Source organism: Pipra filicauda, unplaced genomic scaffold (assembly GCF_003945595.2).
Source record: "Pipra filicauda isolate LSUMZ 115617 unplaced genomic scaffold, ASM394559v2 scaffold225_size1262401_pilon, whole genome shotgun sequence".
NCBI classification, from domain to species: Eukaryota; Metazoa; Chordata; class Aves; order Passeriformes; family Pipridae; genus Pipra; species Pipra filicauda.
In genome coordinates, this window is record NW_024104338.1 from 1,137,196 (window position 1) to 1,262,319 (window position 125,124).

Genomic DNA, 125,124 nt, shown 5'->3' on the forward strand with positions numbered 1-125,124 from the left:
CCTTTCTATAACTGGGTATATTTAATAGATATATTTAAATACTTTGAAGTCAATGAAAGTATTCTCATTTTCTTTAGTGACTTTGTTTAAGGTTCAAACTTATGCATTTTCACCATTTCATTTTTTCATACATTTTACATTTCCAGTTTAACTTCAGAACATGATTGATTGCAGCTAACATTAGCCTCTTAAAGTATTAGGTACTTAGGATGCCTCTGTAGTCAATTAAGACACCTGTGTGGGAGATATATCACAGAATGATTAGAGGTTCTTATCTCTTGCCCCTAAAAACCTAGGGCAATCCCCTAAACCCTCTGAAACCTAGATAGGTACATGTTGTTAGATTTGTGATAAATAAAAAAGTTACTAAAATGACTCCAAATCTGTTGATTTTAGGGTCTTCTGCGTATATACATTACGTATTCAGATTTCCTAAACATACATCTCAAATTTTGGATCTCCTTTGTAAACTGTACACTGATAATAGCACTGAACTATTGAATGAGTAATCTGCTGTAAAAAAGTGTCTTACTATTCCCAAGGATGGCCTTTTGATTAACATGCTAGACAGAGACTTGAGCGATCCTTACATTCACAGCCAGCTCCACTGAATAGGAAGAGTCTTTTGTTGGTCTTCTTTAAAGTAGAATGTTTTAAAAAAATTTCCCTTCCCTCTTTCCATTTCTCTTAACATAGAACTCCTTACAAATTCAAATCCTTTGGCTTGTGGCATTTTTATTAGTGCCTATTACATTAGAACTAATAACACTTGCTAATATATTATAATGAATAGTTATATTGGCATGTTCTCTGGTTTTACGGACATAATTTCAAAACCATGTTAACATTTATTCATTAAAATATCTTCTGTTTTAGATATTATCTTCTATTTATTTATTAAAATTAGGATAGAAATCTTCTTTTATGCAACGTTTTCTGGTATTAAAGCACATAGATAATGTACCTCAATTCCATACATGTATGTACATAATTTTTTTTTCTCCCAGAGTCATAAAGATTAATGCTCTTTTTTTCCTGGAATAATGGTAGCAAGTTGTAAATGATGTATGAAATGAAAAAATCTGAGTCCATTGTGCAGACAGAATACGGACAATGCTAGCCATTCTTAGACAAGATATGCACAAGAAAACGGATATGTGAAAGAAAAAAAAGAAAGAAGACGAAAAAAATACCAGAATAGGCCAGAACACTTAAAGGAACAACTAAAACCCACTGTGGTAACAGAAAGACTCTTATTAACCTCTGTAGACTTTGGATGTAGTGATTCTAGACGGCTTCTTTGAGGAAGTGTCTTTTTTTTATCCCTCCTGTCAGACTTCTTTCTGTGAAACCTCAAAGCTTTTTGCAGTCATACAGCTCTAATACCAATGTTCCATCAGACCATATATTTCAAATCACCTTCAATTGAAATATATAAACAAGAAAAATGACAGAATCATAGAAAAGTCCAGGTTAGACGGGAGCTCTGGGATCACCTTTCTGTTGAAAGAAGGCATTAAATTAGGTTAGTCATGGCTGTGTCAAAACTGTCTTGAATATTTTCAGTGAAGGAGATCCTATCACTCCTCTGGACAACTTATAGCAAGATTTTGTTATTCCCATAGGAATGATTATGTTTCTTAAATCTAGATGGAACTTCCCCCTGAAGAAACTTGTGCATGTTGTTCTGCCGCTATATATTCTTGCAAAGGAAATATCTCCATCTTTGCAGTAATGACATTCTAGGTTCTGGAAGACTGTGATTAGACTCGCACATGTTCCTCAGCAATCTACTCTCCATAATGGATGAACACAATTTCTTCAATATTTTTACGCAGCAAATTCTCCAGTCCTCTAATAATCAGTGATGGGCCTCCACCGTGCCTTTTTCAATATTACAGTTTTTCTCCTTATTTGAACTGGGGGAAACACAGCTGGACCAAATTTTCCAGGTGTTATCTATAAAATTCCAACAAATCACACAGCTTTATCTGCTGAATTTTCTCCTACAGATGCAGCCCAGGACATGATTTGCCTTCCTTGCTGCCCTACTGCACTGCTGATGTTTATCTTCCCATCCACAGAGGCACTTCAGTAAAACTATACCTCAGCCTGCATTGCCACTGGAGATTATTTCATCCCCTGAGCAGCGCTTTCCCCTTACCTTTGTTAAACCTCATGAAATTATTTCTAGCCCAATCTTCCACCCCACTGAGGTATCTCCATATACTGGCTCTTCTTTCCAGTGTATCTACCTCTCCTCCCGGTCTGATGCTGTCTGCAGGCTTCTTGAGGAGGCATTCAGTCCTGTAACCCAGATAATTTACAAGGCCTCTGAGTAGAATTGATCACTGGAATTTGACTGGGCTCCAAACACACAGAGTAATCCTGACTAATTGTCAGGAAATCTTTATTTTTCCCAGACTATCTTAGTTTCTCCCACAAAAAATACGTATTATTTACACAAGTAGATGGATTGTAAAGCATTTCACATAGAACTAATGTAGCCCTGTATAGTATTACTGGCCACAGAGTCTGTGTAAACTCCTCAGGGCCTCAGGAGTAAAAAGTGCCCAGATTGATCTTGGCCTGCCAGGAGCTTTGGCTTAGCTTGTTTCTCTGCAACAACTGTCTAACCATTAGCTGAATATTACCTAACTCAATCTTGCTCTAGCTGAATTTTCTGCAATTACTACACCTCTTGTTATAAAAATTTTGCTAAATTTCTTTAACAAATGGATCTTCACAGCAAGTAGGGTTTTTTATAACTCTAGAATAAAAATGAAATGCAGAAAACGACAAGTGTAAAATGTTAGCAGAGGCTTTGAAAGTGAGAGCACTACCTGAGCCTTCAAGCTTGTAACATCTAAAAAATTATCAAACCCTGTTCAACAAGAGAATACAGTCCTTCAGTAATTTCCTTGAAGAAACAGCTGAAATATTTTCACCCTGTGTGAGCATACCTCCCTTAAATTAGTTCAGATCCCACATGCTCCATTTTGTAGGTCTTCTCTGTGGCAGAGGACTCTAGGGGTCCCCTAAGCACTTTACATCTTTGAAACATAGAATCATAGACTAGTTTGAGTTGAAAGGGACCTCTTGAAGGTCATCTAGTCCAACCCTCCTGCAGCAAGCAGTGATATCTTCCACTAGATCATGTAGCTCAGAGTCTCATCCAACCTGATCTTGAATGTTTCCAAAGATGGTCATCTACCACCTCTCTGGGAAAACTCTTCTGCTCATTGTAAAAACCATCTTCCTTCTATCTAATCTAAATCTACCCTCTTTCAATTTAAAGCCATTATCCCTTGTCCTATGGCAACAGGGCCTACTAAAAACTCTGTCCCCATCTTTCCAATAAGCCCCCTTTAAGTACCGAAAAGCTGAAATAAGGTCTCCTTGAAGCCTTCTCTTCTCCAGGATGAATAACCCCAACTCTCTCAGTTTGTCCTCACAGGAGAGGTGTTCCAGCCCTCTGGCCAGTTTTGTGCCCCTTGTCTGGACAACAAGTCAATGACTTCCCTTAACTGAGGGCTCCAGAACCAGATGCAGCACTTCAGGTGAGGTCTTACCAGAGCAGAGCAGAAGGGTAGAATCACCTCCCTTGACCCGCTGCCCACGCTGCTTTTGATGTAGCTCAGGATATAATTGGCTTCTGGGCTGTAAATGCCCAGTGCTGGGTCAACCCAACGAAAATACTGGTGAAATATAAATCTGTGGCCAAGAAATTAAAGATATAGGAGCTGAAGGAGCTTCACAGGGAGATGCTAAGGCTACCCTCTCTTTTATTTGGAACAGCATAATTTGGAACATTCATAACAACATGTCATTCCATAAAACTGGAGAAAAAAAAGTGGTTTGATAACTAACAAATCAAAATTTTATGCAGACTAGGCCAAAATTAGTAAAAAATATGAAAAGTTGACTCCCAGGTTGAAAAGACTAATCTCTTCCTTAAGGTTGAAATTATGTAGATAAAAGGTTCATGAGGTTATACCAATTTCTTTCTTTTTTCAAAATAGAATCATAGAATCAACCTTGGAAAAAACCAGCTTGGAAAAAACCTCTGAGATCATCAAGTCCAACCCTTGATCCTACACTGCTGTGGTTACTAGACCAAGGAACTAAGGGCCACATCCAGTCTCATCTTAAAAACCTCCACGGACGGTGAATCCACCACCTCCCTGGGCAGCCCATTCCAATGTCTGATTACTCTCTCTATAAAAAATTTCTTCCTAATATCCAACCTAAACCTCCCATGGCAGAGTTTGTCCTACTGCTGGTTGCTTGGGAGAAGAGACCAACCCCTACTTGGCTACAACCTCCCCTCAGGGAGTTGTAGAGGGTGATGAGGTCTCCTCTGAGCCTCCTCTTCTCCAGGCTGAACAGCCCCAGCTCCCTCAGCCTCTCCCCATAGGACTTATGCTCCAGTCCCTTCATCAGCCTTGTTGCTCTTCTCTGGACCTGCTCCAGCACCTCAATATCCTTCCTGAACTGAGAGGCCCAGAACTGGACACTGTACTCCAGGTGTGGCCTCACCAGTGCTGAGTACAGGGGAAGAATCACTTCCCTGGACCTGTTGGCCACACTGTTCCTGATCCAGGCCAGGATGCCATTGGCCTTCTTGGCCACCTGGGCACACTGCTGGCTCCTGTTCAGCTTCCTGTCAATCCAAACTCCCAGGTCCCTTTCTGCCTGGCTGCTCTCCAGCCACTCTGTCCCCAGCCTGTAGCACTGCAGGGGGTTGTTGTGGCCAAAGTGCAGGACCCAAAGCGCACTTGGCCTTGTTGAATCTCATCTCCTTGGAATCAGACCATCTCTCCAGCTTGTCCAGGTCCCTCTGCAGAGCCCTCCTGCCTTCTAGCACATCAACACTCCCCCCAACTTAGTGTCATCTGCAAATTTGCTAATGGTACACTCAATCCTCTCATCCAGATCATCATTAAAGATATTAAACAGGACTGGCAATATTTATATATATTTATATATATTTATATATATATTTATATATATATTTATATATATATTTATATATATGTATATATATATTTATATATTTTTATATATTTTTATATATTTTTATATATTTTTATATAGCAATATTTCTCTTTAGAAAAATGTATTTCACTGTACATTTTAATGTCATACATGATGATATACTTCTCCCAGGAGTGTTTTATGGATATCATTATTCTGTGTCAGATCAAGTGAAATCCACTTCCAAATTAAAACATTTATTTTTTTGCTCTCTAAATGTCAATTACTTTGTACGTCCAAACCCACATGACAGTCAATATTATATATACATATAATATATGTACTATAGTCAACATTATATATCTCTACCAGCAGAAACTGCAGAAATACTCACCTTCGATTAGACACCTATATTTGCTCAACCAAATTGTTCTCTGAGATCTATTGACTGTCCTGATTAGACTTTTCTTTAACATAAATGAGACTAGACATGTATCTCACCTCTGAGAGATATGTAACAAAGTCAGGTTATCAGATGTAAACCTGGAGATTAATGCCTCCTATGAGGATTTACAATATGTTCTTCATTTTCCCATTTCTGATTTTTTAGTAAGACTTTGGGCTACATTTACTGTACTGTCAAATCATGGATTTTGCACAATTCAAACCTTTTTATCTGAACTCTTTCTGATGTCTGCTTTGTATTGAAGAAAATAAATTCTATCCATTTGACTGAAACTGACTCATGTTCTGACTAGATGTTTGCAATAGTTTCTTCATACTCACTTTCTTGTTTTGAACTTGGAAAGTTTTATTCTTCTAAGTATTAATTAGAAGAGAAGGAAAAACTGGAAACAGAGCCCACAAAACATATTTCATTAACATGGTTGTGTAATTCCATTACAAAAGATTTGCCCTATTCTTCATCTAGAAAAAAATATACTTCTATTTTCTATGCACATACTTCTTACCTGAAAGTCAAAGCAAATGATCTAGCAAAGGAAAAAAAAAAAGGAGACAGGAAAAAACATTGCCTTTATTTATTCATGGGTCAAACTAAGCTTTTCTCTAAAATCTTTCCATATCTGTAATACAAAAGAATATTGCGTACCAGCTCAGCAATGTGACTCTAACAAGTAACAGTTGGCTGTGGAATAGGGTTACTGGTACTTTTATTACTAAAGAGGTGGAAGGAGAAAAGCCTCTCTCTCACAGTAATTTGATTTTCAATTTAAGGGTGAAAGTTACTGGAAGTCCTGGGCAATGTTGAACATAAAAGTAGCAAATGGACATCAGCATTAAAAGGCTTCAACATATAATGCTGGTGGTGCTACTGTATTCTGTTGGGTCCATAAAAAGATTTGAGTAACAAAATTTATGTTGAGTCAAAATCTATTTACATAATATCAGACTCTAGAATCTGTGTATGGTTCCTTATAACAGTTTAAGATGTCACTGTCTTCTTATTAGGCACTTTGTAATCCATGTACACATCTTCCAGATGTGTTTTGAGAATACCTTCTAACTGAACAATGCAATAATAAGAGACAACCGGGTGATGGGAGTATTTTTTTTCCAAATGATTACAAGTCTGAAGTAAGCTGCCTCTTGACAGTTAATACACTGGCACTCAAAAGAAGGACTGATTATGTTTTATTGCATAAAACACTGTTTGATTTTTCTCAAATTATATTTTTGGCTATTTTAACATTTACAATATAACTTTAACAACTTTTAGCGCAATGCAAATTCAGAATCATGTCACGTACAACAAAGATATGGATCTGATTTATATAACAGAGCAGCTACTTTATTAGGTTGACCACTTTTTTTTCCAGGTTGAATTGTAGTTTAACAACTTTTATTTTGTTCAACAAACTTTCTTGAAAAAGGTACGCAATAAACATGAAATTCTGGGATTCTAGTTTTCAAAGAGTACCCACAGGGTACCTTTCCATCCTGGGCTTATACTGTAAAAGTACAACAACGTCGAAAGGTCAGAAAAGAGGACTAAATCAACAAATTATAACCCTGATTTCTAAGACAGATGTCATAATTTTCAAAAAGGGATGATTCAAGTTCCTAAATTTACGTTTAAGGCCATTAAATCCCAGGAATTTCTAAGAGTTTTATTTTCAGGAATCCTTGTCAAGTAAACAGGTAAACAGGAAAAAAAAAAAAAAGTAACTGCATAAAATGAGTACATATTGATTTGTGTTCCCTCTACATCATATGTGCAAGCTGTTTCATTTTCCAAAGCTAGTAGATTAATTTAAGTAACTGAGAAGTTTATTATTTTGGGGTTTTTTTATTTATTTTATTTTATTTATTAATTATAGCTGTTCTTCCTACCTTGGTTATAGATATAGCTGTGAGTTGACGTGGACTTCTCTTGGCCATAGTTCAAGTGGCAAAGAGCCACCAAACCCTCCATGTCGCCTTCTCTTTGTAGCACCAGCTGTATTGGTAGGAATTTTGGGGGGGCTCCAGAAATGCCAGCTGAAGGAACTGGTCTTCATAAAAATAATTTGGAGCAGAAGAAAAAAGTGAAACCAAAAAGTATTTTTAAATTGAGTCAATTCCATAATCATTCCCCACAAATAGCTGCATCAGTGGAAATAACTGGGGCAGGGCAGCTCTAAATGGCAGCAATGGAACTGGTTTGAAGAATCCATGTCAAACCGTATCCTGACTGTAAATGTTCAGCCCTTCATTGCAACCAGTTTATTGCTTACTTCCCCTGATATTTCAATCTTCTAACAGAAGACTCTATACTATAAGCTTTACTTGGGCTAAGTAATAACTATCAATTCAAGCTTTCATACTGAAGTGCCATTCTAAGTTGGTGCCAGTAAATGCCACGTGGGTGTATTAAGGATTACGGCACTGGCCTCTCTTCCATTTGTTCAGAAACTGTTCAGTCAGTTGACATTTCTGACATATAAATTACTCTGAATCTCAGGGTTTTGTTTGGTTTTCATTTACTGAACGCATTCAAGTAGATACATCTAAGACAAACAAAATTAAAGGAAAATGTGAAACAGTTAGTGAGTCATTCACCTTACCCACTCAGCAGCCCTGGAAATAGTAAGCATTAGTATTAAAAGGCAATAGCAGTAGGAGTTCTCAAGTAGTATAAGACATCTATCTACTTTTTTTAAATAATGCATTATCTTTAGAGTGCTCCACTCAAATGAAGGGGAATGCTTGAAGAGGGCGCTTCCAGAATCACAAGAGAAAGGAGACAATGGAAGTTTTACTCTGAAGAAGACTTTTTAAGAATGAGAATTGTTAAGATATGGAAGGTAGAATCTTAGCAAATTCAAAGCATTTCACCATAGAAAAATGAAACATTTCAAATTTTCCTACTGCTTTGGATTATTTTGCCTCCATGGACAGAGAATAGATGAATTTAAACAGATGACTAACTTATTGACCTAACAGCGTAAGTAAATACTGAATGCTTACCTCTTGCAGTTACTGGTCATTTAATAAGGGCTTGGTTGGGGATTTCAAAGCATTTTCCATAAACAATAGCTTAGCCTTACTTTGCTGCCTCATAGAATTGATTAACTGTTTCACTTTATATAATTTTACCACACAAAGGATAATAAGGAGAACATAATTTTTTCAGTGGTTCTTTGTGACTCTCACAAGCTAAAAAAGAAAAATACTGGCCACATCCTTAGGGCTGATCCATGCAGACTTACCTGTGCTGGATATTGTTGACAATTTATGGTGAATGAACCATCCCTAGAGGTAGTTTCCTGTTAGTTTAATCTGAATTGTGCTTCCTGAAGCCCTGATCAGATTCATGTAATCTTGGAAAATTCATCTCATATGCAAGAGAGAGAGAAGGGTGAGAAGGACAGGAAAGACATTTTGGCAAGCAAAAAAGGGCAACAAAAAAAGAAGATGAAGGACTGTAATCATGTGAGAAATAAACACTGGGAACAAATGGGAAATTTTGATAGAAGGAAAATATTATTACAAATTAGGTATTGAATAAATTAATGTTTTTTAATAAATCTATTATAAATATAACTACTTACCTGAGAAATTAAAGAGTAGTGAAAATATACTAGCAGTATCTCAGCGACAATGATGAAGCAGGCTAACTTTAATTCAGTTTAATAATAAACTTCGATTTGTTAACTCTGGATCCCTTTCCCCACCCACGACGTGGGGGAGCCCAGTTCTAGTTCCATCTCCATCTGAAGAACCATTCCGACGTCTTGAAGGACGGGGAAAGGGAACTCCAGCGACAGGGTTTTTCAGGCCCCGAGCCTGGAGGGGAGAGGTGCCCTCCCCTTCCCCCATGCACGTGGCCCCATGGCTGGTACAGAGACAGCACACCAGGCGTGGAGAGGAGGCAAGAGAGAGTTTATTGTTGGGGGTTGTTACATTTATAGGGTTAGGGAGAATCGCAGGTTAACCAATTAGAAGTCTCAAGGGGCTTACAGGAACACCCAGTCACAGGAAGGGGTTAACAAGGTCCAATGGGAAACACCTCAGGACACTTTCCCAGGACATTCCTGCATGGGAGATAACAGTTGTCCTGGGGGGTGTTGGGAAGAAGAAACACCTGTTTACAAAGAGACCACAAAGAGCCATCCTAAGACATGTTCAAACAAGTTTCTCATCAGACTTAGTGCTACAGTTAACTAAATAACTTAATGACTTGGTTATCTATCATAGCAGATGACTCTAGAAACAGAAGGTCCTTCCCAGTTAAATGCTCTGATCTGATGAATACAGAAGAAAAAGGACATGATCAGGAACACAAAGGTCTTCTGAACTACTTTGAAACATGTTCATGTGTCTTATTAGGCAAGCAGTTTCATTGTACCAGACCTTTGGTATCTGCATAAACATGAAAATTATTAGATTAGATGAGAGAGAACATTTTCATTTCTTTTCTTACTATGATGCAACTGAAATGACAGGGAAAAAGCAACATTACAGTTCAAGTTGTAACTGAGGAGAATATATGCCTTGAATAGGTTGAAAATAATTATGGGAATTACAACACAGTTCCAAAATATTAGGAGGAAAAATTACACTGAATTTTATAAGCTTTTTAATAAGATTTTGAAAAATGTTAGTTTTTCTGGCACATTTGGCATAAACTTCATAATTTTATTTTTCTACCATTGCAGGATGTGTAATACTCAGGTAATGTTATTAAATAGCATGGATTTTTAGATCACTTGCAAAGCACACAAATGTGGGGCTTGATCAAATGTACTTGCCATTTAAAGCCTCAGTTCATGCTTTTGGGGACAAGGATATAACATGTAGATATATTTTTCAGCAAACCCTGTTGCACATTTTCTTTTCATTCATTTCAATTTAGAACTACTTAGAAAATTAAAAGGAATTATTATTATTATTATTATTATTATTATTATTATTATTATTATTATTATTATTATTATTATTTGAGGGTAGTAAGAAAAGAGTCTGCTTCTGATATACATATAAGTTACATCTTTCTCACAGAAGTATGGCCAACAGAATAAATTAAACTGCTGTATTAAATCTATTAAGAAACTAATACAATTTTGTTGTCTTTTTCTAAGCTCTACATGCCAGGAATAGTCGAATTTAGAAGAGGCCACTCACAGTTTCTGTTTGTCCTGGAACACAACAATCAGGCTGACCCTCTAACCTGACTATGATGCAGTTCCTTTTATGGAAAAGTGCACGGTTACAGAATACAGTGGGAGGTAAGCTAGACCACAGAGATAAAAAACAGGTATGAAGGAGGCAGAAAAATGAAATCTTCCTAGATACAGAGGCATTAGTTAATTAAAGAAGTTCTAGGATTCCACTTGTGAGGCAGAGCAAGCAAGAACAGGAATCCTTCTGGACAGGCAGAAGGAAGGTGGGTTTGATGATCTCTAGTCTTGTAGTATGTGCTGTATTGTCCACTGTGTATCATGAAGGCCTCTTAGCAATGCTCCTACTTAATTCTTCACTCATATGAGATCTCTATCAGTTCTTCATCACTGGAAGCAAAGCACAGTCATCTATAATTCACTTATTTCCCTTTTATCACCGGCAGTCTCCCCACTTCTCAGGGAGCTTGTTACAGTGCCAAGGAGGGAAATCACTCCAAATGCAGTGCAGGTCCTTTCTACTTACAGGTCTTGGTCTTATTCTGGATGAACACTAGTAAAAGTAGTGAAATATTAGCAGGAGCAAAACCCATTGTATTCAGAAAGAAAGTTAGGATTTAGTTCACTTTTAGCTCTTCAGAAATTAACTCATAGCTGAAATGAAAAGACACATGAATTCAAAAATCAATGAAGATCAATACAAACAATGAAGAGAAGAGGCCTTTCTCTCTCTAAAGCACCATAGGAAAAAGTATGCCAGCAAAATAAAAATTATACCAGACCTTAATTTGCTTATTGACCTATGCAATAAATTCATCAAAACAGGTATTTTAAAATTAAAGGAAGAACTATTTATCTCTTATTCTTTTCAATAATAATATTTGTAGTATTTCGTTTGTTACTGATTGTATAGTTTTCATAGGCTGCTTGAAGAATTTCCCTGTAAAGATTCCTCAATATTTCATGCTTTGTGAAAGGCATAAAAAAACCTGTTCACTTGAAACTGGTGAATAAGAATTCAAACTACACTAAAAAAAAAAGAAAGGAAAAAAATATTGTTGTATGGAATAAAGCAAAATGAAGAAAATATAAACAGCTTAAGTTACAAAACACCCATCAAAAAGAAGAAACCATTTCAATGAAAATGGAGATGAGAATGTGGATGTTTTAAAAGAATTTCACTTGGTGGAATTTGCTGTCATGAAAATCAGTATAAAATACAAAATGAGTTTTATTTGGTTTCCTTTATCATTGAATAACCATTGAAAGCAGATGAGAAAATACAATCCGAAAAACACGTTATGTGCTAAATATCACACAGCCTGCCATAGTACATTGAAAAGTGTAATATCCCTGCATATAAAAAGAAAAGAAACATAAAGATGTCAAGACAGAAATGAGAAATAAGATAGTCTGGAGATTTTGATAACAGAACATATAAACACTGCAGAACATACAAAGCCAGTACATTATTCAGGATCAAAGTTCACAGAAAGAAAGGAGGATTTCCAAAATGAAAGAGGAGAAGTTTGTATGTGTTACACTACAACATGGATTATAAAATGCATCAACAATAGCTATAGTTATGTTGGCTAGACTTAGTCCAGTTCAAGTTTTGAATCTCAATTCCTTTTCTCTTTTCTCTTTTTTTTTTTCCCTTTAAAGATAATAATTATTGAAAATCCAAGTTTTGAGTGCTAGGCCATTATAGACAGGTCATAGCTAAACTCAGATATGCAGACACACCTACTTTAATCAGCATTCAGGCTGTTGTACATTTTGCAATCTCTGTGTGGATAAGTAAACATGGTATATGAGTGCCGTCTATCTGGCACTCAGCATGAAAGTTGAACAGAGAAAAAAGTCACTAAAAAAGAACATACAACAAGAAACAACTCCCCCTCCCTCCCAATAAATAATTCAGAAAATAAAATCCTGGGCAGACATAACACCATTATTTATCCTGCTTCTAGTAAAGCTCCCTGGTTACATAAATTTTTTATAGCTTTGTCTTAGCATGATGTTGAAATTCTTTGCTGATTTTGGTATGCCTGACCTTTTGGAATCTCCACAGCTGCCATATTTTAGTCCGACTCCTTAGGGTTCTTTGATTTTCTTTGTGGAGTAATTATTTCTTTAATCATCCATAAAAGAAATAGACTTAAAAAGCTTGAATTTACACTTTACGTAAATGCCTTAACTGGACATGTAATTAAATACTTAGTAGTCATTTAAAATGCACTAAATACTCTGCATTACATTAACCACATTGCTCATAATAGTCCTTACAGAGTAGACAGCCAAACTAGGAGATACACAAATATCAACAAGTTTCAAAAATCTCACAGAGTGAATTCATATATCACGAACAGGTTAAAAGAGAGGCCCAAAAACACAGGAAAAAAAAGGCATTAAATGAGTCCAGATTTTCACTTTTGTGCTGCTATGAAAATTTTTCATCTGCGTTGTTTGTTTTCTCCATATTATCCACTCACCAGCTCTCAACAGAGAAGTCAGTTTTTCTCCCCCAGGTTTTGGGAGGATACTTTTAGGACTTTTGTAGTACTGGTTCTGACTTTTCCCAACTAATTTTCTGATTATGTTTCTGCTTACAAAGGTAAATACGACACAGACAACTGATAAGTTGTCATTTTAAAATGACATCTTTCAAAAGGTGTCATTTATGACTTGCACAACTTACAGTGCAGTACAAATAAGACAATTCAGCTTTAGTTTAGAATACAGAGTGGAATTTGGAGATTAGTTCAGTTCTCTAGATGTTTGAATTCAAAGTACTAGATCCGAACAGTTGACGAATACTAATTTCTTCATTGTGAAGTAGTAAATTAATACTAAATCTTCCTTATTTTTGTAAATTTTGTAAAGACACTGATAAATCTTCTTGAAATATTACACACTAAAAAAAAAGAATAATCACTTAAAAGTTCTAGTCAAATAATAAATATTTTATTTTCCTTGTTTGAAAAAAATTAGTATTGCATTCACAATCTTGTCATCAGCATGAAAAGAACACATTTTATTTGAGAATCCAAGAACCTAGTCAATTAAAATAACTCTAACAATAAGTCTAATCAAAACATGGAAGTTATAAAAATACAGTAGGGCATCACAGCAAGCCATCAGAGTCCAAAGCTGTCTACCAGCACCTTGACTGTGTCAGTCAGGGGTCCTCTAGGTTGTCCTCTAGGTGTCTTTTGTTCAGTGATTCCTGATTGTTCAGGCTTTCTATCCTCTGTTAACTTTAAAACTGATTATACCTTTAACAGTACCATGTGTGATTTGTGATTTCTGTTTGTGAACTAGGACTTTTTAGCTCTGTAGTCCAGTAAATACACAATTGACATTTTCAGCAACAGGCTGTGTAGTGACTTAGTTGGGGCCTATGGACTGACGTCTGTAAAGTTTACTTTGTCTGAATTTGCTTCAACACACTGGGAACTTTGCTTTTATTTGATTTGCCTGTAACAGCAACTTTTCAAATGACTGGGTTTACTTTCACTTATATTTGCACAGTGTAGCCGCAATTTTTCATAGACGGAAGTACAAGCACGGGATGGTAAAGAGACAGAACACAGGCTCCAGTCCTCGGGGCTATAAACAACTCAAAAAATACAGACATGGGAACTGTTTTGGGGGGTTGTTCATAAAGAGAACAAAGAAAAACTAAACTATATATACATAAAATGCACTATATGTATGAAATGATTACAGACCACAGAAGAAAGCTCAAACTGCAAAGTGGGTTTAACAAAGGCATAAAAATACCCCTAAGTAAATCCTGGAGAGAGGAGGAAGAAAGCATCATAATTAACGCCATACTCCTCCATATGAAAGGACTTAGGATACTGATGGATTGCAATACCCCACTTCAAACTGAAGCCATTTACCCAAGGATACAGAGAAACAGTGAAAAGATGAGCATAACTCTAGAAAAAAGGGCTAGATACTAGGATGTGTGCATAACAACTTTAATTGTATTATAACAGAGATTATTCTTTTTTTTTTTTATAATGATAGTACTCTTTATTTTCTTCTTTCTGCAATAACTGAATTTGGGCTAATAAAAAAATCTTTGAAGAGACTGCTAAGATTTCAACTGTATGAACAGTAAATTTTTGGCTGCATATATGAAGTGTCTGTCCATAATGAAATTTCAGTGCTAGAAACAGTCTCTGGTATCATTCTGTGTCCACTCAAGCATATCACTTTTTATTCAGAGACAACTTAATCTGCACAGACTTGATCTCTCATTTTGCTAAAGCAAAATTTTTAAAAGTTACCTGATCATTAGACAATTGTTAATGTATCTAAAAGAAGATAAAGACAAGTACAAACAAATTCTGAGTCCCCAGAACCTGGGACCCTCTGCTTGTAATGACAATAACCTTATTTAAAGAAGACGATTGGATAAAGTTGAAAAAAAAACAACAGAAGAGATGGATAAGTAAAAGCCATTGATAAGGAGAAATAGGAGAGAAAGGGTGAAGGATGTGAGGGATAGGAGTAATGTGAGGGTGAGCTGAAGAAACAGTGAAGAGTCCTGTAAGCAGCTCTGATACTGGAAGGAGACCAGTGTTAGTGCCCTACACCCCATCCCCATGTCAAATACTACTACAAAAGTCAGTGAAGAAGAGGGCATCTTTTTTCATTCTGAATTTGCTATCTTCATATGGGGGTGTCACCAAGTGCTATCTTCGTAATTGTCACCTTTGCCACTTTAGGAAATCTTACCATTAACTTGACAAATTATCATTGTTTTATATAAAAGATCTACTTGTCAGAATCTTAGCTGGTCACAAATAAAATAAGAGTGGAAATTAAATTATTTTATCCCCACATTATGTAAGGTATCTTAGACCAGTGTCTGGGTTAAGGTGTAATCTTTGCCTCTCTCCAAAGGAGTTGGAATTCAAGATAAGTGAACTGAAATAATTAATGGCAAGGTGACTGGTTATTCCTTAGTCATACAAAGCACATTGATTCTCCAAAGGCTATAGAAAATGTTTAGATTTATTCCAATCTATATATTGAAAGGATAAAATATACCTATATAAATTCGTGCACTTTTTAAATGTAGCTCAATATACGAAAGACCTCCTAGCTAGCAGTGGGAGCTGAGCCCTTCTTTTCGATTCCACTGAAGAGACACATAGATAGTTCTTGGTAGTGATAAATCATTTCATATCTACTCGGAAGAACTTCACGATCTTCTCTAAATTAATTTAAAAAATCAATATAAAAAGCCAAATGTAGGTCCAAATACCGAAATTGATGTGTCACCAGAAGAGAAAGTTAATGAAGACAAGATACCACTAAAAGGATTCAAGGTGTTATCAATGAATATTAAAGGCTCAGGTCTGACATCATTCAGACTTACATCAGCTTTTTATCAGCTTTGAGTCTGATCATGAACTATAAAGTAACATGGGGCCAGATGCAGTCTAGCTACCTCATAAAAGTGGTTTCCTAACTCCACCAGAATCTCCTAATAAGGCAGCCGTACTCCTTCCACAGCTTCCACAACAAGATCTTCTGGAAAAGTTACTTTTCTCCAACGACACATTTCTCCACGTGCATTTCCAAATCATGTATCAACTAACAGAACCAGGCAAGAGAAAATGTGAGTCACATCAAAATACTTTTTCAAGAATAGATGTCAAGTACTTTTCTGATCAAACAGGACCAGTGGAACAAACATACAATTCTTTCACATAGCAGTCTAGTGGTAGCAGTACCTTAAGTACTTAAAGTAACAGAATTGAGACATTAAGCCTTGCTTGCCCTTGAACCTACAGCTCTGCTTTCTGAGAAAGTGTCTGAACTTACAAACTGCAGAGCCTGGGGCTGAGTAGTTAGCCTTCCTGAAGAAAAGGGGATACTCTTAGTAACCAAATGCATTACTAGGAAAGTCATACAGAGAATAAGGAAAAAGAAGCCTGATAACTATATGACAAGGTCTCTTCTAAGATTTAAGATTTTTCTTTCTTTCTGATCAACATTCCCAGGGTAATAATGCATTTTATCCAATTAACTTAAAATGTAAAATTCATAAACAGTCTTTGACATAGAGTTCAGACTCTCGGTCCCTCCCACCTCCTCACCCACCTAGCTGAGTGACACTGCAGCTCAGTATGAAAACCATGTTGGGAAGTGTAAAATCAAACTGAATAGCACAATCAAGGGCAAATTAAGAGTTTCCCATTCCAGAATTTTTTTTTGCAGGTGACATTGTTTATTTGATTTGTCCCAAATTCACAAATTTCACTGCTTAAGCCATGTTTTTAATATCAAGCACATTGTTTAAGCCATTTTTTCTTGACTGTAATGTAATCTGATTAGAAACAAAAATTATAATAATAACATACATGGATATTATGTATTTTATTTGGATTTTAGCTTTGGGGGCAGGGGTTGCAGAGGCTTGTGGGTTTGGTTGTGTGGTTGGGCTTTTTTTTTAGCAGCATTCCCCATAAATTTAAGAACTTATTTTCGCATATGTAAGTACATTTATAAAATGTCATATCCTTTGTATAGAGAAATATTATATTAAAAATTAGGTAACAATATGGAAAGGGAAAATTGATGTTTTTTCATTATAACTATCAATTAAAGAAGCTGTAGTATGCAAATTATTTCAATGGGTAACATCCTTAGATTCCAATAGTCTTCTCTCAATACATTTTAAACAAACTTCTCCATAGTATATCATGCACTCAGTGAATAATATACAATATATATTGAACATATATCTTTTTTTCACATAATTGGAATGTGAACAATACATTATATCATTTTTTTATTCCTTGAACTTCTTTTGTGCTTAAAGCCATTAATTTAATTCTCTTGTATTCCAGATATGAAAATTAATCGAATAATGCAAACTTATAGCACAGTTTGGGTGGAGGGTTTTTCATTTTTTGTATTTTGCATTTTTGAGGTGGTTTCTTGGTGACATCACAGTCATTTAGTTCTGTTCCTATTAGAACTTCTGAATCTGCACTATTATAAAAAGGTATAAGCAATCAGTTTGTAACTATGAATACAGTCACTTCTCTGGTTTGCCTGGTTAGAATAAGGAACCTCTCAAACCAGTGTAGGAAATAGGAGGCATAATTTCAAATACTTGCTTTGCCCCATTCAGTTCAATAGGATATACCAAAATTTCATAACCCAACCATATGTTATAACCAGTGATCTATGGGTTTCTCTCCTTCATCTAGTGATTATGTTCTACTGAACAGGAAAAAAGACTGAGAAAAGTAAAATTAACCAATAAGCAAATGGTCAAAGCAACCAAAAGATATTTCATGAGCCGACCTTCAAGATTTCATTAATGTGAGAAGACAAAATAATGGGAAGAATTGATCTAACATTTTCAGTTATTCCAAGGTTTTCTACAGCTTCACTGTTTCATGACATTGAAATTTTTTGTTCTCAAATTAAAAGTTTATCTTAATTACATTTCATACAAAGTCAGTCTGCTTCTCTGAAGATCTTTTGTCTTTACAAACCTGTATTTTCTAATAAAGCACATTCTGTTATTATACTAATGTCTGCTTATAATATTATGCCTACCAACTTTAATAATAAGTGAACTCAGGATGATGTTTTTGATCAGGGAACAGGGTCCTGAAAGAACAGAGCTGAAAAAATAGCCACCTTTATAAATAAAGAATCCCTACTGTAAAATATTAATTGTTCAGACAACAGAAGAGACTTTTAGAGGAAAATAAAAAATATGCAAATTAAAAGTTAATCTAAATGGCTGTTTTATATACAGTATGACATTTATTCTTGGAACTCTCGCCTTCGGAACTTCAAGACATTCTTATGAGACTGTATGATAGAATTCTGTGTGCAAATAAACTAAACTCTGATAATCTATCTAATATGAATTCCCTGTTCCAATGAAACAGCTTTAAACACTTGTAAGAAAATGAGAGATTTACTTTTGCAAAAGTTCCAACAGCAAAAGTTATTCTAGTTTCAGCAATATTCAATCCTAAATCCACTTCCTAAATTCAATCCACGGACTGAATATTTTAGGATTATATCCTAAAAGCCAGATTAAATATTCAGTATCTTTTACTTACTCCAGTATCTTTTTTCAGGCTAATGTCTTTATCAAACTATATTTAATGCTGAGCAGCTCTTTTCACGGTGGTCTGTTAAAACAGATTGTTTCCTCTTCTAATTAGAGTTTCATTTGCATGAAGAGTATCTTTGATTAGAAGCATTTACATCTTATTTTTTACCACAGCCTTCTGTGAAATCATAATCATTTTCATAGGAATAATTTGAGACATCACAAACAGAAGATTATTAATTCAAGTAGAGACAATAAGCAGCTAAGATCCTGTTTTCATTCAAGGTTCTTGGCCATATGGAAAATAAGAAAATGGGTCACATCAAACTGCACAGCATCAGCAGATACTGCATTGAGAGGTCTGAAGACTGATGTTTATCTGCAGAGCAGATGTCTCTACTTTTAGATTCTCACACAGACATACTGGTAGGTGTTCCAGCCTTGTTTTGGAAGAAGCAAATCTGAGAAAGAGCAAGAAGGTTGTTGACTTACTTTGTTCAGCAAGAAAGGGTGACACAGAGGCCAGTTATTGTATGAGAATGACAGCTTCTGAAAAACATTTGATGAACCATTGCATAGCTTAAGAGAAGTAAAGATAATATAATAATTTAGAAATTCTAATTTACATCAGTACAGGTGCATCTTAGCACTCTTTAGACAATGTTTTGTTTATAAAAAATATAAACATTTTATTTCATTTCTTTTTTAAAAAACATGTTGCTTCATGCAGCATTATGAACCACCTTAAATGTAAATGGGATCTTTATTTTTTAACAACTCATCTGTTCAACCTGAATTTGAAATCTTCTGCCTGTGGCAACATAAATATTTGCTATAGCTTGTAGTTTTGAACTATCTTATACATTTGCACTATTGAAAAATATTTTCATTGTAGTGCCTGTATTCTGGAATTTTGAGCCCTTTCTGATCAAACCTTTTAATTAATATCGTGTACCACTTAGGTCATCTTTTAAGAGAAAGCTGTTTCTAGAAGCTCACAAGGAGTAGACAGTGGATTTAAAAAAAAAATTATTTTAGCAAAGGTCTTAAAGTATATCATATTGTATCAAATGCATAGCATCATTACCATCTATGAATCATATAATGATTTTCACAAAAACTCATCCTGTAACTAATTAAATAAGGACCTACACTGATTTGCACTTAGAATTATAAAATCATAGAATTGTTTAGGTTGGAAAAGACCTCTAAGATTGAGTCTAACCATTTATCTAGCCAAGGACTGCCAAGTGCACCACTAAACCATGTCTTTAAACACCACATATATACATCCTTTAATACCTTCAAAAGTGGTGACTCAGCCACTTTCCTGGGCTGCCCATTCCAACGCTTGACAACCCTTTCAGTGAAGAAATTTTTCCTAATATCCAATCTAAACCTCCCCTGGTGCAACTTGAGGCCATTTCTTCTTGTACTATTGCTTCTTATTTCAGAGAAGAGACTGACCCCCACTTGACTACAACCTTCTTTCAGGTAGTTGTAGAGAGTGATAATGTCTCCCCTGAAACTCCTTTTCTCCACACCAAACACCCCAAGCTACCTCAGCCTCTCCTCATCAGATTTGTGCTCTAGATCCTTCACCAGCTTTGTTGCCCTTCTCGGGACACACTCCAGCATCTTAATGTCTTTCTTGTAGGGAAGGGCTCAAAATTGATTTGTATTCTTATTTTAAAAATACTTATTCCCACCAGAATTACAGATCCACCATGTTTCATAGAAGTGCTATTACCCATGGAGGGCCAAACTGTAAAAGCTTTTAAGTATGGAATATTTCCCGTTCATAGAAGCATAGGGGCACAGAATCAAAAGCTAACAATTTATGGCAGCTTTATAACTCACTGTTCATCAGCGAGTTACAACAGACCATATGTGCACACTTAGCTCACCCTATCTTCTGAGGTAAAATGCATTAGTTTAAAGTAATTTCATGGGGGTATAAATTTTACCTTATCTTTTGGCAAGGTTAAGACGACACATAGTCCATTGCAGTGATATAGCATCTGTCTGCTGACTTGTTGGAAGGCTGTAACTCAGTCTGGATTGATCCAGATAAAGCTCTTAGCCTACCAGCTTGACTTTTGTAAAAGGTAATTTTTATTGATCTCAGTGATTGCATAACGATAAATCACCTCTTTCAAAGAAAATCCAGTCTTTTTTCAAAGAGTTGGAAAGAGGAAGCTTCTAATTTCATGGATTTAATTGCATCCTACCTTCACCAAAAATGTACCTTTTTTTTCTAATTTCACAAGATTTTATAATTTCATACTACAATTCCTCTTATACCTATCTCTACCAGATTAAAAAAAAGCCAAAAAAAAAATCACTGGAACTTTCTGTACATTAAGCTATTTATACATGATTTGCAGTTTCTTTGAAGACTGCCTTGTGATACATGTAATTTCTACAAAAGCATCAGCCTCAGTGAGGGAAACCGCTTTCAGAAATGCTTAGTAATTAATTTTTCAAATCTGTATTTGTGATATACATCTTCATCTCTCTTCATCATCAATGCACATTTTTTACATTTTACTAAATACTAGCTACAAACATCAGTCTGCTACATTATCATTCTAAACACAGCCTTGCAGTACAACAGCAAAGAGGCACCTGTGAATAGTTTATCCAATATATTTGTAAAATGCAAAATTTTCAACAAATACAGGAACATGACCAAAAAATTCCCACTTCTTCCTGTCTTCATTTTTTTCTGTTTTCCTACATTTGGAATTAACAGGGTCTTGTTATATCCTGTTTCAAAGTAGATTATGAATGCAGTTACTACATCTTCCATTACTTTTACCTGTTACTTCTGGTATATCCAACATAAACTTTCAGATTCCATAATAATACAAATAACAGCAGATACTAATTAGTCTAGGCACATCAATTACCTTGCAATTTGCCACTTTGCCAGACTTCTCTTAAAACAATGCAATTTTCTAGTCTACTCTTATTTTCACTCCAGGACTGATTACAATCATCTGAATAATCAGATTTTTATTCCTAAAGCCCTTATACAAGCAAAGGAGTAAGAATATGAACTTGTGAGCAATATTACATTATTCCTGAATGAGGTAACGTGAAATTCCTTCAATTTGAATAAGAACAGCTTCATTTCTTTTTGATATTCCATAGCCTACAAAAGGAGTTTCTACAGTAAATTGAAGATGGTAAGAATGCAAATAGCATGTACAAATACGCTTCTAATGATAACTAAACCAAGTATGAGTTCAGAGAACTGTTTGTCTGAGGACTGTAATCAAAGAATAACGGTTGTCCTCTTCTAAATCCAGTTATTCCAGGCAGTTAAAGGTTTTGTTAATCTGCCCTTAATCTCCTCTGTGTATTATGACTGTGTCTCCTCTCATGATGAGAGCAAGGAACTGAGAATGCATTAATGCCATGTTACTTTCTTTCCATGTTACAATGAACACTTAACATCCAGCTCAGTAAGTGTTCATATACTTAATGAAAGTGTACTCTGGCATATACTGAAGGAAGTATGTTATGAAACATGAAACCTATGTTCCTACAACAAAAGAACAAATGTACAATATGTAGATAACATTTTTTTCTTGCTCCGCTGAGATACTATGAAGTCTAACATATATTGCTTCGTGACACGATAAGTTCACTACTTCACTAAATATGAGTTGTATTTCTTTATTGCTCTGGACAATGACCAGAGCTTTCAGAGATCTACTGAATATTTAAAATTTAGATTACCTTACACTTTAGATACTGGATGTGTCCATGATTTGCTTTATAATAAAAAAAGTAATTTATTTAGAAGAGTATCTAGAGTTTTGAAAACTAATTGCCATTTTGGAAAATTGCCTTGCCTTCCAGTGTTAAGAGACTTACGTAAAGACAAGTGTCTCTAGAGAAAGAATCTTGTAAATCATTAGGGTTCTTAAATTTTTTTTTCTTTCAGGCATCATACTGAGTAAATCAACCAAATAACTCAATGTTAGCTCTCCCCCTTACAAAATCCTGGGGTATTCTCAAGAACTGTGAGAAAATACATAATTGTGTGGTTATATAAAACACCTGGACACCTAAATATTGTCATCACTTGTCTTTGTATTAAATACTAAGATAACAGACCTCTAAAGATTCTACAGGGATAGTGACGACCTACAAGTAAAGCATGAATATGTGATATTATAGGGATATTTTTTTTTGAGGAATTGAGAGTTAGGGGTTGAAATTACTTCTGATTGATTGCAAAGTAGTGAATAGTCTATTCTTAATGCCATTCAAATCAAACCATGTCGTTGGCATTCATGATATATACTAGTTTCAGCAGAAAGCTAAGCATATCTTTATGTGTCCTATTGAGTTCAACAAGGCTACTCAGTACAACACAAATGATACTCAGCATATCACAGAATTTATCATTTTGTAAAACAGAGAATAACTACAATATTTGAGTATTGCCAGTCATGTTAACTGAAAACAATTTACCGGTACTCCAAAGAATAGGTTATGAAAGTTACATAAGAGATTTTACTTTGGGTTTCTTCAAAACACACGTGCCTCAGGAAAAAAAAAACAACAAAACATCATTAGGTGAAAGTAGAATCAATAGTACAATAATCTCTGCAACAATATCAAGTTTTATGTTTTGAAGAAATGAATCAGAAATAAATTAAAATGAAACATCAAAAATATATTTTCTAAACAACAATAAAAAAGCCATCTCAAATATTTTATAATTTTCCATGTATTTAGAGGTCCTGTAATTTTTTAGTGTTTCAAAAATTTATCAGTTGAGAGGGTCCTAGTAAAGAAAAAAACAATTTCCTAATATTAATGGCCATAGGAACATAGTATTTGATTCTTTTGCACTTTTGTAACCCATATTATTTACACAAATTAGTAACCTTTCTTAAAAGTTTAAGTCAGCCACTTACATAGTCCTTATACACATAACAAATTGATTAGCAAAACTACCCAGAGATGAAGTAAAAGCAATGAACAGGGAAAAATTAATCAATAGTATGTGAAGTATCAATTTGTTCATCTGAACTGTTCAGCAAAGGGAAGAAAGAAAAGATACTCAGTGACCTCAGGCTATTCAAGCAAATAATCCTCAAACACAGATTACAGGAGGTTTTGGTTTTTTTTCTCTGCACATAACAACTTATTCTCTTTTACTTAACAAGCTTTTTTTTAACAGAACAATTAACCTTAATAAAAAGAAAACTATAGACGCACTGAATAGTCTTTATACAGAGACTGTATATTGATTCAATTCACAGAACATGTTGTTAGCAAACAGACACTCCAAAGGTAGCTGGTGCCATGCTTACATTTTTAATATCCTTAGAGCTACTGGACCTCTAATTACAACACTGTTGCCTGGATTTCTAAAAAGCAGTTACTTATTTAAAGGTTGTCCCTACAATTATACTGCCTTTCATCAGATTATTAGCTGTATGGATCATAACCTCATGGAATAGCAGAGCTTGTTTTATTTAAAAGTTATAGGCTAGCTTTAAAGCCCTTCAAACAAATAATAATTTATGATACTCTTTTTTTATGCAGGTTGGTCTATTGATTTCATAAAGTACTCTTTAAGATCTGGCTAAGCAAGCCTTGAAGAAAAGAGAAAAGAGGTATATTTCCACCTTTAAGAGAGCTTTTGAATTAAACGTGTTACAATAGTAAAGAAATAGATAACATAATGGTTGCAGAGGTCCCCATTCAGGGAGTTTCTTGGTTCTCCAGACAGAAAAGTTAATGTTCCTCTTGACTTTTTATGAAGTGGAGGTCTCTTTTTACTAGAATGTATGTATGCATATGCTTGTGTACAATTTAGTGTATCTGATATGAAACAACACTTGACCTATATGAATTACAGATGCAAGAAGAAAAGTAAGCAATCAGCTGATTAGTTTCACATGTTTAATGCGTGCAAGGAAATCAGATGTGTCTTAATGTCATCTAAAGACTGAAAATGTTTATTTCACTGAAATTTGTATCATATTCAGTAACTTCTGAAAAAAAAGCAAGGTCTTATAAGGTAAACTTATTCAGCTAAACAAACCTCAATAAAAATAAACATCCATTTGATAAAAAGTCATATTAGAGGTTCTATGATTTGTGTCTGGTAACATTTAGGAACATAATCTATGCCCTCCTTACAATTATTCTGTTATGCATCAGCTAACAGTACTATGAGCCCAGAGGATAACTTAGGTACCCATCTAGAATTATTTCCAGATAAAACATATTGATCCATCAAAGATGTACTCCTGGAAAGTACACACTTGGCTGGGCTGCCCATATTTGGTATGCTAATTAATATTCTCTTTCCTCTAACTTTGTGAATCTCTCTGTTTATACTCTCCAGAGAAAGAAAAAAAGTCAGCATTTTATCTAAGCCAGAAAAATAAATCAACTGGATGTCAAAAGTATTCAAAGGACATCTTCAAATTATTTTAAAGGATCACTTTTTATTCCAGATTTTTGATGAGTGATTCGTATTTTTAGGTAACAAAAATTCATGATCTTTGCAATAGGAAGACTTTGAGCTCCTAGATGAAATTTCTCATTGAAGAAATACTTTGCACTTAAAGGCTTTAGGAACTTAGATGTTACTTCTTTTTAAACAGTTTCTAAAGATGAAAGTATGGCCTTTGTAGCACCTACTTATGTGGAAAAAATTTCCAATATCAAATCAAAGCAATTATGGTGGCTGCCCAACAAAAAATCTTCTGAATCTCCTGCATTTGGAAAGTCACAGGGTGTTACTGAAGATACAGATGATGTTTTACAAGAGGAATACAATACTTGCATCTTCAATAAAATCTGAAAAATTGTAAGCACAATTAAACATATTAATGCAGAACTGAAAATGTACTTACCAGCTATGGACCTGACATTAATTCATTTCACGTGTATAAAATGGGCTAAATCCATTCTAAAAAGGAAAGGGAGTGTGAAGATTGTTTCTTACTATGCAATGTTTCTTATATTTCAATTTTCTGCTTTTTTCATGGTCTTTTCTAAGTTTTTATTTTCCAGTTTCATTTTCTTTAGCTCAATTTTTTTTTATCTTATTAACTAACCCCGAAAGGTTCTATGACATCTCTACCTCTTTATTGAACTTTAAAAAGTTAAAATAAGTCTTTATCAGCCTACATATTGATTTTTTTTTAGTTTCCTTCACCCATTTCTTTGATTTATCTTCTCCAATTGCACAGTCAATTTCTGAAAAGAAACAGGTGGCTTTTTTCCCCACTCTGTTTTAAGACAAAGAACATTTGTATGATTTTGATGAGGCCTTCAGGTACAATAATAAGATAAACAATACAATTCACAATAGCACAAAGATATTAAGCATATGACCTTAAATAATATTTGTGTTTTTCTCTGCATTCAGTTTATGAGCTTCACATACTGTGTCAAGCAAATTTTACTCTGTATTCTGCAAGACAAAGATAATTTATTTACTTGCATAAGAAAGATTATGGCAACGTAAACTACTTGAGTCCTAAGAATAGATGATGAGAAAGGAGCTATTGCTCTGCATTTTATTTGGCATGATACACTATGGATTACCACGTATTTTTTTTTTAAATGGTATGTCTTGCATTCTTTTTGCAGTGTGCTAAACTGAAGCAGGTACAAATAAATAAAATAAATAAAATACTTGGAATTACATAGTAGTTTATCATGAATGATTGAATGGATCTTGAATAAATGTCTTCTCTCACGGATACATATATTTACAGCTATGTATTTATGTAAGTACACACAGAAATCTTAACAGGTTGACCTATGCCCCTGCTTGTGGTAGCAGTCTTTTTGCTATACCAGACCATAAAGTTTTGCAGGCATATTTCAATGAATTGATATAAATAGCTGTTTAATATCATTAAAAAGCACACATTGGTATTCTGAAGGCTTCAGAATGGAATTCTGGTTCCATTCTACTAATAACACGTGTCTGTTAGTAAGTGATATTTTTAGGAAAGGAGTGAGGATGATTCTTCCCTCAGAGCTCTAAAATGCCTAATTATTATCAGTTTAGCATCAGCAGGTAGAATCCATCCCACATAGATAAAAGAAGAAAAACTATTAATTTGATTATGTGGTTCTCTGAGATACTCTGGGAGTTTTTCAACATTGCTTCATTTCCTTAAAAAATTCACACATTTCATTAAATCATTGCTATAACTGCAATGTAACTCTAAAGAGTTCAGTTATTGCAAAGGACAAATATTTAATCTTTAGCTCAGTAATATTTTACTTTTAACCCCTGTAATGTTTCTTAATTGCTCCACAGTTAGGTCTCAGCAACTAATATGTCTTTATTCTGTTACATTGTTTTCTGGTTTAACTTTATAAAGACAATTACACAATTCCAATTACAAGTAGATTCAAGCCTCTTCAGTATTTTAGATATTGTTTCTTAAACTCTGCAAAAGCTCACACTCAGCTGGCATTCATTACCTGATAAAAGATTATGTTTATTTTTAATTAAAAATCAATGGTACCACAAACTACTCTGTATTCTGGAAACTAGTATATTTGTCTGAATTCTCAGTCATTACTTCTGTAAAAGGAACATATCAAACCATTTCTGTCAAAGAACAGAGCAAAGACGTATCATTAAATATATACCTAAAGAAAACTGCTGAACTCACATTGCTTTCCACCACAAAGGTATGAAATAAAACTTTCATAATTCAAAAATGGCCATGGTCATAAGAAACTATAACATGACATGAACTCCATGGCATCCAGTAGTTCAGAGGTTAAGAAGCTGGTGAGATACACACAGGTTCAAAAGTCAGTCCAGTGTGAAAGACAGAAAAGACCCAAACCTCATGTCTTTTCTGAGAATGTTAACAAACATAATTATCTACCACTGGATTATTTTTTCCCATGATTGTCACTAAAACTTTCTAAAAATTCTTTCCCAAATAAATTTTTGTTGAAAGCTGAGCACTATATATAAAACTTTAGTTTACAATAATTTTCTGTTAAAAATCTCATTCTTCTACAATTTAAAATGAGAATTGAATGACCTTTCATGACATATAGGTCAGTTTGCTATCTAATATGGGTGTACAACTACTTTTTCAGTATATATGCCCACAAAATTGTTGCAGAAAACAATTAAAAAAAAATAAAGATTGTCGTGATCAAGTTGCATCAGTGTAACATTACAAACAGAAGAGTTTCAATGAAATGTTCATCTTACTGATGTATTAGATATAGCATCATCAAGGACTTCAAATTATTGTACCCTCTCTGGCAAAATGAGTTTATGATTGATCTTATATTTGGTAAACAGAATAATGCATTAAAAGGTTCAATGAGTTTATAAACAGTTTTCAGGCTGAGATACAGTAGTATCTCAGCAGTAATGTTGGCTCAGTCTTTCTACATTTTTCATTAGATGTCTATTTAGCCATAACAATATCCATTCCACTCAATTAAATGCAGCAGTTACACCTCTAACTAGCATTTTATGTTAGTGTTAAAAGATAGCAATGCACGCTTGCCTGTTGCTTTATGCAAGAATTTGTATAACAGCAAAATTAATTTTGTGCTTGCCCTTTGAGATCGATTAATTTAGCACATACTATATATTTTCAATTTATTAGTTTATAATTTATTACATTAATCATAGAATCATAGGAAATCAGGAGTTGGATGGGACCCAAAAGTATCACTGAAGTCCAACTCCCAGCCCTGCACAAGACAACACCAGGAATCACACCATGTTCCTGAGAGTGTTGTCCAAACACTTCTTGAACTGTCATGCTGTGACCACTTCCTTGGTGAGCCTGTTCCAGTGGCCAAACACCCTCTGGGTGAAGAACCTTTTCCTAACATCTAAACTAAAACTCCCCTGACACAGCTTCATGCCATTCCCTTGGGTATTATCCTTGCTCACAAGAGAGAAGAGATTGGTGCCTGCTCCTCTCTTCCCCCCACGAGGAAGCTGCAGAATCCTATGAGGCAGGCTGAACAAAAAAACATTTTTGTTGCCCTTCTTTGGATGCTTTCTAATAGCTTTATTTCTTTCTTACATTACAGTGCCCAAAACTGCACACAATATTCAAGGTGAGGCCGTCCCAGTCAGAGTAGAGCGGGACAATCTCCTCCCTCGACTGGCTGGTGATGCTTTGTCTGATGCCCCCAAGGACACAGTTGGCCCTCCAGGCTGTCAGGGCACTGCTGACTCATATTCAACTTGCTGTCAACCAGGACCCCCAGGTCCCTTTTTGTGGCACTGCTTTCCAGCATCCCATTCCCCAGTCTGTACGAACAGCCGGGGTTGCCCCATCTCAGGTGCAGAATCCAGCACTTGTCTTTGTTGAACTCCATACGGTTGCTGATTTCCCAGCCCTCTAATTTGTCCAGGTCTTCCTGCAGGGTCTCCCTGCCTTCGAGGGAGTCAACAGCTTTTCCCAAATTAGTATCATCAGCAAACTTACTTATGATAGAGTATTATTTATTTTGATTATCCTTTAAAATGCTTACTAGGGAATACCTTTTTTTCAACTTAAAAAAAACACAAAACCACAAAACACCATAATTAAATACATTACGAAAAAGACCATCTAATTAGGGTCTACCTTCTTTGACTCTGTTGGGAGCATATTGACTTATACAAGTTATCTAATAAACTATCTTAACTAAATTAGTATGATACCATCTTAATTTAAGAATGTACATTTCTTTGTATGGTTTGAAACCTTGCAGTAAGTAGTACCTGACAACTTAATATGGAGAATCAAGGTTTTTATATACTCAATACGTGGATACTACAGGATGAACATATGTACCTATGGTAAAAAAAATCTTAGGAGTATCAGCTCACACTGCAAAGTCTGTAAATTATGAAAGAAAATAAAAAAACCAGAATACTAGCACTTTGTATTAGTTACTGAAAACTAACTTTGTATTGAACAAGAGGGAAATCATAGTTACATATAGTAATAGAATCCTTTATATAAAATATACTAATCTATGCAACACAGTGTAGAAATTTCATAACATCAAAAGTTTGAGCTAGTCTATTTTTAATTTTCTGTAGACATTTTGCCCTGTTTACCTTTTCTGAAAATTTTTCACATAAAAAGTAATTTTCCCTTCATGTTTAGCCATAACCAAGGTACAGTACACAAAAATGTATGAAATTTTCACCTGCTTTAAGACTCTTGAACATCATACCACAACATACAACAACCTCCAGAAAACTGAGCTGAATTCTGAATCTGTGTCTATAATATATTTGACTGAACACTACTTGCCATGATAATAATTGTTTCTGTGGTTTTATTTTTTACACATATGCTCTGGTAAAAGTATTCAATAATGGCAATCTCTTATTAAAATCTACACTTAGGAATTGCAAGTACTGGATAATTTGATTTTTTATTATATATAAATGTTTTTATTATTTTGTTGGTTTAGAAAGCTCTCCCTAAAGAGCATCATTCTCACACTTGGGGAAAAGGGATGCATAACTCTAAGGTTTACAATGTTGGCTTCAGGCATTTAAAGTAGAAGATTTTTTTTTTTAAATCGCTTGTGGAAGCCCTTCTTTTTTTCCTCTTTTTCTTTAAACCATTTGAAGAGAATTTAGCATGGATGAAAAGATGCATTGTGATAGTAATGGAAAATGGGTTTCTTCGATGCTTAGGGCAAGTATACAAAAACACTAAAAACAATGTAAAATTTAAAGCAAATAATTTATTGAATGAAGTAATTTCATATGTCAGTGTTTAATGACTTAAATCATGCCCATTTAAAGTTTCCTGTTTCTTCTTACTTTTTTCCCAAATATGGAATTAAAAAGATCCCTTGTTAATTAGACTCCACAATTCCTAGCATTTATGCATCTAAAAACATCTACCTCAAATCCACTGAGGGATTTATGGTCCCTTTGAATTTGACATTTCCTTTTAATTTTGTCCTAAACCAACCATCAACCTTTGCTAGATTTACACCAGTAGAACCTTCATAAATGCTGATAATATTTGCAATCAACCCAAAACTAAATGAAAATCTATGTCTTTGGTTCTTCTTTCCCACCCTAACCCAGAAAGGCAAATTCTGCATTCTTCTTGTGGTCTACTTTTCACTGAGCATCCAATCAGACACAAAAGGCTTTGTATGGATTCATTAAGGTACTAAAAGCTGTTCCAGTTCCAAACTGGAAGGCAAGAAATTATTGTGGAAAGATACAACAGAGGACTGAAATAATCATTCTTCATTCTATGAAGTGATACAGAGTCAGTCCATGGTCACTATATGTTGACCTAAAGTTGAAACAAAGGATAGATATATCCTGCACTGCATCCCTAACATAACCTCTTCCATGCTGTCCCCATAATCATGGCAAAAGTTACCTAATTTCTCGCTCAAAGGCAAAAAGGAGTCAAATCAAATGATGAAATCATCAACAAGCCAAACCCCTTCTCTGGAATTAAATCTCACCTTCAGTCTTTCCTGGAAATAATATATGTAGTCAGAAGACTAGGTACTCTTCAACAAGGACTGTAATAACTTATTTCAATTTTTCTGCTATTCAGATCTCTTATTTTCATCACATGAATTTATTAATCCTTTTCTTATCTAGTTTGTCTGTGTTCTTTCATTCTCCATCCTGTGCGTCAGTGCTGCACACCATAGGAGTGGCAGCAACTAGAGAAGGCACTGTAGGTCACAATGTCCACAGGTATGTGTTCCAGCAACTAGAGACTAGGATGTGTTTATCTTTCCCCAGTGATTTTAATCCTGAACGTGCATGTGCACACATCATTCCTTAGCAAACGTTAGAGTCCTCTGTGTGTGTGTGTGCGTGTACGACTGTGCACTCACACATGGACTCTCTGGGACACAGGCTCAGCCTCACCGGCTGCCAAACCTGCAAGCAGGAACAGCAGCAACATCCATGGGAGTGGGATGGAGGAACACCTGGGTTTCCAGGCGGCACTTGACTGGGCTTCAGCAACTGCAAAGAAGAACCCCTGGTCCTGGAATCCTCAGACTTCAACAACTCATAACTTGCTCAATATTCTCACTTTTACTACCTTTGAGTTAGACATGTTAGTTTTGATTTGATTTGCTTTGAACAGCTTTTACATAGATCCATTAAAAATACAAAACGACATTATTTTCAGCTGTTTGACTCATATCTTTTTCACAGGAACACAGCACCTGATGTAGAAGATCAGAGGTCCATTTAATCTAATTTTCAAACACTTTGTGCAGTGAGATGCTATGAAAGCTGTCGTGTTGAATGGTTCTGTTAACAAAACCCTCATTTTAGAAATTTTAAATTATAGATCTAGGATCCTCTGAGGACTGCTGAGAATAGAAAATTCAGCACTAAGCATGGGACGAGTGTCCTTCTGAGTAAGCAACTATCCACAAGTCGAACAGCTGCTGCTTCAATGAATGTTGCCAACAAAAAAAAAAGAATTTTCAGGTTTCTACTGACAGCATGGCGAAGAGGTGATAGCAGCAATGAAGATGAAAAAGCAAGTGAAGAGAACACCCTCAGAACTGGGGGTTTGAGAGACGGAAGCAATGTCTGCAGAAGATTAATTGGCTGAAAGGACAAAACAGTGCTCCTTTTCCAATGGTCAGAGCTTCAACGTTCAATTTTTAGGCCACTGTGATTGAATATGTGTCTATATATATACATGTATGTATGTTTCAGTTAATTAAGAGATTACCATATAGTGTTTAGAAGACTGAAAACTCAGGCCAGTTTTAAGCTTTAAAAAAAACTTTATTTATTCATTATCAACATACTTTATGCTAATAATTAGTTTTTCATTGTTACTGATCATGACTACTATAGATACAAAACTGTCACTCAGCAACACTTACACCATCCCCGATCTCATCACTGGCTATGGGCCTTGCTAGTTCTCAGTTGTTGAGATTAAGATGATTAAACCCAAGAGACTTTGATGAGACAATTTAGAACTGAAAGGGGTTAGTTTTCTTTCTTCTTTATATTTCCACTATGTTTAATGTTTCTATGCTATGTGGTCCTCCCAGGGGAAAGCAGGGGTCTCATCTGCTTCTAATACTGTTTATATTGGTTTTTTTCTCATCTTGCAAGTCATGGTTCTTTTCCCCAAATCAGCCTGTATGCAACTACACATATCTTTGTCCCTTTGATGATCACAGTCCTCAAATAGTTTGTGAAGTATTGTGAAGCTTATGCATTGTGTCTACTTCTGCCATCACAGCATTAACCAATACATAATATTAATGCTGGTTTACCTTATTTTCATCATGGCCAGTCTTCGCGAACGAAGATTTGGGAAAGGTCTTCACCCTTCGAGCCTGCGCAGTGGATTTTTTAGGTGAGACAGAGTGTGCGCTGAACTGAGCCCACCCTTTAATCCTAAGGTTCATCTGCCAGGGCCAAACGAGCTTGGACAGTGGTAGCGAGGTCCTCAGGACATAGGTTTGTTTAGAGTGACCTTGTCTTAGATGGATGGCCTTACAGGGCTGACGAGCTCCATCTGCCCGGGCAGATGGAGCTCGTCAGCCCTGTACCTTATTTTAGTACCCTTATATTTGAGTTCAAAATAAGTTCATACTGATTAGGGCACTTACAGTTTCTAGTTGACATAGGCCTCTGCATTGGCTACAAGGTATCTGGCACCAAGAGAAGTTATTTAAACTCTAAGTCTTAGCTCCAGGCAAAATGTGCACCGAGATCTAGGCATTCAGTAAGCTGATGCACTGATGCCAGTCCTCTGAGTACAGACTTTCCTGAATTGGCAAATAAACAATGATGAAAAAAATGTGTCAAGAGTTTATATACCTGATTCTTGGCCAAAGGGAAACTATTTTATTATGAGGCTTATCAGCCTAGAATTCTCTCCTGGACTGTGGTTCTTAAATAATTTCTTTAAGAAACAGAGTCATTTGTTCTAAAGGAAGCCTGGAAGGAATTCTGTTTAGTAAAAATCTTGGGAGCAGACAGCTTGCCAGGATTTGGGAATCAGACTGGATGTTCAGTATAGGAGACAGACCACCTGGAAAGTATGGGCACTGATCAAAGGAGAAAAATATGCGTCATCCCCTTGAGAAATGCTCTTGAATAAATATTCAATGACTAATACATTCTCTTAAGAGAACAGAAACATGTGTCTAGTCCTAACAAGTATGACATAAAAATCTTACTAAATAGCCATTAAAGAAAGTAGAATTTAGTAAGTTCTAACTTCTTTGTTGTATTCAGAAATATTTCCTCATCTCTTGTACTTTTTCCATTCTGTATTCACTGTTTCCCCTTAATTCTATATGTAATGATGTGAGAAGAGATGGATATAAGGGCCATTATAATCTTTTAATGTGAAATGGCATAATTTTACTTATGTCAGTTAAATGATACCATGGAAGAGATCCTCCTAGAAGCTACACTAAAGTACATGGAGAACAGGGAGGTGATTAGAGCCAACCAGCAGGGATTCACCAAGGTGTTGTATGATGAAATACTACATCAGCGGACAAGGGAAGGGCTACAGATGTCATCTATCTGCATTCTCTGTAAGGCCTTTGACATGGTCTTCCATAACATCCTTTTCTCTAAATTAGAGATACATATATTTCATGGGTGGACTGTTTGGTAGATAAGGAATTCATTGCAGGGTCATATCCAGAGTGCAGTGGTTAATAGCTCAGTGTCCTGATGGATATCAGTGATAAGTGGTGTCCCTCAGTGGTCCATATTGGGACTTGTGCTATTTAACATCTTCATCGATGACATAAACAAAGGGATCGAGTACATCCTCAAGAAGTTTGCAGATGACACCAAGCTGAGTGGTGTGGTTGGCACTCATGAAGGATGGTGTCTATCCAGAGGCTCCTGGACAAGCTTGAGAAATGGGCCCACATGAACCTCATGATGTTCAACAAGGCCAAGTGCAAGGTCGTGCATCCGGGTCAGGGCAATATTGAGAGAAGTCCTGCTGAGAAGAACTTGGGGATGCTGGCTGATGAGAGACTGGACATGAGCCAGTAACGTGCGCACACAGCCCAGCTGGTCACACTGTGTGCGATGCACAGGACGCAGTTTGCTCTCTTGGCTTCCAGGGCACACTGCTGTTTCCTTTTGAGTCAGCAACCACGGATCTTTCTGCAGGGCTGCTCTCCAGCCACTCCTCTCCCAATTAATACCTGTGTCCCGTATAACTCTGTCCTAGGGGCAGAACCCAGTATTTGGTCTTATTAAACTTAGTGCCACCGGTGATTGTCCAATGCTCCAATCTATAAAGATCCCACTGAAATCCATCATGTAAATCAAATCGCTCCCAGTTTCATATCATCAAACTTACTAGGGATGTATTCAACTCCTGCATCCAGATCACTGATAAAAATATTGAACAAAACTGGCCCTAGAATTGAAGCCTGAGGACCACCGCTGGTGACAGCTAAATGCAGTCCCACTCAGTACAACCCACTGAGCCCTGTTGTTCAGACAGTTCTTCACCAAGTTCACTGTCAACTTGCTTATCCTACAGTTGGACAACTTGTCAAGAAAGATGTTGTTACAGAAAGTATTAAAAGCCTCACTAAAATCCAGAAAAACTACATCCACTGTGTTCTCTTCATCCAGTATGTGGGTTACTTCATCATAGAAATAAATTAGGTAGGACTTTCCCTTTGTGAACCCAAGTTGAATGTGCTTGATGATTGCATTGTTCTTTAAATGCCTTTCAATAGCATCCAGTATAATCTTGTCCATAAATTTTCCAGAACCTGAGGTTACACTAACAGGTCTGTAGTTCCCCAGGTCTTCCCTCACATACTTTTTGTAGACTGGAATAACACTGGCTAACTTCCAGTCAGCAGGGACTTCTCAGACTTCCAAAACTTTCGGCAGATGATCAAGAGGGGTCCTTCTATAACATGCACTAGCTCTTTCAGTACTCTATGAGGAATCCCATCAGGGTCGGGGACTTATGCACATTCAATGGATACAACTGCTCCCTTACACTGTCAGTGTCCATCAATAACAAAAGTCACTGTTTCGCAGGTCCTCCAATCCAGAGGACCAAACAGCCCAAGGTTTACCAGTATTATTAAAGGCTGAGGCAAAAAAACCCAAGCAAACCAACACTGAATGCCTCCAACTTTTCTTCATCCCTATCTGTCAGGCAACCATCAAGTACTGATCAAACATTTTCCTAAGACCTCTCTTGCTATTAGCGTACTTTAAAAAGCCTTATTTGTTTTCTGACACAACACCGTCCAGTTTCAACTCTGAGCTTCAGCATTTTATGTTTTCTCCCTGCATCTGTGAATTGTATCTCCATAATCTTCCTGCGAAGCCTGACCTTGCTTCCAGAGATCATACAATTTCTTTTTCCACATGATCACCAGGAAGAGTTCCCTGTTCAGGCAAGTTGGTCTCCTACACCACCTGTTTGCTTTATTATACTATGAATTAATGATATCAAAAAATTATATAGAGTTCATACGGTATATATTGTATTCTGTTATTTATTTTCCATCTTATTTTGGGAATATTTCAACATTTTACTGTGATGAAACCAAATTAATTATTTTGAGTAGCCTTTCAAATATTCAACATTATGTCCAATGTATTTTCTTGAAATAACTCTGAAACAATCTACAAATAAATTGAACTTTCTCCATTTAATGATTGTAGAGCTACTAAAGATTCTTTTGCACTCACCTGAGTTCATTGTCAATTTTTCAACATATTCAATATTCAAGGATCTCATTATTTTTACTTGTAACCCTTCAATGTTTCAAGTGCAAATCTTACTTCTCATTTAGTATAAAACATTTGAATGCCATTTATTGTATCTCTAAAATACTTTTGCCAGAGGCTATTACAATTTCAGACAAGAAACAGCTTATAAATGAAACAATTTTCCTTAAAAAGATAAATATACTGAGATGCATACAGTCATACATTCGGTAAGACGATATCCCACAGTCCATTCTTCTTTGTTTCTAATAATGAAAAATACATATATGGATAGACAATATGCCTGAAATAAAAATGTATCTGATTACTGTTTCAGAACTGTAGCTAACACTTTCATGGGAAACTGGAAATCCTAAAGTAGTAAAAATACATCAGAAGATACAAAATCAGAGGAACTTGTTGATAGAAATTGTTTATATGTGATAAATTGGCACAGTACAGAAAATAAAAAAATTAGTGCTCCTATATATTAATACTATACTTTCTATTTATTTACATGTTTTATTTTTAATAACTGAATTTGGAGGATTTAAAACACATAGTCCACTCATAAGAATGAGTAATATTACACATCCTATATTTTAATGTAAAAAACAGTAATTACAGAACAGTTCTAGAATCAACACTAGATATCAACATATCAACAAATTTTGCTACCTATTAAACCAAAAAAAGCAGCATGTTCAAGTGCATCAAACTACATAAATTATAGATGTCTAGGGCTGAAAAATGTGGCCCACCACCTGAAATACAGACTAGGGTGCCCATGAGCTAACTGTCAAGAGGTGACTGGTCCCCTCTATCTTCTTCTCTCTCCATTTTTGCACATTTATTCTTCCCCAAATCATCTTGATCCCATCATTTCCCCACCTTTGGTTTCTCCTCTAAACATCCTATAAGTCCTCTCACACCATCCCAGTGATGCCTTAAGCCCCTAATGTTTTTTTTTTTATTTTTCTAATATTTGTAAGAATTGTAAGTTTTATAAGTAAGTTTTAAAAGTAGCAACCTCCCCCCCCCCTTGTCCCTTGTTCCTTTCCCTCTCTCTAGTACCCTTGTTTATACATTCCTTAACCCTCTTACCCCATTCTATCCTCCCTATATCATTCATAGCCCCAAATCTAATAAAAAATGTTTAGTCTTTTGTCAAGGCAAGGCCTAGACAGTTGACAGAACAGCATATCTGGGCCTAAACCACAGAATAGGTCAGGAATTAGGTAACTATGTACCCTTTGTGCTCTGGTGATGATGATGATGATGGAGAAGGGGTCCCAAAATACACCCCAGACTCATTTCAAGGAGGTGGACCTGGTGCGGACCAGAGGAAACGCCGCAGGGTGGGCACATCTGAGATTGGATAGATGGTATTATAAAATGTAACCTCTCAGGCACGGCCTGGGCACGTCCTGTAACATCTTAGCCTTGGCAAATAAACCCTTTCTTATCTCACCCCTAATTAACTGCTCCTGGAGATTTTTTCAGCACCAAAATACACCGGCAACACCAGCATGCTCCCTGCATGCCATAATGAGCACTTTTCCCCAAGGGCAGGCTCCTCTGGTCTGTGTTTTGTCCTGGAGAATGAACCCCAGGGACTCAGGGTGCTGTGTCTCACCTGGCCTGTGGGGCTGATGCTCTCCCAGGACTGCCTTGTGGAGCTCAGGGCAGGGACTCCTAACTCTGTGCTCCTCTGTGTGGGGGAAGGTGAGCTCTTTATCACATTCCTTAACATAGGTCAGCTCAGAATTGCCTTTAAACTGCACAAAAAATTATAGCATCACCACATCAACACTCATTACTTTTAGCTCATCATTCTCCAAGTGTTACATGATGCCCATACAGAAAAAGAAGCAAGTGACAAAGCCGGTTGTGAAACACTCTTCAAAATCAGCACCAATATACTCTGCTGTAATTCTGCACTTGGCTAAACAGGGGACGGGATTCAAACATTATAAATCATTTGAGAGTGGAGTACAGAGAGAAATAGATAGCAAAAGAGTCTAGCTATGTTCATGCATACCAAATATCTAGCTGGAACAAAGTAGCATGAAACTCGTCCAATATTCTTTCCACCCACTTTCTTTAACCCTCCCCCAGCTTCAGATCAATGTCTAACATTAAATAATACAAAAAAAAAGTCTAAAATATTTTACTAGGCTACCTTGAACATTGCAACAAATTAATAATGCAGGCATGAATCAAATGTCTCAGCTGTTCATCAGATACACCTACGTTCCATTTCTGCCTGTCTTTTCTTCACAATTAGTAATTGTAAACACTTGCTACCAAAATTTCCTGACCTATCTATAACTTTACAATCTCAGTATATGGCATCAAAAAGTCATCAATATGTTAGTTGTGTGTCTAGAAAAACGTCTCTAAACCAGGTTATCAATTTTGTCTGCAATGTCAACAGTCTCTGTAATCTTAAGTGTTCATAAAAGTATATATGGCAGGCACACAGAATGCCAGTCTTCTTTCTAGCTCCAAATTACTTATAATTTTCATTATATAATTTTCAGTCTGAAATTAGAGTCAAGGTTACTTTCTACAGCTCCACGCACAGAATTCCTGTTCAAGCCAAGGAGAATCCTTCATGAAGAATAACAGAAAAACAGAGGTCTGCTAGATTTGTTCTCCTGCATATGCCGGAATATTTATACATGTAACTCCTGCAAGTATCATTAAGAATAATGATTAATTTGATATCTAGAATGCTTATGTTCCCTCACACTTCAAGAACCAAAGACATTAAAAACATTACAACACATAATACAGATAAAAAACAGTCACAGAAATAATTAAAACCTGAGATGAGAGAAACATTTTTTGTATGAAGAACTCTTTTCACCCCACCAGCTAACAAACAGAATTTTACTGAGAAAATATACACTCGTACATGGAATGCATTTCAGATTTGATCAATGAAGAACGATAGTACATACATGGCATCTGATTATCAATGTATTACAGTAAAATAACTGACATGTTTAATATACCTTTATCTCAATCCAATGCAAACAGAAAAGCAAAATTTGGAAGGATTTTTTAATGTCTTCCCGCCAGCTCACCCACTTTATTATCTACTCAATCCACTAAATAAACAATGTTTTTCTTCCTATTTCAGCACTGCACCACCCTTTCCTGACTTCTTTTCCTTTACATATTGCAGTAGTACTACTATGACAGAAGGATAATATTTGTTGTAATTCTGGACAACTCCCTTGCGCTTATTACTTCAGTGACAAAGTATAGCAATTTCTTAACACACTTTTTTCCCTACAATACTTACCTTTTCTTCTCTTTTGTTTACTGACACTGTGTGCAGTCATTCCCTCTTGTGGAAATTCCCTTTTTTATGTCTATGGCATACAGAATGCCAGGTGATAATCTGCCTTTAAGTACACACTAAACAATTGTATTCAATGCAATGATCACATTAAATATATTTTCTAAATTTTGGCCAGTCGGGCGTCCCTTGGCAAGCTCCCACTACCCAATGCTGGGTAGTGTCAGTGGGAGCTACCACATTGTTGGGAGCTACTTATGTATCTCAACAAAACAGCACACTAAGCAGAATAGACAATGACATCTTTGGTCACGGACTGAAGGTCCTAAACTGCCCGACCTACAGGGAAATATAGTCAGTGTTCAAATAGGTATCTGAACACACACCACTCCATTCCTAAGGTCAGGAATCGAGCTATGAATTCTGCCCAACATTGCACTGCATGTCATTGCACTGTAAAAAGTCATTCTGCCTGTGTAAAGAACTCAGACACTTCCGCTTTTCACATACCTATAAGGATGACCAAATCATCAAACTCTGATGACAAGAAATGGAAGAACAATACAGTGGTGACAGCTTTTGCTGAGAATGCCAGTTGTCTAAATCTCAGACAAACACAGAACTACACACCAAGATCAACTTGACTGATCATGACTGTTACAACACAATCAATGTAGTCACTAAGATAAGCAAAATCTGGTAGCAGTAGACCAAAACTAATTCCTTGAATTCCACTTGAAAACTAAGTGTTATATGGTACAATATCTAAATCAAGAAATGTTGCATAAAATAAAATTGCATTCTCTCTCTCTTCTCCAAACAGATTTCAGCTGTGGCCTCTAGCAGAATACAAGGAACATTTACCAGGGAATTAGCAAAATCACAGCTAATTGTGATACTGAAACATATGATCTCTGTCTCTCTGTGAACAGTGCATCTGAAAGAAACATTCTTTTTTCATTATTATTTTTAATTCTGAACTAAAGTGGGTACTCTTGGATATTGCTGCTATTCAGTTTCCTTGAACAGAGATATTTTGTGTTAGAGGCAACATAGAACCTTATTTATGAAAACTTAACTAGTCAGGAGGTCTGTATTATGGCACTTTCCCCTCCAGCTATTCCCATCCCTGTATTTCCTTTAATGCATTTTTCCATTGTTTGGGTTGTATTATACTTAATATTCATAGCATGGCTGTATCCTGTACTGTGAATATGTTGCAGTAACAATAGCATGTTAGTACCCCAATACTTGTCAAATAATTTCCACCTCACTCTTTTCTATCTGAATTTCATTATCTGTTTCATGCAGGAAAACTGTTCTACTCTGAGTAAAGAGACTGAAGTGGGGGTGGTACAGTCATGTCCTCCTCTTTGTAACCTCCCTTGAGGGGCTCCAACACCTGTTGAAAAGCGTGAGGAAATGGAAGTTTGCAGTATATCTGTAACACTCTCCAACTGTTTTCAACATAAGAGAAGAATGTTCTGACTGATAGACAAGCAGTCAGTTCAGGATCAGAATCAGGACTAATAATCATACTGGGGTTTATAACCAGACGGACTAAGTTATGGAAATTACGAATATTCTATATTCTGCATTAGCTCAGGACATTCAAAAGAATTATGTGATATGAGTGAATGAGGTTTCTATCCTAAGTTAAATACTCATTTTTAAATATCACTGCCTATATGCTTTACACATGCCTACACATGCCTACAGAAGCTGTCTGTGCTTGCAAGCATTGTGTACCATATTATTGACAGTACTATTTGCACAGAAGACCCCACTGCATTTCTTTAAGCAAAGAAATCAGTCTATCTGCAATTAGAGTGTGAAGTTACCTGGGAGCTAAATGGAGAAGCTGTTTAACAAAATACAGCTACCTTACGCAAAAGTACATCACAGTGAATGAAGAATAACAAATGCACCTGAAAATGTAGGAGGAATTTGTAATGTAATTATCAAACTTAAATTTGATCTGCCTTCACAAAGTGAACATGGAACTGTGAAGGGGGAAAATGCGAATACCAATAGTAACACATTATTCCAGAGCACTATTTTGTTGTGTTTATTTCTTGGGGTTTCTGAGGCAAGAGTGCCAGCTTACAGATAGTATAACCATGGCATCACAGCTTATGAAGTATCCAACAATAATAGCATGAAGGAGCACCATCGTTGTCAGGTCTGTGATACATGTCTTCCACTAGCAGTGCTGATGTTCCTGTGCCTGACAGGTCAGACAGTTAAGTATCTCCCTAGTTCTGATTTCAGCACATTTTAAAATTCTTGGGAGTATTTAATCATAGTGATTGACTTAATGGTCCTTGCCAAGTCACTTTCATCCTTGACTGATACCCAAATGATCAATAAGCTTGACCATGCCAAAAGAGGGGAAAGAGACAAAGGATAGAGGACAAAGTGGAAAAAAAAGAGGGTGAGAAATAAAAAGAATGAGGGAGAGGAAGTAAAACATAAAGAGAGGAAGAAAAACAGCATAAGGGAGGACAAGAAGGAAAGAGGGAAAGAAGAGACGGGGAGGAATGAAAGAAGTGAAGGGGAGGAAGGACAGGAGGAGGGAAGACAGAGAAGGAAAGCAGAAAGGAAAAGTAAGAGGGAGGAGAAAGAGGACACAATATGAAGCATACAGCATAATCTACAGCTTGAACCCAGAATCACTCAGAAAGTTATGGGATGCTATTATTTACCAACAAATCAATCACGAGAAAAATGCAACATTACAGTAGTGGAGGATTGGAGTGGGGAGTGTTCTATAAAGGAATTCAAATGAGTCCCTAGCATTAATACTACTAAAATGAATCTAACATTTCCTTTAGTAGCTGAAGTGCTATTTTTAAAATGCATCTAAATTACTTGGAAACCTAACGGTCTTTGAAAATTAGCAGGAATTTCACCACGAAAAATCCTTGGGCATCCCATTTTTAACTATAAGCATTTCTTCATTCACGTTTAACATCTAACTGATGAGACAAAATTTCATTTTCAGAAATAATACAGATAACACACAGCATAAATCTTGCTGGATGTCAAACAGACATGACTTCTAATGCCATTAAAATAAGCCCTCTAAATAAGTCAGGTATTGAAGTACTGAACAGTACAACGCATGAATTAGAAATAATAAGTCTGTCTTCAATATCTATTTCTTATCCTCTACAACTGTATTTACCCAAAGGGGATTTTGAGTTTCAGAACTGGAAAGTGTTCTCGAGGGAATAGAGGCAGAATTTTATTCCAGTCACATACAAAACAAGATGAATACTAGAGGCCATCTATGATGTTCTGAAAGCACAGGTCTCCAGTTTTGAATTTCTCTTGAAAAAGAGATTCCAGTTACATGCACTCATACATGCATAAATGTAAATACATGTATACAGTAACAAGACAGATACCAGAATCAATGAATACAGTAGGCAGGTTTAGAACAGAGTGATTTCCACCCATTCCACTTTACCTAAACCAGGCACCGAAATTTTGTCAGAAAGCTGATCCTAACATGGCACTGCCTTTAACACCAGCACAAGGTTCACATCACTTGCGTGAACACATTCTTGTGCCACTGCAGAGGAAGGGAACAGGCCCGCCAAGTTTCAATTACAACAGTCACACTCCAAGACTTATGTGTCTGCAAGAGAAGGCTGTAGACAGTACACAAGGCTGTGAAATATATACCTCTGCTTCTCCCCAGTAAACAAACCTGTATGGATCCGATGGGGCTGGTTAGTGTCAGCACTTGCAGTTATTCTTTTCTCACACCAGCTACACGCAGTCTTACAGTTACAGAGACAAGTTCAGCCAGCCATATGCAGAGCCACACTCTGTGAATTGCTGTTGGCCTCACTAAAAGAGGGTATGGTTCTAAGTACAGGTGGAAGGAGGGCACACACTGCTCATTCTGATACCCACATGGGAGCAGACTTACAGCTATACAAACTTCCTCTTTTGCACTGTGCTTCGGGAGTAAAGGATGAATCATTACTTTTTCATGTTTCCTCAATATTATTACTTATGCTGTTGTGATACTACTGCATGTATATATAAACCATAAAAGTATGGGTTCGTACAAATTCATATACGCCCCTACATCTACATAGAAAGCCTCACATCACATCCACATCACAACTTTAAACAGTTTCCAACCAGGACACATCTTTCCACAACTGCACTTCACGCACATACAATTCCCACACACACACTGCTCAACATAGGGAAATGCAAACCTCTGTGTGGACACGTCTGGAAAGATTCATGCTTTGTGACTGGCTGCCAAAATTTCCCAGCTCATACACTTGTGTCCACGAGCTCTTCAGACTATACTTATGCGTTCGCGCACAGGCACATGTGCACGCATGGATCATATGCACATCCATGCAAACACATGCACACAGAAACCTCCATGAATGCCTGCGTGAATGCCCGCCCTGCACACACACACAAGACAAAAGCATGTCACAGAGGCACAGACACATGTAAGAACATATATACACACACAAAATATACGTATATACAGATGCACCAGAAAGGATCCATGCACACTGTCTCTCTCTCTCTCACACACACACACACACAAAACACGTGTGCGCACACACCTGCCCTCACATGCACAGCATCACACAACCACATGCACACACACAGAGGCACACGCACATCACACATCACACACCACACGTGTGCACACGTGCACCCACGCTCAGCACGGCAGCACACACACACACACACACACACACACACACACACACACACACACACACACACGTACGCTCACACAGACACACGTGCCAGCACAAAACCCTCACAGGCACACGCGCACCCAAACACACACTGCCGCCCCCAGGAAACCTCCCCCTCGTGCACCGACAGACGATGCCCTGGCGGATGCACCCGCACCACAGGGCCCGGCACGGCGCACATCCCCTCAGGCACAGAAACGCACCAGCACCGCCCTCGCACACGCGGGACAACACCCCCGCACCGCCGCCCACGTGCGCGCCCCCGCACGCCCCCGCACCGCAGCCGGTGCCTGCCCGCCCCCTCCTCATTGCGGGAAGCCGGCGCCCGCGGCCCTGGCGCGGTGTTCGGGAGGGCAGGGCAGCCCGGGAGGGCGGGGCAGCCCCGGCGCGGGCGCCGATCCGGGTCCCCTCAGCGCCCCCCGCCGGGCCCCCCCCGAGCGGCGCCCCCGCCCCCGCGGAGCGGCGCGGTCCGGCGGCGCGGCCGGTAGGTGGCGCCATCGCTCTTCTGGTGGAGCCGCGGCCGCACCGCCCCCGCTCCCCGCCCGGCCCGGCCCGGCCCGGCCCGCCGGGAGCCGCCGCCCCGCCCGCGGAGCCCCAGTGCCGGACCCCCTTACCCCGCCCGCCGGGACAAACAGCCCCCTCGGCTGCGCGCACGGGCAGCCGGGCTGTGCCCGCTCCCCCACCGCGCCCGCGGCGCTCGGCCTGTAATTAACGTCCCCGCGCAGAGCCGTGAGCCCGCGCCCCCCCGGGTGTGTGCCCGAGGGCGCGGGCGGGCCGGACGGTGGGGGCTGAGCGGCGGTGGCAGCCCCGGGCACCGCACGTGCGTGGTTAATAACGAGGCAGCAGCGATCGGGATGGGCGAGCCCGGCCGCCCCAGGCTCCTCCGGGCGAGGGGGGGGGGACACCCGCCACTCCGTTATCTCCCGAGCCGCTCTCCTAGGCAGAACTGATCCTCTTGAGGGAACGAGGGGGTGGGGGGAGAGTCTCGACTGCAAATACTGTTTGGAGTTTATTGATGAGGGCGTCTGAGCGTTGAGGTGCTCTCCCGTGGCTCCCGGTGGATGCTGTAAGGAACCAGGATTGTGGTGGGTTTCGGCTGTGCAGGGAGTTGGGGTAGCGGGGGGGTGGGGGAAGGAAAAGACACGATCGAGAGTAGCTGAGACTTTGTGCCCCCGTTGGAGAGATGGTTGAGTCCTCGTCAAGGTTGCTGTGGTATCCCAGAAACACCATTCACTCCGAGCTGTGACCGCGCACCATCAACAGCAACAACTCTGCTGCGCCTGGCCGAGGAATAGGAATTAAGAGCTCTCAAGAATAATATGAAAGGGATCTGCAGAGGGGAAATTCGTGCAAAGGAATCGAAATTAGCAGACTTTTGGGAAAGGGGATGTACTAAATGTGGCCGGCTGGACTTCATCCTGGTGAAGAAAATGGAGATTAAAAGTGGATTTACATTTTGGAACCTCGTCTTTTTATTGATGGTTTCGTGTGTGAAAGGTAGGGTAGTATTTGAGGGGTATATTTTTAGGGGTCCATTTGCTTTCGGTCAGGGGGTTGCAAGCTCTCGCCTTACACCAAGGGGTATTTCAAAATATATTTATCTCTTATTTTATATTTTTATCCTGGGTACTTTGCAATGGAAATATATAAACGATCGCTAAAGCGGGGAGGAAAGAAGGAGTTGATTCAGAGCTCTCCTCGGAGATAGAAAATGTATTTGCTTGCCAGGGCTGGCGTTCAATGCAGTGACTGAGCTGAGGCTCAATAAATATTCTTGCAGTATGCTCAAACGGTAGACGTGAGTTGGTTCATATAGCCTCTAACTAGTGTATATTCAAACAGATCCCACGGGATGACTTTTTTAAGGTGACGATGATGATCGTGCAGGGTGGAGGGGGGATTACCTACAATTCTGGTTTTCGGTCGAGCAGCGGGCTCTTTGCGGGAATGCCTGTATCGATGCACTTATTAGTTTAACCCGTTGCGTGGGGAAAGTTACGGGGGAGCCCAGCGTATGCGTAGCCGTCTCACAGCCCGAAATGCGCTTCACGCTCGGCTGTCTGTACGCATGCAGGGCTCCCAGGCTGTCGGAAAGGTGCGTTGGCAGTTCAGCCTTGAAGGCATGGTCTTTCGCTGGGTGCAAAGATCGACACCTTTTCTCTCTCCTCCTTTGGTCTCTTTTCCCTGATGTATGTGAGGGGTTCTGGATTGGGCTTTTTGTCTCTCTCTTTTTTTTTTTTTTTTTTTTTTCTGGGGCAAGGGCTATTTTGCTTTTTTCTTGCCTCTGTGTTCGTGAAAGGAGAGCAAAAAGGAAATGTCTAGTTAGCGGCATAAATACCTCCACTAAGTCTGTGCTTGCAGACAGTTAAGGCAAATGCTACACACAGAGAAAAGAAGAAATATGTGGCTTGAATAATGTGCACCTGCAGAATTACACAGGCATCGCTAAACAGCGGAGTGCCGATCCCATCACGCGTGCCTTCAGTAAAAGGATCTATTCTGCAACTCCGAACAGTCGGCTGCCTACCCGAAATAATCTCCCCTTGTTTGTGGCCAGTGATTAATATCCGATTAATCACCCTTTTATCCCCCTCCTCCCTGCCACACTCATACACTCCCAGAATATTTAGTAGACGTTATCGATCCTCTCCGAGTTTTTAGACTTGGTTATCGCCTACAGAGGTTGCCTGCACGAGTGGGAAGAAGATGTTTTGAGGGGGGGTGGCATTCAAAGGCGTGCCTTCCCGAGCTGGCTCTGGCTTGGATGAAACAGTTTATTGTAGAGCTTTGCAGCTGCTTGTCCCCCAATTTGCATCGCGTGGAAAAGACATTTCGCGTTTCACGGGGAGGGGGGTGTCGAGGGCTTTTTACCTCATCCCACGTTATCCTGACGCGGGGTATCCAAGGGGAGGGGGGCTTACCTGCGACGTTTATGCACATTTTAATTACAGGCACATTCTCTCTGTTTGCATCTGTTGAAAGGAGCCGCTCCCAGCGCTTTGCCCCGGTCTGGAGATGCTTTGCTATGAGCGCAGACCGGGCGCTTTGGGGGCATTTCTTTTCCCTGGTTCGGCCCCCTGCCATTAGCGCCTTCTCGGTGCCGGGTGCCAGGGTTCGTCAGCCCCGGGGCTGGCGGCCGGCCCGGCGCGCCGTGCGTTCCGCGGCGCCCCGCGGGCGCGGTGCGGGGGCGAGCGGGGGCCCCGGCGCCGCTCCGAGGCGGCTGCTTTGTGAGCCAGAGTCGCGGGGCGGCAGCATCCGACCGAGGGACGGGCTGGCGCGGCCGCGGGAGCAGAGCGGCTTCCCCAGCACCTGTTGAGAGCCGCTTCGCTTGCCCTTGGGGGTGGGGGAAGGAAAAAAGCTGGGCACTGAGGGCAAAAGCTGGGATGAAGCACCAGAAAGAGCCCAAGAAAAAGAGGAAAAAACCGGGCTTTGCAAAACTGTCCCTTTTTCTTCCTCCCCATTGTCAGGGCCTAAGCTTTCCAGGTGCTGACGAGGGCAGTTTCCATAGACTTCCCTCGGAGCGGGGCGCTACTCCCAGAAACTGCAGAGCCAGTAGGTCAGATTTTACATCCTGGATGTGGGTTCCTTTAGGCAGCCAAGCTCCATAGAACTGGCTTAGACTCACTGCAGCACAGCATCTATTCTGGGTATTTATATTTAGTTCTCTTCCCCACTCCCATGAATGAAAGCATTTTACTTCGTTTCACATTCCCTTTGTCTCAGCACACACTTGTGCCCTCAGAAAGCAGAGGCAAAGAATGAATGAATACCTGCCCATTTTCCCGATGTTGGGAGCAAGATGACTCCCCAGATTCTACATCTGCTTTACCATTGACTAGCAAGGCCTTTTTACCACACCCCACCTCCACAAGCTGTAGCCCATACCCTTTCTTGCTTAAACACGTCTTCTGGTCTACAGCACCACATCATAACACCAAACCCTTGCTGACATTCCTGTCACCGAGATCACTTCCACAGCTTTGCTTGATATCTGTCCCTCAGGCCCTTCCTACTTTTGTCATTGTCCTGTCACCATTTCTCCAGTCTCAATCCACAGCTCTCCCAGTGTTACAAGCGTCAAACTATCTTAGGATGCTTAAGAAACCATGCTCATATCTGATTAATTAAGCACTCCTGGGATGTATTAACAGAAACAAAAAAATCGCCTTCACATTTATTTATAAATTCGTGCCTCTTTGGAACCTTGCAACAATACTTGGAAGGGATTAGAAAAGGGAGAAGAAAGTAAGAGAAGACGGAGGGAAGGAAATTGTCAGAATCTCTGAGGAAGGGGTGATATTAAGAGCTAAAGTAAAAAGGAACTGTACTTTCTTCAGTGAAAATCCTGCTTACGCAATATTCCATCATGCCCTGGAACAATCTGCCGTAAAATCTTCCTTGACTATCCATGGAGTAAAAAAGCAAAGGAATGGCACCATTGAAAATTGAGAGAAGGCACAGAAGGCATTAAAACAAACAAACGAATCCACAACCCAACCTTAGAAAAGGCCAAGCAGAGTGATTTCTGGCCTGCTACAGTGGGTCATGAATCCTGTGCTCTTCCTTTTAGATGTGTGAGACACCCAGCAAAGCTCCTTCCCCTTCTCCCTCACTCTCCCACCATGGGAGAAATGAGAAGCACCACTGAGACACGGGAGATAAAAAACAAGTTTAGAGGACTAAGGATAGGAAACCTCCACTGTCAACTCCCTTACGGAAAGGGAAGGAGAGTGCATAAGTGAGGGGGAAAAAATTAGGCAGCATCAGTGAGCTTTGCCTTCTGGGATTTAGTAGAGGAATCACTGATAGTTGCACCCCTTCGGTTTGGCACCTCCCTCCACCAAAAAAAAGAATGCTTGCGATCTGTTAGTGGAAGGAAATCAGAAAGGAAATCAGGCAAAATGACCGCAAGACTTCTCCCTCTCTTCTGTTTAGCTTTCACTCCAAGACAGAGAGCACCAAGGTCGGCTCTTTTGTCTGCCTGGCTAAAATGAAGCTTTGCCGTTGCTGTTGTTCCTCCGTTCCCCTCTTGCAGTTGTGACAAGCGGAACAAGGGCAGCTTTCAAAATGAAAGGGACATCAAGCACTGAGATTTTAAATGGCTCATTGACAGAAGAAGTGATGAGAAAAAGGAAAGCATTTCCATTTCCAGTGATGGGTACCTGGCATGTGGGAATATTTAGCAGGGACAAAGCGTGCCCTGTTTCTTTCAGCCACCTCTGCAGTATCTTCTCCCCCATTCCCACCTCAGTCCCGCTCCCTTCATGCTCCGCCGGCTCCTCCCCACCGCTTCCTTCCCAGTGATTTGACTTAGTGTTACTGGTGATGGGTATGGGGTTACTGGCGGATGGCTTTCCTCAGTGGGGCACGGATGGGCGCAGCGAGGTGCTGGCTCTGTCCCCGAAGTGGGAACGGTCGGGGAGTAACAGCAGGTTTAGATTTCCTTATTTCCAGATGGTCGATGCTGCTGCTGCATCTTTGTGTGTGTGCGTGTGTGTTGTGTATGTTTGTTCATGTGTTTGTGTGTATGTACCTATGCAGGGGGGCAGGGACACGCTGACTGGAGAAGGGACAACGCCGTCCTTCCTTTTCAGCTCTTCCACACACGCTCACCTCCTCCACGATGCCTCTTTGCCATAAGGCCCCGCAGATGATACAGGGCTTGCTGTGTTGAGCGGGCACCGCAGCTCACCGTTTTTTCAAGCTACGCAGTTCTTCAGGGTTGCGGGCAAAGTTACCTCTCTCCCCCCGCCTTTCTCAGGGCTCAGACAAGGCTCCGCTGTGCCCCCGATTGGCGCTCGGCTCCTCCTCCTCTTCTGCAGGGCGGCAGTGAAGAGGCACAAGACCCCTCCCAGCAGCATCGGCAGGGACCGCTTTTGCCTCCCCTGCCCGATGCCATTAGGGACCCGCATAGGGGAACCTCACCTTAGGTCTCCGCATTTTCATTGCGAGAGGCAGCAGTGGCAAGGCGGAGCCGGCACCGAGCGGCGGCCGCCCCGCCAGGAGCCTCCGCCGGGCGCCTCCACCTGCGCCCGGCACCGGCCTCCGCAGCCGCCCGAGGCGGCCGCACCTCCGGGCAGTCCTTCTTAATGCAGTCTTCGGTCTTTTGGCTTTCCTTCATCTCGGTGACTCCTGTTGGCAAGTCTGAGGCAGCATTAGGGGTGTCGGTTGGTGGGTTTGCTTTGCTGACACACAGAAATAGCCCCTCGCTCGCTGAGCACTACCAGCCCGCTCCTCGACGTGCAGCGGGGTGCTCCAGGCAGCCACACAGGCTGAAGAGGGACAGGTTGTAGCTTCATCTCTGTTATCAGCATCTCGGTTTGCAAGCACGAGCTCAGGAGACTTACAGAATTCCGTGGATGTGCTTTTAAATCCCTTTTTTTTCAAGACTCTTGTGCAATAAACATAGCAGGAACTTGTAGTGTACCTGCGGTTTTTTACTTGTTTGTGTGTGTGGGGTGGGTGTTTTTGAGCAACAAGTCAAGCAGGATCAATTACCTGTCTAGCTTAGTGCCCTTTATCTTCAACTGTGACTGGTAGCAGCAGTCTAGTGAAAGATTTGAGGAACACAGCAAGTAGAGTGACTAGCACATCCTGGATCTCAGCAGCCAGCAGCTTTGGGTATCCCAAGCTAGACGCTGTTTTTGAAACATCACATTTTAAAAAGCATGAACTGGCCCATGCTCCACTTATTTGCCTGTTCTCTCTCATTCTGCTGCCCTTTCCATTTCCCTTCCCTTTTTCCTTACCTTTTCCCTTCCCCTCCCCCTTTGCCTTCCTCTTCCCTATGCCCTTCTCTTCCATACCGTTACATCCTTATATATCCTTCATTCTTTATAGTCTGCATTTGGCTGAAAGCACTGAATAATGTGAACACTTGTAATAAAATCGGTTTTATTATATCCAGTGTTGTTGATGTACTGCGAAGGTCAACCCCAAAAAATGGAGATTTGAAACCATTGAATGCACATGTATTTAGTAACAAGAAAGCAAAGCACATACTTGTTCAAAGAAATTGGAAAAGGTTTTGAAATATCCTGTGGGGATGGCTCAATTTGCATGATTGTAACATCTTTTCAGAGAAAATGTTATGAAGAATAATATAGCCTTGTATCCCTTCCTTTTTAAAAGCAAGTGTCTTGGACACACTGATTTTCAGAGGTATTGAGCATTTACAATTTCAGCTGGCTCCAGTAAGAGCCTGGGGAGCAAATAAGCACCTCTGAAGCACGGCCAAGTGATTCCATCATTATGATGCTGAGACAGAGAGAGACAGTATAAATAAAGGAAAACATCTATAAAACAGAATTATATATACAGTGTTAATTCTACAGAATCTGATAAGTTGGAATGGTAGGAATAAGAAAGGCTTTATGATCTGCTGTAAAATTTGTTTGTTTTTTTTTCCTTTTCCACTAACAGGAAACTTCACTTCTAATTCAGTGGGATTGTGACATCTCAGGTTCAACTTCCTGCTGATGCGTAATCAGTCAGCTTGTATTTCTGATCGTAATGGTTAAGGTTGAAAGGACAGAACAAAGCCTTTGTGGGAAAATAGCTTAGCGGTTACTCCAAAGCAACTTCCCAGGAAAGAGCAGTCAGAGAACAGAAATTTTGGTCTAAGTTGTTTTTTCCTTAGACCTCTGCGATTTTAAGACAGCTCTTATGGCATGAGATACTTGAAGAAGCAATATTTAAGTAACAAATCAGAGAGGTATGTGATAAAAGTAATTATTGCAAGGCCGTATACTTTACCTCATTATTTTGTTTATATAATTTCCGTGCTAAGGCTTACTGCAAAATTCCAGAACTCTTACGAGCTTTAGACAGGTACCTTTAAAACAACTTCACAGATGAATGTTTCCTTCTCAATTAAATACTTGCCTTTATCTAAAATTCAAGAGACAATATTTGGCAATTATCTTGGACCTCAATAGAAGGGTGCATGATATGTAATGTACAGGTTTTCACCTGCCTGTTTCAGGAAAAAAAAGGTAGTAGTAGTAGTAGTAGTAGTAGTAGTAGTAGTAGTAGTAGTAAATGTTGAAGATCTCCTTGCCAGTATCCAGCTTTTCTTCTGGGAAATGGAATGGACAATCATATTGGACTGTAAGTAAGATTATGTAAAAAAAACATACACAGACACACCATTTACATTTGTACATATTTACATTTAATTGTTTACCTTTCCTGGGCAGATTTGCATTCATGGTTGCACTGTTTTACTCTCACAGATTGTGTAAGATTTACTATGGCTTCATAATTCCAGCATTACAAATGCTGAGTACTGTTATAAATGTCAAAGAAGGAAGTGGTGGAAGTTCATCGTGTCCTTCTTGGGGTCTGAAATCTTAGTTGGGCAAGTTTATAGATTTAGGAACAGTGTTACTCAAAGAGAGTGAGCTCCAAAGTATTGGAAAATAGCATACAAGGAATTCCACCAGGGCTGGTCCTCTCATAGATCTGTGTCACTGAACAACAAGATGGGATGCAGACAGGACGGACATAGAAGGACAGACTGCCCATTTTCCCTTAGATTCCACAAAATGCATCTTAGTGTCATGTATCATATTTTCATTGTATCATAGAAATAAGGAAAATAGCTGTAAGTAACTTAGCCACAGAAGCATTCATGGCATGATGAATTCTCTCCTCCCGAGGCCTGTAAATAACACAGATTATCTTTGCAATAAGAACTGAAGGAATCTGGAGGCTTGAGGCAGAAATGACTGAGTGGTTACTGATTATACAGATGTTGAATCACTATTTCTGACCTTGCATTCTATTATGTCTGTTTCCCATATTTACATATCTTATTAGCTTTATATCTTTATGCATGTAAGTTGTTTGATTTCATTCTCATGGAATTGGGTGTATATATATCTGTACACGTGCATATATAATATGCACATGTAGAAATTATATCTGTATATTTGGTTATGTTGTGAAGAAATTCAGCGGACTGCATTGTTAGCTTGTAAAGGTGCAGGTAACAACTTGAAACTTACGGGCTTCCTAAGTTATCCATTACCTCTTAATTTATTGTGTATTCTCAATCTCAGAATGAAGTTCTACTGTAATACGTAGCTGATTTCATTAATAGAAGAAGAGTGATAGTAATGATAACTAGGAGGAAATGTAGGGAGGAAAGCTGGATGAAAACAAAAAACCACCAGTTAACTAAAACCAGCAATTAAAACCTGATCCTAGCACATTAAGAATTAACTGACATATTTATTCCTACTGATTTTAAGGATTTTTTACCAAATGTATTTTTTATAAAACTGTTATTTATAGGTTGAAAACCTCTAATCACTTTTTGAATACAGAAAAAAAAGGAGCATTTCTGTGCTATTTTGTAGTTTATTTTAATACTGGTTTTATCATTTAAAAAGGCTGACATATATCTCGGAGATAGCTGTATTTCAGTGGCAGTTAAAATGAGCCCTCTGCAGTCATTATCTCCTTATAGAACTATTTTCAAATCCAGCAAGCAGATACTGGCAAGTGCAGTTTGGAGTCCTTAGCAAAATTGAACCACGTAAATACAAAGTACAGATAGTCTTCTTGGTTCAACATAGTGTTGAGATGGAACTTATTGAATTACCAAACCTTTCCTCCACTATTTAATCTGACCCTGAATGAAAATTTCACAGTCTACTATAGTTATTTTCTTGATTGCTGTGCAGTTTTATTTGGGAACCGAAGCTTAGTCTAATTAAAACTATTCTTCTAAAAGCCTATACTAAAAGTTGCATTTTTGCTTCTGTATATCAGCTTTGGTCCTAAGTTAAAGTTATAAAACAGGATAAAAAAAGAGCTTCTAAAGTGCTTGTTGTTTGAGCCCATTGAAAGCAAAAGGAGAGTCCAGAATAGGACCTTTGAGAGTAGATTTGTCTCTGTTTCTTTTCATACTGAGTTTTGAATTAGAGTTTTCTGTACAAATATTTTGTTTGACTCAGAAATATTAATTATAACAGAGGCCATGTATTTCACAGTACACTAGAAATTTTCGTTAGAAGTGGTATTTGGAAAACTCACATTATAAACTTAAAGATTACAAAAGTAAATTGCTTATGATTAAGGGAAAATAAATTCTGTATTTCGAAACAGTCAGAAAATACTCTTTCCACATTTTGTCGGTGGTCACATCAGCACCTCTGGGGATCAGTCCAGTGGGTTCAGTGTAATAGTAGTGTGTTGATGCAATGTCAGCTGTAGTCTTTAGCACAGAATACTCATGTCAGGACATAGGCTGAATTACAGCAGTTTTATAACCTGGTTTCAAGATTCCATATTAATTTTTCATCTTCTTGCAAAACATTCTGGAATCTGCAGAAGTCTGCTAATGGCTGCAGAAGAACTAGGAGGAACTGATGAAAGAGATTTCAGTTTAGAATGCTTCAAATTTAAATAATAATGCAAGTTGGTTTTACTTGTGTTGGGTTATCATATATTCCCATATGTAGTTACATTTGAAAATGCTGAATTAGCTACCAAAACCAAAGCACAAAATAGGGAAGTTTCCACATTGATTTTATTGCATTTATTTTCTAGCACATTCTTTGTTTTTGCCACTGTCTTAGTTTAAATACATCTAACATGCTGAATCAAAATCATAGGAACTAAAATATAGTATAAAACAAGGGTCCAGATCCTGACTTTTGGAAAGCCTACCTGGTTAAACAAAAGTGGAGGGAGAAAAAGAATAGGTGTTTGGCCACCTCATATGATCAAGTCAATCAGCTTGTGGTAATAGATGTTTTTTTCTTGCATCTCCAGGTGCACGCAGGAAAACAGATACTCCAGCACTTCTGGTAGCAGGCATCTGTAACTGTGTTATATCAAGAGGAAACTATGTTTAATTCATGATTAGGCCCACCTTGTGTGATTTCCCTTGAATACATGGGTGGTAACTGGTGCTTCAGTCATGTGACTTCTACTGACTTTAGCGGTGCTTGTTGCGTACAATCACAGAACTGGTTATGTTGGAAAAGACCTCTAAGATCATCAAGTCCAGGTGTTAACTCATCACTGCCAAGGGATGAGATGACTGCCATGCATGGCATGCTAGTTTTAATGACCACAAGAGAAGAAATACATATAATTCATAATTCTTAATAAAAGGGCAAGATATTTTCTCAAAAATCTTTGCATCAATATAGTGCTCACAAAAGTGGTCACCTAATTAGAGAATTTTTATCAGTGTAATATACTGAAGTAACATGATACAATTTGTATGTTATCAGGTGAGTGTTTTAGCAATGCTTAAGGCAATAATCCTGCCCTCTTCAAACTGTTACAAAATGGCTAAAACCTTTAGAGTGTTCCTATTATTTACTAAATCATTTCACATGAAACTGCTAAAAGATTTCCTCTTCAATTCTACCCTTCAGTAAAGGGTCCTGGAACTGAGAAAAAAAAATCAACACTTTACATTTGAAGGGCTTAAAAGATGTTCTCACAGCAGAAAGAGGAGAACTGACTATTCAGCCCTCAGTTTCTTGGTGTCACCTTCAACTTAAAAACAAATGAGAACATCATTACCTATTCGTTTCCACATTACTATTCAGCATATCTGCCACTTTATTTCATAATTCTTCTCAATAGCTGCCCCTTCCTTCAAGCTCTTTTGAAATATCCCTCACATGATTGTCATATTTATTAGCTTTAGAGACTTTGGTAATATCACCTCTTTACCCTTTATTTCAGTCTTGTCAACTCCTTCCCAGGAAAATAAAATACCTCTGACATTTGGGAGAATATTTCTTTAGAGGTTTTCATACATTTTGTTTCATATATCCTAAATGCAAACATATTCTCCTTATAGCAATTATAGATATATTTTAAGAATCTGAATGTTACTATAGTTCTTCAGTGGCCTAATTTTCTTCCCAGTTACTTAAACATTCTTGTGAAAGTCTAATTTTCAACCCATTTCAGTGGAAAGAAAAATAGTCTAGACACTAGACAAGCAATAGCATTTCTGTGTTTTTTATAGAGGATATGGTGTGAGCAGAACCTCCAATGTCTTCTCACAAAAGGATAATAATTTTCACCTGACAAATAGTTGGGATATATTTTATTGGATATATTTCATTGTCAGCAGTGGAAAGTTGCACCAATTAACCATATAAGACACAGTCATTTTTGAAAACATCCTGGCAAACATATGCTTTTCAAAGCTGTTTATCTGAAATAGCAATGTGCAACAGAATCAGTGTTTAATATACAAGTTCAGTGGTGTTGCTGACTCCTGCATGCCTACCTCCACAATTTTCCTAAGGATATGCTTTCAAAATAACTAAATCTCTAGTACTACAGTTGCAGGCCATTGAAATTTGTATGAGTTTCTACACTATTTTCAGCTAGTTTTAAATTAAGCTACCCATGAAAAAACACCATTCTTCTAAGCTCTATCTATATATTTTTACTACACTCAAATTCTAGCTCATCAGCTAGCTCCTGTAATTTTTCCCAATTTATCCAGCCTCCTCTGCACTTCTGGGCTCCCTTCCCAAATTCTCTTCCCACTCCACAAGTATGACTGGAGAAGTCCCAAAAACATAAAGCCTGCAGTAAAATATAGAAAGTTCTCTTCAGTTTCCATGTCATTTGTAAAGTCCTTTTTTTTGGCCCAAAGTATTTGAGTGTAATATGCTAGGAAATGAAATATCCTCCCAGCTCTGCAGTCACAGATTACTTACTAACTTTTCAGAGAGTTCTTTGGATTTTTATCATCTACACCAAATCAAGATTGGAAGAGTGGTATTTCAGTTATATTCCTTTTCATTCTTCAGTATACTGTGCCTTTCTACATGATTATTTTTTCATAACCAAAATAATACCCATTCACCCCAAACAAAAAAACTTCAAAACAGGTGATTAAAAAAGTTCAAAACCTAATAGCAACAGAAAGATAACATCCTTACTTGTGTATAAATAAACACTATAGACTCAGATATTTAAAATTTGGATACGTGGTATATTTTGGCAATGCACGATATATCTTCTTGGTTTTTCAAACTCCAGTGTATACAGTTAAACTGTCCATGTGACATAGTAAGGGAAATTTTACAGATCTAATGTAACTCCTGTATCCTTCACCAATATCATCATTATGGTATGACCATAACAGACTAGTTAGGACTCTGGATTCTACATCATATTGTGGATTAATAAAAAAAATTAAATAGAAAAGGGAAATAAAAATCATGTATGGTAAAACAGGCCTAGATTTGTAGGGATACTGTTACTCACTTGTTCCAATTGACTTTGAGCATTTCAGTGAAATTAGGGGAGTTTGCTGTGTATCTGACTCGTGAAAGGTTCTGTTCCAAATTGCTCCCTTTGGGGCCTCCTGTACTCGTCATCTCTTTGAAATCCATTGACAGCTGAGTTAACAGAAACGTCTAATCTAAGAATCAGTGTGTGTCACAGATACCAGCTAAGGAGAGAATCTGCTCAGCAGAACTTTTGTAATTATTAAGAAAACATGAATTACCTGCTAGAATTTAGGGTAAATTTGAGGTAACTGTAAGGAAAATGGATCATTTATTTTGAAATCAATACAATGAGCATTGAATCATCACTTCTGAATACATGAGTGTACTTCAATGCTGCAGTATTTTCTGAAGAATGTTTTCTTCATTCTTACAAGTTTTATTTTTTTGCGTTATTAAGCCAGTACAGAGTGTTCTGTAGGTAATCATCCTCTGGCCAAACTTAGTTGATCAATTGTTTCATCTGCTTCCTTCATGCTTCATGTGCACAAAGTTACTTGCACCTTTTGTGCCATACTTCTTTTTTTGGTGCTTTCATTTCACAGATTGCTTTGGGCAAGGTTCATATTCTTTGGGCCACTTGGATGATTGTGCATTTTTTAGAAGTTGTAGCTTTTTTTTGGTTTGTTTTCCCATCTCTTTATCAGTATTTTAAATATGCCTATTAACTACTTTAATATCTCAGTGTGTTTTTTTCCCCTACCTGACAATACTATTTTTCTATCTCATTTCTTTTGATGACTCAATTAATGTTTCTAACAGTGTTTCTATTTCACGCTGCTTGGTGGCTGTAAGTCTTCCCACTCAAAGCTTCTTACTTCTCAAGTGAGAAGTGTATTTTTGAATAAGAGTGATCATCCGTTCAATTATAACCTTATTGAAATATTTACCAGTAGATTATTTTAGAGCTTGTCCCCACTGAACTGAAAAGAAGATTTGTCATTGACTTTTAGCAGAACAGAGCAGATTGATAAAAAAAGCAAAATATCCAAAACTGTTTAAACCATTCATAGGACTAAATTGATGAAATTGAAGAACTGTAACAGTTGAACTCCATCAGATTCTTTTTGCCAGTACCCTAAAATAGTATTAGATCTAGGTGGCTAAGTTACTGACACTCTCAAAAACCTTACGGGCTTTGGTCCTTTTCTGTTCACTGTATTATGAAGGTAAGTGAGTGTTTCAGACTTTAAGATTGCTATCATGTTTTATTATAGTTTCAAATCCTATTCTAAATCATCATTCATTTACAAAGATGGCAGGATAAAGACTAGAGTTGCAAGATGAACTGAAAATCTAAAATCCATTTTAAAGCTTAAATAATATCAAAATTTTAGAAGAAAATGCGTCAACAGGTAACCAATCACATTTTTCTAACTGTTATTTGGTCTAAAATTTGGCAGAAACACATGAGAAACCCTGAGAGTTTAAAGTTTCTGGCTGATCTCTAAATCAAAAACAGCTGAGCAGATTTAAATATTTTGTGTAAACAAATTTGCATCCAGGCTGCTAATCTGCATGCCAGCTTTCAGCTTGACATTTTCTGAAATGATGGAAAAATGCTCAGCCCTTAATACTAAATGGAGTTCATAATGGAAATGCTGACAGACCCGTAATTACCTGTATTGTAATTCTGCTGAAAGCTTCTTTATCTGTCTAATCTTTCACAATGGAGTTAAATATATAAATTCTGGAAAGGAAGAAAAAAGGAACTTTATGTTGGAAATGCTAAACTGTAGCAATGCTATATTTTCTTCCAGACATCCACTTATGGAGGCAGCAGTGACAAAAAAATTATTTGAAGAAAGATGTAGTATCCTCTGTGGAACTGTAAAAGCAGCCAGTGATGCTTAAAAGTTTAACTTAACTTCCATTTTTCAATCTTTTTGAGTCACCTTTCTTTTAAAGTATGACTATCATATGTATATATAACAGATACAATCAACCATTTCTAATATGGCAATGAGGCATTATCATAGAAGAAATTTGTCATTAACTTGGCATGGCAAAAAAATCCCAACCAACAAAAAATACAGACATTGTCATTTCACTGCCCTAATACTGTCCCCCTGTGCTAAAATCTTCTGCACTGAAGGGAGGAGGAAATACAGGATGATATGTTTAGAAAACTTCTCCAGAAAATTAAGGGGAGTAATAATAAAAAGTAATTCTCTGGACTCTAGTTTACAAAATCCTTAATATAGAAACTCCATTATCTGCCAACTTTTGATCACAGTCTTTAAGATTGTCTGGAAGAGCTTTTTCTCAATGTCTTTTTAATTTCCCCTCCCCCCACTCTGAAAATCTTCCCCAGTGTGTCCAGGCTATAACCACCTGAAAAGCTGGAGAGTATTTGTTCTGCAGAGATTGCTTAGGATGGATGATTCAGACATACCAGCCTTACTCCATCTCCACATAATTTCTGTGCACCAGCCAGGGCACACAGCTGTGCCTATAGAACAGCTTTCACACATGACAGTAGCCCTTCAAGGAAACAGAATATCTTCTAGCATTTTTTGCCTTTGTGGTTTGCTGTGAGAATGCAATCTATTTCTCCAAGATTCCCACAGCAAGGAGTGACAAAGCTCAAAGAAATATCCGGACTGAAAACGAGAAATATACCGCTCTGATACCTTCTTTCCAAACTGCCACCTTCTCCAGAAAGATACCTGGAATTTTAATTTTTGCTTGTAAAGCAACTACTTCAGTTCCAAGATCAGTTATTTGCCCATCTCTGTATCTTCTTTAATATCACTCTGCCTTTCTTGACACATGGCGATTACAATTCCAGGCAGTGCTGAAGATACGGGTACACCAGTGTTTTCTGTAGGGGATGAGTTTCGCTTCGTCTTACTCTTTTTGTCTTATTCTTCCTGATTGTGGAAGTGCCATGGAACACAAAGTCAGTAATTTCAGAGAAATTTCAGTGATGTGTCTGAGGTCAAAATTCTGAGTTCCAACTTCAGCCTCATGGAGGTATCATTTAGTTATAATTTCCTATATGTATATTAATCTCTAAAACTCATCTGCTTATGCATTTGCACACTCATCCAGTTTGTGAGGACATTCTGGAGTTTCTCAACATTGGTGCATCATCAAGGATCTTTAACAACATCTCCAGTCTTGGAAATTTCACTGCATACTCCTTACTCTGTTGAGGATCCTCTGTTGAGAATTTCCTTCCAGATGGGAAGGAAGACTGATCCCATCCCTAATCCTGGGGCAACCTCACTCTTGATTCATCATCTAAGCAAGTGATCATTAAGCCCTACTCTGTGTCTTGTATTTTGACCATCTTTAAGTTCATAAAAGGAACTTTCATCTGTCCTGTGGTAAATTGTTTTTAATAGCCTTTGGTGGGGAGTCTTGTACAAAAGATTTTTGTATGTTGACAGTGACTAAACTTAAAAAGATTAGTTTTTCTGATTAATGGATCTGTACCCAGAATTCCCTTTTTCTGTATGGCAGCTTTAACTAAAGACCCAAAACCACTGGAGGAGAGGGCAGCCCATATATTTGCCGTCTTTGTTACGCAGAAGAACCGTGAATATTTTCTAAATCAGAACGCTTTTCATATTACTTTTGAGGTACTACTTTTGCAGCACACTTAAAAAATGTATTTCTGGAGTTGCAGGAAATGGTCCTGTTTCTGTTGGAAGCACTTTCTAGAATTTGAACTAAATTACTATTCCAAGCAAAATGTTAAAGACACTGAGCTCTTGTAGTTGCCATGTTTCAGAGAAAATGTTTCTGGCATGTCTTGTCCTGGAAGATTGCATGGTATTTTTCACAGAAGATTGTTATTAGCCTTCATCTTCTGGCTGAATTCCAATTTGAATAATTACAGTCTGCTGTCTGAATTCTCTAAGCAGAGTGTGTTAAATAACCTCCTAGACTTCCTTTTCTAATCTTCCGAGGGGCATTTCTGAGAATTATTAAATAATAGATCTGTTTAATCTAAAAGGCAGCTGCTTCTAAATGCTAGTGGAAAGTGACTGTTTTAGAAGGTGTGTTGACTACCCAATGCTCAGTGATAAATTACACAGCGGCATTGGTGGTGCTTACTGTGTAGGAAGAGCTCCTTAGCACTGTAGAAAACCAGGAGGAAACTACCCCCTTTATAAGACTGCTGCAATTTAATTAAGAGTTCATAGAAAAAATTTAGGTAAACAATACAGTATTTTCTTCCAAGATGAGGAATATGAGCCTGGAGAAATCTACATAGAAAGTTTTGGAAAAGTTACAAGATGCTGAAGATTAAAATAAAGACTTCTCATTCAAGATGAAGGATAAATACAACTGTAGTACACAGGAGAATATAGAAAAGTGCAAAGCTGTGCAAAGCTTTGAACTTCTTCAGATACGAAAAAAATCAAAGGGAAAAAATAGGTCAGTTGGACCAGTCATGAAGTCAAGTCCCTGTTTTGCAATAAATGGATGAAAACGAAACAGTTCAGATATAGTTGAGTAAGACATTTCTTGTAAGTACATACTAGTTCAGTTGTTTGTTTCAATGTGGGAAGGGAAGAGAAAGGAGAGGGGAGCAGAGAAGAGGAGAGGAGAGAAGGAAATTTAATATTAATCACAATTGCTCAACGTGTTTTGAACACTTGTAATTGTTGGACTGGTTTAAGGATAATTCGTGGAGCTTCAGTGCGTCAATCCATCAGAAGTGGTGTTTGCTTCTCCCTGTCTGCCCCATGGCAAGTGGCAATGTTCAGCAAAATAAAAGAAGATAGGAAGCACAGAGACTCCTTAAAAGATGCTCTAACATTCACTATCTCCATCTTCTCTCTGAACCTGTTGCCACAGCTATGTTAAAGTAGAAGAAACCCTCTCCTGTACCACTTCTTCCAGTCTTATTTACCTCCTACAGAATATCCTCTATCAATCCAGAAGATTTTTGCTCTTCATGAAAAAAGACAGCAGTGTTGACAGTTTTGCTCATGATTGTTCTACCTTGTATTTTGCAAACTCTGTACATGCTCACAGGAAAACTTTATTTTTGTGTGTTTTACAGAGAACAATACAACATAGTTATGCAAAATCATAATTCTATGACAATCCGGGTATTGTTTGGCATTATTTTAGTTCAAAACAAAAACATCATACGCACTCATATCTGCTTAAGCTACATCTAAGCTCAGTCCAATCTGCTTAAAAAAGCAAGATCATTTTACATAATATTATGTGAAAATTAGGTATTCACAGGGTTGATGCATATCTGGACTGAATGGAAGCAGAGGTTGTTTATAGCCCTTTGAGAAACCATTTAAATCTGATTCTAAGAAAACACTTATTACAGTGCAGATGTTTGACTTGATTGTGATCTTGAAGATTGAGGACATGTATTTCTCTGGTGTTACAGAAACTTTTTGGCCTGCTTATCACTATGACTTACTGTTGCCAAAAACGGCATTAACTGCTGCTTTGGAGTCTCCTCAGTATAGAATTTTCATGAGCTTAGTTTATGGTGTGAATACAAAATTAATAAATATGAGTGAAATACGATATGCACAGTTCCAAACCAAATAACAGCATTCTTGAAGATAATGATCAGGAGAAAAACAGAATAAGATAATTTCTCTGTTAAACAGCTTCATTATCTGTGGGTTAGTAAAACCTCAGGTACTTTGGTATGCAGTTTACCACTACATTGCCAAAAAAAGTCAGTATATATATTGCAGTTCAAAATGCACTTTGAAGTCTTCAGTTCTTTACAGTTCTGTAAGAAATTGGCTTCAAGGGAATTGCTACTGTCCTTTGCTAGAGAAAAACAAAAAATAAAATCTTGAAGTTAGTGGGTCAAATATCTTCTGCTTTAATTACTTTAAACAGATGGAAATAATGAATAATTATTCATAAAAATCTATTTATATGCCCTTTCAAGGGTTAGTATTGCAATATTTTTTTCAGTTACATAAATAGCAAAGTGAAAAAGAGCAAGTAATATCTTCTCATATCTGCACATTAAGAAACAGTAATAAATGGTTTGTTTTATAACTGTTCTGAGAAGCTGAATGAGTCCAGATCCATGCAGACAGCACAAAATAACTAATCTTCAAGATCAAACTGTATTGAAGGCTGGTGAAGGGACTAGAGCACAAGTCCTATGAGGAGCAGCTGAGGGACTGGAGCTGTTTATCCTGGAGAAGAGGAGGCTCAGGGGAGACTTATTGCTCTCTACAACTATCTGAGGGGAGGTTGGAACGAGATGGGGGTTGGTCTCTTCTCCCAGGCAACCAGCAGTAGAAGACAGCACAGTCTGTGCCAGGGGAGATTTAGGTTAGACATTAGAAAGAAATTCTTTACAGAGAGAGTAATTAGGCGTTGAAATGGGCTGCCCAGGGAGGTGGTGGATTCAGTGTCCCTGGAGGTATTTCAGAAGAGACTGGATATGGCACTTAGTGCCATAGTCTAGTTGACAGGTTGGTGTTGGGTCACGGGTTGGACTTGATGATTTCAGAGGTCTTTTCCAACCTGGTTGATTCTGTGATTCTGTGAAACTAAGTTTCTGGGAATTAGATTTTTCACTAGGAGGAAAAAAAAAACAACGCTCTTTAAATAAACTCTCAGATAATGCATCATTTCTGCCAGCTTCAATGAGATTTAAGCACACATTTTACTGATGTTTCAGTATTGAGGCTATGAGTCTATTACTGTATAAGTTGGGAATGAGACAGTGCAATATTTTCAAAATTGCCAGAATAGGAGTTCTTTCATACATAAAAGAGATACTTTTTTTTCTCTGAGAGTTATCCCACTTTCATAACTGCATTACATTTCATTTTGCATTTATTTATGGCTTATTTCTGAGTTTGAGCTCATTAATATATTATGTTTTGCATCTGAAATCAAACATTTTCCTGCTGCCTAGTGGAGCAAATAATCTTATTTAAAATGCTTAAATATACAAGAAATTAAAATCACGGCCAAGCAACTGTATCAACATGGCCATTTAGATCCATGAGTCTGCTCAATGTCTCATCCTTCTGTGCTTGCTGACTATCTGTTTCAACTTTGCAACTTTCTCCATGTGCATTCTTGCAATTCAGGGAATACCACAGTACAAAGAAACTTACACACTTATAAGTGCTGAAATAATTTACTTACTTCAATCAGTCAGCACATTTCAGCTGAGGGGCAGCAGGTTCTTGAATTGCTGTTACACAATTACAGAATAGACATACGAGCATGTCTGTTTCCTCTTGCACTTACTCATGGTTGTGAACTCAATCTGCTGTAATAGCATATTTTTAAAAACTTATTTATTTCTATCAGTTCCTAAAAAAGAAAAAAAAAAGGTTGAGTTTCAGAAAATGAAAGAAAAAAGGGAGGATTCCCCAAGTGCCTCTTATTCTACAGATTTCAAAGACTCATACAAATTTGAGAAAATAAGTTCTCTACTCGCAAAAATAGTAGGAAAAAGTAATTGTTGCTTGTTTCTGCACTTTGAGAAAAATGCACTGTAGGTTGTGGAACTAAATTAAGAATCTTAGTTTTGCCTTTGAAATATTCTTCTCCCCAAGGCAATTCAAACACCTGTGTATTGAAACTGCTTAGGCAACCTCACTAAAATCAATTTTTGTTACTGTTTGCGTTATAAACTTTATGGTAGGTTTTTGGTTGGTTGGTTGGTTGGTCTCTTCATATTTGAGAAGAGATCTAAGGGTTCTTTTTGCCTCAGCATAATTATGAGCTTTTGCAAACAATGGATGACTTTCCCTGTTGGGAGTGAGAAAGAAGGAAAAAAGAGCCAAATAATCCTTGTGTGAGCATTTAGGGTGACATGTTCTGGCCCGACTCCAGAGACGCGGCTCTGTAGAGACAGTATGAATTTCAGTTCGTTATACCCTTTGTGGTCCTTTGGATTAAAAGTTACTACTTCCATAATAAATAGCAAGCCATACAATTCTTTTAGGTATCTTCCTCTTGTTTTGTCTCTTCAGCAGGGAGGTTTGTCTGTCATGAACTAGCCTAGCTGCTCACCTGTACAGAGCACGTGGACCTGCGGGGAGCTTGGGTGCTCCTGCGCAGAGCAGAAAGCAGCCATGCAGAGTGGAGCATCTTCTGTGCTAAGTAGGCCGTTTCCCACCATATTATAACAATTTCACACTACATTATATTGTGAGCCTTAAATGATTGAATGTCTCCTTTGAACATTCAGAGGTTTTCTACTATACTAGCTCACTGTTATCGCTTTCTACATTGCCTCATGGCAAATTAGCTGAATATAGTGTAAGAAAAGGAAGATCATCAGTATCTTATTTGCATACAAACATCATATTATTTTCAAATTATCTTCTTTATGCTTCTCGTTTTCCTAGGATGTTTTCTTCTGCCTGTGTGAAGTTTGCCCTATCTGTATTCTATCTGTATTCTCCTATTAGTGTTTTGTTGCATAACGTAACAGATTTTTTTTTTCTACCTTTATTCCCTCCCTGGATATAAGAGCTAAATTACACCGTGGTAAGAACATCAGCAGTAGTTCAGAATTAAGTTTCACCAGTTTATACCAAGCTAGTCAGAAAAGCCAAGAGTGATACAAAATTTCAGTAAAAAATAAACTCTTCGCTTTCTCACTGCATAGGAAATGTTTGAGGATGGCTTCAGTAGTCCTATCATTGTTACTTTGCCTAAAACTTACAGAAAATTTCTCAGACTAATAACACTTTTGGCAATAGCCCCTATACTTTCTCCTCCAATAGACAAGAACAAGAAAATGCAGTCATAATGAAGGGCAGTTTCTTTAGCAGCCAGCTTCCTTACCCTAGTGTGTTCACGGATCTCTGTGGCTAATGCCAGTTATTGTATTGTATGAAAATATTTGTACGTTGAGGGACATGTGAATGATAAGGGAGTGGGAGGGGATTTTTCTAAGAGGAACATAATGAAAGGAAGTTAATCTATGTACAGTTACAAGTGCCTTGGTTAGTGAAAATGTCTGAACTGCAAATGTGTTGAGATGTAATGGGGAGTTGCAACTTCAGGGAGCCATCTGTAGATCTCAATGCAAAGTCGTTAAAGCAGATTTATTGTAACTTTTAAAAATTATTTTTATTTTTTCTCTCCAGCTGGCAATAGACTTTCTAAGGAAGTTTACAGCAGAATTACCAGATTTCAATTCTACCTTAGTTCTGCCTTATCTTGAGCAACCTCCTTTAGATGGTGATCTGGTTTTCATGCAGTACATAATATTAACATTATACATCTCATAGAGAAAATGTTCATCCTAAAAGGACATTTTCATTGCAGCTTTTGAAAATAGGAACATATGTCATTATGACATTTCTTAGCTTATATATTCTTGAGTTTACTATCTGAAAAAATATCTCAGGCAACTGGTGTTATTAGTCTTTATGAAGGGAAGTGCCAGAACCTTACTATGTTAGCAGTGAGAAAAAGTTAAAATGCTCTTTGAAGCAGAATTCTATCCATTGTTTCATATCTATACCTAAAATATGTATAGAACAAAAGGAAAGAGTTATCTGATGAAGCTGTTATTTGCCTCACATATTATACACTAGGTAAAAACTTTAGTGAGTCATTAAAGAAATTAGCATATCAATCAGTTTAAATTATCATTTGTTATTTCAATAGGGGAAAATATAATTAAATAAAATAAATTATTAAAAAATTAAATTAATTAAGTAATTAAAATAATAAATAAATAAATAAGATTTAACTATTTAAAATAATTAAATAAAAGTTCCCTGTCAATTGTCTAAAACATAGTGTCTCAAAGTGTGCCATACCTACCACTTTGTTTCTGGATTACATGTAGTTCTTTTCACAGTCAAATGCTGAACCAAACAGCACTATACTTCAGCATTGCACAGTTCATTGGGCCCATTGCTGAGTTCACAGGCTTTCAGGTCCATAGCAAAACAGACATCACAGATGTGAGTAGTGACATATGTAAATCCAGCACTAATTGCTTAAAACTGTAACACACAGAAATATTTCTTTTTCATTGCTAAAAAGAAATTAAAATATATGGTAATATAATCATGGTCTGACATTCAAAATAAGCCACAAATGTTCTATGTTTGAAGTCATGGAAAGGAAAATAGGAGTGTAGGAGAGAAGGTGACACCCAGGCAGATGATCTGCCCAGTGATTTGTTTAGTTTTATTCCAAAATTCAATTCTCAGTTCTCTCTACCACTGATAAGGAGCAGCATATTTAAAAGCTGCACTTCGTGTGGTGTCACCTAGTAAATACTATCACTGTTTTGAGATGTTAGTAAAGAAAAATTATCCTTCACAGAATACTAGTTTTCTAATAGTCTCTGACAGTTAACTTTTTCTTAAAGGATTTTGATAATACTGCTTAGACATAAAAAATGTGATAGTCCTTTCTAGTCAGCGGATGTTGAAGTATGTTTCAAAAACTTTCAAGCTGACTATGAGGATTTTAATTGGTCTTGTTTTTCCAGTCAGTACATTAACTGTCACATACATTTATTCTATTAGTGGGATGTAAAATGTTTTGTGGTAATTAAGACTTGGGTCCAGTTTTCTCAGTGGTCTCTCTTCATAGTATTATCTGTTTCATAGTGATTTATTAGAAATAGGGATTATTTGTCAGACTCACTCCCCTTCCTAATAATAGTTGCCTTAACTTACCCATTTCTAATTGAATTGCTTTACTCACATGCCAAGAGTGGGCTTCTCTATTTTGGGATAACAGGCTTACTTTCAAATACAGCAGTGCAACAAAGATGCTGTTGTGGAAAATCCTGGTCCATAAGTCCACTAAGATAATACGAAGTGATAGTAAAATAGAAATGCAGTATATGTGAAGCAGAACTGTTAGGGAGGAAAAAGGAGAGGAAAAATGTTTCCAGAACAAATTCTAAAGACAGCTGATCCAGAACAGATAAATTAGACATAGTCTGTCATGTTGTGAGAGTATTTATGACTTTTTTAACTCTATCATGCATTGCAGAACTTTGGATTATCTTCTATCACACAATTTATTGACGGTTGGTACTTCATCAGTACATTAAGTCCATGCAAAATCTTCAGTCATTAGCAGTGCCGTACATTAAATTCACGTGTATTTCAATGGACATTTGAAGTGTTCCTTTGATCTATACAGTAGCTATAGAGAAAAGAGGATAGCCAACTCAGGACTAACCAAAAAAAAAAAAAAAAAAAAAAAAAAAAAAAGAAACAGAGAAAAATATATTCTGAAATTAAACACATACAGATATTGACTTTTATTATAAAATACCTTTATTGCTACAAAGTATCTGACAGATAATGCATCAGAAAAAAAGGAGAAAAGCAAAACAAATAGAGCTAAAACATGTTAGACCAATGTGTGAATTCAAGGAAATTGACAGAAAGCACAGGGGATGTAGAACAGTGAGCAGAGCAGATCATTTAACATAAGATCTTGATTGCAAGTTTGGTTGCTTTTTTGGTTTTTAAGTCACTGAGATTCTCTCAAGTCTTTTCAAGTTCCATTCAAATCTTTTTTTCAATGCAGTTAATCCTTTTTGTCGCAGTCTTTAAACCACCTTTAATTCTGCAGTGTCATCTCTGGGCTGGGCACTAGGTATGCAGTTTTCCAGATGTGACTGCACCATTAATATTCTGCAATGACATTTCTTAATGATCTGTCTTACACATTGATATACCATCCCATCCTTTAATATCTAGCAGTGCTATAATCTTTAATGCATGTTTCCTTATACCAATGTCATGAGGGAACGCTATTACCTATTACCTTGCTTGCAGATAGAAAATCTTTCTGCAAGTCAGTTATGGGCCAGATTCTTTCGGGGTATTTAGGTACCTAATGATCCAGGAAAGTTCCTAGCGGAACTGACAGAAGCCTAAATGTCTAAGACCCATTATTTCAATAGGTATTAGGTACTACATTTTTCAAAGTCGTGCTGTGGCCTAGCTGGAAAATACCTTTTAAAAATCTTAAAGAATTTTTAAAATGTCCCAAGTGACTTCCCAAAGTTACAGAAGTCTTTGGTCAAGCAGCAAGCTGAAGCCATGTCTCCTGATTCCAGGACGGCTCTGTTAACACTGATCCATGATAAATCCTCTCCTTTTCTGTGAGTAAATGTAAAATACTAACCATGTTGTCTTACATATCTTACTAGGTATAAGGGAATAATCTCCAAGAGGTGTTTTGTATTATTGTAAACTGCTATTTTTTTTCCAATAAGATGTTAGGTTTTATGCCACTTTTCAGTACTGATCTGCCTTCCATATAAAATAGTCAGACTAGTGCAATAATATATAAAATGAAAGTGACACAAGCCTTTAATTTTTAGGTTTTACTTTTTCTGACAGACTTCTGAGAAACTTTGCCTTTACTATGTGAAACATTAGTCACTAGGAGCTAGTTACTAGGGACATACATGTACATAGAGTCAAAACCATTGGAAAAGGACACACATACAATAAATGCATATGAGACTCATTAGTATTGAATAAAATATACAAATAACTGTACTTCCACAGCATATGTGGGAGGTCTGGTAAATGAGACTGGTAAAGAAGGAAGCTATATAAGGTTTTTGACATGTTCTATGAATGATTCCTTTTTAAGAGACTCCTTTGCTGCAATTTCTCCAAACCTGGTACCTGTCAGACAGGTGATGAGCTGAGAGCACCACAGTTTATGATGATTAGCATCATCTCATTGTTTCCTTGTGCTCCCTAGTCTCAACACTCTTGTGCTCCCTAGTCTGCATGCACTTGCAGTATCCTGCATTCTGTTTAGACTGCAGCCTTCTCAAATTGAAATCGGTGTCCTTCCTGTCTGTGCAGCGTGTAGCACAAAATGCACCTTGTATATGTCAGTATTTCAGAAATATCGTCACATAATAATGGTGGAAACTACATATGTAGTTGATTCAGTGGGTCTAATTGTCAACTGCTTGTTGCTTTTGAAAAGCACAGTTTCTATAAATAAAACCAAGTCATAATTTTGCATTTCCAATGGCAATAGTAATTTATGTCTATTTTCAAGGACATTAATGGCAAAAAAGCATTCACAGAGATGAAGAATCAGACCTCATCTCTGTGGAGTTCTTGGCCTGTAAATAAACTGGACTTCAAAAGTTTTTAATCTCCTAAGCATGTTTCAATAAACTGGCTAATGATTAATCAAAATGCATGCAACAATAACCTAATTATCTTCAAAGTTTGTTTTTTGTTGGTTTTTTTTTTAATATTAAAGTCCAAAATGGAAAATACTTTGCTTAAATGTCACAAACAACTTCATACTTTTACTGGAACTTTTTCATATTTAATCAATTATCAATCTGCAATAAAGAAAAATTTTGTGGTTTCTTGAAGGATTTTTTTTCCTAGCATGAACTAATGAACAACGAGTTCTCACATTATAGGTTAGATATTCAGTAAAAATATGCCTACCAGTCTGTAAATAGCCTGATCTTTCTCAAATATGCATTGTAAAGGTCTATATTCTTGTCCACATTTCATTCAATAGAAGTGGAACGCATATCTCTGCCAAACATCAGAGTGGTAATTTTGACATCTACTCAGTAAATTCTCTCCCCTGGATTGCAGAAAAATGGCACTACCTTCACAATATGCTGCAAAATTTAGAAATCCAGAAAAATAAATGGACCAAACTTTCTTTACCCCCTTGGTATCCATTCTAATATGTAATGATCAGTGCTGTAATAAATAACATACTGAAGTATTTATTATTAATATGTTTCTCCACTACATTGCTATTGTTTAGACATGAATAAATCTGTAAGATACTAATGAATTTTTAGCTCTATCCTCTAATTGTTCTTGTAATAATTTTGCAGTGATAAAAGGGCTTGGAAGGTTGTAGAAAATCAGACCACATGCAAAGTAATGGAGATACAGGCTCTGGTATTTGTCTTGCAGTTTCACATTTCGGTGTCTCAGTTGTATGTAAATATTATGTCCTGGAATGTATTTGCTATGTTCATTACAAGTTCAAATCAATATAAACTTTAAATTTACCTCTCTTTGTTTTTTTTTTTTTCTCTGAGGCTTGCAGGCAGTTGTCCATGTTTGCTATAGTTGTATTGGCCAACAGCTATTATAAGACTCAAGGCAGGGAATTCTGCTTAAAACTTTATATCCATCATTTGGTTTGATGTATAACTCAGAAAGAAAAATTATTTCAGTGGTTATTACTGCATGAACCAAGAATATTTTATTCTTGATCGTGCTTGTATTCTTGATCTTCCCTCCCGTCTGAATGTATATTTATTTTCTTTTTTTTTTCCTCCTCTTACCATTTGCCAGATAACAATAGAATGACTACAAATGGGGGACTGGAAAATGTCCAAGAATCACAGTCTGTTTAGGTAAATCTAGAAGACAACTGAATTCCCTGAAGAAGAAGTGACAATTTCTGAACAAGGAGGAATACTATAATTACAATCTTCATTGTAGTATTTCTGTTTATTTTTTTTTCCTCTGGGAGGTTTTTGAGAACAGAAAGAGGAACAGAGCATCACGTTAAATTGATGTATTTTGAGTAAAGTTGTGACCCTCATAGCATTTTATAAAAATCACAGAATCATCTAGATTGGAAGAGACCTTTAATAATATTTAGTCCATCAAACCAGTACCACCATAATCACCCCTAAACCATATCTGCAAGTGTCACATCCAGACCCCTTTTGAACCCTTCCAGAGATGGTGACTACACGGCATCCCTAGGCAACTTAGTCCAGTGTCTAACCACTCATTAAGTGATTTTTTTTCTTTCTGATAACTCATCTGACCCTCTCCTGGTTCAACTTAAGCCCTTTCCTCTCACCCTTTCATTTGAGACATGGCAGAAGAGACCAAACCCTCACCTCACCTCACTACAACCTCCTTTCAGGTAGTTGTACAGAGCGATGAGGTCTCCCCTGAGCCTCCTCCAGACAAAACAATCCCACTTCTCTCTGCCACTCCTTGAAATAAATGTTTTCTAGACCCTTCACCTTCTTCATTGCCCTTCTTTGAACGCAAAAGATTAAGACAGAGCAGAGACCTAGTCTTCTAGAGTATTTTGAGAATGCCTACTAGATGTTCTGAAGGCATGAGAAAAAAGATGTCCTTGATCTTGTTTAGGTCAAGTCCAGGCTAACTGTCAGATACCTTCTCAGTGTCTCAACACCATCATACTGAAACAAAAGACATGTTCAGAGTGGGTTTTTAGGCATCCATGGAACTTTTAAGTAAGATATTTAGTAATACTGAGTTGTTTTCTTCCCCAAATAAGATATCAGTGAAAAAGGAGATTTCTGGATCATAATTTTCATAGAGATAAAATTTATGTATCCAAACCCCTCTTTATGCAACAGTGAGGAACACACTGAAGCACAAGGCAGAGACCAAGGGGAGACCTCATTGCAGTCTGCAACTTCGTTGTGAGGGCAAGAGGAGAGGCAGGCACTGATCTCTCCTCTGTGGTGACCAGTGACAGAACCCGGGGGAATGGCCTGAGGTTGTGTCAGGGGAGGTTTAGGTTGGATATTAGAAAGAGGTTCTTCACCCAGAGGGTGGTTGGGCACTGGAACAGAATCCCCAGAGAACTGGTCACAGCACCAAGGCTGACAGAGTTCAAGAAGCATTTGGATGATACTCTCAGGCACATGATGTAACTCTTGAGGAGACTCCTGTGCAGGGCTGGGAGCTGGACTTTGATGATCATTGTGAGTCCCTTCCAACTCAGCAGATTCTGTAATTTTGTGATTCTGTGATCTTACCACATAAGTACACACAAGGTAGTTCAATGGGTAGCTCAGATGCCCAATCCATCGCTTCCTAACCTTGTCCTAGTATGCAGTGTTACTTATATGACATTTTCTGATCTACATAAACGATTTCATTTGGCAATTTCAAAAGTATTAAATAGAAATAATAAAACCAATTCAGCAGTGCTATGACTGATGCTGATTCAGACCAGGTGTTACTGGTCTGTGTTACTCTCTTTTGGACTTTCATGCAAATCTTTTTCTGAATATCTAGTCTTCATTGTTCTTGATTAAAGGAACCCAGGCTTTTAAGTTTATTTTGTACAATTTTTTTTATGGTGGCGAAGCAGACTTTGAAGGTTTCACACTTAACATGCTCAAATCTTCAGAGGTACTTTGATTCGAATTCCAGTTGCTTTAGTGGTTTTCCAAGTAACTTATTTAATCCCCAACTTAGTGTAACACTTCTGTGTGCCCAGTACTTTATAAAAAACCCTGTAGGTGAAAGGAATATTTCACCTACATCAACACTTATGCATTAGACAGAACAAATCATGGACATGTGATTTGCTATGTATGGACCCATCACTATATGTTTGGGAGATCTATAGTGGAAGGACTGGAAAACGTTTTCTTAAGGGTCAAAATAGCAGGTAGTAAAGATACATCTTAATAATTATGAAAACATATTTGAATTGAAATACCTTGGCCTAAGTTTCTTACACTGGGAATTTTTTTTTAATAACCAGGATTAAAAAAACTATTGTCGAATAGTACATGGTTTGTTCAAGGAATTGCACTTACTTCTGGCTTTTCTTGGTGTGTCAGATAGGTATTTTAAAAAGTGTGTGGATCTTGTTTTGCTGTGGATATCTATCCCTTCCTTCCCTCTGGTTTTGTAAATTCCCAAAATATGAATGCCTCAGAAGTAATTCACTGGCCATGCATGAAACGGCTACGTGCGAAAACACAGTAACTGCTCTGTTTCTCATAGCTGAGTTGAAGCCAATGCAACTCTTTGTGCTATAAGGGATTAAACGTTCTCTATTTTGTGCTACAACGTCTGCAGAAAAACTTGGCATGCACATGGACCTTGTTTGTCATCTATATTGCTGGGAGAGAGAACTGCTTTCATTTACTGTACATGACTGCTGAAACTAAACCAGCTAGACCTTGGTTTTGGTGTGAGTTTGTTTTTTGGTGTTTGTTTTTTTTTTTTTTGTTTATTTGTTTGCTTTTAAGAAGAAATGCTCACAACAATAATGCTAAAATAATATTTTAGTATTCGAGAAATAGGGGATGCAGTTACTGCTCTGTTGTCAGTGCATTTTGATAATGGGAAGTCAGTCTCTCATCTCTTTAGTCTGCTGCTCTTGGCAGGCTTCTGACATTATTTATCCTGCATTTTATAATTCATTCTCATAAAACTGACTTCTCTAAAAATCTTTGTGTGTGGGTCTAAACTGCATGAGATTAGTTCAGCATGTGAATTCTGAATTTCATCAGTTTCATCATATATGAAACATTCTTTTTACTAGCCACATGTAGATTTTCTTCATTTTTAAAACTTCTAATGCATAGTATATAATAAAATAAATGTTCAAACCTTTATGTAAAATTCAATCATTCATTGCTACAGCTTCGCTTTTACAAAAAAAAAATGTTTTGTAAGCAGAGAAAACTCCTTTTCATTCCCTAAAGGAATATCATAGGGACCAAATAATATTTGCAAAGGATTCTATGATTATGAGCCAAAATATTAGGGAAAATGATGAAATATCTGTACATTATGCAGATAATACCTATCTGTGTGTTTTTACTTGTATGTCTGATCCTGCACACACGAGTTTAATTTAATTTACAGGGAAATAATCCTGTTAACTCTTTCTGTTCTTTTCCTGTTGAAGTGAGTGGCAAAATTCCCACAGGACTTGAAGAATCAGACAAATTTCTTAATATGTAAAGTTAATTGTGTGGCTGGATTCAATTAAATGGGTATCATAGAACAAACAGCATTCATTTGCTCCCTTAGTATTGTTGCCTTCCCTCCCTTCTTTCCAGGGGCCATCTAAAAAAAGCATGTTGTAAGCTAGAACAGAGCTGTTCTACTCCTGTCTGTGTGTGACTTGTGTTTAACTTAGGTAAAAGCTTAGATTGCCTCCAGCATATTTATTTTTTTTTTCAACAATTCTGAAGTCCTTTCATCCAGATTTTGTAGATTTCACAGAAATCACCTTGCAGTCGGCACATCCACTTCTCCCAAGCATTTATAAAGAGCAGGAAAATGTGTATGCAATAAGTGCATATGTTTGGAAGGACTGGTTTTTCTTTCAGAAATTAACCAATATAATAGGCAAAAGCATTGAGAAAAAAAAAAGCATTGAGTAAGAATATTTTTCATGTATACATCAATTATACAATTATATATTGCATCTGATGTTTTAATTATTATACCATAGAACACTTCAGCATTGCATGCAATAGCATATTTCCCAGAGACTATTTACCAGAATATTTTAAAGCAAAAGCAATTCTATCTGAAAAAAAAAATCCAATTTCTTTTCTTCTTATTTCTTAGAAGACGATTTTCAAAGCTTATTAGGTAAATTGAGGATATAAAAAACACTTGAAAATACAAACAAATTAACAAAGAGGAGAAAAGCAAAGGAAAGCAAGGACATTCAGAGTAAACAAATATTAACTCTTCATAGGAATAACCTTTCATTTGGCAGCAGAAAATGTCTTCAATAGCCTTATACATAAAGCTGAAGTTTCATTAAAATAAATGACAGTTCAGCACATATTTAAAATTAGGCAATTAAATTTAAGTACTTCCTTGAATTACAGGGATTTTTTTCTTCTTTTTCCAGGTGTTTCTCAGTTATTATTATATGAAACATCCCCTGGGCAACAGACAACTTTTTGTATTCACATGGTATTAAAATAAAGCCTGTGGTGGGTTCGCCCTGGCTAGACACCAGGCATTCACCAAAGCTGCTCTGTCATTGCCCTCTTTAGCTGGTCAGCAGAGAGAAAATATAATAAAAGGCTCATGAATTGAGATAAAGGGCAGGGAGAGTTCACTCACCAGTTACCATCATGGGCAAAACAGGTTTAACTTGAGGAAATTATTATAGTTTATTACCAATCAAATCTGAGTAGCATAATGAGAAATAAAACCAAATCGTAAAACACCTTCCGCCCACCCCTTCCTTCTTCCTGGGCTCAATTTCACTCCCAGATTCTCTCCCTGCTTCCCCTCAGTGGTGAAGCGGGGTGGGGAATGGGGACTGTGGTCAGTTTATCACACGTTATTTCTGTGGCTCCTTCATCCTCAAAAGGACTCCTCACACTCTTTCCCTGCTTCAGAGTGGAGTTCCTCCCACGGGAGACAGATCTCAAAAATTCCTCCAGTGTATGTCCTTCACAAACTGCTCCAGTGTGGGTCCCCCACAGGGTCACAAGTCCTGCCATCAAACCTGCTTCAGTGTGGACTCCTCTCTCCATGGGACCACTGGTCCTGCCAGCAGCCTGCTCCAGTGACCCGCAGGGTCACAGCCTCCTTCAGGCACATCCACCTGATCTGACATTGGGTCTTCCATGGTTATCTGCTCCACCATGACCCTTCATGGGCTGCAGGGGGACAGCATAGAATCATGGAATGGTTTGAATTGGAAGGGACCTAAAAGACCATCTCCTTCCAAAACCCCCGTACTGTGAACAGGGACACCTTCCACTAGACTAGGTTGCTCAAAGTCCCATTCAGCCTGGCCTTGAACACTACCAGAGATGGGGCATCCACAGTTTCTCTGGGAAACCTGTTCCAGTGTCTCACAATTCCCATAGTGAAGAAATTCTTCCTAATATCTAAACCTACCCTCTTCCTGTTTAAAGCCACAAGCCCTTGTCCTATCACAACATGTCCTTGTAAAAAGGCCCTGTCCAGGTTTCTTGTAGGCCCCCGTAGGTACTGGAAGACTGCTCTAAAGTCTTCCCCTGAGCCTTCTGCAGGCTGAACAACCCCAATTCTCTCAGCCTCTCTTCATAGGAGAGTCACTCCAGCTCTCTGGTCATCTTTGTCTCAATATCCTTGAGCATTAACCAATTTTCTTGGGCCGTTCTTGCCTCCAGGGCTTTCTCCCATACACTCTTCCAAGCAGATCCTTGAAGAGGTCTGCTCTCCTGAAATACAGGCTTGTGGTCTTGCTGCACATCCTCTTCACTGCCATAAAGATCTCAAACTCCACCATTTCATGGTCAGTGCAGCCAAGGCTGACTTTGAGTTTCACATTCCTCACCAATCCCTCCTTGTTGGTGAGAATGAGGTCCAGCGTAGCACCTCTCCTTGCTGGCTCCTCTATCCCTTGGAGAAGGAAATTATCATCAATGCATTCTAGGAACCTCCTGGATTCCTTATGCCCTGCCTTGTTGTCCCTCCAACTGATATTGGTGGTTGAAGTCCTCCTTGAGGACTAGGACTTGTGAATATAAGGCTTCTCCTATCTATCTATAGAGGACCTCATCCACTGGGTCTTTCTGGTTGTGTGGCTTGTAGCAGACCCCCACGATTATGTCACTTATCCCTGCCCTGCCTTTAATCCTGATCTATAGGCTCTTGGTTTGCTCCTCACCCATCCCCGGGCAGAGATCCATTCACTCCAGCTTGTCACTGACAAAGAGGGCAACACCCCATCCTTGTCTCCCCTGTCTGTCCTCCCTAAAGAACCTGTATCCTTCCATTCCAACACCTGAGTCACAGGAGCCATCCTATCATGTCTCCATGATGTAAATAAGATCACAGCCCTGCCGGTGTGTGCACATCTCCAACTCCTCTTGTTTATTCCCCATGCTGCTTGTGTTTCAATAGAGGCAGTTGAGTTGGAGCCCCAGTGAGGCTGCCTTACTGGCTGGAGTGGCTGGACTTGCTTTGTCCTGCTCATCAGATGTTGTCCGGCTGACCTGAAGCCCCTCTCCAGGCTCTGGGTATCTGTTGCTGGCACTGGCATCAAACTGTCAGGAATGGGATGGACTGAGGTTCCCTTTCCCCTGGCAATCTCCATTGCTGAAAATCAAACTGATTAATTAGAGCAAATCCTATTATTTCATTTCACTGAAAACAACCAAAAAGAATGATTGAAAAATGCAGGCTACTTGCTTATGTGAACAAGTTAGTTTACAGACTACAGAAGTTTTTTTTCTTTTAAAAGAAAACATTATTGGCTTTGTGGATACAAATATGAGCATGTAGATAGTGTGCTACCTTTTTAAAAAAGATGCATCCTTTTTTACTTGGCATAATATAGAGGATGAGATTTTGAAAGCCCTTAGTATTGACCTAATCTTGTTCTCATTTAAGATACTTCTAGTGACTGCAAAAGAAGGGATTTCTGTCAGGCTGTTCAAAACCCTGCCCATCCTTTTTAGTTGCACTTATCACTTTGTGTTGTTTTATGAATACAAAGTCTCATATAAAAAACTTAATGGAAAAATCCATGACTTAGGAGTGAGAATATTATTCATTTCATTAGTGCCAACAGTGAGTGACAAGATTTAAGCCAAACATCTTCAGACGAACCTTAACAGTACTGAAAGTGCCACATATGCATTTCTGTTAAAATTGCCTGTACTGATTGAGGAGGAATAAATTAATATGGCTTTGAGAGGGACAAACAGAAAAGACACTTGATGATTGGTTGCCACAAATATAGGCTTATTCTGATCACTGATTTTATAACCAGTAACTTTTGCAGATACAATTTTTAATTTAATTTTTACATTTTTAATTTAATTTTTAATTGACCTTTTATACTGTAATTTCAGTGAGTAAATAAATTTCAAGTAAAACTATAGAACTTCTAAATCTCTTAATCAGACCTAGGCACTGCATTTCCCTCATGAATTCTTACGTTTTGTCCTAAGATCTGCATTTTGAATGAGTTCATTAAAAAAATATGTTATGCATATTGAATTGGAAAACTGTTTAAGTGGATAAAAATATAGCTGCTGTGCCTGTTAGAGATTGTTTGGATTTATCTCTCTAATTTAAATTTAATTCGACTGTCCACTGGCCTGTCAGTTATATTTACTTCTTCTCTTCCTTCTTTCAGTGAAAGTACTTGAAACAACATTAATGACAAGTAACTTGGTCTTTCATAAGAAAGAGCATTTGTATTATTACATAAATTTGTGCATAGGGGAGCTCTAGATAAATGTTCGTTATAATTTTCAACATTTTGAAACATTTCAAAATCATAAACACCAAACAGAGCCTGAAAGTAATTCTTGGGAGTTGAAGTGTTTAGGGAATACCGAGCATGACAGCAAGCACAGGGAGGGAGTAACGATGGTGAGCTACCTGTGTGTGGTTCTGCTACATTTGCAGTTATTCTGAAAATTGTAAACAGGATTATTAATGGAAAAGACCCTTTCAGAATTAATTCCATTTTTTTGCTGTTCTTGTGCTTCTTGGTAGTAAATACCTACCTTGTTTCAGCTTTTTTTTCCATTTGTGTCATATTTTGGATAATCTAATTAAACATTGAGACCATCAACTGCATTAACTTCATTAACACAGCCAATATTGCTATTGCTGACAGGTCCAACATAAGGAAGAACGAGCTTGTGAGGTTGCCACTCCAGGTCATACTAATGAGGATAGGATTGAGAAGTTTGAATTGCTGCTTTTGTGTAGAAAAACAGAAGCATGTAGCTTGCAGAAGAGTCAATGTCTTTTAAGCTGTAGCACTCACTTTTAAATTATTCCTGTTTTGGTTTAATTCTCTGTTTCTGTGCTGCTTTATGTTTGTGCTTCTCCTTATCCCCTTTTTCCTAATAAAAGCAGATTAATTTATTTCAGAGTGTTTATACAGTTTTCCAAAGGTGAAGATACTTGGCTTTGTCTTAAATCTGTGTTGTAGAAGTGACCCTGCCAAAAGACTGCTGTGGAGCAACTGCAGGCAGAGTTCCTTGTGTGTGTGCCAGGGCAAACTGTCAAGGGAAGAAAGAGAAAGCTGCAGGAAGTGGGAAGAGAAGCCTTGGCATTGTCTAAAATGGAGTTTCATATTTGCTCTACTTGACAAATACCTTTCCTCTTCTAGTTTATCTCTGTTTTGTTGGGGGTTTTTTTGTTTTGTTTTTGGTTTGGTTTGGTTTTTTTGTTTGGTTGGTTGGTTTTTTTGTTGTTGTTGTTGGTTTTTTTGGTGTTTGTTTGTTTGTTTGTTTTAATTTATGTGTTTATTCTTATTTGGAAATTGAATAAATGAGAAGAGAATATACTCGCAACTGTCATTTGGATAGAACAATATATAAAATATTCTGGTTATCAATATCAACTTGGAAGTCTAGATAAAAAGAATTAAAAGCTAGGAATTTTTAAAATAATTCACTGACTCTTTCAAAATAATTGGTAAAATTTTTACTAGATAGAAATCAAAATCAAAAAACTTATAAAATCCAGGTCAGTTACTGTGTGATAACAAGGAAAGCTGAGGCAGAAGAAGGAAATCAAATATAGTGGGTCCGGCATTGAATTTATTCTTTCCCCTGATGGAACTGGTTATTAATCTTTCTGTCTTGAAAATAAAAACGTTCTTCACAATTCCCCAATCCACCAACTCTGCTTTATTAGCCAGATTTGTCCTATTATTTTGTCATGTATGTAATGGTGCTGCAAGCAGCACACATATAACTTGCTAAGGTCAATGACATTGCTAATTTCTTCTTACTGTGGGAATCCATCAGTGACCAGCTTAATTTAATGCAGGTTGGATTCCACTATTGATATATTCTAATTTGCAGAATAGAATTGTAGCATTGTTTCCAGAACCCACCTCATTTACAATTAAAAATCAGTTACAATCTAAGTATTTCTGAAACTTAGTCATAGATTTAAGCACTTTATTTTAGCTGTCCCATTTGAAAATATTGCCTATGTCTAATTTTAATATTTTCAATGGTTTAACTGAGTAATGTATTAAAACACTAAAACTGAATTTGCAAAATGGATGGCAAATTATTGCATCTATAAAATTTACTTTCATTTATAATAATTTTCAGTTATATTTACTTGACAGTAAGATTTTAAATATAAACTAGAAACATCCACTTGTGTCTAATCTTTGCAGTCTTTTTGGTTACCTATTCACTATGATTTATTTCCCTGAAACTTTCTAGTATTTTCAAGTCATAAAGGGAAACAAAGGTTCATTTGAGTGTTAGAATGACTTCATACTCGTGCAGGTAGTGTTTATGTTTCTGATTGCCAGTGTATACTATATTGGCATTAAAGTGATCATGTTATATATTTCAGGAGGTTGTTACTTTTGCTGCAACTTATTTCACCTCCATTATGGAAATTTATTAATGCCATAAAGACTACTTTGTTCTGGTTTCAGTTAATCTTCAGCCTGCATAAAATGCTGCAACTTTACACATAGCCGTATCCTTGACATAGCTGCAGAGCTCATGTAGGGTAATGTAATTGTTTGTGTGCAAGACCCTTGGTATTGACCTCAGAGGCATCAAATTCTGCCTTTAGTAACACTCGTATAAATCAGGAGTAGGTCCTGATTTCAATTACTCAGTATTTACAGTCAAATGAAACTGAGAACATAATTTGCCCTATACATCTAAATTTAACCTTGGCACAAACATGCACGCTTGAATGAAGCAGTTAGGAAATTCAAAGATCATACTGGTGAGTGGAGAACAGTGATATCCTGAATGGGTAAAAGGTAGAGAAAATAGCTGAACAGACATTAAAAATTAGAGAAATCACAATTTCTTCTTCCCTTTACCTGCAAAAAAATCTTCTGCTTTTAGCTTTCCTAATCTGTGACCAGGTGTAGCTGTGTTTAGAGTCACCCTTTTACCTGACTGTCATGCAGTATGGATTACTCTTAATTTTGTCTTAATTAAGAACTATTCTAGACGATGTTCTTTTGTGTTCACTTTCTGCTACTTAACTCCATGAAAACAGAAGAGTTAAACCTCTAGTCTCTTAGGAGAGATTGAAAGTTCATCTAAACCAGAAGGGAGTTATTCTTAACATGGGGTTTTATTATTTGTAGAGAACAGTGATTAATCTAAGCCTTAAATAATATATAGAAAAACTGAGATTAGGAAGATGATTAAAATGCAGCTTCAGGTTTATACATTATGTATAGTGTGGGAAACACAACTGATGCTATCTTTTTCCCAGTTATGTGGACTGAAAATAAATCTTTATCAGGTTTTTATATCTAATGAAGCTATAATAACTAGTCCTTTAAAATATTAAACTTTTTTCCAGGAAAAGAATTCATATCTTGCCTTATGCCTGCATGTAGTTCACAGTGTTTTATAAGTTATGATATTGGATGTTCTTTGTGCCTCAACTTTGACTGAAAGTTTATTTTAAAGTCCTCAGTATTCTCCATAGAAATTGTTTTTATGTCTCCTGCTTTCAAAATTTTATTTATTCCCTGTTCCATAAATAACAGTTCCTTATGATTTGGATATAATGATGTTTGCTAAATTTTCCTATAAGTGGTAAATATTTTCCCATTTTCTGTAGCTGTCATTAAACTGTATTCCCTGTCAAGAAAATAACAAAAGATGATAGCATGAAGTACCTATCTGGGTCATCACAATTAAATTGTATAGAAATAGATAAAAGAAAACTTTAAAGAAAATTGGTTCCTTTCCTCTGCAGAGACTTGTTCCTCCAGGGTTTCCTAAGGTTGGGCATCTTTAATCTTTAAAACCAGACACTGTGCTGAGACTGTCCCAGAATAAAAATATTTTTGTACAGTAAATACATTTTGCAAAAGCGAGTATTGTAGTTGTCATAGAAAGAATTTGTTTCTCTGACATTGAGACTATACTTGCATTCACAGACACTCTTCTGATTGGGAAATACAAACTTGCACTGCTCAGCTGGGTCGTGTGGTTTTTTTTTGCTTCTCCCTCATGCACATAGAAATAACCTCTCCACTGATTTATTATTTTGTAATAACTAATGTATTTTGTTCTGGAACAATCTTCTTTAAAGTAAAAACTGTAAGTTTTTAACGATAGAGAGGTGTCAGAAGATACAGATGTGCATCCAGTAATAATATCAATGGAGCATAAATAATTCATTTATGGATCTATCTGCATCAGCAGATGCCTAACCCTCAATTCACAGGTAATTCAGGCATCACAATCAAAATCACTGAGCTCTTTCTCTGATTTTTATGGGGTACTGATAAGCATTTTCACTGGTATTAACATTGCAGTCCCTGTTATACGGATGCAGAAGTGCTTCCACTTTTAGAGCCAGGTATTTAATCTTGAAGAAATATGTTCTGTATATCTGATGTTATACATTTGACCTTATAAACCCATGTCAAATTAAGAGTAATTAAATTTGTGCTTTTATATTTACTCGGTCCCTTAGAAGTTTAGGATAATCCCTTCTACCTGCCGCAGATTTTACCATCTCTGTGTGCCTGTGGTGAGCAAGGTGAACAGAATTTCTAAAATTTTGCAAGGCTCCCTGAATGAGGAGAGGCTGAAAACTCAGAACAGAAAATTGGTACAGGACTTCAGAGGATGCTAGATTGCCTTCTCATGTGGATAATCCTACTAGTAGGATACCATTTTCAGAGCTGAATGAAGATAAAAGATACACTTAATTACACTTCTAGTTTATAGGTGATACATAGATAACAGCTGGCTGGTACCATATACATATATGTACTAACTTCATAATAATTTACTTTGTAAATTTTACTGGCTAAACTTGGGGCTGAAATATGGGACTGTCTTGTAAAGTACTGATTTCATCCTCTAAGGGGAGTAATGCAATATAAGAAATCTAATGTCAGCAATCCCTTCCAATGCAGATCACCAAGAAAATAATTCTGGATGTGCTCACTAGTCCTCAAAACTATCTGAATTTTAATAGGACATGAAAATGAACATATTAGAAAGGAGTAGATTTTTGTCCAACTGCTGAACCTGGAAAGTAACAAAACGCTGAGAGGAAAATTGAGAAACAACACTGAACGCATGTGTGGATACAGTGGAAAAGTTTTCAGAGTTGCACAGCAAGCTTATGAGCTAAGCAACGTTTTCATTATTCATCCACAAGGTCTATGATTAGGGATAAGTAGCCTTCAAACTACTGCTCCAGCTGCAAATAACATTACAAAGAATTTTCCCATGAGTATCTACTAACTATATGAGAGATGGATCTATTGCACATGAAGTCTTGAAGAAATCTGCAATTTAGGCATTTCATTACTAGAGAGTTAAAACAGAAGGATATGAGCAGAGAAGGAATACATTGTTCAAAAAAGCTACACTGCAAGAGACTTCTACTTTCATTTCCTAACCATAGAATCTGTTTTTCATCTGCTATGGCAATTTATACCTCAGTGTGATAAGAACTCTGAACAACACTCCACTGCTGGGGTATTTCCCTCACTAATTTGAATGCCCACCCTATTCAAGCATGGAAGAATGAACTGGTAAATAAACTATGGAAAATAGTGCATCCCTAATGTATGTAGTCAGGGCCTGTGGGATACAGATGTTCTGCTGCTTATACTTGTGTCCTAACAGCATGTGGTGGGTGTAAGCAAGGAAAACTAATCTTAATTAGAGAAAGAATTAAGAAATTTACCGTATACTTACTGTCACTAGCTTTAATTGGAAACCATATGAGTCTTTAAAAAGCAAAATTAGATAAGAAAAATACAATAATATGTGATCGTTAATTAAGGAAATGGAGGGGAAAATGTCTGTGTAGTTCATGTACCCATGAGCCCTCTTGGTCTTTTAGCGTTTCTTCCTTGACCTGGAATCCATTACTTTTTTTTTTTTATTATTTCTTCTTGATTGATTTCAATGAAATAGATGTTTTCAATGCAAAGCAATGCTCTCATCCAAAATAACTCGGACTTTTATAGTGAGAAAACCAGAACAAAGATAGCAAAATAGGAGCAATTTTGAACTTCTAAATAGTTTCAGTTTTTCATGGGAACAATTAAAAGAAATCTTATCAATTCAGCAGTAGCTAGCAACAGAATTACTTACTGTGGTGGTTTGAATCTGGCTGGATGCCAGGTGCCCACCAAAGCCACTCTTATCACTCCCCTTTACAGCTGGACAGGGGAGAGAAAATATAACAAAAGGCTGGTGGAGTTAAGGACAGGAAGAGATCACTCACCAAGTACTATCACTGGCAAAATAGACTTGACTTAGGGAAATTAGTTGAATTTATTACTAATCAAAATCAGAGAAGAATAATGAGAAGTAAAGCAAATCTTAAAAACACTTTCCCAATAACCTCCCTCATTCCCGGGCTCAGCCACCTCCCCCTCAGTGGCACTGGAAGACAAGGAATGGAGGTTACAGTCAGCTCATTACATATTGTTTCTCCTGATGTTTTCTCCTCAGAGAGAGGAGTCCTTTCCCCGCTCCAGCATGGGGTCCCTCCCACTGGAGACAGTCCACCACAAACTTCTCCAACATGACTCCTTCCCACAGGCTGCAGTTCTTCACAAACTGCTCCAGTGTGGGTCCATTTCCACAGGGTGCAATCTTTCAGGAACAGGTTACTCCAGCGTGGATCCCCCAGGGGGCCACAAGTCTGCCAGCCAACCTGTTCCAGTGTGGGCTCCTCTCTCCATGAGTCTGCAGATCCCTGCCAAGAACCTGCTCCAGCACGGGCTTCCTGTGGGGTCACAGCCTTCTTTGGGTACATCCACCTGCTCCAGTGTGGGGCTGCTGCAAAGGATGCACGTGGGTCTCTGCTCCACCATGGACCTCCATGGACAGCAAGTGCACAGCTGCCTCACCATGGTCTGCACTACAGCTGCAGGGGAATCTCTGCTCCTGTGCCTGGAGCACCTTCTCCCCTCCTTCCTCACTGACCCTGTTTCCCTCACATGTTCTCCCTCTTTGGCCGCAATTACTTCTACACAGTAACTTTTTTTTTTCCCCTTCTTAATTATGTTACCACAGACACATCACTACCATCTGTGATGGGCCCAGCCTTGGCCAGCGATGGGTCATTCTTGGACTTGTCTGGCATTTGCACTGTTGGATGTGCAGGAAGCTTCCAGAAGGTTCTCACAGGAGTCAGCCCTGTAACCCCCCTCCCTCCATCCTGCGACAAACCTTGGCATGCCAACCCAATACACTTGTTAGGGAAAGTGATGATGGTGATCCATGAAAAGAACTGAAACAACTGGTTTACACATACAGTAAGTTATTACTAGTATAGATAATACATTTTGTTCCTGTACTTCCTTTAACTATTGTGTTTTGAGTTGGTTTTATTTTCCCAACCAACATACAGTTTCTTTCTGTTGAGAGATTTTTAAAACCAGCTTTTAATTATATTAAAAGCAGTGAGTTCATATATATTGCATCTTTACCAAATGCCTGTCTTATGTTAAAATTGGGTCTTCTCTTCCCCCCTCTAAAAAATAATGGGAAATATAATCTTTGAGAACTATTAAATACAAAGGAACATATCTTAATTTCCTAAATTTCCAAGGAATTTGAATGCAGAAGGAAGTTTTATTGCATGCTACCTTGTTTCATACTCTTCTCTAAGAATTTAAGTTACTGACTAATGTAGCATGCAGGTAGGCCAGTGTGACTTTTACTGTGCTTCATTTTTAGGGCTGTAATTGTAGTGCGAGGAAAATTACAGATTTTAACAAATGTACGATTTCCAAACAGCAAAAAACATAGGTGTAATGTGACTCATGCCCCAGGCTATATCCATGGTGGTAAGAAAACTTGCATTATCTTCCCATAATAAAAATAGAACTGAGATGAGAACATAAATTAACACTTCCTAAGAAATAATTACTGTAAAAACTTAAGCTGTTGTAAAGGAATCCATGCAAGGCCCATTAAAGGAATGAACTGTTTTTTCCAATGTACACTTGAGAGGATGAGTACATTTATGTGAACTCGTTACGCAAAATTTTTGCTTTTGAACAATGTGTTGTTATTAAGACAGTAGTGGCAGAGTATTCATAAATGTAGGAAGGGTAGTTGTTAGCCATTTTATCTTTTGTGCTGAAACTGGTGAAAGCCTAATATTACGGCTGTTAGTCCTTCTTAGGTTATTTCCTCTGGTTCTTCAGGAAAGATTGTGATGTACAAGCACCCTGAAAAAATAAAACTCTGTGCTTTCTTATGTTTCTTTGTGAAAAGAAACGAATATGTGTGAACTGATGTGCTGATGTTTTGTTTGTGTTCCTTGGTACTACAACCTGCCAAAGCTAATGAAGAAATAGTTTCATTGAACAGCTCTGCATGTGTTGGAGTTTTTCTGCCTTTTCCTGCTCTTGTTTTGCATTATGATGCCTATAGAAATAGTCTATGCATAGTGTTATTTCCATCATATTCTTTATTCTATTCATAATGTTCCAGTTTCTTCCTATGATTTCCTCTCACAATTTTGGTGAAGGAAGAAAGACAATATATAGGAAGAAAGATAACAAGTAGTACTGCTGGTGGTATTCCATCTGCAAATATGCTGAGGGTATACTCTACACCATCATCCAGATCGTTAACGAAGATGTTAAACAGAATTGGACTCAGAATTGAGCCCTGAGGTGCATCACTAGTTACTGGACTCCAAGTAGACTTCATGCCACTGATAACCACCCTCTGGGTCCAGCCCTTTAATTCACCTCACTTTCTACTCATCTAGCCCATACTTCATCATCTTCTCTGAGGACTGTATGGGAAAGAGAAGTATTTCAGGAATACCTTACAATGAGAAGACTGTACTGCAGAAAATGCAGTCACTATATTGTAATTCTTTCTAAATTGCATGAAGTAGAAAATGAAGAGTAATGGCTGTTACCACCCATCAACTATAAAATAGAAGAAAAAAAAAATTCTCCTTTATCTTTACTGGAGGTCTGTTTAAGAACTATAATGGGAACTTTCCACATTCCGGTAATTTCCAGATGCAGAGGGATTTTTACTAGTTTCTTTTTGAAAATAATTGCTAACTGTAGTAAAAATTACCCAAGTTCCATGGTCTTTCAGGAAAGCATTAAGAAAATCAAAATTTAATATTCAATGTAGCAAAATCACCAAAACCTTCTAAATTAGATTTAAATTTTTAGAATTGAAATTTATAAATTACTAAATTAAAATTAAAATCTAAATATATTTTCTAAATAATAGGATATTTGTCCACAACCAGTAACCTTGATGCCAGTGAATGGCATCTTGTTTCCTGAGGGAAATGTTTTTCAGATTGCTTGTTCTTTCTTTGTACATTTTTATTTCCTGCTATGGTTTCTGGAATTTGTCAACAGATAATAGACAAGGAATTTTAGACTTTAATAGAAAGATAGTAAACACTTTGTAGTAAATATTAACATCTTCGACAGAGTTGTGGGTGAGTATCTTTTTGCACTCTATCACAATCCAGAAGAGCGAGCATGTTCTGTATCTTTTGGACTCCCTCTGCCAGTTTTATACCAAGAAGCTAAATATGACAGATGCAAAACAGAGAAAAGATTTCCAAGTATGTATGAATGCAGTTAAAAATACCCAGACATCTTTAATTTATGGAATCCCAAGCAGATGGTAAAATATGTTTACTGAACTCTTGTCTCTTTTTCTCTAAAGAACCAGAAGCTTTAAATATCACAGCCTGTTTCAGAATTTGGCAGTGAGGACGTGAGTTTTCTCTGTTTTTTTTTTTTTTTTAATTTTTTCAAAGTCCTAATAAAATGTTCTTAAATTTGCAGCACTTTTAAGATTTGTGATAGCTACAACTCTGACTCAGGTTACTTATTTGAGATCTCAATGTGAAAAAATTATTTTTAAAAATATTATGGAAGAAAAAATATTGTCTTACTATTTTCAGTGTTTGTAATACAATTTGATTTAGGAATTATAATTTAACACTGTCAGAATTAGGCTGCTTTGAAGGCCAAAGTTACAGTTAAATTATGTAGTCTTTATTATTGTATTACAGGATTAGAATAAGATGATTTCATTATTTTTTGCACGTAAGGACAAGGTGGTGCTTGTCTGAAACTTATCTCCCAGATATATATTCATTCCTACTTAGAACCAACAAAAGATTGGAGTCCTGCAGTCACTGATGGCTTGTTTAATTCGCTTACTAAGGATCCACTTAGAAATTTCCTTTCTTTTTATTTCCTTCAGTTCAGTTCTATCCCAATTGTTTTAATTTTCCTTCATTTTTACTGTTTCATTTATTATTATTTATTTTCTTGTCTAGATTCTTGATCATAATTCAGTTTCAGAAATTGAATTAATATAAGTGATTAAAAGAAGAGTAGTAGGAGAGAATCAGAACTGCTGTTATCTCATATTAGTAAGTGATATCAGATGCCACATATCAGATATCTTTTGTACCTGCATGTGGCTCCATGTTCAGGTGGTTGTTTTAATAATATGTTTGGTAATATTCCCATTCAAGGACAATACGGTAGTAGTGTTCTACGTACCTAGGTAAATATTTATAATTATACTGTGCTTTCATGTATTCCCAGATAGTCATGTACTAGTTTTAAATTATTCTGAGAACTTATTTGATGTTCAGAAAATCCAAATTATTCAAAATTTTTTATTCCCACAATCTTCAAGATAATGAAGAACGCACTGTTGGCCTTCTGCATGAGGTTATTGGTTTTTGCAAAGTGATTAGATGCAACATGTGTTAAAGGCTATATGTGTACAACCTGTGTGAATCTATCTGAAAAGAACAAATTACAGTCTAGATCTTCTGAATTCTTTAAAAAAGTGCATGACTGTGAGAGCTTCCTTAGAAGCTTGTCTAAACCAGAACAGGACAGAGAGCAAGCTGCGGCTGGACAATGTGCAGGAAGGAAATAGCAGGCAGTTTCTCAGATGGCCATTCTTAAGAATTATTTCTCTGAATAAATTCCTGAAGCTCAGTCTCCAGACGAAAGATGGGAAAAATGGGGTTTTGGACACTACATTTTTACAGGCTTTTTAATGGATTCTGAAGGAACAGGCAAACTAAATGTGAAACAGAAGCAGAGTACTACTGTCATGGCCTATGTCTCAAAACTCCTGTCCATTTTATGACTCATGTTTCAAAATCTTGTGGCTATTACTGAATTTAGATTTTTTTCTTCCGTCTCTGAAGGTAGATAGTATCATAAGAATAAATGACAAGAGAACGTATCCTCATGCAAGCAACTCTGTATTCTGAGTGTTCTGAATGAGAGCTATAGTAGCAATTCAGGGATGACTAAGCCTCAAAGTTTGAGTAAGGAATGCATGTGTCTGTGTACATATCCCATTTTATATATTCAAAAATGTGGGGAACTGTGTGAAAGTTGAATTTGATCTACCTCAACATGAAAATTTTTCATTCATCAAGTATAATCTTAATAAAGAAGAAGAGTACATTTATGTAACACTTGACAATTGAATTTGACAGCAGAGAACAAAACTGAGTGGTTTGGGGAAGCAGGTTACAAGAATATGTAGATGCACAAATATGCACTTTTAGGATGGACGCATATACATTTCAATATATTCTTTAATATATACATTATTGTGGTCTGTTTAAAAGTTTCATTTTTTTCCTCATACATTCTTAAAATTTGCATTTCTTTGGTTCCACAAATAATTTTTATAATAATTTTATTTATTAATAATTATATTGATTCTTTAGAAAATTTTCAGACCTTCTAACTGCCTAGAATAACATCAAGTATGTATGAACATAGAGTTATAAATAATACTTGACATTCTTGACGTGTATAATTTAATTTATTCCTTTGAACAATGACCTCTCAAACACTGACATTCTAAGCTTGTGAAACATAAATTCTGCTCTGCGAAAGCCTCTAAATAATGGTTTTGAAGGAAGTGAAGGTGTGCAGTATGTATATTTAAAAGGAAATTTGGAAGTGGTCCTCTAGAAAAATCTGATTGTGAGTGTGGTGTTAATTGTCATCTTGAATGTTCCATTAAGCATAAGGATGAGAATTCACATCTTTTATATGCATTGAGCACTTGTACTACTCTTTTGTGATTGCTAGTTGTAAGCATTTGAACTGCACACACAATTAAATATTTTTTACGTTAGCTGTTCTGAAACTCCAGTCTGGATTCTCAAAAATTTCTGGAACTAAATGTAAACAAAATAAAGATAGGGATATGAAAATTATGGTTGTGAAAAATATATTTTCAGCTGTGTCCACTTGTGACAGGTATGACTCACTTGGTAGTTTTAGGATGAGGAAATGTTTTGGTTAAATAACCTGTATCTTAGTCTTTCTGTAGGAACCAAAACACTTTTATGTGGTTATGAGTTACTTCGTAGCAAGGCTTTGTTTCAGTAGAATCAAAGCGGAAAAGTAAGCTTGTCAGAGTCCTTTAATGTCTTGTCCCTGGTTTGACTATATCTTGCACAAGGGTTTTGACCAGAACTGCTGGAATTCCTTTCAAATAAGTTAAAATTATAATAATATTGTTTATGAATAGTTTACCTATACAGTCATGAGTTATGACTGTATAGTCATAACTGTATAAGTTATGAGTTCCCTCATTTGCTTTTGAATACATCAGTTTGTAATTCTGACATATCTATTATCTGTACACTGTCTTTCTGGTCCTGAGGGTGTAGGAGCCAGAGTTGTAATAGCTATCAGAATACATTTTCTAAACCTTTTTTTTTGCTGTTGTTGTTCTTTAGCCTTTTTCCTTAATGCACAAGTCTTCAACAATACAAGAAAATGGATCTAGTCAACTGCTTATTTTCCTTACTTAAAAGTAACTGGTTTACCCTTAAAATAGTCATATGAGGGACAAGGAAGGAAGCATCCTCTGCAACCTGGTCATCTGACAGATAACAAAATTTCACATAAACGTTTTCTCTATTCCCAAATAGAGAAGCACTGTCAAAACAGGACATAATGTTAAAGCACTAGAAGAAAAACAAAGTGTAATGGTAGAAATAGAAATCCAAATCTGTGGTGAATAGTATGTCTAAATATATGGTAGACAATAATTTAAACTTGTACACTTGTAAACCTGTACAGCACACCTCAAAATCAAGCCAGCAGATATTTTACGTCTAATCTGTATAGGACAAAGTTCCTCCCAAATGCTGACTTTGTCCTTAAAACTCTATTTATTTACTTTTTTTCTTATCAGTTCCTAAATAATGATGCTAATTAAAAGTATTCCTTTTATTTTTCTCTGAAGGTTGTAAGAAAAAAACTCATTGCAAATCTACCTTAATTAAGTGCATTGAGCATTGTTATACAGGATTTACACTATATTAGAGGAATTGCAATTTGTTGGTTTCTAATTTATATTTTAAATTTTGATTACATCAAAGTCTGCAGTAAGGTGTCTTTTCCTGCTGTGGAAAATTCTCTCTGTGTAAACATATGTTTATGTGAGGATATAGCCATAGCCTGAAGTGCAGATATAGTTTGGACAGCAAGGGATGCAACATCAAATAACAAATATTTTCTGTGAGATTAAAGTAAATTCAGCAACTATACACCCAATTCTGGGTTCAAATGGTCTGGGAAACTTTTGAGGGGAAGATGAAAAAAGGAGGTATTCAGGACTGCCAGAAGCCAATTTCAAAGAGGCAAAACAGGATGTGCAGCTCAGCAGAGAATCTGGGCCATGATTACAGAATCACAGAATGTGCTGAGTTGGAAGGGACCCAGAAGGATCATCGAGCCCAACTCTTAGCCCTGCACGGGACCATTCCCCAAGAGTCACACCATGTGCCTGAGAGTATCATCCAAATGCTTCTTGAACTCTGTCAGGCTTGGTGCTGTGACCACTTCCCTGGGGAGCCTGTTCCAAGTGCCCAACCACCCTCTGGGTAAAGAACCTCTTTCCGATATCTAACCTAAACCTCCTCTGAGACAACCAGGGGTAAATCATACCTTACTGATCTGATTGTCTTCTATAATAAAATGACTGGATCTGAAGACAGGGATAGAGCAGTGGATGTAATTTACACTGACTTTAGCAAAACCTGTGATACTGTCACCCACATTAAACTTTATGATCTGGATGGGTGAAAAGGCAGATAGGTAAAAACTGTTTTGATGACTGGACTCAGAGACCAGTAGTTAATAGGTCAGATACTGTCAGGGCCTGTCTTATTTGACACCTTTGTCTGTGACTGGAAGGCAGGTATGGAGCGCACTTTCATCAAGTTTCTAAGAGACACCAAAGCGGGAGGAAAATTAATGTAAAAATTAATACTTAGTAAAACATCTTTTAAAATCTGTAATGACTTGGAAAGGATATATGGGGAAGAATAGAGTGAATTAACCTGAATGTCAGGTTAATTCATTAACCTATTATAAAGTACAGCAAAATGAGTATTCAGAAAAATACAGAATCTACAAAAAGATTAGCACAGTACAGCTACAACTCATAGGTCATTCTCTGTTTTATTTCATTTAGTAACAATGTAGGAGAAATATCTTTCTAGAACTTTATTTCAAATTATCAAGTTCTGGAAATGTGAATAAGACCTAAATAAAACTGTCTTCCAAATACGTAGCTAATGATCTGAATATATGAATTACATTTTCAAGATGGGAACACTCAGAATTTCACACTGAATTTGCAGATAAACTTCTAAAAATATCCATTTTTTTTACTCTACTTTTTAAAAAAAATGCCTTTGGAATTTACCACATAAAATCTGTATCTGGGTTTTACTCCTCTATCAACAGAGCTGTTGTTAATGCAGTCCTTGTTTTAAGAACCTCATAAACTTTTATGAACCAAAACCTGCTTCTGACTGACTGGACTCAGTGCATAGTCTTCCAGTGGAACATTTCAGTATGAAAGCTTTTTTAATGGAGGAGAAAACTGAAGCAAGGTGTGCTGGCAGATATCACACAATTAGTGATTATATAGACTGCTAGGTCTGAGCTTTATTCTGCTATGCTCTCATAAGTAGGGTTACACAAAGCTAAGTAGCTTTTCTTTTTTTCCTTGGATACCAATGTTATGCTTCTGAAGTTAATTTTTGATTTTTTTCAGTAAGTTTTATGCATTTAATTAGGACATTATAAAGCCAGATTTCTCCACTATCATCTGGGTTCTGATGCCATAAACCACTCAGGTTTAACTACGTGTGGAGTTACTAACTTTGGTGCCAGTTCTTGATAACATTAGATGGTATCATATAATTTCCTATAAAATAGTTTGTTGCCAAGTAGGTTATATTGTCATTATGAATGTAGGTGAACTGAAGGAACTTAAAAACTGCGTACATTACTATAAAGTTAAGCTGCTTGTAAAATTGTGTGTAAAAACACCAAAAGAAGCAGAAGCACAGATTAGCCCCGCAAGTAGACTACCCCAGGCATAACAGAAAGAAAAAAGCTTTCAGTTCATAATTCAACACTTTTTTTTTTTTAAATGGAAAAAGAATGTTTCATTTCTACTTTAATTAGGAATGTAACAGTGAATGAAATGGAGATTGGGTGGCAGGAGACCCAAATAAAAGCTCCTGTTTTCCTTTTTCTTGTTTTCCTATGTTATTCTTGCTCTTATGTTCCTATTTTCTGCTCAGGCTTGCTCTCCTTACCCAGTAAGGATTCAGGAGTGCTCTGAACAAAGTACTGTTTGGCTATTCATATCAGCTATTCATAGAGATTGTTTTTAAGATCGTGTTGCCCATTGTTAAATTTTCTTTTGGTCTTTATTTTCAGTTTTTCTGGATCTTTCTAGACAAATTCCCTCAAGTGAATAGTAAGTGGAAAATACTGATAGAACCCCCAAAGCTGACAGCTCTTTTCCCCATTTTGTGCATGAAGTACAGGACAGAGACATTTGAGCTCCTGGGATTCCACAGGGGTTGCATAGCAACGGATGCAAGAAGCAGCTCATCTCTGCTGACTGTCAGACTCCCAGGACAGCAGAGGAAGTATTTCAGGGATTGCAACTCTAGATCTTTTATACTCTTTAACCTTTCGTGTTTAAAAGAAAAAACTATTTTTAAACAGCATTGAATAAGCATACATAGCTTTTCAGGTTCCACTGAGACAAGGAAAGTTGAACTGGTATATTAATAATACTTTTTTTAAAGGCTTTTTCTTCTTCTTTGTACTTCCAGGGAATAAAGCTGTGTATGGGAGAAAAATGTGAAAGGAAAATAACATACTCTACTGTCCATTGACAGCATGGTGCTACAATTAATTTTTGTCAATGATAGAAAACCACTAATTGCTGTATTTTTCTGCATCAGTGATTCCTTTGTTGTGTAGTCAGAGCAGTAAGAGATGCATGATACACAGAGAATAAAGAAAGGGTTGGAAAGAAGGATTGGTAGTTAAGGGTGACAGTGAAGTGGTTGCAGTTGGAATAGATAACACTGGTCACTAAGTAGGCAGTGTTAACATTTCTGATATTTTAGTTTCAGGATTTTCATACTTTACACAATAGAAGTGGGACTTTAAAAAGTATTTTCATTTCTTTACAAAGAAAACATGTGAATCCCAATAACATTTCACACATCTATAACTGTTCCTTTAGAAGATTATAAAGTCCTTTAACAACACTAAGCAACAAAGTTTTGTGTCAAATTACTCCCAGATATAAACAAAAAACAAGTATGGCTCCACAGAGAAATAATTAGGACAAACTGGCACACTATTTAGATTGGAAATCATCATAGGATAAGATTGCCTTTTTAAGCCTCTGAAGAGCTTGAAGTGATAAATTAATTTGTCAATGAAATGTAGACACCTCCTGTGTTAAGCTGAGTGAGGATTTTCAGGATCAGAAGTCTGGATTTAGGTGCTGAAAATCCACACATATTTCTTCTGATCAAGGGTCCTTAATGATAAGTGATTTAAACCAAACCTTTTAGGTAGTCAATAGTTGTATGTTTGTCCGTAACCAATCCAAGGACCCAGAGTTTTCAGGAGCACCAAGGCTTACAGTTCCCAATGGAGGCCAGCAGTAATGTGCTCTTGAACTTGTATGAACTATAGAAGTAGTGTGAAAAAAGAGATGACTAAGTACAAACTTGGTAATGAATTTTGGATTTGAAGACTATATGATTCAATTCCTCTTCTGTAAACTGTGTTAACTAATCTAGCATGGATATTTTTTGGTTTACATTGGTTTACATGTTTACATTTATGGTGACTGGATACTTGTAGAGTATCTGAGGCATATGCACTGTATTTCAGTAGTGAAATTGTCTCTGCCATTTCACATGCAGGCTTTATTTCTAATCTTTTCATATTGTTTAACCATAGGATTAAAAAAAATACCTATTCTTAATGTTCATGCCTGATCTTTGCTAAAGAAGAATGGCATGCAATTCAAGAGGTGGCAATTTGTTATGATCCCTGTAAACCCAAGACTGACCCAACTGGGAATGGTGTCTCAGTGGTTGAAAAGGACAGGTTTTGAACGGCTGCTGAGCAGACACAATTCCCATCCCCATATTCCAAGATGAGAAAATTAATTTCTGTGCCTGAAAGCAAAAGTAGTGCCAAGGATTAAAAGTACTCCAAGGTGCAAAGACTCCAAGGCATTCTTACACAGATAAACAAAGCCTGGGATGCATTACATTAATTACATGAAAATAGTCTTCTAAATGAAGAGAGTAACATTCTTGCCCACATAACGACATTATATTTTTAAAGAACTATATTAAATAACATATATAAAAAGCTATTTAAGAGAAGGTCATTCTACCAAATACGTTAGCATTGCCATTAAAAAATGATTTTGAAGTAAATACTGTGATTTCAGAACCTGCTTCCATTTTGGAAAGGAACACAAATTTGGAATCTCGTTTTCATAAAATCCATTGAATAAACTAAACTAAAATTATTAAATAATTTCACTTTTTAAAATTTTAAAGTACTGTTAATATTCATCTGTGGCATTGAACATAAAAGTACCTATACTCTCTTAAATATAAAAATATTTGGTAAACCTGAACAATTGATCTTTGTTGAAACATTTTTATTGCCAGCATGTTCTACCACATAAAAAAAAAAATAAAAAAACAATTCAGATCTATAACTTGGAGCTTCCCATATGCGACATTATATTGTCCCAAAAGACCTGCTGTATATTCACTTTTCTACCATCTAATGACAGGAACCTCTTCAGGAAAAAACAAAAACAAAAACAAAAACAAAAACTTACAATATGTATCTGGTTCTCATTAAATAGAAGTTAAGACTTCTTAAAATTTTAATGTCAGTCTCGAAGCTTATTGAATTTTTAATATGAAAATTGAGTTCACAACATTTTTTTCGTAAGAATTAAATCACATACATGTTTATGGACTTGGATTTTCTTGAGTTTCCAATATTACTTTCCTAGCATCAGATAATTTAGCAGTAGTGACCTTTAATATTTGGCAGTGTTACCTTTTTTTTCAAACAGTAGCAGAGGAAATGAAAGACATGAAAAAATACTTAGCTTGTGCTTTGTGGAACTAACAATTTAAATATGTAAGCCTGAAGGAAAGATTTATTTTTAATAATCTATTTCTTTAAATGGGATGCAGAGTCACAAAAGTTTATTTAAGATCACAACACTGTATAAAAAGTGATGAATAAGAACTGAGAGTAAACTTTAAAGAATCTGTGATTTCAACATTACTAAGTTCTCTTAATCATCAATATTTTCTCCTATACTCTGTGCTCTCCTTTTCTAATCCTTGCTTCTACTCATAGCACTTACTTTATTCTTACGTTTCTAAACTTGTTTTCATATTTGTTATGCTTTCTGTGCACTTCTGCAATTGCTGACAATTTTATAATTGCACATACACACAGAGAGAAGTAAGCACTTGGCATGCAGTAAGTATATATGTAATATTGTATAACTAACTACTCACATTTCCTAGCATTTAATGACTAGAATAATTGTGAAAATACTATGGGATTTTTGTGCCATCCATCATTAGTATTTCAGGTAGAATGAAGGAGAAAAATACAGCTTTTTCTTTCCTTTTGATTTTTTGTCTTAAAGTTAGTTCTCAAATATATGTAAGAAATATGAATTGTTCTTAAAAACCTTGAAGTATTTGCAGCTTGTTCATGTAAAGTCAAACCTACAATGATTTCAGTGGAACAACTCAATATGATTATGAAGAGAAGAATTGGAGGTCCATACTGAAACCCCTTTTCATACAATCCTTGTTTATTGTTTTCTAGCATTTGCTGCATATAGATAAATAAGTATGACAGCTTAGTATATATCATTTCACCAAATCTAGATTTGCAAGTTAGAAAAACTTTAGTATCAGAACAGTTTCTAAGCATCTATATGCATTTCCAGATAAAGTTTGGTTTCAGTTTTAAAAATATACTAGGTAAAATAATATGTAGCACAGGATTTTTATATACTGTTTTTTCAATAAATATTTGAATTAAGTTGGTGATGATCTGTCTTCAAAGGAAAATCAGAAGAAAAACTCTAGTATATTTGCTATTATGAACTACTAAAATTCAAACAACTTATAGGATTGTAGTTGAAATTGCACAGGCATCCTTGTCAGAATCTTTCTGTAAAATTAAGTCAAGAGTCCAATGTAGACAGATAATGATACTTGTAAGAGTGCAGCAACAGCATCCTTCTCTGGTATTTAGCTGCTTCCTACCTCTGAAGTGCTCTTTACATCCTGTCCCTGGCTACACGACATGAAAATTTGTCCTCTGCACTTGCCTGGACCTCAAAAGTAGAATCTACACACAGAAACTTCTGTCTGGAGATATGCTGACCTTTGATGTTACGATGCAGATTATTGCTTGGCTGACCAATGCAGCTCTTTATTGCTACCAAAACTATTTTTTCCAGAGCTCCATATGAGGTCATTCAATAACATTTATTTTTCTTAGCAGATATAAAAGAGAAAGAATGAAGTGAAGGCTTTCATTGGTAGAAGACTACACGGAACACATCTGTTCCCAAACATTTTGTATTACACAGTGGGGTTTGCTGCGGTTTTACAGCCATAACAATTTATTACATACTAATCAGGAAAGATACTGCCATAGAAGCTGGACAGAAGGAGCACTAAAAATAATTCTGGTATTTTAGACCCTGTTAACTTTTTCACGACTGATTAACATTTGTGGCATTTCCATATTTCTGTAATCCAGAAGTCCATAATGTTTTCACTTCTGGAACATTTAGAGAGATTAGCCAATTATGAATGGCTAAATACAAACTATTTGACTAATATGTGATCACATGGATGGTAGAAGTTACAGATGTCATCTCGGAGAGTGTGGCTGTGAAAAATATTACTGCTGCTACTGCTCAGTGTATGTTTGCAGAGGAAAGTGTGAGCGCCCTTCGCTGAGAACCAGCGCGGCTCTGCATCTCTGCCGTGCACCCGGGAGCCACCAGATGGAGCGTGTCGGTTGCGCTGGTGGATGCGGCACTTCCCAGTTCCATCGGCACAGCTGATACCGAACCCTTCACCGCAGCACTTACGCTTTGCCTTTTAAGCAACAAACGCTTAAAAGCATTCAGATGCGAAGCGATTGTGATGCAAAACATCTAACATTTCCAAATAGTATTTCTATAGTATTATTGCTAACTCTGAATGCAGTTCACAGTTACATGAATGAAGTATATTCACTCTACGTTCACAAAATTTTAGCCTGTTTATGGAAATGTGATGCAAACAATCTAGTCCCTTGAAAAAATATGTCTTTCAATCATACTGCATCCTTTATGGAAAGGACTATATTGTTTGTGTTTGTGGTTGTGGTTGTTGGTTTTTTTTTTCTATTTATATCATATTGAGTGTGCTCTATTTGTAGCCTTTTGTACTCTTGATTATTTTAGGAGATATCTTTCATGTGCCATCCAGCAGAAATTATGATTTGTTTCATTTATAGAGACTAAAGTAGGCTTTACCTTTAAGATAGAACTACAGTAAAACAGAACAATGAGCAAAATTTCATCTTCATCCTTCTATTGGTCCCACCTAGAATTTTAAAAAATAATTAATACATTAAAAAAATGAATCACACTATGAATCCCTCTAGTAGCTAGTCTAACAAACTCAGACATTGAGGATGCAGCAAACTCTTGTTTACCCTATCTTTTTTTTTATTTTTTAGCTACTGTGCCTGTTAAGACTTACAGACTTATCAGAAAACATGCAAGTGCTTGGTGGCATTAACCCCACAAAAAAACCCTTCCAAACAAATAAAGGCTGGAACTTTTTAAAGAAGTCAGTCTAAAAGGCAAAGGCCCTTGTAATGATAGAAAGAATTATGTTTATGTCTCATTTTCCTTATCTGACTAACAGTAACTTTATCTGGAGGAATATTTCTGTGAATAAATCTTGTATGCAATGTTGAGCAGAAATATTTTCACAATACAATTTCTATCATGTCAGATATTTTTGTTTCTCAGGTAAATAATTTTCTACTGCCATTTTTCGTATAATTTACTATATTCATTCACAATTTTAATTCATAAAAGAAAACTGCTGTTTTATCTCAAAAATATTTTTAAAAGTAACAGTGATAACAAAGCAATGTTGCATCAAACTTAACACCATTCAGGTCTCTAAAAAGATTTTCTCATTCAATTTTGAATTAAAATGTTGCATCTTCTCTTGAGTAAAAATAAAACAGTAATAGTATAAAAAAAAGATGAATAGCAATGTTGATATCTATAGTTTTTGTGTAGGAAGATATGAGTTGATGCCTTTATCATCGTTCATTGATGAAATTATTACTTGGAGAAGAAGCAAAACAAAAATATTCCTATTCTGCGGGAGTTGCTATACAATTGTTTTTTTCTCTATTTCAAACCATAGAAGGAGTTGTAGAAAGATAATGCCGACAGCAGGTTCACAAACCAGTTCAAAATTATTCATACTGAAAAGGTCAAATCTTATCCATTTTTTAAAATACATGTTCTTGAAAAAAAAGCGTATTAGAACTCATCAAGATTTTATAGAGAGATAAGAAGTTGGTATAACATTTTATTTTCTCACATATGTTTATGAGAATCTGGATGAAATCAGAGATACAAGTTTTGTTATTATTTCAGCCAAACCAGAAATTTTTCACTCTGCTCTTTATTTCCTTTCCTGTTTGAGGCCATCAGTGAGAACCTGTACTGTTTGGTTGGGAGGCATTGTATGCAATAGTAAGAACAAGAGACAAACATCTCTGTGTATGTACAAGACAGTCATCTAGAAAAATATAGATCAATGTATTTTGTTAACAAAAGGGAATCATGACCCAAAAAATCTAACACAATATTTACTAAGAAAAAAATAAATCTGGAAGTGATAGGTGTGCTAATCTTAAAAGAACAGCGACAGCCATCAAAGTGAGTCTGTAATCTGGTAAAGTGGTGTCACATTAATCTAGAGAAGAAATATAGGATAAACATATTTACGATGGTATTTTATTCCATTATTTTTCTCTAAGTTGATTAGCAATATACAGAGATTCAGAGACTTTGATTAGTCACAATAGGCATGTTTCATATGTATATATGAAACATGTATAATTTCATACTCATTATCATTGTGTAGTTGGGAAAGGAAAGAATAAATCATGGTAAGGTTATCTTTCCATCACAAGCACTTTGTGATGGAAACTACATTCTGCCAGTTTGACTTTAGTTACAATTAGTAGTTCATCCAAAAGGTTTTTGTAGGATACTATAGGTTCAAGAAAGGAAGAGATGTCTGAAAGAAGCTCTTTGGTATCTCTTTTAATCTTAGAAATTATAGAACTGGAGAAATTATATCAGAAAATTCAGTATAATTTTAAAATCACATAATGTAGTTATAGGTATTAGCATCTGGAACATAACTGCTTATATGTCTGTGAAATGTAATTGTGGGAACAATTTTCTTTCCATTTTCTTTTCATCTTACATTTTTAGTAAATTCATGTGCTAAGTCTTTTCTTGTGTGAACAACTTCTACAGAACACTGGTTAAATAGAGCTTCACAATGTATAATTATCTTCTTTTAATATTCAAGAATTACACAAAATAATCATTCCAGAGCATCTTATCTGAACTGTCTGACCTATCATTTAATCACTCCATCATTTTATATATCCCATTCTTATTTTTCTCTTTTAAATTGCATCTGTTCCTTCACTCTCAGTGTCTCTGCACATTTTTTCTCATAGTTTCTGTATTATTTTTCTTTACAAATGTAGTTGAATAGTTTTCAGCTGTCTTATATCAGTGTAACTTGCTGAGCTTCATTGAATTTTTTCCAATATGTATCAGAAGAGGATGTGATTTACTACTTCAGGGGAAGAATCTTCAGATGCATTGATTCAAAACAAAAAGATGATGTGAATTTTGTGTGATCGCCCAAATTTTTAATTTTTTTTAAAAAAATCATTTTAGATAATTGCTTCACTGTAATTAAGATTTTATTCAGTTAAACAAAATTATGTCCAGTTAAACCATTTATTTTTCATTTAGAAGTGTGTTAAATCAAGCTGTGTTCTTTTTCACCCACTGTCATTTTCTCAAATTTTTTTTATGGTCCTTATAAACATCTTCCTGATTTTTTTCCATCCTTAGATCTCTCAAGTGATTTCAACACTGTAAAATTCTGATACCTCTTCCTTTGCCCTTTTCAAATATCATTAGCCATTTAAACAAAAAAAAACTGCAGCACGATGTTCTTTCTCTCCACTCTTAGCACTCCACACAACAGCCTAATACAGGTAGGTTTTTTGTGTAACAGCTTTCAAAGGTATTTTGTATTCATAGAAATATAGAACAATGAAATTCAGTGTTTACTGTGTTCATAGAAGGCTATAAACTCCTTAGAAGGGATAATCAAGGGAGGAGAGGCAGTGGGGTAGCCCTATATGTCAAGAAGTGTTTTGATTTTCTAGAGCTTAATGCTGGTGACAGTAGGGTTGAGTGTGTCTAGGTAAGAATCAGGGGGAAGGCCAACAAGGCAGATGTCATGGTGGGAAGCTGTTATAGATCACCCAACCAGGATGAAGGGGTGGATGAAATATTCTATGACCATCTGGGAGAAGTGTCACAATGACTAGCCCTTGTTCTTTTGGGGGACTTCCACTTGCTGGAAATAAAATACAGCAGAGAAGAAGCAGCCTAGGAGATTGCTGGTGTCTGTTTAAGATAACTTCCTGACACAGCCGGTGAGAGAACCAGTTAGGGAAGGTGCCCTGCAGGATTTGGTGTTTGAGAATGTAGAATTTGTGAGGGATGTGGTGGTTGGAGACCATCTTGGACACAGTGATCATGAAATTATAGTTTTTGATTCTCAGAGAAGTAAGGAGCAGGGTCAGTAGAAAAACCACCTTGGACTTCCAGAGGGCAGACTCTGGCCTGCTGGGGAGACTGGTTGACAGAGTCCCTTGGAGGTAGTCCTGAAAGGCAAAGGAATCCAGGAAGGCTGGACATTCTTCAAGGAAATCCCAAAGATGCAGGAGCAGTCTGGCCCCATGCTCTGAAAGAACAGCTGGAGGGGAAGACAATCCTGGCTGAATAGAGAGCTTTGTTTGGAACCTAGGAATCAAAGGAGAGTTTATGACATTTGGAAGGAGGGGCAGACAACTCAGGAGGACTTCAAGGATTTTGTGAGTTTATGCAGGGAGAAAATTAGAGTGGCCAAAACCCAAAGAAAGCTTAACCTGGATACTGATGTAAAAGACAATAAAAATATTTCTAAAAACACATTAGCAACAAAAGGAGGGCAAAGGAGAATCTTCATCTTTTGCTGGATGTAGGGAGAAACCTAGTGACAAAGGATGAGGAAAAAGCTGAGGTAATTGATTACTTCTTTGCCTCAGTCCTTAACAGTAGGACCAGTTGTTCTTTGGTACTCAGACCCCTGAGCTGTAAGACAAGGATGGGGAGCAGAATGAAGCCCCCATGATCCAAGAAGAAATGTTCAATGACTTACACCACAGCAAATGTGACATCCATCTACAAGATGGGTCAGAGGGAGGATCCAGGGAAGTAAAGGCCTGTACAGCAGGCCTGTACAGCAGACCCAGCATGTACAGGACAACCAGGGGATGAGGCCCAATCAGTGTGGGTTTGTGAAAGGCAGGTCCTGCTTGACAAACATGATCTCCTTCTGTGACAGGGTGACCTGCTTAGTGAATGAGGGAAAGGCTGTAGATGTTGTCTACCTGAACTTTAGTAAAGCATTTGACACATTTCCCACATTGTTCTCCTGCAGTAACTGGTTGTTCATTGTTTGGATGGGTGCACTCTAAACAACTGGCTGTATGGCTGGGCCAAGAGGGTGGTGATGAATGGAATTAAAGAGGTCTTCCAAATCTAAATGTTCTAATTACTAATCAAGTCCTTACATCCAGACTCTGTAAGATTGCAACACATGCAGTTATGTCTTATTCTAAATATAATTTAGTTTCAATAATGAAACAAATATCATGCATTTTGTACTGCAATAAAGGAATAAAAATAGTAGTGGCAAAAAAGGAAAGCACATTTCATTCAGAAGTGCTTTGTGATTTTGCAGGTAGGAATCTCCTTACCTTTTTCTTGGAGGATTTTTTTTTTTTAATGAGTCATTTACAGCTGTTTGAAGGGCAGTGCACTTTATAGATACCACTAAGCTGTAGTATGTTTTTTCCTTTGGCTAGATTTTCAGGTGGTAATGGTTATCTTAGCTCAAAGTCAATGTCACTGTGTCATTCTGTAATCAGTGAGGTCTTATTCTCATGAATTAATGATAGTAATATATGAACCCCTTTCTCTAACTTTATGTTTTGCCATAAAAAATCCAAAGAAACATTAAGTTAGAGAAAATTAAAGAGAAAAGTGACCAGGAATGTCAGAATTTGTGAAGCCAGTAACAGGTCAGTGTGAATCTCTAATTATTCTTTCATCTTTCTTGAGCTCATTAGCTGTAATAATCTTCCTGATTCTGGGTCAGTCATTGAAGTGTAAAACTCACAGGGATATGATTATATTTACCTGTTGTTAAGACTTAATTTTTTTTGACATCCAGGGACAGATGAGAAGGGTAACTGTACCTAATGTTTCTGCATTATTCCTTAGGCATTTTGCAAATCTTGTAACTCAGCCAGATGGAATATTCCAGCATGTTTCTCGGCAATATCTCAATGTCATCTTCCCCTGTAGCAGGTAATGCAAGCCACAGAAAGGTTACTAGCTTAAGTAGGCAATAAATTTGCATAACACGAAGTTAAAAAGGCAGATCAAGAGATGTTTTCTCTGATTATATGTTTTAAAATCAATTGCTAGTGACAATAAATTAATGTTTTATCCTATTCCTAAAACTACTTATCTCCAATTTTTTTCTTCATTTTACACAGTAATGTGAAGATTAGAGAAATAGTATTTAAACAAATTGTCAAAATATGCAACATACAATTTATTGCAATGAAGACTTGTTTAAGAAAAGAATGCATGCAGAAGCTAGAAGCAAATACTGAAAAACAGAAAATATTGAGATTTTAGCAAACTGATTGTAGCAAATATTTAATGAAACAAAATAAAGTATCAAAAATGAAAACATATTCCTAACAAGATGTTAAAATATTGTCCATCGTACGCTGATGCAAATATAGCAATGTTTGCAATTTTCCCCTTACATAGGAATTTCAGTATTTGGTGTCCTAAGTAAAATTAATTATAAAAGATAAAGATATATAGAAACTTTCAATAATTAATATAATTTTATTTATTTTTTATTGTATTGTTAAGTAGTATATTAAGGTAACTGAAAGAATATTTGTACTAAAATGCTCATTAAAGAAATGAGGTACTGTGTTATTTCAAAAACTGAGATGTATTTAGTACAGTGCTTAACACTCAGAAGGAAACCTGTTAAGCAGGCTGGAATTACCTAATATTTTTTCCAAAGCATAGGTTTGATATAATATTAGAACCTTCAATATTTATGGATTTTAAATTAAAATAAAATCTATATCTTATATCTTTATAAAAACAGAAGCTTTATTTTGTTGTGAATTGCAAGAAACAAGTTGTTTTGATTTACTCCTGCTCACAGGAAAAAAATCAATTCAGAATTTCATAGAGCCATGAACAACTTTAAACAGATTATTTCAATTATTCTTGCTGTTTATTACTCTGCATGGGGTCATTAACCCTATGAACATTTATGATTACAGATTTACACAGGGAAAATATTAATCAAATCTACAGGCAACGCAGGACAGAATGTCTCATGTTGAGAATGTGCATAATTGTTTTGCCGAATAGGACCATCTAGGAAGACATTACCCACAATTAATGATAGATTGTCTTTGACAAAGCATTGTAAACGAGAATAAATACAGATTCTTTTTTGACAAAGAATAAAGTACAAAGAAAGGAAGTAAGTTAAATCTTCAGATTTTCTCCATTCTGAATATAATTTTGGAATATACCTCAATGTTGTTAAAATACATATTTCATTGGATGCATAGGGTTGGTGTTTTTTCATTGTTTTACAATTTCTGCTGGACTATCACATGGTTTTTGGTGTGCAAGTGAAGAGTTTTTGTGATGTTTTTGAACAGAATCACAAAGTGATAAAAGGAAACAAGATCTGGAGAACATGTCCCATATTTTCTAAATTAAATCTAAAAATATATTGATAATTAATGTAAATAAATATTCTCAGCATTTCTGAGTATTAGGACATATTTCTGGGTATCTAAACTTCTATTTCAAATCAAAGCTAGTGGGTTGGTTTCATTTGGTGGTTAATGCATTAAGTCCAGTGGCACTTAAAAAAATTAAATCACAATTAGAGTTAATTCTGATTCCCCCTTTAGTTCCTGAAACATTTATCAGACAAATAAAGATGCAATGTACTCTAGCATTATTGTTTTTGAAGGTATCCTCTTGGAGTGGTCCCCATGATTTGTTTTGATTTTGAAATACTGAGAAGTCCTCTCTGAATTTTCTTTTTGCAGATATGATGAACTTTCAGAGAGCTTTAATGAACTTCTAAAGTTTGAAAGAAGTCTCAGAATCTGCGTATAGATATATCCAGATTCTTTAAATGGAGATCTGCTCTCTTTGAGCTTTCTAGTGAGTTCTAAGAGTTACTCTGTTAATCAACTCAAATCATAACAACGTTTTGCCTTGATATACCACTTCATATTACTTATTCAAAGAGCCTTTCCATGTTAACAATTACACTGTCTTAGTAGGATGCAATTATAGCCTAGAAATCTGGATTTTTGAATGCAGTTGTATTCCCCCCCGCAGCATGAATCATATGCTGTTTGCCACAAAAATTCAAAGAAGTCAACACATCCTTTACATCCAAGAAGTAAGTGCTATTTTTCAAAAGTTTTTGGATTCACTTTGCATTGATTTCAGCTTATTACAGTGCATTATTACCCTAGTCACATCCCTCAAATTACAACAAAGTAATTAACAGAAACATAAAAATATAATTATGTTTTGTTTGAAAATTCTGTAATTTCCATGCAGACTGGGTAAATTATGCATACTGGGTGTGGATTCCATTCTTGCTTCACTGCACTGATAGCATAATCACACAGTCCTAATTATAGAGATAGTAAATAAGACAGAAAAGAATATACCACACCTTACTTCTGTAGAGACTTCTACTGGCACACTAAGCACTAATTAAAATTCATGATTGCATCACATTTTGCACTCATACAGAAGTTTTATAACCAAGGAAAAGATTTTGTGTGGGAAGGAGGCAGACAGAGGGTTACTGTTGGGGTGTTTTTCAGTAAGTACTGTTCTTGCTCTCTAGCTCTTGTTCGAATGCTTACGGTTGTTCCCATAAAGCTGTTGCTGTTGCTCACTGGTGTGATGTGAGCTGAGGCGCTCTCGAAAGAAACCCAGTGTGGAGCATTCATTTGCACCAGCTGCAGAGCTAATACAATTTTCGTCACGTTTCTCTTGATGAGCTGGTTAAGCAGTATTGCGATTACACACTGTTCTTTTCCTCTTCACTGCCATCTCTCCATTAACTCCACCCCGTGCACAGAAATATCTGATTTTAGGATTTGAGACTCTCAGGGATTCCCTGCATCTGCCTCTCCTACAGAGGCAGGGAGCAGTCAAGCAGCCTGTTTGCCTTCTGCACCTCGTGGATCTGGGAGGAACCTGTTACAGAGAGTTGAAACAAACCAGCTTGATGCTCCTGCCATTACCAAGGAGATGTGATGACTTCAGTTAGTACTGTTGGAAAGTGCTGACAGATTTCTCCTTGCTGTGCTGGCCATGTTACATTCTTCTGTACATGGTACAGTGATGGCAGCAATGATGCCAAATCCATTTTGTAATGTGCAAGTAGGAAATGGAGACCAGATGTTGAGTATGCACTGCTCAGGTACCTGGCCCTCATCTCTTTCAGGAAAGGCAAAGAAAACACTTTTGAACCTTACAGGTAAAATTAGAAGTAAATACTGAGGATTGCCCAACTAAGTAATTTCCCAATTTTCCCTGAATTTACTACTGTCTTTGTCTTGCTTCTCAAGCAATGCAAAAAGATATTAATATAATGGTTGGAAAGGACTAAACTGCTGATGTATCTTAGGCAGGATTCTTTCACTTGACATTAGGCACCTGCAGACATCTAAGTTGATCTAGATACTTAAATCTGTGTTGTAACCAACAGAAACTGTATGGAGTCATTTTATTTGATTGCAGTCTGATGTATATGACTAAGCGTTGCTGAATCTGTTGTCCAGGACTCCACTGATAATAACAGAAGCCTTGCTGTTAGAACATTGTAAACGCCCACATTTAATCAAATTCTACTCTTTGTATCTCATTTGTAAGCAGATGAGAGAAGAATAAATGTCAGTACTGGAACATAAAGATGACTTAAACCCCTGGACTGCATTCAGTAGTTAGAGGACTGTGGATACACTGGCACAGAAGTCACTGGACATACAATTAAGGTTGGAAAATAAATCTGCTTTTACAGAAACAGTTTGCAAATTTGGCTTCGATCTTCAGTAACAACTTTAATGAGAACTAAGACACTCTAGAAGATACAGCATGAAGCTGACTTGCAATTAACCTATGTTCAATACTCGGTGGGACACACAAATTGGGAGAACACAGAGATCGAGGACTTGAAATTGAGTTTAGTATACCCCAGTAATTACTGTGAACAGCTAGCTATTACATGGGATGTCACTTTTAGTTAGGCTAGAAGTTCACTTTGGCATTAAGAAACCCTGATCAAAATGTGTTTGGATATACATTCAGAGATGACTTGATTTAACAAACTCATATTATATGGAAAAAAAGGAAAGAAAAGAAAAAAAAAGACAAAAAGTTGTATCCAAACATTCAAATCAATTCTGCTTCCAAGTGCGCCAACCATCACTGAAGAGACAGGGCCACACAAGGTGCTCACATCTCTTCTGAGACAGGTACTTTGATAACAGTGAAAGCTTTTTGACTCTGATGAAATCTTCTACCATGCCCCAATATTTTTTTACCAAAATTCAATCCAAATTCCACTCCTACACCTTGCACAGAATGAGACTGAGCATTTCCTTATCACGGGGATCAGTGTGGGGTAATAAAAAGAACATTTTAGTTTCCTAAAGAAGTATTATAGGTACGTGTGTTGCCTGCCTATCTATCTATCTATCTGTCTATCTGCATTCTGATACATGCGTATATTCAGAAATCAAATATTTTCAAAATGTTTCCCATGTAATAGGCTGCCTGTGTATTCATATTTGCTCTGTTATAAGCAGACATTTTCATGTACCGCAAAGAAGTAATGAATCAGTAACCAACAATGTCTTTGGTTTAGGAATGAAAAACAGCATAAAAAAAAGAGGTGAGCTCCGTAATATTTTTACTAAGGTGCCAAGAGGCACCTTAGTAAAGGTGCTGGTTTTTTTTAATGCTAAAATAAAAATAAAAGTAAAAAAAAAAAGTGCTTCCCTTCTGAAAATTTTATTAGGTAAGACACTGCTAATATCTAATATTTGATAAAGAGAATACGACATGAGGAAGACAGCAAGGTCTCTCTTCTCTTTGTTTCAAATTGAGCAAGCTTTAATACTGTACTGAGATTCTTTACTACTGAGAATATTTCAATGCAGTACAATTTGTTTCAAAGTAATGGCTTTCCTGTTAGAGCTAGTTTGTCATGTCAGAGGGGATGATTATTCATGATAAGCCACTGGCGATATTACCAGCAATTTTTTAAAAATTGGGTACTGATTAATTTCAGAGATATTAGCTACTGAAAGCAGACATCAGTACTGCAGAATGGATGAGACACTTGGAGTACCAGTTGCCAAAAGGTGAAATAAGCTAAAACCAGGGAGCACATCAATTAAAGTTGTAAAGTCACACAATTTAATAGAAAATGACGTGTTTTGCTTACTTGATCAGAAAAGACACTGGCCCCTGCCGAGTATTAATGACTGGGAGAAAGGAACTGAATGTCCAAGACTGTGCCTGGGGCTATTATATAACAAACTGTCATTAAGTCTCAAGAAATAATTAGCACTTTATCCTTTTTTTTTTTTTTTGTGCTGATATAAGCTGAAACCCGAGAAGAAAGACTCAGTCTAGACATCTGCATTTTTCCCATGCATAAATTGTTTGCAATTGTAGCATAATAGTATGTAGGATGCATTGGTGAATACGTAATACCTGGCACATTAGTAAAGTCTGTCCAAATTCCAATCAATAAGATGCCAAATTCCTTTGTCCCATAAAAATGAACATGAAGACATCTAATCAACAATAATATCTCAATATTTACCAGAATAACTTAATAAAATAGAATGGTATAACTATTCTCTAAAACAGTTTTACGTGTCAAGTTAAACTATGCTATCCAAGTCAGATAGTCACAGTTTCTGTGACTTCTCTGCTGCACTGTTTGCCTTTACTGTTTTGTTTTGTTTGTTTGTTTGTTTTTCTTCCGTACATTTTGTGTAGACTCCTTTCACAGTTCTTCAGTCCGGCTTTTCACATAACCTTTTTCTCTAAATGTATTCTATATCCCCAGTTCAGTGATACAGCATTTTTGTTTAGAAGATGTTGGCAGGACTATGGAAAAGGTTTACTGGTCAGGTCTGGAGCAGAAATGGGTTTTCTTTGATGCTGGGCTGGTGTGGTTGTGTTTTTATTTGTTTACTATTTTCAATGGAGGAGGGAAAAGAAGATACCAGTGACATCATTAAATATTTATTCCTCCTTCTCCTTTCTGCAAATGGTGACAGAGTAGCATCAAGCTTTATCAAGCCAGGCAGAGAGATAATTCATCTTTTCCTGATGATGATGACTGTGTGTTGGTGTTTATCTCACATGATAGGATGGCAAAATCAGCTGGCATGGATGAATCAGTTAATATTGTCTTTCTTGTCCCTCTGTAACTCTCTGCCATAATGAAGACAGCTGCCCAGGGATGCTGCTCATCAGCTATGTTTAAAACATAATTATTCACATAAGCTCCCAAAAGTTTGCAGTAATATAACAACTTGGGGTTCACCTGTCTACCTCTACAGAAGCAAATTTTCTCTGGGAGGGACCAGAATAAATATATAGAGTAATAGCAACACCTTCAATGGTCCTGTGACTATCGGGACCAAACTAAAGTCTGAAACAGCACTTGATTGTATTGCTTGGCTCTATGACATTTTAGCGTTGTTATCTCTATTAAATAGTCTAAAATGTCAGATCAAATCAAGAAGCTATCAATGCCAGAGAGTTGGACACATTTGTTCACCTATTTTTGTAGAACAGTATTATTAGCACTTTTAATACCTTGTCCAGAAAGTTTTTCATGACTTCAAAGTGTTTTCTAGTGTACGGAGAAGGAAATCTCTGATTTTCTTTTTGGACAACTGTTTTATTTGTTAAATACTAAAAATTTTAGGGTCAGACTCTCTAGTGGTGATATTTACTTTTTAAATTGAAATAATTACCAGGAATAAATATAATATAAAAATATTGATAAAACTAAATTACTGGTTTTATGCTATCAGTAAATGAGGGATCATTGAAAGTCTTACAAACTCGGATATCTCAGTAACTAACAACACTCTTTAACTTATTTTTTACCCTTCCTCAGTCTGAACTGCCTCAATGGACTACTGAAACATAGATTCTGTCTTATGATACAAAACAAATATTTATGACACATGGAAGGACATGGTAAAGATGTTAATACTTTGGCCTACTGCAAATGCAGAAATGTACAATGCAAATTAATTGAAAATTAAAAATTAAGCAGAACTGACAATATCTGAAAAATTATCTTTGTATTCAGCCACACAAAAACATTGAAAAAATAGTAGCGGTCTGTAGATTTTTAGATCAGAAGAATTATTTTTTACTATATTAAAAAGCTACTTTGATTAAAAATTACCTTTTTTAGAAAATTTTTTTAGTAAATGAAGACAGAATTAATTTCTATTAGTAAAAGATGTTTACATTTTTCCAAAATGTTTAAATTGTACTCCCTTCATTTTTAAGAACTGTCAGAAACTGTCCCATAGTGTGAAATCTTTCATGAGAAGTGCTCCTGATCTCCTTGCATTCACTTGACCCTTATATAGTCTGTGTCTCTTTGAAGTGGCTTTGGGTTTTTTTCATTATTATATGATCTAGAAAATGAAAAACAGAAAACTCACTGGAGTTTGGATGGTATCAAAGACTACAGTTGGCTTTTCCAGCTGCTACTTCCTTTAATTTTCAACCCTACAGTAATGGCATCACAAAGTAACTATTAACATCAAGTTTTATATATGTTTCACTGGGAAACGTAGTATTTCAGAAACATGCAACACTGGTTATGCATTTTTTTCTTCTCAGGTTTATAGCAGAGTTTCAAAGGTCTGAACTTCCATGTTATCTAAAGCAGGAATGTGTTTGTTTCATTTTTTTTTAAATTACATTTCTTCTGAAGGTCATCCCTCTGAAGGAATGAGAAGACTTTATAGGCTGTTTACATCTGAAGCGATCTGAGCTGCCATAGAAGGGTGTCTTACTTTTTTAAAAAGAAAACAGAATAGGAAGATGGTCTGTGGTAGTGTACAGTAGATACTGAGCCATTCTATGTTTAATTACTATTGGCAGAAACTTAAAACAGAGCCTTAATTTTGTCTGGATTTTCCGAGCACTGAGTCTTCAAAATCTTTTCTAATCTTGTTGAAGTTGCTTCAAATCAGCATAATATTTGTTGATAATGCTTATTTCCTATCTGAATGCTTACTGGAACTTTTATCCTCATTCTGACTTTTCTTAACCCTTCCACCCACTCCCTTTTAGAATTTAACAAAATCTACGATGTTTTAGAAGGCTTATGGGAGTTTTTTTCTTTCTTTCTTTCTTTTTCTTTCTTTCTTTCTTTCTTTCTTTCTTTCTTTCTTTCTTTCTTTCTTTCTTTCTTTCTTTCTTTCTTTCTTTCTTTCTTTTTCTTTCTTTCTTTCTTTCTTTCTTTCTTTCTCTCTCTCTCTCTCTTTGTTTCTTTCTTTCTTTCTCTCTTTCTTTCTTTCTCTCTCTCTCTCTCTCTCTTTTCTTTCTTTCTCTAAAGCTGTATTTGAATTTCAAGGTGGTTACTTAGATTTACAATAATCTGCTCTCTATCACTTGTCTGAAACTGCTGGAAGATGTCAAACTACCAGATGAAATATACTGTAATTGTGCTTTCTTATTTTTCTTTTTTTTTTTTCTTTTGTTTGTTTTCCCTTCCCAAACCTTCCCAAACCTTCCCAAACCTTCCTTTCCCTTCCCAATTTTAATGAACCAGCTACATAATGACAGAGGTTTACTGTGTATGCCAATGGGCTTTAAATTTTGGGAATTCACGTCAACATTATATTGACTGTTCTCCTGTTACACTACAGTTAATTTGAAAACTAATTAATGTTATGGGACATTTCAGCTTTAAATGTGTAGTACTAAATATATCTTGATTTTTTCCAGAGGTTACTTTTGTTTCAATCTTTATTTTATAGAGAGTATTTCCTTATGTACTTTTGTTACACGAAAACCAGTTGCTTCTTTTGCCATCTTTCCATTTTAAGTCTTCTGCTCCTCAGGATGTATTCCATGTGAACAAGAGCAGTCCTGTTGTATTTTAGACCTTATGTTTCTTTAAACAAGTAACACACTCAGTGTTGACATGAGGGAACAGAATCTTTCGTCCTTCTACTAGTTTTCACAGCTGAGACAAGTGGAAGACAACACTAAAATATTTCTAAACCTCTTTCAGAAAAGGTGTCTGAAACAGAGATAAGAAATTTCTCTCTGAAGGAAAAGCAGTCCCTCCATAAAGTGTTTCAAATGTGGTGATGATTTACAGTGGTAGCTTCTGTTTGGCTGGTATTCCATACCAGTTCCATTGAGTTTGTTATAGAGTTTCCAGTCAATCCCACCAAAAGATTAGAAAAGTCATTTTAATACCTTATTATAGCTTATACAAGGGCAAGGCAATCTATTTTACTCAGTTATTTGCCAAAAAGTATCACTATATTTTCTCATAGCATTAAAATGATACAAATCATAGATTAAAAAGTTTAAAATGGACTTCTTTTGAAAACTTCATAATATCTAAACTTCATAGTGGCCCAATTTCCAGTAAGTTGTGCAAAGATTAGGCATCCAAATATCTTATTTGTGAAAGAAAATGCTTTTAAGAACAAAATGAAATGAAATGTCAATTTAGTTAAGAAGTCCTCAATTTCCTGGAACTCCTAAGAGCTGATTTTCACCAAGGTGTTTCAGTGTTTTTCTTACTTTATGCCCTTCACAAACACAAGATTTTTGTTGCGGTTTTTGGTTCTTTTATAAGGCTTTATCAAGCATCTCTGAGACTAAAGAAAACAGTCTAAAAATGAAGGAAATAAGCATTATATGTAAAAAACAATGATTGACAAAAATAGAAAGTAAAAAGCAACCCGCAAAGATAGACATAACCATGACAGAAGAGTTGGAACTGAGTTGGAGTTGTTCAGGCTCCAGGGATCCCTTACAGCAGGTACCTTCTGATACCTACATGGGACCAACAAGAAGGCTGGAGAGGGACTTTTTAGAAAGACGTGTAGTGATAGGAAAAAGGAAAATTATTTTAAACTGACAGATGGTAGGTTTAAATCACATATTAGGAAGAAATTCTTTGCTGTGAGGGTGGTGAGATACTGGAGCAGTGTTCCCAGAGATGTTGTGGATGTCCCATCCCTGTAGTGTTCAAGGCCAGGTTGGATTGAGGCTTTGAGCAACTTGATCTAGTGGAAGGTGCTTCTGTCCACAGCAGGGGTTTGGAACTAGATGATCTTTAAGGTCCCTTCCAACCCAAACCATTTTATGATTCTATGATTCTAAATTTTTATTATTTTGGGAAATTAAACATAAGAAAATAACAATTATCTCTGGTCAGCCTATCAAATGTAGGCTTTGCTCACCTGGTAGAATGCTCATTGTAAAAGCTGCTATTGGAGCTGAGATGGAAGTGAGGATTCTTTGAAGCAGAGTTGAGTTAAGCAGGCATAGAGATCTATATGAATACAAGATAGACTTTTCTAAAACAGCAGCAGTTCTAACGCCTTGTAGCTAGCATGGACACCTATCCCACTGCAAACTGCTACCCAGGTGCAGTCTACTTCTGTTCTGGTGTTCTGTGCTGCAGGGTTGCTGCTGGTATGTACACCTTCCATGCCTATCCCAGGTGAAATGTGAGACTCATGAAGAAAGAGGGAGTTATAATGTTCTGGTAGGAATGGACACCAGTGAGTGTCCTTAGTGTAAAAGTCAGCAGTCTGTTCATATGGAAACATGGTACAGTAAGAAAGAAGCATGCAAGCTGCTGGGCATTTGAGGGAGGCAGAGAAAAAGGTGGAGAGTAAGTAGGAACTAATAAGTTCAGTGCATTAGAGATGATTGCCTTCCAGGTTTGTACTCAAGTGAAAAAAATTCAATAAAACTTAGTGTTGGAAGTTAAGGTTAGAGAAAGGAGATTTGTTTAATGCAGAAAAGAGGCATAACGCGAAATGGAAAAGCATAAATTAAAGAGAATTAAGACATGATGAGAAGAGATAAAAAGATAAATTTCAAACACAGTCCAAAGTAAAATGCAATCATTACATCTGGAGAGTGTCCTATTCTCATTTTCATAATTGGGCTCAAAGATCTTGGTGTGAGGCATGACAGGACAAGTAAAATTATAGAAATGGTAAGATGGTTTAGAAAGAAATATTGTGTATATATTTTCCAAGAATGAGAAGGATTGATTGCAGGAAGGAAAGGGTTCACAAAATAGGGGTGGGTTCACATCGCTATGAAATCTATCCCTGTTGCACTCCAGTAGGTTCTTAGACGTGCTAACCACAAAATCTAAGGTGATGATAACGTAAGTGAACAGAAAGAGAATGCAGCAAAACAGAAGAGAATTAGGAGAACAGTCCTTCCTGATTTATGATCAGCATAAAAAGTAGCTGCTCCTTGCTGCTCAATACAGTCAGGTGATCAAAGATCGTAAAGAGTAAAGGTCTTGCAGAAACACGTAAAGAGCAGGAGAGATAAATGAACAAAGTTGATGGACTCTGAATGGAATAGAGTCACCAACCAGGGGGAAAAGAATAATGTTGCAAATAGGTTTATTGCACAAAAAAGGGGAGGTGAACAAGGATGACATGGCTAAGGAATACTGTAAGATACTATTGACTGTGCTTTAAGATAGGTGCAAGTCAAAGAAATGAAAGGAGATTGGCTTATCAGAAAGGATACTGAAGAAAAAAAGCAGCATATGAACAAATCATCTTCCATTTTCTCAGTTTGCTTTTAAAACAAATGACAGCAAGTATTAAATACCTCTTTAAAAGGAAATACACAAGCAACTTAGAAATGTGAGAGTGTGTTAATCAATGCAGACTCAGTGTAATTATCTTATGATAATGACTGCTATTAAAGAACACTGTATTAAACAAAGAAGATTAAACAAAAGGTGTGGAGTACTAGGGAGGTGAGTGGTGTGGACATATGTTATTAAACAGTACAATTGAATGGTCAGAAGGAAGAGAAAAAGCCAAAGACAATCTTGTTGTGTACTGAGTGAGCATATTTATGAGAAATCCAAGGGCAAGGGGTGTGGATATGGTGTAAGTATTACTTGCTTTGCTAGAAGGCAACGAAAGGTGAATAAGTAGATTAAGAACTGATGTTACTGATGCTTACTGTAATCCCACAATGAATCAGAGGATGACTGAAATCAGAAAGAGCGGCTGTGTTTTTTGATTTAAAGAAATATTTATCCATGTAAAATTGATGAGAATTAAACATCTGAATTTTAAAATCTGGTAAAAAACAATGCAATGGAAACTTTGAATCATACTCACTATTAAAAGAATATCATGAGTGGTGTTGTTCATCTTCATACTTGCTTCAACAAGAATTTTTCTTTTCTATTCTAACTTCAAGCTATTCAAAATTCTTCATTGTGTGCTTTGAATAAAACCTTCCCCTTAATGAAAAGCAGTTTGCAAGTAAATTCTTTTTGGAATGCTAGTTCTGAAATCTAGATGAAAAAGATCACAGTATATGTTACTAGTTATTTCAGCATGAATTTTACCTCTTGAAAATAAATGTCATGTTTTCCACATTTGATCAGACCAGTCAGTTAATGCACGCTGTCTATTTTGATCATAACCAAGTTGGACTGCCAAGGTGAAGAACATCACAGAATGTATTAACATATGAAAGCAGAGATTAAAGTACGTGTTGTATGGAGTCTGTTGGCATGATTTTTTTTATTTTATAGACTAAAAAAGTAGGCCTATCAAAATTAAACTTCACTGTTGGTTTGTTGGTGTTTTTTCCATTCTTGGAATTAAAAATGTATCTTCTGACACGTGCATAGCTGTGTTACATTCTACTAGTCATCTCAGAAAAATACCCAAGTTCTATCATCATGCAGAATATGAATAATTCTCTTTTGTTATGGTTTGGGTATGGAATAAAAGAAGTGGAACTTTTATAAGTTGTGAAACTTTATATTTCATATATATTTATGGATAGGACCAATTATTGGATCCAATATGAAGCATTACATTCCTTAATAAATAGTGTGTTATCTCACAAGGTTCTGCTCACTCATAGTTGTGGCTCTAGTTTTGGCTTTGGTTTTTTTAAAATATAATTTAATTTTGGTAACAGAAGACCTATTATATTTGATTTTTTTCTTTGTAGTTTGTATTGAATAAACAGAACAGTCCAAATGTAATTGAAAGCTTTCATGACATAAGTACAGCAACAAAGGTTCTAAATTATGGAGCTATATTATGATGCTGAGACAAAGTTTACACTGTGCTTTCCACACTTGGTCTGGGGAGATGCATAAAAATTTACAGTATATGCTATTTAGTTTTCAAGTCTCTCTCTCTGTAAGTTTTTTCTCTAATTCAATTGAATATGCCTCAGTAAGAGATTTCTAGGAAAAACTAAACTGATAAATATGTGCACACAGCTATTTAAAGTCTTATTTCAGTGACTGTATTTTTTGGGAAGTGTTAGAGTTCTAGGATGAAGAGCTTATGATGTAGTTTAATTTTGTAAAGTGACTTGTGCACAAACTCTATTCCAAAAGACTTTTAAAGTGCTAAATAAAACAGCTGAGCTTAAATAATAAATAATAACACATAAAAGAGATTTAAAAATAGTTCAAGTATATGAGGGAGATACAGAAAGAGATAAATAAAACAAACTCCTAACAATGAAAATTGTGCAGGCACTGATATGAGAATGAATTCTCTAAGCTAATTCACAGTAGAAGGTAAAATTTGCTATACATGTCAGATGAGGCAAAGGCCTAATTACTTTCTAAGAGGATCTTCCATTCCCTTTTTGTCCTATATATCTGATACAGTGATATTTGTATTGAAACAGTAGTCATACTTCATAAGAGGCATCTTTTCTCACCATTGGAGATAAACATGAAAAGACCGAGATAAAAACATTTTATGTCTCCCTCTTCTGTTGTCAAGAAAAGTAACTTTACAGTGTAGCAACACAAAGTGTAAAATCTTAAGAGATTTCTGCTTAGTACTTCAGAGAAGGGGGTCTCTGCACATATAAATGCTCAGTGCGAAGACAAGCTTGTGAATATGCCATGAAGAAGATGATTTAATGAGCTCAAATATATACATGTGTGTATAATTAAAGAGTCGGCATCTGGTTTGTTTGTTTGTAGTTTGTTGTGAAATGTATATCGTGTTTCTGTGAAAGAGCAGCTCAGTGTTTCATGCTGTCTCTCAGTTGATGAAATCCCCCCCCAGCAGAGGGGGCTTGCTTTGAGCGTGCTTGGGAAAGAGAAGCTTTGGGGGTGCAAAAGGCGAAGCAGGAAAGCTGATCTAATATTTAAGGGGTAAGAGAGCAGAAGGCCTGGAGAGAGGACGCAGACCTACAGTCAGACTGCAAACCTGGTGGAAAGAAAAAATATCCTAAAGCCCCAAAATGAGTTAGGAACTGCTGTAACTGAGCATTAGAACTTGGAACAAAAGTTTAGAAAAGGACCTGTCCTACCAGGACACAGTGACTTGAAGGAGACTTTTTTATAATTATTCTTGTGCTCTTATTTTTCTCAGAGAATGGATTTTCTATATAAGAAGAAAATTTGTTATAATCCAAGAAAAATCAGTGTTTGAATGTAGGGGCCATTTCTGAAATTTGGTAACGTTCATTTTAAAAAGAATCTATTGGCAGAGCAACCTTTCACCTTTGACCCACTGTACTGAATTTGGCTAGGATAGACTTAATTTTCTTCATAGTAGATCCTGTGGTATTATGTTTTAGATTTGTGACCAAAGCAGTGTTGATAGCACAAGGATATTTTAGTTATTCCTGAGCAGTGCTTACACAGCATCAAGGCCTTCTCTGCTTATCATGCTGCCTGTCACAGCAAATCAGCTGGGGATGGGCAAGAAGTTGGGAGGGGACACAGCTGGGACACAGATTACTCCAAACAATGACAGGGATATTCTATAACATATGAAAGGGATATTCCATACCATGTGATGTCACGCTCAGTGACAAATGCTGATGGAAAGGAGGAGGAAGGGACCATGTTCAGGGTTATGATGTTTGTCTTCCCATGTAACCATTAGGCATGATGTAGCCCTGCTTTCCTGGAGATGGCTGAACACCTGCCTGGCAGAGTAGCCAATGAATTCCTTCATATTCTTTGTTTACATGTACAGCTTTTGCTGTACCTGTTAAACTGTCCTTATCTTGACCCATGAGTTTTCTCATGTTACTCTTTCCATTCTCTCTCCCATCCCACTGCGAGGGAGCGGACGGGGGGTGTGGGGTGTGGTGGGTGAGGGATTGGCTCTGGGGGTCTTCCCTGCCCACCGGAGTTGAACAACACCCACTTAGGGTCAGTCAAAACACGTTCATCTTAATATTTACATGACATACATGATGGTGGTATCTCAGATTAAGTCTTTTAAGTAGACAGCTTTCATGACCCAGAATTATTGACTGGGAAAAGCTTGTTCATAATAAGTAGCCTTTTAGCCTCTTACAGCCCCAAAATATGTGGAGAAGGACCACAAGATTAATAGGTTTAATCTGTATCAGACCTGTACCAAAAGAGATTTGTTTGCTTTGCTCTGACTGTTTCGCTTCCTTTTGTCAAAAAAGAGAATTGATGTGGATACTTTGCCTCACAGACAAATTTAGTCATAGATGTTGTTATATATATTTATTTGCAAAGATGCTACCATATGCCTTTACATAAACAGTATGGAAAACACATTTGTTAGGTGGGTGGGGTTGTTTTGCATTAAGTGGCCAGCATTTGTATTAAAACATTGGCTTTTTCTTTCTAAATGCTGTATTTGCTAAGAAATAATTTGATATTTTTTTCAGAAATCATGAATTCTAGTGATGTATTCTATTGAAGATTGATATAAAAATGAATTGCTGACTTTTGTTTCCTTGGTATCTTTTTTAGGATTTATTTATACCTGTGGTGGAACTTTAAAAGGACTTAATGGCACTATAGAAAGCCCTGGCTTCCCATATGGATATCCAAATGGTGCAAACTGTACATGGGTTATAATAGCAGAAGAAAGAAACAGAATACAAATCGTCTTTCAGTCTTTTGCTCTAGAAGAAGAATATGATTATTTGTCATTATATGATGGGCATCCTCATCCTGCAAACTTTAGGACAAGGTAATGCATAAATATTAATAAAATCTAATTTGTACTAATATCTTAAAAATATATGAGAATATAGTTAAAGCTAATGTTTTAAAATTATTTCTTTCATATTTAGTCTTTAGGGTGAACTTTAATTAAGTGTAAGTGCCAAAATCTGGATCATGTGCTTTAATTTTAGTTAAAGTAAGTGCTGAAATTAATCTAGCCCTCATAAAAGTTGTCTCAACAAAATGTAATTAATTAAGAAACATATGGGCATGGATAAATGAATGTAAAGTGAGTATGAGATTGTAGAGGTCTCAGTTTGCATGATCTAGTAGCAGTGGAACTTTTGTATTCTTTTCAACAGGAGGCTTTTGATCAAGATCAAGAAAATATAACATATTTAAGATGGACTAGATAATTATTTTTTTGTAATTGTATATGAGCATCTTCTAACAAAAAGGGATTACAACAGTGAAAAAATCAGTTTGAAATATCAAGAGTGTGATGGGTCACAGAACATTTTTTACCTGAGTCTATTTCAGAGTCATGGCCCAGATTTTCAGTTCTGGAAGGTTGCAGCTTGAGGAATACATAATATTTCAGCAATTGCAACAGATATATTAGTCACACACTTGCTAGTTATTTTTATTATTATCTGTCTTGATTTCTGTAAGTCGTCATCTGCCTAGACTTCTGTAAGGCCTTTGGCATGGCCCCACACAACAGCCTTGTTGTTAAATAGGAGAGATATGTATTTGATGGATGGACTATTTGATGGATAGTGCAGTGGCTGCATGGCCACATCCAAAGAGTTGCAGTCAAGAGCTTAAAGTACAGAGATCAGCAACAAATGGTGTCCTTCAGGGAGTCTGTATTGGGACCAAGACTATTCAGTATCTTTGTTAATGATGTAGACAGTGGGATTGAGTGCACCCTCAGCAAGTTTGCAGATGACACCAAGTTGAGTGGTGCAGTTGATTTGCTTGAGGGAGGGGATGCCATCCAGGACATTGACAGACTGGAGGAGTGGGCCCAGAAGAACCTCATGAAGTTCAACGAGGCCAAGTGTAACATCCTGCACCTGGGTCTGGTCAATTCTCAGTGTCAATACAGACTGGGAGATGAATGGATTGAGAGCAGTCTTGAAGAGAAGGACTTGGGGAGATAGATAGATAGATAGATAGATAGATAGATAGATAGATAGATAGATAGATAGATGGATGGACAAAAAATTGGACACGAACCTGCAATGTGCAGTTACAGCTCAGAAAGCCAACTATATCCCAGGCTGCATCAAAAGAAGCATGAGCAGTAAGCTGAGGGAGCTGATTCTTCCTCTCTGGTTTGCTTTTGTGAGACCCCACCTGGAGAACTGTGTCCAACTCCAAGGCTCCCAGCACAAGAAAAGCATCGACCTATTGGAGCAAGTCCAAATAAGTCCACCAAAATGATCAGAGGGCTGGAGCACCTCTCCTATGAAGAAAGGCTGAGAGAGCTGGGGTTGTTCAGCCTTGAGAACAGAAGGCTCCAGGGAGACCATATTGTGACCTTTCAATACTTAAAGGGGACTTACGAGAAAGATGGATAGAGACTTTTTACCAGGGCCTCTAGTGACAGGACAAAGGGCAATGGTTTTAAACTTAAAAGAGGGTAGATGAGGACTTGAGCACCTCCCTGACAAAGACAGGCTGAGAAAGTTGGGACTGTTCAGCCTGGAGAAGAGAAGATTGTGTAGAGACCTCACAGCAATCTTCCAGTATTTGAAAAGGGCCTACAGGGAAGCCAGAGAAGGACTCTTCATCAAGAACTGTAGTGGTAGGACAAGGAGTAATGGGTACAAACTGAAAGAGGGGAAATTTAGGTTAGATATTAGGAAGGAAAGTTTTACTGTGAGGGTGGTGAGATACTGGAACAGGTTGTCCAAGGAGCTTGTGGATGCCCCAACCCTGGCAGTGTTCAAAGCTAGGTTGGATAAGGCCTTGAGCAACCTGGTTTACTGGGAGGTGTTCCTGCCCATGGCAGGAGATTTGGGACTAGATGGTCTTTAAGGTCCCTTCCAACCCCTTAACATTCTATGATTTTATGATTAAGATTAGATATGAGGAAGAAATTCTTTACAAAGAGGGTAATAAGATACTGGAACAAGTTCCCAAGAAATCCTTGGTTTTGAGTAACCTGATTTAGGGAAAGATGTCCCTGCCCACGACAGTGAGAGTTGGAACTAGATCATCTTGCGAACCAAAACATTCCATGATTTTATTATTCTGTGATCCTGTGAGGAAGAATGTAATATCTGTTCCTAATCAGGGAACATCCAGTTTCATTTTGCTTTGCATAATGCTGCTCAAATAAAGGGATTTGTGTTCATAAGGTTGTATGGTAAATGTTGATTCACTGGTAATGATTTTTTTTTTTTAACTCCTGCATAACAATCCAGCATCTGTTCACTAGAAGGAAAATGTAACTTGGTACTAGAAGGAAACTAGAACAGTAAAATTCTTCATCTCAAATCTGTGCAGGATGTGAATTCTGTTTGTTAAATGGTTAACAGCCAGCAGATATAGAGAAATGCATCTCTAATGAATTGTTTCTCTTTGTACTTCTGTGCTTCCATTTTTATTTCCTGTTTCATGAATGCTGTGTGCAGTTCTGATATTGGCTGCAGGAAAGAGGGAACCCATAGATAAAAGATTTGAGAGTTGTCTTTTACAACAACAAGAAAAAACAAGATCATGTAGTTTTCCTCCTTTCTGCCCACTCCTCAAAAGATAAAATTGAGATTTTCTCAAATATAGGAGACCAAAAAGGCCCTCACTGGCTGTCAAGGCTTCTATTGGTGAATCCACTCTAAATTGTAATCTCAAGGAGTATGTAAACAATGTTCTGAACAAATGCAAAAGAATTAAACAATTGCTGCAGTTAGGAACCAATGGTCTTTACTGAGTTAAAATTTTAATGAGCATCAGGAAAAAGGGGTTAAGGAAGTTAGGAGGATGGAAGGAAGAGGAATATAATATCTTGGAAAAGAAGAATTGTTTTTCTTTATGTCTTGTTCAAGCTGCTCAAAAGGTTTATATGTATTTGTATGCACATGTTAATTCATACATATACATGTATATGTATCTGGACATATAGATACATAGATATCTATATGCATTTATAGATATATGTGTGCAGGATTCTTTTTAAGTTAAACTAATCCTTCAGTGCTGGAGCTTTGGGATTTTTATTTTTTTTTAAAGGTCAGTATCTTGAGAAAGTCAAGGAAACCTGTCATGCTTAAAAGTTTTGGTGTGGTGTATCTAGGATGCCATTACATTCTGGTGAAGAAGTATAAGCAGTTCTGTGGAAGAGTAGAATAAGTCAGCACTTTAGAAGGAAAAGACGATTGAGCCTCAATATAGGTCTTGAAATAGACTCCTTTTGCAAGATTTACAAGATCTTACCAGAGTGTGGGTACAGTAGAAG

The 125,124-nt window shown here is 36.9% G+C and overlaps 1 protein-coding gene across 1 annotated transcript; it reads left to right on the plus strand.

Moving 5' to 3' along the window:
* Positions 1–45,108: 45,108 nt before the first annotated feature.
* On the plus strand, positions 45,109–121,683 carry LOC120323276 (CUB and sushi domain-containing protein 3-like; the record flags this gene model as incomplete). The annotated part of the gene is made up of 2 exons (XM_039381451.1): positions 45,109–46,000; positions 121,461–121,683. Coding segments are annotated over exons 1-2 (401 nt in total), but the record flags the coding sequence as incomplete, so codon positions are not given.
* Between the last annotated feature and the right edge of the window lie 3,441 nt (positions 121,684–125,124).